Genomic DNA, 144179 nt, shown 5'->3' on the forward strand with positions numbered 1-144179 from the left:
TATATACATATGTATATATTTGTATATATATACATATATATGTATATATATATACATATATATATATATACAAATATATACATATATACATATGTATATATTTGTATATATATATACACACATATATATACATATATATACATATATGTGTGTAATAATAGAATAATAATAATAATAGAAGATGATTAATAATAGATCATTGATAATTAATAAAGATCATTGATCTTTCTACAATTTCTTATTATCTGCTTCTTATGCCAGTTGAGGGTCTTTGTTCTTTGTTCTAATCATCTTCTATTATTGCCTAAGGTTATATGGACATTTATGGTTTGTGTAGTTGCTGGATACTATGTGGAAATCCATGACCTGTGTTGCCACAGCTGTTATGGGAAGGAAGCTTTTTTGTAGTGGTATCAGCAAGTGCAGATTTGTAACTAAGAATGAGAGACAGTAAAGGTTTCTGCAACAAAATTTCCCTGGGGAAAAACAACAACATCAACAACTTCAAGACAGGAAGCTATTGAAGAGAGTTCCTAAAAATGTGATAGGTAGTAGTACACTTGTAATGCCAATACTTGATGGGCAGAAGCATGAGGATCTTTGAGTTTGAGGCCAGCCTGCTCTACAGAGTTTTAGGACAGCCAGGGACACACAGAGAAACTTTGTCGTGAAAAATAGCAAGAATTTTATAAACAAGACTGATCTCCTGTCTTAGGTAATTCTGACAAGAATGCCTTCCATACCTGACATGGAAATGCATTATCAAAAGCAATGCATTTCTGTCTTAGGTGGGTAAGGCTCTGTGCAGAATCTTACCCGTCCTTGGTTTGCCAGCCTGTTAACTTAATAACTCTGTCTGGGGTCCATTTTCAGGTTCAAACCATGTACTTTGGCTGGCAACATGTTGATGTTATTAAAGACATGCTTTAACAAAATGGGCAGGAATAAAAGTATTCCCAGAACAAGAAGGGCTAGCATGATCAAGCTGTATATGCCATTCTTGAAGCTTGACCAAAATAGAAATACTGACCTCAGGTTATGGGTAATTTTATCAGCAGCATCTAGTGCATCAATGCTCAGCACAGCAAAATTCTTTAAATTCATAAGCTCACTATGAAATAAAAGCAAAAAGGAGAAGGGGGGATGGGATAATGGGGCTCTAGGGAGGGAAAATGGGGAAAGAGGATAATATTGAAATGTAAATAAATAAAATATCCAGCAAAAAAAGAAAAAAATTGAAAAACAAACCAAAAACCCAACAACAAAACAAAACATTGTAATAGGAATGATGGTGTATTTTTTTAATTTTTTAAAAAAATTAGTCAATTTATTTCCATCCCAGATTTTAACCCCCTTCTTGTCTGCCTCTCAGAGTTTTTCTCCCCATTTCCTCTTTCCTTTGCCTCTAAAAAGGTGCACCTTTCAGGGCATCAAGTTTCTACCAAAGTAGGCACGGCTTCTATCACTGGGGCCAGACAAGGCAGTCCTCAGCTACATATGTTCCTGGGGCCATGTATGCTCTTTTGTTGGTGACTTAGACTCTGGGCACTCCCAGGTGTCCAGGTTAGTTGGCACTGTTGGTCTTCATATGGGGTTGACATCTGTTCCCATTTCTTTCAATCCTTTTCCTAACTTTTCTATAAGGGTCTCTGACCTCAGGCCATTGCTTTGCTGTATGTATCTGAATTGGTCTCAGTTAGCTGCTGGTAGAATCATTCAGAGGCAGTCATGCTAGGTTCTTGCTTGCAAGCACAACACTGTCAGTAAAAGTGTAAGGGACTGGTTGCTGCCCACGGAATAGATCCCAAGTTTGGCAGGTCACATTTCTTCAGTCTCTGCTCCATTTTTTGTCCCTGAATTACTTTAAGACAGGAACAATTTTGGGTTGAAGATTTTGTAAGTGGGTTCGTGTCCCATTTTTCCACTGGGAGTTTTGTCTGTGCACTGGAGGTGGACTCTTCAGGTTCTATATAACCACTGTTGAGCATTTCAGCTAAGGTTAGCCACATTGAGTCCTGGGAACCTCCCCCATCCCAGGTCTCTGGGACTTGCTAGAGGTTCCTCCCAACTTCCATATTTTCATTCATTCTCCAGGACCTTTGGGCCTCTCTCCTGTCCTGTTTCCCTGCATACCATACCTTGCCCCACTTTCCTCCTTCCCTCTCCCTTCTCTTATCCAAATCCCTCCCTCCCCCTCCCTCACATAATTGCTTTGTTCCCTCTTCAAAGTGAGATTTAAGCATTCTTACTTGGGACCGCCCTCCTGTTTAAATTCTTAGAGTCTGCGAGGTATATCATGGGAATTCTGTTAGTTTTACTGTATTTCTATTTAGTTTCTATTTGAATGATTAGTCCATTAATAAGAGTGGGGTATTGAAGTCTCCCAGTATTATTGTGTGGGTTCTATTGGTGTCAAATTGCACTGGCTTCTATTACTTGTGTTCTTGGGCTTGCCTTTTTCCATCACAATATCTCTGGTATTAACTGGCTCTGGTGTCCTGGATTGGAGCAGGCCTCCCAGGAGACAGGTGGAGTTGAGTGTCCTGGTTTACAGAAGGCCTCTTGGGAGGCAGTCAGTGCTGCCTCTGGTTAGGACAGGTCTCCTGTGTCTCTAGTTAAAGCATGCTTACTGTGCTCCTAGTTAGAGCAAGCTTCCAGAATTCCTGTTTAGAGCAGCTCTCCTGGCAGATAGACAGGGCTGTCAGGTGAGGGAGCAGTGCACAGTGATCTGCCCAGGGTGAAGATGGTGGAGCTGTGGACCTGTAGTTCTTTGTAGTTGGTGGCTTCTGCCACTGGACCAGGAGAGAGAACAGAGCAGGGAAGGGAGCAGTGCTTCTGAGAAGACACAATTATTTTTAAGGGGCTGGCTACTTGGAGTGTGACCACAGTGAATATATGGACAATGCAAATTGTACTTGGTGTATTTTTTTTGTGGGTGGGGTGGATTGGGGGAAGTGGAACTAAGAAGGATGGGAAACTAGTAACTGGTGCATTTTATGAAATTTATGAAATTCCCAAATAATAAAACTATTATGTTGGAAAAAAGTATGGCAGCTTAGGGTATCATCTTCTTTATTTCCTTCATCAATAAAATCAAGAAATTTGGAGTGTGCATGACACTGAGTATACTGCTGGAAATAATCCTACAACATAAGAAGAATCTGAAGCAATATTTAAGGTTTTATGAATTAATCATAATAGCTGAATCAAAACAGCAACTTTCAAGTTTTAGGCTGAGGGAAAAAAGATTAACAGTTTTGTGAATATCTGAACCTTGAATGCTTCCTATACCTTTAGATGAATCATCAATAAAGTAATTGTTCCCGAATGTAGAATGGGAGAAGTTTAAAGGCAGTAAAGGATCCAACAGGATTCTCAAATGTTGCTATTTTATTATGGATTCAATCATACTTCTTCTATTGACCCTCCAGATAATATTAACGAGCTCTCCCATATGATCTCTCTTTCTAGAAGTTTAAATACATTGTTTAATACATATAAATATTTCAATTATGTTGAAAATGCATTGGAAATACTAAGCCCAACTGATGAAAAGTTGGTAAACAAATTCCTTTACCTACCGTGCATTAGTTGCCTAGTTTGTAAAGTTAGCATTTTCATAGGCTCTCCTATATCCCCAATAAAAAGTGAAGAGAATTCTAGATTAAATTGCTTGTTAAACTCCTCACTCCATGTTGCAGGGTCTTCTTCAGGCAATGAGGGCTATATATGAAAAACAAGGATGGGGAAAGGGAGATGAAGGAGTCATTCCTGTCATAGTTATCAGAGATGATATCTTTTACTTTTTATTTTTCCTGAACAGACAAAATCTTTTTTGCCTCTTTTACCAACTTTAAGGTTTGATCATATATTTTATATACACAATCAAGGAAGCAGCCATTGCAGGAGACTAACCCTAGTAGTTGTCAGGGTGCCCTGAGATGGGAAAAGAGGTAAGAAGTAGGCGCACTGATCAGGGGAATGTTATACTTCTTACTGACTAAGAGGCAGGTTGCCTTTTTATCTATTCAGGTCTCACAGAACATAGAGAGACTAATCATTATCCAAGAAGGATAGATTATATCATTTTTTCTGGACATGTGCTTGATTATTTCATTACATGTCTGTGGTTACAAGTTCAGTCACAATTACAAAGTACAGAGTTCATTTTTATTATTAGCCTTATAATTCCAATTCAAAGAATCTAGAGAATGTCTCCATCAAAGCAAACAAATGTATGATATGACAGCTTGCTTCACATTGCAGTTTTAAAGCACTCCAGACAAATAGAAAATCTCTGAACTAGTTGTTTTATGAATAGCAAATACTAATACCTAACTCCTTTTAAAATATCATTTCATTATCTGTGGTATAAAGTAGAAAAATATTATTTTAGTTAATCTATCCTATTTTCTGAGCTCTATTTTTTCAGAGGAATACCCTTTACAACTCCTTATCTTTAAACTCAGCGATCTCTAAGCATATTGTAAATAGAGGCCTTGAATCTGTTACCCATTCTCCTGGACAGTTTGAGTTTGCCAAATATCTCTGTTTGCATTTTCTGAGATTCTAAACATATGGCAAAATGAGACAATGAATCTGTTGCCAATTCTCCTGGCCAGGTGGAGTTTGTCAACTATCTCTAAGTTTACCCTGTTCCAGCTATATTCTCTGAGTTTACTTAGGAGTGGACAACTTCAAAGGATTCCTGGAGTGGTAGCCTCCTTTAGCACTTATGTGCATAAGGAAGATGCCCAAATAGGGCCAGATAAAGTTATTTCCCTAAAAGACAAAAGGATGGTAAGTGTGTGAATGTCCTAAAATGACTTAGCCATAATTTTCTCAGGAAAAGACATAAAATGAATCATAATGCTGAAAGTCACTATGAATGCAACAAGCTGAGACCAAACTTAAAAACAAGAGACAGAATGTCAGCAACCACAACATACTGCTCAGCTTTGCTAGGACTGTGTCAAACAGCTGTTCTGGCATGATGATTTTGGCCATTTCCTGTGGATATGGCTGTGTCAATCCACCTCTTTCTCATGATTAATATCTTCCTAATCTTCCCTAAGCATTTTGATAGCAGTCTAAATTAATGCCTAAGTGACCCAAAATTCAAGAGAAATCCTTCCTCCTTGTTTACATGCTCTTTCAATATTATTTCAGACTCTGTCCTATGCTTGTTCATCTAAAGTTCCAATTTGCTGGAAACCAGAGTCTACAGGTAATTTATAAGAAACCTAATAGTTGTTATTTGAATACACATGCTCCTCCATTCTGTAAAATAAAAAGCACAAGATGGACATAAAGCAAACCTTTGCCTGATCTCTGCTCTATTGTTCTCACTCCTTGTTTGGGATATCGACTCTCTTATTTCAGAAGCCACTCCAGGTCCCCATTCAGAATGATATTTGTTCACCAATCTAGAGGTGGTTGTGACTTGGAAGAATGGAATTTATAAATGAGTAAGACTAAAGTCTCACACAACAGCCTACTTTATTAACAGCATCAGGTTATTTATACTCAGTTTAAAAGAGTCACGTGAGTAAACTGTGCAATCATAAAGAGAAGTCTTATGTGAAAAAAATCATTTTCCATATATGCATATAAACAAATACCAATAGCCAGATATAAAGAATAATCAGAAATAAACTAATTCATACCTACTATACCTAGAAAGAGCACATAAAAACATTCTCTATGTTATGAAAAAACTAAGGTCATAAGCCCCCCCCCCCTTTTTTTTGAAGTTTTCATACAAGCACTCAGAATTCCACTCACACTCCTCCATTCTTGGACTGTGTTCTGATCTTGTAATTTGAATATAGTCATAATTTTCTTTTCTTGTATTCCTATTTTTAAAATCCCTTGACTTACTGCTCTTCCTACAAATTTAGAGACTGAATAGAATATTTAAGAATTTAGAATCATTACTCTCTTTTCATTTTGAAGTTTAATAAAAAGCTTTATTTTTTTCTCTTTTTCTGTTATCAACTACCTTTTTTTCATTACAATGTAGAGGAATTTTAATCCTGCAACATGCCTTTAATTCAATTCTTGAAGCTGGAAGACATATACTTTTGTTCAGGATTGAAACACACATTTAATCCCAATCACTGAATTTATAGTTTGTTTGTAGAAGGATATTCCTATGTTTGAAAGTGACATTTAATTGAGGGGAAGAAAATTTGATGAATCTGAGAAAGGTTCATTCTGAAAGAATGAGTCAAAGATAGGATACACCCAACTCTCACAGGAACAGACAGGGAAGGGAGTACTTAATACAAGTGAAGAGTAAGTCAGGAATAGAGGGCAACTCAGTGAATGCAGTTGACTTCCAGCAATGCAGCAGAGTTTAGTTGAATGCTGTTGAATTTAGTTGACTTTGTGTAATTCTGTTCAGTTCTCTGTAGTCAGTGTAGTTCAGTTTTTGAAATTCAGAGGAAGTTTTTCCAAGCAGAAAAACTGCAAGAACCCTAGCAAAACCAGTTTGAATCATTAAGCTTGGAGAGGAGTTTTGAGCCAGAAGAGTTGAATTGAACCAGCCAACCAGAGTTCAGAAAGAGCTAGAAAGGGTGACCTTATTCATCAGGAAGCTTCTGAGGTGACAATTACATCGAGCAAATAAAAGATACACTTAAAAAATAATGCTCATTATATTAAAGCATGGCTTTCAATTCTTAGTCTTTTAAAACTTATGATAGAGAAATGTTAAAGTTTGTCTAAGGTTTGTCCTTCATCTCTTATGATTGAGAACTATCTATTAAATTCCTGCTATATTTTGTTTTCATTGTTGGTCAACAGTTAAATAATCTTTGCTTTCCTAGCATGAAGATAACTCAATATTTCCTGAAATGGATTATATTCATTTTCAAGTATTTTATTGAGAAGTCTTGTGGTTATGTTTGAAAGAAAATTTCTTTCATTGATAGTAAAAGTAAAATAAAAAAAAAAACATTAGTATAATAGTTTATTCTTCCAAATGATCAGCAGAATTGAGAAACTCTTAAATAAAATAACCAAACAAAAAAATAGTCCAAAATCAATGATATTAAATCTTTAAAAAGTTATAATAAATACCTCTGCATTCCATGTCATCATTGGAGAATATTTTAAAAAGTTATATTCAACATGACATTTTTCAGTTTTTTTTAAGATTACACAATTTAAATTTATAAGGTGGGACAAAAAATATAGACATGTTTTAAGATTCTGGGTTCCAAAATCCATTCTTACATACTTGATTTTTTTATTTTATATATTCATAATTATATACAAAATATTATTTAATGTCCTCTGCTTGTCTTTGGGTATTTTTTTAAGTCACATCTTCTGTAAGGTCATAAAAAATGTAAACAATATCATCAAAAATGTACAAATCCTTTAAAATGTCTTTTAGTGGATATCTACTTAAAACCTAATGCATTTCCATTGTTTGTTCTTATATATTTCTATCTTATTTTTTATTAAGTTATCTCTTTAGTTGGTATATAATTTGGAGTTCAGTGTGTCTTCGAAATTTCAGGATAGTGTATTACTCTACTGATATTGTTAGTGGTGAAAAGTCAGAAGTCATTAAAAATATTGTTTTGTCAAATGGTTAATGATTTTACTTGTGACTATGTTGTGATTAAGCTTTTGTGCCTTTGTTGTTTCTGATATAAATTGGTGGTGACGGTGGCTATGGCTGTTAGATTTCCTGCTTCCCTGTACTTTCTTCTTTACTTTGAACTCCATTTCATATATTGGAGAACATCAGATTTTATTTTGAAGTGTTGGTTCTTTAATATTTCTTCTTTAGCCAGCTTGTCAGCCCAATATAGTAGGTTTGTCTCCAGAACAAATGAACAAAACTGTGCAGTTTTAAAAAAGCAAATTAATGATCTTAGTATATAGAGTGGAAGTGGGCAATATGTGTCACTTGGCTAAAATCAAAATATCTGTGGCCAGATCTTCTGAAACATCTGAGAAGTGTCTGTTTACTGACCTTTCAGTTTTAAAGTCACTGCTACACTTTGATTTATCTCCTTCTTTCATCTTCAAAGCAAAGGGTAGCAAGTTAGGTCATATTCAATCTCTCTGACTTCTACAGTATCAGGATTCTCTTTTCTAATGTATTCAGATTTCTAGTCAACTTCTAGATGCACTTAGGGTTACAATAGGTTCCCTAAGAATTCATCCCATTCAATATCTGCTCACAAATTAATATTTCTAAAGATCCTCTGGCTACCATGTTTATAGCCGCTGAGACTGAAATATGGTAGTCATTGTGTAGTGCCTGCAATTCTAATCGGCACAGTTGTACTTGGTATACTTGATATTTTGGTCCTGAAATTTCTATTTGTATTTGTTTACCATGTTAATTTTTTATGCTGATTTCATTCATGTTTATTTCTTTACAAGCATGTTTCGCTGTTAACAATCATATTTACAAACACATGTCTTAATTCTTATCTGATAATTTCAAAACTTGTAATTAATCTCTGTAGATATTTTATCATCTAGAATTGATCCATTTTTTAATAATCACACATAAGTAATAGTTTTATCAGCGCTGAAAAATTTCATAGTAAAATTGTTTAATTCAAGGTTTACTAAGTAGAAGGTATAGAATCATTTCTGATTTGCTATGTTTTTTTTTCTGGAATAAGTTGCCATTTGAAATCAAGGTGTGGAGACATTAGACAATCAGTTGGAGACATTTTACAATGATAAGCTCATTACAGACAAATTCTCATACTTTGTTTTCTGCATGAGACATGCCTCCTGATCTTTACAAGAACACTGAGGCTACAGGTCATCCACCTTTTTTTGATGTAGAACGTGTGCTGGCAGTATTCTAAGTCATTTCAGGTGTCAGTAAAGAAGGGTTTGGTTACATGCCCATTGTTTGATATGCATGCATCATTACAAAATGGACAGGGACAGCTGTAGCCCTACAGCCTTTTTGTGATATATCATAGAAGGTGAATAGTGGAGAAAACTTGTCATAGAAGACAATAGTATGGGGACCTCAGAGGTTTTGCATTTTGCTTCATAGGAAAACATATCAAGATTTATAGCCATTTGATATGCATCATTTGTGGCTAATGCCTTGTTTGAGTGGTCTGTTTGCAATTGCCACCTCTACAAAAGTTGATATCAGCATGGTTAAAATTCCCAAACACCTGACACTTCAAGAAGAAGCAGCTGCATGAGACCAGTCACCAGGAAGGCAAGATCTTCAACAAGTAGAAGGAGAAATACGAGATTACAGAGCAGGAAAAGACTGATCAGAAAACTGTGGATTTACAGATTTTGCCAAAGATTAAAGCTGTTCCTCTATTCCAGGGCGACCTTTGACCTCAGTTCTCCCTGACAAATGGGATGTGTCCTTACAAATTAGTGTACTAAACTGCCAACAACCCAACTAAATAACTTCATATGTTAAAAAAAAAAATCACACATTAAGAGGAAGAAAATTATGAGTCATATGTATAATATTGTCTCATCTTGATATATCACCCACCTTTAAAATATGTTTGATAATTAACTCAGTATAGATGACATGTCCATACTTACCTTAAAATAAAATGACTACTTCATAATACATACACATATAGATAATAAATGACAGATAAAAATAGATAAGAAGATAGATACATAGATAAATACATACTTAGATAAGAAATATTGATGCAGATTTATAATGGATCAACAGATTAAACCTTTATAAGTGATAAATGATGATTATAGATAGATTACTACAGATGATATGAAGATAAGTAGATGATAAATAATAGATTAGAAAAGATAGATACTTAGCGTAATAGACAACAAATGTATGAATAATTATATATTCATACTTTTTTACTGTAATTATGGCTGGGATGTCCCAGGATAGGTTACTTAAAACTGAAGAATCCGTGAAGACATTAATAGAGAGAGGCAAAGTTTAAGTTTCAGGAACTGGGAAGCTTATGTTGTAATTCCCAGTCTCTGCCTAAAGACTCAGAACTCAATTTGCTGCTGACACTAAGCCCAGAGATCCAACCTGGTATTCTCATATCAAAAGCAATTAGAAGTAGGCTATACAGTAATCCACGTATTATATTAAGGTCTCTTCTTTCTTAAATATTACTGTCACCAATATGAACATTTGTTCTGCGCAGAGGAACTTTGTTGAGGTCCAATCACAAGTAGCAAAACACTGCCCAGCTGCTTCAGGAAAACTTACTCTCCTGCTCCTGTGGCGCCCAGTTAGTATCATCAGAACAGTCCTGGGAGTGATGCTGGAGCTCACCCTTCTCACGCGCTGACTGAAGGGCTTTTTGCCATAACTCAGCAGCTTCCGAGGCATATATTCAGTAGGATAATACCTAGGTATTTTTGAAGTTTCACCACCCGGGTACCACCGTTTTTTTCTCCTCCAACAGTTGCTGTGACAGTAGCAAGGACGTTTTCCTTCTTCCTTTCAAGCTTGGTTTTGGCAGCTGGGTATTTCCTTTTGTACAAGGCCTTTCTAACATACATAGCAAATCTGCCAATTCCTCTAACCAGGACAGGCTGCAGTGGGGCTTCCCCTTCCTGGGCTTTTTAACCTTATGGTTACACTTTTTGGTTGCACCAGCCGCCAGGGTACCCACAACCCGGGCACCAGAGGCAGCAGCATCACTGCCAGCCTTCTTGGCTGCACGTTTCTTCCCCTTTGTATTAGGTTTCTCCTCATTTTTTACACAACATCTTGCAAGACAGGAAAGAGCTTAATCTGCAATTTTTAAGGATTTCTGTCCATTTTAAGATGAGCCGTTTGTTGTAAATTTTGTTCTTTTATTTTTTCAAGCAAAATTACTTAAGTTATTTTATTTGACTCACAGATTTATATATTTAACATCTAAATAACTGATTCGGGAACATTTCCTTCTTAAAATATTTAATTGGAATAAAAATGTTTATTTTTCTAAATATTTTGTTTATTTATTTATTGTGTTACACAAATTGAATTGCTCTTACTTGCATTGATGAGATAAGAGCAATATTTTCAAAGTTATCTTTTAAGAGGAACACTAACACTTTAAAACTTCATTATCGAAAATTGTATGCTTTATACTGAAAGCATACTGCTACTGAGTAACAAAAAGTTTTGTGGGAAATTTTGGTCCATGGTAAAGAATATGCTCACTAACATTTTTTTTTATGTTAGCAAAAATTGAAGCTTTTTACTAAAATCCAGCAAAACCATTAATAATATTCAATTTTTGTCTAAAATTATTTATTTTAAGGTTTTGGGAACAAATTAAATAGCATGTATTTCACCTATATTTCTCATTTAAATAACTAATATTAACTCAGACTTACCTATGTTTAATGCATTTGAGTGAAGGAAGTATTAAAGTGAAAGAAAAAGTTTGCAGTATGACAAGAAAAAAGATGTTCATCATGGAATCTCGCCTGTAAAAAATGCCAATAAGATTAGTGACAAGAAGAGAGCATCATTGAGTCCCATAATGTGTTCTGGATAAAAATTATTTTCCTATGCTATCCACATGTGGCTGTCATGAATGTATATTCAACCTTAACACCTTAAAGAATGATTTGTCTCACTTAGAACTGTGAGTTATGAATGAGCAAAGAAGTTTCTCATTAAAATTTTGCATGAAGATATCTAGCCCGAAATTTTCAAGTTGGATTTGAAGTCAAAAAAAAAAAAAAAAAAAAAAAAAAAAAGACTTCTGAGAAATGCAATGGCCTTATACATCAGTGATACACAAGGGAATCTAAACCCTTAGTTCATTTTTATTCTTATAACAGTAGACATCTACTAAATCTCTGTTATCTGGTCTCAGAATTGGCTCATATGTTGGCTTTATTTGTTCCTCATATCTCTAGATAAAGAGAAAGAAGAAAACAACCACAAGATAAATATTCAAGCCATAACATCAACAAAAACATGTCTGCCATCTCTGTTATATTAAAAGGAATTTAATATAATGAAAAATAAAAGAGAAAAAATGAGTACATAAGGACTTTATGCATAAAATATCTACAAAGAAAATTAGTTATGTTGGTTTATACTTTATAAACTATATCCATAATATTAATAGATTGGTGACTACTTAGTAGATTATTAATAATTTACTATGAAACCTTATTTACTTTAAATAATACTTAAAGTTCATTTGTTAAGCTTATACATGAGCACAATATGACATGTGTATAAGTTTTAAGTGGTTACAAAATTTTCCTCTGTCATGCTTTATTAAGCCACTGAAGCATAATCATATCTTTGTGCCATAAGAAACATGAATTATGTATGCCCTTTTGATGGAATCTGACAGAAGCCATGATAACAAAATTATACATTGGCAAAGTAGAACCCATCAGCAAAAAGAATTCAGTAATATTTGTCATTTAGGAAATGTCAAGATAGATATATGAATATTAACATTGTCTATATTAGCTATATATCACCTACAGTCTATGGGCGAAAAGTAACCTAATATGTTAAACTAATTCAGTTCTTTAAATCTCATGAAAATGTATAATACTGAGAAATATTAAATTAAATCCAGATATATACTAATCTCACTTTAATCTATCATCAAGAAAAATATTGACTATTTTTTGTAGATATGCAGCTGTCAACACTCTAACTACAGATCTAGATTGATTTTATGATTTTATTACCTATTCATTTCTACAGTACTTATTTCAAGAAACAACTTTTGCTCTTGGTAAAAGGGAAGCAGAATGTGTTGTTTCCTCAACTCTGTCAATGGATGTGTTTTTGCACAATACACATTGGGTAAAAACAAAAGACTATATGTCTAATTTTATAAAATGGAAGTACCTCTATATATTAATACTTATTGTTGAGGTCATATGTCTATAGTTTGAGGTATTCAGCTTTCCATTTATTTCCAGATTTGTTATGTATACTTATACTTTTAATTATATGCACCTTTCTAGGAAAGTAACCAAACTTCTTTATGGTGGCACAAGCTATCTAGAGAATTTTCAAAGGATTTCTATGATATGATTTTCTTCCTACCACATAGATGATAGTAGAAGAATGGTTTAACAAAATTAATATATTTTTCAGGAAATAATACTTACGAAGTGGTGATGCTGGCAGAACTCTCTTCTGTAGTCTTCAAGAATCTGATCACCCTAAATTTTACTATTCAATTATTACTTAGTATATATTTCAAAGGATAGGAATATGGGTAAGCAAGAGTGCTTGCCTAGCATGTAGATGCCTGAGAAACTAGACTCAATTCCTAAGACACACTACACCTAATTTTCAATTGGATCCTGGGGAAAAAGTATCAGAAAATCAATGTGCAAATATCTGCATCTCACTTTTGAGGAGGAGGGCAACACTATATAAAGACCAGCAGTCTCAATTAACCTGGAACCCCGGGATGTCTCAGACACTAGACAACCAACCAGGCAGCATACACCAACTGATATGAGGCCTCCAACACATATACAGTAGAGGACTGTTGGTTCTTGACTCAGTTAGATAAGATGCACCTAACTGTCAAAAGACTTGAGGCCCCCGGGAATGTTGAGGTCTGGTGGAGTGGGGGTGGGGTGAAGGGACATTATCTTGAAGTTGGGGTAGAAGGTATGAGATGTGGAGCAATCAGAGGGTGGAGTGAGACGGGTATAAAGACTGGATTGTAAAAAAACATTAAAGAATAAAAGAAAAGAAAGTTAATGTGCCCTTTGAATATGGTTATAACTATAGGCAAATGCTATCTTTAGCATAAATCAGGAAAACATTATCTTATAAAGAATGATAGTGAATGGAAAGCCTCTCAAGACACTAAGAATGAGGGAAGAAATCATGAAATATTATCTTGAGGACATAATCATTGCAATCGAGGTGTCAAAGCAGCGAAGTCACCCGAACTGGCTGGGTCTGAACAAGACTGAAGTTGTCAACACCCATCTATGAATGGGAAGGAGCTGACAGGGCCATGATTTTCTACAGAGTACGACTGGCTACTAATAGATTATGGGACAGGGAATAGTAATCTTCAGATGTTTGCCCACTCGTGAGTTTGCCAGTATTCTTAGGATAGTTCCATATTTGTGGTCACATAGAGGGCCCTGATTAAATTTAGTTGAATATAAAACAATGCCAAAAGAGGCGGCAACTATACATGGCAAAAGGCCTGTAGGAAGGAATTGAGATTGACAGGAGTGAGAGGAGGGAAATCTATGGTGTGGGTAAGAATAATCAGAGTTTATCATATGCATGTGAAAAACTGTCTATAAATAAAATTAATTAACATTTTAAAGAAATATTTTGACAAGAGTTAGTATGACCCTGCCATTTACATTTATTAAAAACACATAAAGGTAAAGAAATTGGTGTGTCATAAATGCATGATGATATAAATTGGAAAATTCAGAAAAGAGAAAGAAACAGACTAAAATATAACTTAAAACTCCAATCTATGCTTGGTAAGGAAGAAAGATAACAATAATGAAATTTCATACTCTACAAAAGACAAAGTATGGATTGGGAAAAATAATCAGGTAATGATCAAAATCAAGATAGGAATGAAAGAAATATTTTATAATTCAAAAATTTTTCTCACAATTGAATTAAATAAAATTCTAAATGTATAAATCATTAAAATTATGAAGGAAAAGGTCATTTTAATATGTAATAAAACACATACAGTTTGTGGGTCTATACACATGTTTGCATGGATATATGACAATAAATATTGAAAAAATATATATATATGAGAGTGTGTGTGTGTGTGTATACATGAAGAATTTAGAAAGAGCTATAAATTTTAATATTGGGTAGAAAAGAAAACTAGGAAGGAAATTGATTATATAGTAATAATTGTTATTATGTATTATTATTATTTGCAAATAAAAATCCGAAAAGTAATATTAGGAGCAATAATAATCTTTTAAATGTCCTAAAATTTTATGAAACAATTTTATTTTACACTGTTAAATGTAAAATAAGTAGTAAAGTAAAACCTGAAGAGTATAATTCATTTTTAAATAAACAAAACTCAAACAGCTTTCTTACCTTTGGTATTTTTTTTAGAGTTGTGATTCCACTAGAAAAGAAAGAATCCTAAGAAAGGAAACTGTGGGACACTGAAGAACAAGTATCTGATAAAGAAAAATGATAAAAAGGTATCTGCGAAGTCACAAGGAAGAATGTAACAACACTTCAGTGTCGTCAGATGTGTAGGTGGATGTTATTCAGAACAAGAAAGGCCAGTATGCTAGATAATCTTATACATTTTTGATTACATATTATTACATATTCTCAACAAATAAAATACCCCTACTGGATTCACTTGTAGGCAAGGCTTTGGTAGTTTTCTTGATAGACTGGTGATATAAGAGGAGCCAGTCCATTATGTACTGCATCAGCACAGGGAAGATAGTTTTATGTTGTTGAAAAAAGCAAGCTGTGATAGTCATGATGAGGTAGTTAGTAAGCAGCAGTCTCATATATCCTCTGCTTCAACTCCTTTCTCTAGGCCCCCGAATTAGCTCCTGCGCTGACCTCCTAAAATGATAGATTAGGAAGTCTAAGTGAAATACACCAACCCTAGATTAAATTTTGTCATAGATTTAAAAAACATTAATCATAATTTTAAGACCCCAAGGGCGAAACAAGGCTTAAGGGGTAGTCTCTACTAATTCCAAACACTTCATTTAGTGAATATTTGAAGCTGTTAGATATTATGAAGAATTAACAATAAGTTTGTAGAAAATTAAACATATATGACTGAGTGCTTCAAAGTTTGATGTCTTCATCAAACCCTTCCTCTCAAAGTCCAGAGATCTATGTAGAAGAAGTGGAACTGTTGTAAGAGTCAGAGGTTGTGGATGAAGTAGTGTCTTCCATACACAATAGTACTGATACACATATGAACTCACACAAATTGTAGCAGAATGTACTAGTCCTGCACAGGTTCACACCAGACAAAATTATAATACAGGAGAAGAGAAATGGATGCAAAGTCCCACCACAAACCAAGAAGCTATTAGCAATTGATATCTGCTGGCAAAGAGAATATCACTTTTCTATAATGGTGTTTTACTAAGTATATCAACCACATTTAAGGGAAGACCTATACTCAGTAGTAGTTAACAAAGAGCAAACAAACAAACAGAAAGGGGGTGTTTCATTTATTTTTATTTTGTATCATTGGATATTTTGCTTGTGTTTATTTTCATTTGGTTTAGAAAGAGAAAGGATGAACAAATGAGTTATAGATAGACATGTAGATATATGGATAGATGATAGATGTATATACTAGATATAGACAAATAGAAAGATAGATAGATAGATAGATAGATTGATAGATAGATAGATAGAACATAATGATGGGTGAGTAGAAAGGTAGCAGGGATGTATAAGGATTTGTGAGAGGAGAAACATAAAAATATATAAAATTCTTTTAAATAAAAGAGGGGAAAAAAACTAAACATATTTTCTCCTTTACAAACAACTAATGAAAGTGCATCATTGTTGCCCAGTGCTTCCAAGCTAGACATTGTCAAACTTAATAATTTAAGTTCTGGATTTTACTTAGCTACCTCTCTTTCGGATATGCAATAGAGAACTCTAATGAAGTTCTGCATCTGGCAAAGTCATCCTGCATACAGACACTTCTTCACAGTAGGAATACAGAATGAAAGCAAATCACTACCAAAGTCTCTGTGACCCAAATTAAAATGGGAGCAGATTATAAAAAGATGAGACAGTTCTCTCTTATCTTTCTTCTTCCTCCACATCTTCATATATAATATGTAGTAACCGCAGAAACAAGGAAAGTACAAAGAAACCAAAGGCAGTGGTGGTGGGGCTGAGCTTGAGAGAGGAATAAGAAGATACCAGAGATAAGTGGAGGGAAAAAAGCAGGGAATCTAACCTGGGAAGGTGAGGAGATCAATATAGAAGGGGAAAAAAGGAGGTAGAACAAATTTCAATAACTTAATAAAGCTTCAAAGAATATTATTTTATATTTACCTAAAATTATTCAAAATCTCTCTCTCTCTCTCTCTCTCTCTCTCTCTCTCTCTCTCTGTGTGTGTGTGTGTGTGTGTGTGTGTGTAGGTGTGTATGCATGTACAAGTGCAAACTTTAAAGGAAGCTATTCCACTTGGACTGAAAATGTTACCACAAGAGAGAATGACATTCAAAAACCCCAGTGCTAGCCTACCGAAGCCTCCTTCAGAATGGTTGGGTATGGTTTACCAAGTGACTCCCAGTAAAAACTGGACTATTTGGTTGCCTCTCAGAGATTGAAAGTTAGCAACTGTTGCTGAACGTGCTGAAGACATAGGACATAAAACTCAGGTCATTTGGTCTCAATTTAATTGGAAAGTTTCATTTCTACGATCTAGCTTCCCTGATAAAAGAAAATACTATAAAAGCTGCCATTGGGAGGACACATTTGGTAGTCCTCTGTAGTTTTGAAATCTATGGATCATAATAGTGGCCAGCATGGGAGGAAATCTATATACATGTAATAGTGGTACTCAAATATTAGCGGTAACCCACAGCTGTGTAATTGGACCTAACTCCCCTTCAATAGAAAAAACACTATGCCTAGTTCAAGAAACCTACCCAACTCACTGGGGTTAGTGCAATCAGGGACTTTAGAAGAGAATCAACTTTTGCCATTTTGCTAAAGCCTACAAATCTTAATCACCTCCCAAACCTTATTATTATATCTGTAGGTAAATTTGGTTCCCATCCTCATCAAAGACTCTCCTAACAGTAATTGAGGCTATCATCGAAAACCACAACTGGAGACCAAAAGGTATCGGTGACCTGAGACCCCCAAATATATCTATAGCACTGCTTCTGCTTCTTCAGAGAACATTAGGGAAGAGGGGATAAAAGATTGTAAAAGTCAGAACTTTAAGAGGTTAATGTGGAATAGAAATTCTTACAAATGACTGCACACACAAGACCAGACCAATGGCAATATCCCAGATAGTCTAACATGGAAATGGAAATAGGATATGGTGATTCAACCCTAGAAAAACCACTACCTGCTGGCAGGTAATGACGGTCAGAAGCAGATAAGAAAGCTTTTCCCAGGGATGAGCCCCTTATCAGTTATTTATACAAACTGACCAGACCTGAAACCATAAACACAAAAGCAACAAAAATGGATTCAACAGATTGCATTTATAAATTAATGCTAACAATTATATGCATTACTAATAATATCAAAGAAAAGTACATTTTTGGTTTGAGTTTGGACATGAAATGGGTAAGACAGAGTGTACCTTGAAAAGGCAAGTTCAGTGTGAATGAATGAACCTAAAGAGGGAAAGTGATGTAATTTTATTTCAATTAAAATGTATACATTAAATATATATAATTAGATACTTGCTTTATGACTTTCGTGCCCAGAGATGTTGAATAACAGTGGCCACTTCTCTCACTTTCTTCTACCAAAGGGTTTATTTTTTTCTGGATTTTTTCTGTTAATATTTTAATGCATACCAAAATACATTGTGTGTGTGTGTGTGTGTGTGTGTGTGTGTGTGTGTGTGTGTGTGTGTGTGTGTGTGTGTATGTATGTATGTATGTATGTATGTATGTACCACAACATGCTTTGGTTGTGAGAGAAAATGTTTTGGGAATCTGTCCATTGCTTCCACTACATAGGTGTTAGAGTTCTAATTTCGGTCATCAGGCTCAGTAAACATCATTACCTCTGTGCTATTTTACCTGCCTTCACCAGAGTATTTTGCTTTGAGTACATAAAAATAATTAAGTACATTCTTTTGATTTCACATATATATACATATCACACACATATGTGTATATATATACATATATACATATACTTAAGATGCTTAGTATAATATTCTAAATAAATTGTGAAATTGTTACTACAATTAGGAAATGAGTGTAAGCATTTTATTCCTTACTTATTGTTATCTACTTATAATTAATGCAATAGCAATCAGCACATAATACATAGCCATTGATTGTTTGTCTTTCTCTTGTTATTTATCTTCCCATATTGTAAAAAAACTGGAAGAAAAATACTTTATACAAAGTAACATGGAAATATAACCTCAGTGTCTATAGATAAGGTTTTATTGAAACACAGCCACACTCAGAAATTTACATATTGATTTTTTGGCTAATGCATTGCTTAAACAGCACACTGAGACACTGTATAATATTTTTAATGTCCACAATACAACAAAAGCTACTTGGCCATTACAGTGATATATTTGATGACACTTGCACTAACTATTGTCTAATAACTCCATTGAGATGTTTAAATTTTCAAATACCTTCAATATAAATTTTGAGAAAGGAATCCAGCCACAATGACTGAACACAGAAAGTACAAAATTAGCTTTGAAAATTAAATGCAGCAGGTCTTAAGCTACCCTGCTCACTTGAAAATTTTAATTTACATTCTAAGACAAAGCTTACCCCCAAATTGACATCAAGTTTTGGAGATAATTAAAGCTTCATTCATTTGGGCAAATTCAGCTGCCCAGCAACAGAGGCTGTTTACAAACTGGCAGGACTCCAGAGATCTTTTGGAAACAGGAAAGTTTTTAACATTACAGGAGGGTAACTTGAGAAACAAGGTTGCAAACACACTCACTTCAGAGTGTGAATGTCTGTGGCAGTTCCACATTCTGTATTGCATTGATGTCTTTCCAATTAGAAATTAAAGATGAAGGTGTAAAGGATCATGTGAAACAATAAACATGGATTTCAGATACTTGAATCCTAAATGTTTTCTTTTCTCTAAATACCCAAATGCAGTCGATTCATATCCTAGTAACTTTGAGATAAAACAGTTCTTCCTGAACAGCAACTCTTTTGTTTTTAATATAGAAAATAGAGACCTTATTCAACAGCTTTCTAATGGGCCCTGAAAAAAAAAAATCCCTTTTGATTACCATACCCATTGCATTAGACATCTTTATAAAATTAGTTAATCTTAAATTCCAATTCTTCCTTTAAGAAAAGAAATGTAGATGGAAATCCACCAGGGAATCTGAGTCCTGCAGAAATTGCATAGAGACCCACTTAACAATAATGATAACAGAGGATGACCAATTAAACATTTATACCGCAGGTCTAATCTGCCTCTTCTGAGAATGACTGTTGTATGTTTCACAACTACATTGTCTTTCAATAAACCACAGGTCATGCCTAGTAGAGGACATGCCCTAGGGAGCAATGACAACTGTGGTTGCTGCTGGAACTACACCACACAGAAATAAACTCTTTGCTAGCCAGAAGATTCAATATGTTCATGTATGGAGATGATTCCCTGCAGAACAAGACTGGACAATGATATTGTGACGGGAGATACCATGTACTCCTAAACGTTAGCTTGATTCTACATTCATCAAAGGTTTAAAGCACCAACTATACTTGGGGTAGCAAAATTGAAAAGCAAGTCTCTGGGAACACACTGCTAATTAAGGTTGAAGTCTACCATTGTCCTAATTGCCTTATGTGGCTCTGCATGTAATGGAGTACTCTCTATATGCAAGACTTTTCCTTTCTGACCTTGTCTGGGGAGTTCTAAGCCCCCACTACCTGAGGAATGTCACATAGCCTCCATTAGCTTCCAGGATCAATTTCTTCTGATTAAACTTGTATAGAGATCACCTGAAATTCCTGTAATGTGTCCCCATGAGGCATTCCAGGTATCCTAACCCCACAGCCAAATGGCCTTTGCCCATCCTGGATGTTTCTACCTTTATTACCCCCAAGCTTTATATACCTTGAATCCCCTATGTTGATATGTCTCTTGATAGCAGGCCTCAGTGTGATCATTTACCACGAGTACTTATAGGGCTTCTGAATCCCCAGTTCTATGTCTCTGCTACCACTGTCCTTATAGTCCATATGGCTAATGAGCTATGAGAGTAGGGAGAACTATAGATCATGTTCAATGTGTATCACAGGACAAGATGGAGACTTGTGAGTATTCTGCAAATACTGGAGGCAACAACTTGCCAGACTATCACACTCTGAGAATAAGTATGCTCTTTCTTTTTCTTTGATATATGTTTAGTCTGTGCCTTTGTGTAGGACTGGAAAACGTTTGTGTAATAACTGACACTTCTTGATCAGGGCTCCTCCCAAATACTAGTTGAAGGTTCCCCTACCCTCTTTCCAGATCTTGAAAGCCCAATTGGGTGTAGGCAATGACCTTTAAACCTCTGACAAAAATCTGTTGATACAACAACCATTTAAAAGTCACAAAGATAGCTACAAGTTTTGTATTCTGATGTAAAGTTGGTGTTCAGTGAGGCACACCAATCCCCTGTGGCCGAAGAACATCAGGAACAGTGACCATTGCACTAGCAACACTTCCCTCTTTTTTAATCATAGGGAGTTCAACATCACACCAGAGGGATTTCCAAATTTGTTGCCTTAGGGCCTTACTTAAATCAAGAGGACATAAGATCTCCCAAAGAGAGGTCCCAGAATTCTAGAGTGAAGTGCTTCAGTTTAAACCATCAATCCCGTCATCAAATATTTATGATCCAGGCATCTGGACCTGAGTTGCCTACCTGCTTCATAAGAAAGACTTCCAGGACGAAAGCTGTAGTTTGTTCCTCTGTTTCTTGCCTATGGTATCTGCCATGAGGTAATGCATAGGAGAAAAACCGAATCCTCAAAATGACTCATTAGAGGAAAATACACAAGAAAACAAAGGAAAAGACTCAAATAACGAGGAAGACCCTGATGATTGTCCACTAGCTGATTTAGCTGCTTTAGAAAAAGGAATCCAACTAATTAGAGAAATTACTCATTAACCCATAACACCCTTCCCCTCTTTATCCTCCTTTTCCACCCTTCAAGCCTTCATTATCTACAGAGAAGAGAGACCCAGAAATTAAGACCAAAATTGCTAAAGACACAAAGACAAACCCTACCCCAACTAAGAATGGCCATGCACCAAAACCCATGGCCATTAAGCAACTCTCTAAACCCAGAGATGCTATGAACAATTATCCTCAACCACTGATAAACTCTCTTCCACACTCAACTCCGCCAATGGCCATTGTACAACTTTGTATCTTGGAGACCTGAGAACAATTATTCCAAGCTGCCTCAACATCTATGGCCTAGGGCACTAGGACCACCCACCACAGTGACCACCCCTTTAATCAGCACCTAACAACTCAATAAATACCTAGCAGTCTGGTGTTCTTTCCCAGCAGGAGACCTAAAAGAATTATGCCAAGCTGTCTGAGAAGATGGAATTAATGCTCCAAGGAACAAATCTATTTTACAAAGTTTCAATAAGAACTTTTTAACTCCCAAGACTGAAGATATGTGTGTGTGTGTGTGTGTGTGTGTGTGTTTGTGTATCTGTCTTTTTCTCCCAGCCCTCTATTCCTACGATAAGGTGACCCTATTGAGAGATGAATATCAAATGTTGCATAAGGAAAATGAAATACACAATCAACAGATAGAGCAACAACAGGACAATAACCCAGCACAATTAATAAACTTGAATTATGACCAACTATTTGGCCAGAGTAATTTCTTCACAGGGATTCAGCAGACTTTGCTCCCTGTTGGATGCTTTAAACAAGTTCTCTTATGTGAATTCCAGGCCTGGGACCATCTAACTCCTTTATCCACAGGACCTGGGCAAATCTCCCGACCAACCTTCCCAAAACAAAGACCAACTGATCCCCCCCACCCCCCAGATTTTATACTGAGGGAACAAGCTAGTTTAGACAGACAAATAACAGACCCAGCAGCCAAAGCAGTGCTCCAAAACATTCTTATCTGGGAAAGGATGACAGGCAGGCATGTTGGGGAGTTAAAAAATTAACATTATAACAAATGGATCATGGCTACCCATGACACTGGGCCTGCCTTTTATCAGGCCTCATCCCTTTTACAGGCCTTTGCAACTGCAACACAGTCCAAATTCAAGATGTTTTAAATGTGGAGAAACAAGACATGAGATGAGAGATTGCCCCCAAAATGACCCAGCTACCCATAAACCTTATCTGTCCCCACAGGGAAAAAAATGCTTTCACTGGGAAAATAATTGCAAATCTAAACACTGTAAAGAAGGCAACCCCCTGACACTCTTTGCAGGGTAGCACTCAGCCCTGCCAAATAAGAGCTAACACCCACAAATCCACAGGGTCATGAACATACTAGAAAAGTCTCACCTTAAACTCTTTATACAAATTGTCCATAAAAATATGAAATGCCACTCCTGGCCCGGAACACTGGTTCCTTCAGGTCTGGGCCAGAACACTGAGCAGATCTTGGGTGGCAGCTCTGCCCCCAACATCCAAGAACCCAGAGGAAGCAGGGATCCCAAGCACTCAAACTCAGGCAGTATCCTAGGTAAGCAGACAGCAGGGCCCGCCCTAAACAGGGAGTAACTGGGAACCAAAAGGACCCAGGAAGTCACTCCCGGCCTGGAACACTGGTTCCTTCCTGTCTGGGCCAGAGCACTGAGCAGATCTTGGGTGGCAGCTCTGCCCCCAACATCCAAGAACCCAGAGGAAGCAGGGATCCCAGGTGCTCGAACTCAGGCAGTATCCTAGGTAAGCAGACAGTAGGGCCGGCCCTAAACAGGGAGTAACTGGGAACCAAAAGGACCCAGGAAGTTACTCCTGGCCTGGAACACTGGTTCCTTCCTGTCTGGGCCAGAGCACTGAGCAGATCTTGGGTGGCAGCTCTGTCCCCAACCTCCAAGAACCCAGAGGAAGCAGGGATCCCAGGCGCTCTAACTTGGACAGTGTCTTAGAAACTAGTTCTCAGATCTGAGGCCTAGATCAGACCTCTGCCAGGTCTGCTGTTGTGTGGACCCCGGATTCCACCCGAGACATACTGGAAGGCCCACTCAATCCAGATCCACAGAGGAACAAATGAACTCAGAGCTTCAGACAACATATCCTGAGATATTCTAGAGGAGACACTGCACCCAGAACAGCAGACACCTAGCTGGACTATTACCTTGGAGGCACCATATCCTGAGGCATCCTAGAGGTACCACTGTAATCAGTGCAGCTGGAAAAGATCACAGAGACATCTGGACCCCTAGGAGATCAGACACAAGCTAGATAACTAGAAAGACAGGCTTCAGTCAGAGACAGCAAGTACAGGCAGCACTAGAGTTAACCAGATGGCAAAAGGCAAGAACAAGAACTTGAGCAACAGAAACCAAAGTTACATGGCATCATCAGAACCCAGCTCCCCCATCAGAGCAAGCCCTGAACACCCCATCACACCAGAAAAGCAGGAATCAGAATTAAAATCACTTCTCATGATGATGATAGAGGGCTTTAAAAAAGACATAAATAACACTCTCAAAGAACTTAAGGAGAGCACTGGTAGACAGATAGAAACCCTTAAAGAGGAAACACAAAAATCTCTTAAGGAATTTCAAGAAAATGCAACCAAACGGGAAAAGAAATTAAACAGAACCATGCAGGATCTAAAAATGGAAGTAGAAACAATAAAGAAATCACAAAGGGACAATAACCTGGAGATAGAAAACCTAAAAAAAAAGATCAGGAGTCATAGACACAAGTATCACCAACAGAATACAAGAGATGGAAGAGAGAATCTCATGTGCAGAAGATACCATGGAAAACATTGACACAACTGTCAAAGAAAATGCAAAATACAAAAAGCTACTAACCCAAAATATACAAGAAATCCAAGACACAATGAAAGGCCAAACCTAAGGATAATAGGTATAGATGAGGGGGAAGACTCCCAACTAAAAGGACCAGTAAATATCCTCAACAAAATTATAGAGGAAAACTTCCCTAACCTAAAGAAAGAGATGTCCATAAATATACAAGAAGCTTACAGAACTCCAAATAGTTTAGACCAGAAAAGAAATACTTCCTGCCATATAATAGTCAAAACATCAAATGTACAAAACAAAGAAAAAATACTAAAAGCAGTAAGGGAAAAAGGCAAAGTAACATATAAAGGCAGACCTATAAGAATTACACCAGACTTCTCACCAGAGACCATAAAAGCCAGAAGATCCTGGACCGATATCATACAGACCCTAAGAGAACACAAATGCCAGCCCAGACTACTATACCCAGCAAAACTGTCAATCATTATTGATGGAGAAACCAAAATATTCCATGACAAATCCAAATTTACACAGTATCTCAACACAAATCCAGCACTTCAAAGAATAATTGGTGGAAAACTCCAACACAAGGAGGGAAACTACAACCTAGAAAAAGCAAGAAAGTAATCTTCCAAAAACCCCAAAAGAAGAGAGTTACACAAACATATCTCCACGGATGTTAGCCCAAAAGCTTGGATTATCGAAGACTCAACCCACAGACCACATGAAGCACATGAAGAAGGAAGACCAAGAAGGGATGCCTCAGTTCTACTTAGAAGGAGAAATAAAAATCCTCAAGGGAGCAAATAGGGAAACAAAACATGGAACAGAAACTGAAGGAGGGGCCATCAGGAGACCTTTCCACCTGGGTATTCACCCCATGTACAGCCACCTAATCTAAACACTGTTGTGGATGGCTGGAAGTGCATAATGTGAGGAACATGATATAGCTGTCTCCTTAGAGGTCAGCCAAAGACTAAAACACTCAGAGGACAATGTTCACAATTAACAACTGATATGATCAGGAGTTTCCCAATGGAGAACTTAGTGAGAGGACTGAAGGAGCAGAAAGGGTTATTGACCCCAGGTGGAAAGCAACAATGCCAAAAAACCAGAGCCCCCCAGGGTCTAAACCACCAGCCTGGGAACACATAGGGAGGGACCCAAGACTCCAGAGGTATATGTAGGGGAGGATGGCCCTGTCAGACATAGGTGGGAGAGGAGTTTCTTGGTCCCATAAAAAAAATGAATGAAAAATGAATGAATGAACACACAGTGGGGGGGGATGTGAGGGCGGGGAGGGGATAGTGAGGGGGGTAGATGTGGTCACTGCCTCATAGAAGCATGAGGAGGGGGATGGGATAGGTTTCTGGGTGGTGGGAGGAAGTAGGGTAAGGGGATAAAATCTGAAATGTAAATACTACAACCAATTTTAAGAAGCGGGGGGGGGGGGGGAGAAGTCTTCAGAACCAACATCTTTAAAAAAAATGTCAGCCCCCTGAGGGTGGGAATTTTTTTTTTCTTGATACTAAAACTTGTTCTGAGAATTGTATATTGCAGAATACACAGCCTTGGTGTATCTACTCATCAAGCATACTGAGCAGACCTGCCCAAACCTCTGATGTCCTGGAATTCCATCTGGATTCAGTGAAGACACAGCATCAGAGGCTTATCAACTTACTCTCCCCCCACTCCTCTTCTAAAATCTCAACGCCCTTAATCAGCTTGAAGAAGTTAAAGAAGAGTCAGCGCCCCTATTCCCTGAGCTTGGGGACTAATGTGGTTAATAATGGTCTGTCTTTCTAGGGACAAGTAGTGGTTTTGTTGGAACAGGGGGGATTAGCTAGGACTTACTGCATAGCCATAACCTACTGGTAGAAATCTGTATAATTATTATCAAGATGAAGTTATAAATTCTTAAATGGTACAAAATTTACTTTGATCTCAAATTTAAGGTTTTCATTGGTACGAGCCTCTTATTAATATAAAAATGAGATGAATATTGATACACTCATGGGCATTGTGCCACTATAACACATTTAGGAATACAATGCCTAGACCCAGCCCTTTTTTAACTTTTTTAACTGATTTGGGACGGTTAACCTATGAGTTAAGGGACTATAGCAAATTCATATTTTTGAGTTTATTGTTAGGGTGCTTTCCATATTTTACTTAGAAATAGCTGAGAGGAGTGAACAGACAACAGTCCAGGTTACCTAACATGGATAGTTGGTTTTCAAAACATCAGAAGTCCATAGAACTGATGCTACAAATATTTATATATTAATGTTCATATTGATTAGAGACCTGTCTGCTCCTGACAGCTTCCTGTCGTGGATTCTAAGAAGAAATTGAGCATCCTTGGAGTTACTCCAGTTGTGTGGTAACAGCCACTAGGCAAGAATTGCCTCTCTCCATCTACAGACAAATTAGTGTCCAGAAAAGGACACACTTGCAGAATAGTTGACTGATTATATCTGCCTAGACAGAGTAATCAATCCTTAATAATCCTGCATCACCAAGGTCTGTCAGATGATTCTGGGCCAGAAGGCTGAAGATTTGATGCTCCAACATTCGGTAGTATAGGGGCTTTTCAGGTGTTCAGAGGTCTCTATAAATTGGCTAAGTTTTAGAAGCTATGCTTTGTGCTTCCCACAATTATAGTTAACTCAGTCATTCTGGATTTCTGACGGGGTTGAAAACTTATAGCTATTTACCGTAAGAGAAAAGATTTGATTGGATGGTCGTCAGCTGACATTCATCCTAAAGCCAGGTTCAGAAGTAAGTGTTTTAGTTAGGATAGATGACAGAGGTGCTGGTTAGTCAACAAAATGATGGACTGGGTATTAGGACTATCTTGTACCTCACTGGTACAAATTGGCATAATTATGCTCTAATTGTATTTTGAGAGAAAAGTTTCATTTTAACAGGAGGGTGATGTGTAGGAGGAGTACTGAGAGGAAGAAAAGGAGTAAGAAGAGGAGGAGAAGAAGGATAGGAGAAGCTAGGTGATGAAAGAGAGAAAGAGGGGGGAGACAGGGAGGCAGATATTCATGTATCTCCACCAGTCAAAGATAGTTGTTATATCTAGGTTGGTCAGTGGGTTACACCTCTCATTGAACAATTCCAAACTTATAACGCTTATGATTAACATTATTTAAAAAAAATGTATAAATGCAAAAAGGAAAAGGGGGCATGGGATAGGGGTTTTCTAAGGGGGGAATGGGGAAAGGAGATGGCATCTGAAGTGTAAATAAAATATCTAATAAAAAAATTTTCATATAAAAAATATGAAATGCCTGATAGATCAGCAGATAAGATGGTCCTAATACAAGATAAAGTTACCCATGTTGGACCCTCTAACCTGGGCATCAACTGATGGCAGTAGGCAGTCTCTCCCAAGCATTTCTTCCCCCAATTTTTGAAATGGGAAGACCTGGATGGAACAAATGGGACCACCACACCATTAGTGGCCTATGTGGCCACTAACTTGCTAGGTATAGATACCTTAGAAAATTTAAATGTGGTCCTTGCTAGTTAAAAACAGAGACAGTGCCTCTAAATAGAAAAATACCAAGATCAAATGATCCCCCAATTCTAAGGGCAAGTATTAAGTACCTAACACCCTGCATGGGAAGGATGACAGATGATTTCATCTGGGTTGAACTGCTTCTAAATAGGGAGAAATCTTACAATGATTAGTTAAACATCAGTTAGACATAAGACATATTCATTCCTCTAGAAGCCCCTGGAAAACCCTGGTCTTTGTAATTATAAAGAAACACAAGACCTGGAGATTCCTCCAGAATTAAGGGAAATCAACACAACCATGAAACTTTGGGGCTCACCTCAGCCTGGCCTCCCCCTTTCCTCTGACATACCTTTAAGCATCCCAGTATTGATATTGGACATTAAAGATTGTTTCTTTTCAATATCACTCAATGAACAAAGAAAATGCTTTGCTTCCTCAGTACCTAAAATCAATTACTCAGAGACAGCCAATAGATTTAAGTGAATCACACTCCCTCAAGACATGGCTAACAGTCTGATGATTTGCCAGGAAGCAGTATCCCATGCATTAAAACCCCTTATTAAAACAGGTCCCCATACATACCACTAGATGGATGGCCTATTAATGTAGTAAGATAAAAAAAAAAAAAAAAAAAAAAAAAAAAAAAAAAAACAGGATGAAAAACTACCTCTAGAATACCTTAAGCCACAAGCCACAAAGGCCCTAAAAATAAAAGCTTTACTATAAGAGAAGATACAATCCAATTCTTTCCTTCCATCACATTCCTAGAAACCAAAACTGCCCTAACTTCAGTCCAACCAACAAATAATTATAGACTTCATCCATCCTTTATGTTAAATGCCCTTCAAAGCTTCTTAGGCAATATCAGTAGGCTTAAGTCTTGGATCCCCACACCAAGCAGGTGATTACAGGCTCCATTTGAATTACTTAAGGGTGACAGAGACCCCTCCTCTCTTTACTCGCTGACACCAGCAGCAAAGGTCCTTTGTTCTATTAACCATAAAATTAAAAAAAAAAAAATGCCTCCCTAGCTGACTATGATCCACAGCAGCCAATGCATGTCTTCTTTATATTTAATTCCTGTCCCACAGTAGTTGGGGTCTTATATATCAACCTCAAGAAAACCTGGAGGAGCTCCATACCCCTATAGGGGAATTACCTCAACTATTAACCAAAGTTGATGCCTTATTCACCATGATAAGGACTGGAAGAGCATGTACCTTACAGAATATAGGCAAGGGACATAATGTGATCATCTTACCCTCCCTCCTTCCCCGCTCCCAAATATCCAATGTCTCCTTGGAACCACACCTATTTTGCTAATAGCCTCATTGGCTTCCTGGGACAGATAGACAATCCCGAGGACAAATTATTAACAACCATACCACTCTAGAGATGGCTCCCTTCTCTTCTACACATCTGATGCACCTTCTCACAAGCTCCCCATCCCAGGTTTTACAGATGAGGGTCAACAAGGAGCTGCTTATGTAATTTATTGAGAAAACAATGAGTAACATTTTTTCTAGTCTCTCAGCAAATCTCTCCAATATAAAGAACAGTATGTCATCTTCCAAGTCTTAACATATCTTAAAGATCCTTTTATCTATACTCAGATATCATTTATACAGTTACAGTTAATCTACTCCCCTGCCTAACCCATTCCTATATCAAACGTGATGGTGACTCAATCAATCAATAAGAAACAATTATCTCAATGATGAGAGTCATAAACTGTAAACATAAATTTATTAGAAAAAGTGTTGAAATAACCTACATATTAAGAAACATGTTCCACACTTACCAAGTCATTTGTTCTAACATGACACAAAGTTGAATTCTAACATTAGAAAAGGTAGTACTATTTTGGGCTTTTTTTCAGCATATTAGCATTCTTAAATTTTTTATTTAAAAAGTAAATATTTTTAAAATACTATACTACTGTAAATTACCTAAAAACTCTTCTATTTCTGGATTTATTGTTCTTTCCAAGTTGCTGCACCATTTATATTTTCTTATTTTTGTGTGATAGAGACATTGGGTTATTATTTATTTCATTTGACCATTTAAATATTTATGCTTTTCTCAATACCAACTTGCCTAAGCATGGAACTGACTGAGTTCAGTTTCGGCTTTGTTTGAAACCCACAGACCTTGCTCCCTCACTTCTTTACTGACCACTTCTAAGGATAAGGCTGATGACAGGACTGATTTATGTGTGTAGAGGTCTGGCTGTTAAAATTTTTAGAAAAAATAAAGAATATACTTTTTTTAAATGATTATTTTCAAACTTTTAGCTCAACAAGTTTACCCGGTGAGTCAGTGCAATTTTCATGCTGACTAAAGGATCTGTCATCATCCAACGTTTTCCATGGTTGTTTGCTTTTTTTTTTTTTTTTTTTTTTTTTTTTTTTTTTTATGAAAAAAAAGGCATATCAGCTCACTTAGAAAAAAATAATTTATAATTTGTAATTGTTTTGGTTATTGCTGGCTTCTGTGAAGAATATTGACAATCTGCATGTTGGACTTCCATAGGATATCCCAAAGGGTCATTTTATCTTTGCAAACATAACTCATATTTTCTGGAATGTGTAAATTCATTCTTGAATAAATGCTCAATTTGTATAAATTCATTAGAAGGTTGTATTCTATTGTCTTTTCTAAGCTATATTTACAATATACTTAAGTTTTTCACAGATTTTGTTTCTATCATTTTTGCAGCTTGTATCACTCTTTAGTCTTAAAGAATAGTCTTTGTTTTTATTTCCAAGAGAAGTAATTTCATCGTTCAATAGATCCAGTTCTACCTGATCATGATCTTCACAAAAAAAAAAAAAAAAACTAAAGGAAGCAGAAAAGTAGTCATGATTGGAATTGGCTTTATTCATCTCCCTGATTATGTACATAGCTTTTAATGTTTCTTCAAAGATACCTAACTTAGTAGCCTCAGAATTGATCATTTATATTTGTATCTTATAATCATACTTGGATTGGCTTGGGAGAAGAGAATAAATGAGACTGAAAAGATAACTAACACGCAGGGAAATTGTATCCTAAAGTAATTATCTCTGATTCTATCTTAACTGCATGAAAATCATTTACTATAGTTCAGGCAAATTCTAGTCCCATCCGACTTGACTGCGAGGGCCTTCCAATCATGCTTGCAGCACTATGTCTTTGCAGACATTTTCTCAGACAAAAGTTTGTGTCCTTGGGTGTTTCAAGCACATAGAATTTACAGATGATATGCACACCAACAGAATTAAATCCACATTTATGTTCCCTCAAAGCAAAAGAAAACAAAAGTTATCTAGCCATTGCCTTGAGTAGTTAGTATCAAATACATACCATTTAGTCCTGTTGTTTAACAGAAACATTCCAGAGCTAAAAATTACATCCCTCTGTCCTGCAGTTACTTACCTTTTAATTCATTTTCCTTATTGTACTAATCTGTCACCACATAAACATATGCAAGCCCAGTTTGTCTGGATTTTATAAATGTAAGATACAAGAAAATTTTATAATGCAAATACAATAAATAAAGAGAAGTAATGAAAACCAGTGTAGACTCTTTTCTATAAAAATGAATCACATAAATAGCAATCACAACTTACTCATTCATCTGGCATCCTTTAAAAAATATATTGCATGAGATTTACAAACCATCTAAACTGTGTTAATCCTTCTATTTCAGGGAAATAATATTTCCTCATGTAGATAGATAATATGTGTATTAACAAAGTTCAATAAGAACAGAATAAAAAAGCTAGTTTTGCATAGTAGACGATGCTTCAAATGTGAAAGAATATTCCCAGACTTTTACATTATTATCTTGCTTGGAAATGATTATTCACCAGGATCCAATCACACATCCTGTTTGAAAGAATTTAGTATCCAGGTACCTTTTTCCACTCAGTGCTAACATAAAAAGCATATTCAAACATTATTCTAGGAAGCTAAGAATCATATATAACCCTATGATTTATTTAAAATAAATGAGATTTATTTTTCTTTTAGAAAACCGTTGAGCTTCACATGCATTGTATTCTTATATTTTCAGAAAGTAAAGAAATGATAACCTATTCTACAAATGTAATGAATATATTATTTATTTTTTGTGTGACAGGGATGAATAAATTTCTGAGCAGAGTGTGCATATGTTATGATCAGACTACAATTTTTGATAGAGGAAGAGTAATAGAATAGACCGTAAGTCTATTAGAGTCGAGAGAGGTCACATTTTATCTCAATTTGGTTACAAATGTTTGTGTTTGCATCTTTGGAAGAAGAGCCTCTGTTCAGTGTGGTCTTTAGTATGCACTGTGCAGATCAAGGCATTATCACAGTTGAGAGAATTAAAAATGTGCACATCAAACTTAATTGTCTAAAGTCTCATAGCTATTTGTGTTATTCCTTACCAAAGAGAATGAAACTTGAACGCTAAACTAAACTGGAAAGAGAGATGTTTAAAATCATCCAATCACAGTTTAATTGTTTATTTTTGCTAATTACCATTACAAGAAAAGTCTGAAAAAGAGTTAGTGTGAGGAAATAAAGAAAAATAAAACCGTTATCAGGGACAAAACATGATGACACTTTTTGAGGGTGCTTGTGTAGAGCAGAAAATTGAACTTACCGAGATGAAAAGGCTTAGTTTCTGCCTGGAATGTTGCATATATATTTCTATATGGCAAAATCAAGATTTGGTTAATTTAGGTATATACTAGATGAGTTGTCCAAACATGACCAATTTAATTGCTTGGATTTTTTGAAATCTATAAATCTTTTCAATGTGTGGAGCAAGCAGAATAACTATTATTCTCAGCTGTAATGTAATAATTATGACTTTGGAGACAGAGAAAGGGGGCTCCGGCCTCAGAATCATTTATGGATGGCTTACAGAATATGAGATTTTCCATTAGACCTGGATTCTTTCCTTCAGTTTCTTGAAAGCAATGAAGATATTTATGATTACATCAAAATGAGACTCCTAACAAACTCATGGCTTAAAGAACTCTGAGATTATTGTATTACAAGTTAGTAAAAAAAAATGGACATTTTCTGTAGTATTATTAGAAGATAGATGCATATGATAATTTCCAAATAAAAAACCAGAAGTAAGACTTCTGTACAAATACAAATGGAACTAAATCTTAAATCACTATCCTACATGAACTCCAAATCCCTGTATGTTTTTAACTTTTTGCACTGTCTTCTATTTGTTCCTATAGGCTTTGGAGACAGAGAGTTTATAGCCACACTAAGTGTTAAAAAGGAAAGGATAGGAGGAAACTTGGTGAAGGTGACTTTCTGGGAAAAGGGACTTCTAAGTGAACAGGTAGGTGACCTATATCTTTCAGTCACTGGGATATTCCTGTGTCTCCCATTCTTAAGGAACCCCTTTTAGAGAAGATGCCTTCAGTCTGTCAAGTTGTGAACACTAGCTGAGGTGTGCCAATCCTCCCCCTTCAGAGAATTTGTTACAAAATAGCAAAGACAGCTTATCTACAGGCTTCATTTGACCAAGCCTGGAAGCTGGAGGGAAAAAAAAAAAAAACACATTGTTAAGCATTTTATCAAGGTGGTATTTTCTTTGATTTGTTTTCTTGCTTCGTTACTGTGATATTACCTTTCCTTTCCTCAGCTAGAACGCTCTTCCCCAATCACAGAACAGGATGAATGCTAGCAGTGAACTATGTGAACAACAAATCATGTGCCATATTCTAAAATATCTCCCGATTGGCAACAAAAGTAAGTCTTACATGCTCCCCTGAATAAAGACATTATTTTTCTTTTAAAATATTGTACTACCAGGAAGAGTGATATTTCATATCGACAATAAATTATTTTCCAAGATTATCTTGTTCATACGACTCTCTTATGTTCTGCATTGAATTTCTGAGGGTTTTCTGTTCCTGAAAGTTGTGAGGACCTCCTTAGCTACAGGGACTCTGTCTTCTATATACTGTCCATTGTGTACTAGGCTAAATTCAAAGCAACAACTGAATTCCTGGAACTGGCTTCTGGCCCCGGGTATCCCGAATGAACCTAGACCTCAACATTACACCCTAATCTCCATTGCTTAGTTCTCAGCCAGGGGCCCTTCCAACAGCCCCTTAAAGAAACCACTGGTGATAAGGAAACCCACATGAAATACCAGGTGTGAGGTACCCAATGTAAGCATAAAATTGACTGGATGTGCCTTACCCCACCTCATTTGTAGTTTTCTGTCTTAAAAGTTTATTCTGTCCCACCTCTTCAACTCCCCCTGCTGTCCCCAACACACACATATGTGGTTTAGATGCCAAACACAGCTGTCTCTCTGCTATATCTGTATCAGTTTCTGAAATAAGATACTTTTGTGGGTTCACACTTGGTTTTCATAGTGGGTTATTTCCCAAGTTCCTGAAATGTATTAGCAAGATTACTATGTGTGCTTGTAGCAGGAAAAACAAAACAACTGAAGTTCTGAAAGTCATAATTCCTGAATTACCCCAACACAACCTTCCCCGCCACCATTTATAAAAAGAAAGAACATTTATAGTAAGAGAAAGTCTGGAGTAACAGCTACTAAGAAATAATAGAATAAAAATTTGGAATGACATCGTCATAATAAACTGGGGGTAAAAGAAATCTATGGAGAATAATATAAAGGTTTAGAAAAGACAGAAGATGTAAGTATACAAAGTCTCTAATTGCAAAAAGATTGAGCAAAATGTTGGCATTTCTTGAATACATATTTGATCACACAATAATACACTTTTAATAGCTAGTTTTCTCTTAATTCATTTTAAAAGGTTACAGTATATTTGAAAATACAAATAAGAAATAGTTTCTGAGGAAATCGAATCTGAGGATTCTATTGAATCATGCTGCTCGGTCTACACGTTAAATCAGGTAATGTGTATGAAAGCATAGTCTTGTGACCCTCCTCTTGTATTCACTTTTGTAAAGTGTCATTCTCTTTGACAAAAACAACACACTAAATTATAACTAGAGCTTCAAGTAAAAAATAATGGACAAAAATCCTATCTAAAACAATAGCTTTACTCTCTACACCAGAAAAAAATTAATAAAATTTTATTAATTATCAACACTGAGCAAGTTGTGTAGAACATGAGTGACTCAAATGTTATCCTGCTACACAGAAATTGACACCAGATGGTTTCATATTGACAGGGGATTAACAATTTGAGGATTGTTAATTTTTCTATTATAAAAAAGTGCTGCTGTTAATTAAATAAGGAAAACATTCCCATAGCATACAGCTGTAGATATAATTGTAAAATAAAACAAAATACGAGTGAAATTTCAGTAATGGTTGAAATGTAAAACAAGTAGCAATGTAATTGTTTTTGTTGTTTAAATCATGTGTTTTGTATCTTTTTTTGTTTGGATTATTTGAAATGAAAATCACTCCCACCATAGAAACTCTTAATATAATAGATCATGTAATGATTAGTTTTATGTGTTAGCATATCTAAAATACCTTATAAAATATTATTTGATTTATCCTTAAACATATTTCCAAAGGATTGTCATATGGATCTGTATGAACTTTAATAATAATAATAAAAAGAATTCATGCATCAGTATGGGCAGGCCTTAGCCAATCTGTGTACGTGACCGGAAAATTTTCTTTTTTATTGGATATTTTCTTTATTTACATTTTAATTTTTATCCCCTTTCCTGGATTCCCCCCTGGAAGCCCCCGATTCCATTCCCCCTACCCCACTTCTATGAGGGTGCTCCCCCACCCAACCACCCACTCCTGCCTCCCCACACTGGCATTCCCCTGCACTGGGGCATCGAGTCTTCACAGGACCAAGGGCCTCTCTTCCCTCTGATGCCCAACATGGCCATCCTCTGCTACATATACTGCTGGAACCATCTGTCCCTCAACAGAGGAATGGATAGAAAATGTATTACATTTACACAGTGGAGTACTACTCAGCTATTAAAACCAATGAATTTTAGAAATTCTTAGGCAAATGGATGGAATTAGAAAATATTATCCTGAGTGAGGTAACCCAGTCACAAAAGAACACACACGGTATGCACTCATTGATAAGTGGATATTAGCCTAAAATCTCACAATACGTAACATACAACTCACAGACCTTCTCAGAAGGGGGGTCAAAATACTCATGGGAGTAAGTACAGAGACACTATTGCAGATGCCAAGAGGTGCTTGCTGACAGGAGCCTGATACAACTGTCTTGATAGAAGCCCTTTCAGTGTCTGGTAAATTCAGAGTTGGATGTTTGCAGCCAACCATCTGACTAAGCATGAGGTCCTCAATGGAGGAGATAGAGAAAGTACTGAAGGAGCTGAAGGGGTTGGCAACCCATAGGAATAACAACAATATCAATCAACCAGACCACACCAGAGCTCCCAGGAACTAAACTACCAACCAAAGAGTACAACAATGAAGGATCCCATGGCTCCAGCCACATATGTAGCAGAGGATGCTCTTGTTGGACATCAATGGGAGGAGAGGTCTTTGGTCTTGGGAAGGCTTCATGCACCTGTGTAGGTTAATGCAAGCATGGGGAGGCAGGAGTGGGTGTTTGCGTTGGTGAGCACCCTCAGGAGAAGAGAGGATGAAATGGGGTGTTTCCAGAGAAGAAATTGGGAATTTGGGGAGAAATTGGGAATTTGGGAATTGGTAAATTGAGAAGAAATTTATTTTTAATGTAAATAAATAAAGAGTTTATCTGTCTCTGAAGGGATTCAAGGTTGCCATTGCCTAATCGAGGTTGTCATGGAAGTCTCCAGCCAGATGATGTGTCTGAATGAAGGTAGCTGTTGAGGCCCCAGCAAATCTGAAGGAGGTGGCAGGTCCTATTTCTTCCAGAAAGAGGAACATTTCTTTTTCTCTTCTCCTTCTGGCCTGCAGCAGCAGTGCTGCCTTTCTATTCTCATAGAGATAAATCTGTGGAATAGTCACAACAGGTGTGTATAATTTTGCAAGGAAAGTCTGTACAGTGATGTGTGTGTGTGTGTGTGTGTGTGTGTGTGTGTGTGTGTGTGTGTGTGTGTGTTTGTGTTTGTGCATGTTCTGGGGGTGGTCTGGTTGTTTGATATTGTTATTCTTCCTACAGGTTGCAAACTCCTGTAGCTCCTTCAATCTGTTTCTCTCTCTCTTTCTCTCTCTCTCTCTCTCTATATATATAGATAGATAGATAGATAGATAGATAGATAGATAGATAGCAAAAGTAGAGAGAGAGAGTAATGCAAGTTAAGTCAGTAACAGTTTTATTGGCAGCACATTGGTGGACTGTTGGTATAGGCCTAGGAGAAACTTAAATGGGTATCGTATGGTAAAAATTTGATCAAAAAGGGAAACATAATGAAGCTCTGGACAGGTGTCATTTCTCTTGACTGGAGCTACTTCTGAAGTATCCATGGGCACTGCACCAAAAAAGAGGCAGGTGCTAGAGATGCAAAGAAACAGTGGGAAGCCTTTGGGTGTGGTGTGAATGGGAAGAAGTCAGTAACAGTATAATGGTACATTTTTTCCTCCATTTTTCATTCAGTGGACATAATTCCATTATTGTCTTGTGACTGGACAAAATCCCATTGTTTATACACAATACATTTTCTTTATTCACCACTGACTGAACCTTACCAGATTTCATGTTGAGACAAGGAAAAACGCCAGCACATATTACCAAAACATTATAAACATCAATTAGAAAATATTATTTTGAGGATTATGCAATTTTTACATATAGTGAAGAACTTAATCAAAACAATGTTTTAAAATAGTATTCATTTATATAAACTCAGATCCCATAAATGCATTAAGAATGCTGTGATACTCACAGTCATAGGTAAACGGATACACTCATGGGTAAACATTTTCAAAATATTCACTTTTCCCAAGCAAAAATTTAAGTATGCCAATAACAGCAAATGCATTTAGTTCTTCCCCTTACAGAAACATGTCCACTTTATTTAGTTTCTGCAAGCACCTGACAAATTCTCAAGTTTGAATGACAAGAGAAAAATTATATATAAAAAAAATTCTTTGACTAAAACGCTCTTTTCTTGGGAAAAGTCACCTGATTCAGGTTGCAGCTCCACAGCCAGAAAAAGTGCTTCTCTTTGACAACTGAACACTTTTTTATATAACAAGCTTACAACTTCTTGGAGATCTCCAGGTTATAAGGCACAAAATCTAAAGGGCATGTACTCAAAGGTCCATTAAAATTAATGACAATTTTTTGTTAATATACTGGGAGGTTTTCATGTCAACTTGACACTCTCTCTAGACAGGTGAACCTGGGCAATAAGGAAGCTAGCTGAGCATGAACCAGGCAGAGGGTCCATTGAGCAGTCTTCCTTCCATGTTTTCTCTCTTGTTCCCTGTCTCAAGGTTTTGCCAATTGCCTTCAGTAACAGGTATTTACTTATAAGTATGGACTGAAATAAAGTTCCTGGTCTAAGATGCTTTTGGTCAAGGTGTTTTAACATGACAACAGAACAGAAATCAGAGCAGTTGACGATGTGAGATTAGTTTGTCTCCCAAATGTTAGGTGGTGAAATGTATGTAATTGGCAGTATGGCTTAGCGTCAACTGGTGTCAGTATGAAATAGCCAAGGTTTTCCTTTAACCTTACTCTTGCATCACACGGCAACAAGGCATATTATGTATTATTGCTTTGAAAATAATTTGAACTTCAAGTGATCTTTAGAACCCTGCAGGTTAGCCCCAGCATACATGGCACAGCCCTGAGAGCAAGCTGTGGTGAGAAAAATATCTGAGCTTGACTCCGTGTTCCGTGTTCCTTCTTCTGTTCCTGTAGAAATAAATGTCACACAATGTATTTAAACACATTATATATGGCACCCTTGCTTAATTTAATAGTTTAATGTCTTTTGTTACAAGATTCTCCTGAACATTGCTGGATTTCTTAAATTCACATCTAATAAAATGTGCTGAACCATTTTGGCTTCGACTACATCATACAAAGAATTTTGTCCAAAGTAGAAGGCCAATGTTTCTCCACGAGAGCAACAAGACTTGTGGTTTATCTGCCCTCCCAGGAGCTTTCGACAGACAAAAATATGTGAATAATTGATAAATAACACTGAATTGTGGGCCAGGCCCTGGCTTGCTGTCCTTACAAAGCAGTTATTTGATAGAGACTGACAACTATTTCATTAAAGGAAATCTCACTGCAATTCCCAGAGATTGTTGTTCAAAGGTATGGGCCCTCGGTTTTGATGGAAGAGAGACTTGTACTTTATAAATTATCCTTGCGCATAACATATTTCTTAATCTATTCTTTATGGATTGAACAAATCACAATGGAGTACTTTCTATGTATCTGAAAGCAGGGCTTAGTTTTTCTGGATGCTTAGGGAATAGAGAGTAAGGCCTGCAGTTATATATTTGCTAAATTTTTACCACTTCCCCCTACCCTGTCCCTTCTGCCATGGTTCTTCAGGGGGTTTTTAAGGTGTTTTGAAGTAGATTTGAATTACTTTTAAGATTTGTCAAGAGACACTTTGTTCTCATCAGATGTTTTGAAGACTAATTATAAAGTAGTTCAACATCAAAAGTGGATTTATGTCTTATATGCAGTACATTGGTATCTATTTGTTCCAATATGGTTTAGTCACTACATCATTTAAATCATATCATAAATCAGTAGTCAGTATTAGCTAGCAATGCTTGAGTACACATTTGGAGCTAAAATTGTATTCAAATAGTCATTGTTATGACTAGTAAATTATTTTGATGAGTTATTACTTAAATGAAATACCAAAACATAAGTGCTCTGTTCCGAATCAATCAATAATAAGGTCAATTTTTCAGAGTATGTTCATTATAGAAAATTCAGACGTGATTTTTTTTTTCTTTAACTTCAGTTTGCTTGGTATAAGAGTGAGACTGTGCAAGTCCTTAAAAGTACATCTAAAAACGAGATCCCTCTCCAAGGGTATGTGTGTGTGTGTGTGTGTGTGTGTGTGTGTGTGTGTTTGTGTGTGTGTGTGTCTGTCACCTGGGTGCAAGATGACAGAGGCAGATAGAGCTGAAGGAATTTTCTAAAAATAAAATGCACCGTGGAGAAGCTGTGTGATCTTACAGGGAGTGCCAAAATATCAGTGCATCAGTAGCTAAGAGGATAAAAAGGGTATAAAAATTCCATTTCCTCAAACTCTACACTTCCCTGGAACAATGCAGGGAAGAGCAGCACTGCCAAGTAAGACCTTAAACTTAAACTACAAAGGCGCCTCTCCAAAGCAGGTTTGCAAAAGATGATATTTACGGCAGAAGATCAGCCAGGTTTGTAGTGTTCCTTTATCTTATTTATGTGGCTGCAAAAGCTGGAAATAATGAATTTGGAAATTGGATTCTGACACAAGAAAATGGGGTACTTTAGTTCGCAATATCGGATGCATATCAGTTCTCTTGTTTTCTCTGTAACACTGTATCAGATTATGCGTCCTAATTCGAAATGGTTCCTTTATGGGGCCATTGCTCCTCAGGAGAAAAAAAAAAACTTCACTTTTTACCATAGGAACCTGGAAAGTATTTATTTGTTGCAATTCCCACATGACTGATACAGAGAATACTCAATAAATAAAGGAATGGTAAATCCAGGAGCATTGAATAATAGACTGATCTTTTCAAAGTTTGTAGTCTCAACTACAATTTATGGCAACGAATTAATATTGAAATCCATTTCTGTTTGTTCTCATTCGTCTTCTCACATCTGACTCATAACCATTGTCTTTGTTTTCTTAAACCTCTTTATCGGAATCTAATCAACAGTTTCTTGTTATTCCGCTTTCTGTACAGGATCTTTAAAAATACAAAGAGTATATGCCTTCTCACACAACTTTCTACGAGAGACGGAACAAAAAATGCATTAATAGTGATACTTAGTACCTATAACTAGGTTTACAAAGTAGCTTAAATTCGTTGTGACCAGTTGATCCAAGGCGTGAGTAAAGCATATGCACTTCTGTCTTTGGTACAGGGAACTTATGTGTGCTGAGTGATGTTTCTTTGGAGATAAATTTTGAATGTAACGAAGATTAGTCATACAATAATCATGCCTGAAATTTAAATCATTACTGAATAATTGAGTAGTGCATTCATGTATGTTACCTTGAACTGATCCTTCAGCTTCTCCCATCCATAGTATATACTGTTGGGGAAGCTGCATATGTTACATCTCATACTGTTTTCTTTGCTTTTTGAGAAATAGTTTTACCTCGTAGTCCATGGAACTCAGACTGGCCTTTAAGTAACTCTCTTCGCAGCCAACCATAATTTTGGGCACTTGCTCTTCCCGTTTCTACCTCTCAAATTATGGGAGCCCAGGTGTGGACTATCTTATCAGCATTCTCTTCAGAACTCAGAGCAAAATATTTCTGCAGTGTTTGAATTTTACTAGAATATTTGCTTTCAATGTGAATGTTGTAAAAAGACAGTCAGACATTACTTATTCATATAGCCTTGTAACATTTGATCTGAAATATATACTAAATATATAGTTTAGTGACGATTATTCGATTCCTCTAGATTTGTTTAGGTATTTGTTTACAATAAGCAAAGAGGCAGAACCATAGAGATTTACTGCAAAGCACAATTTTAACACACTGCTAAGGTACACACAGTTATTTGACATTTTGATTTGCAGTATCGTTGGGTTGTTTTTCTTTTATGAAAACCCCTTTAAGGAAAAGAAAACTGTGAGTTGTGCTTAACTTGAGCAACGTTTGGTAAGGCCATTATGATCTTGGCAAACATGAGTCAAGCTGAGACTTAAGAGTTTATTTTTGTCACGCAGTGGGTAGATTAAATATGACCTGAAACCTTGGGGGATATTTATTCATCATTTTTTCCTTTCTTTACACCTTTAAGATGAATCTCATTCCCTTAAAGAAGTTTTATACAAAAGTTTTAAAACTGATGAGCCTCAGTTAGTATTATCTCAAACAAGACATTTCTCAAAATAAGCTGATCATTGTCTTTCTTTTCTGTGGCTCCAATTTCTGCCAATAAATATTTTCTGAGCCATGTCTTTATTCAGTATAAAGTTTATTTCACAAATTAAAAAAAATGTCCATCAATACTTTCTTATCCAAGTCAGGGTGGTTTCTTACTTTTAAACTATATTAGAAAGAAATTTTAATAATTTTTATTAATTATTAAACGACCTGGTCAGCCCCCTAATAACTGAATCACAGTCCTATGGATTTAATTAATTAGTTCTTTAAAAAATTAATGGGGGCATTACCTGTAAACTATATTTCTGTTTGCTAGATTGCTAAATCTAGCTGTCTTTCCCAAATAATTAATGTTTGAATCTTTCCTGGGTAACTTCTGCTCCAGCAGTCTGTCCTGGGGTTGGGGGTCAGCATTTCACTAGGACACATCCTCCTAGTCCATCATATCTAATGAAGACCTCATTTCCTGTCTGTCTTCCTCCTCCTCCTCTTCCTCCTCCTCCTCATTCTCCTTCTCCTTTCTTTTTCTTTTTCTCATGGTCCCTACCTGTGTTCCCCATCCTGGTAACAGGAACTCAGCCTCTTCTACTCTTCTCAGTAATTGCCTGTAGCCACCTTTATTTAAATAATACCTTTAAATTGGGGAGAAAGGTTTACATAGCATCACTTGGTGTTGTGAGAATCTGAGGGCAACCATATCCTAGAAGCCAGTATTTAAAGCATTTTAATACCAGACTAACCCGAAGCCCTGTATCTTCTAATGTTAGTCTTGTCCTCAGTCCTCTGAAACATATGGTCTTTTATCTCTTGCCAGTCATTTTTTTCTTTTCAATGAAGAAAGTTTTTTTGTTTGTTTACTTGCTTTTGTTTTTAATTTTAGTTTCGGAGACACTGTTCTCTACAAGTCTGTGTATCTTGCTACATACATCATGTTAGCCTGAAATTCAAAGACATTCTTTTGAAGCTGCCTACAAGTTCTGGAAGAACATGTGTGTGTCACCAGTCCTATTAAGCCATCTTTTGAATGTCCTTTAAAGGACTTGTGATCACCTCTCTTTAAACAGTCACCAGGTAATGCTTTTTTCTGAGTAAAATCATGGCAATCATTTTTTCTTTATTAATACCATTCTGGTTCATGACAAATATATTTTTAATTATATCATTTTCATAACAAAATACAAATACCCTAAAATTTTTCTGTTCCATTATACAATTATAATTAACTATCACATAAGATTTATATTTTAGACATAAAGAACACTCCGGTTGCCAGCTTTCTATATTAAGAATTATTGATATTACATTGAGGTCCTTCATTTTCTTCTTCATTTAACTTATATCTTGAAGGAGAGGGAGCAAGGAAGATAAATAAAACTAAGGATATTCAGAAAAACCTTAAGTAGTCATATTATTTTTATAGTTGTATAAATTACATATAACACACACACACATGCACATGCACATGCACATGCACACACAAATAGAGGCTGTTGCTTCCTGAAGTGGAATGTAAATATCTGTTGCTAAAGTCCCATGTTTTTTAGACACAGAAATGTGAAGATTCAAGTCTTGATCTTACCTGACAGCCTTCTCTTCACAGACTAGCTTTCCTTGTTCCAGAAGATGCTGTGTTAGCCACAAAAGGAGGTGAGCAATTTATAATACTACCCAGTTGTGGAGCCTATGAACCACAAATATGGCCACCGTACACAGGATATATCAACAGGCGTGGTTATTTATTCTTCCTCGTAGGACATAGCTGAATATTTTCCTTTACATTATCTTCAGTCATTAAATAAAACATAAGTAAACACACTTTTGCAATGCATAAGACTATAAATCATTAATTCTTGGAGACATTCAACAATTAGAAAACAAATGATAAAAAGAAAATCCTAGTTGTTCCTTTTGGATCAAATTAGGAAATTTATATGATTAAATTTTCAGTAAATTGGAGGGTTTTGAGATAACTTTCTACAAGAATTTTTTAATTTTTTCTTTTATATTCCTTCCTCTTGCAATAAGATATGACAAAAACAAACTAGGAGAGACAGGATTTATTTCTGGTCACCATTCCAAATTATAGTCTTTCACATCAGGGATGTTGCAGCAGCAAAAACTTAATATACTTGGTCATCACATCCATAATCAGAGAGCAAAAATCTGTGAATGAATATGTGCTTATACATAGCTCGCTTCCTTGAATCTAATACAGTTCAATATCCACTGCATAGGAAATGGCGTGGCAGATACAGTACAGGTGTTTCTACCTCAACTTAGTTAAAAATTCTTCCATTTGTAGAGGGAGATATGGACCTGCCCATGCATACTCTCTTGTTGGTGGTTTAGTCCCTTGGGAGCTTGGATGGATCCAGTTAATTGATGCTGTTGTTCTTCCTATGGGGTTGCAATTCCCTTCAACTCCTTCAGTGTTTGTACTAACTCTTCCACAGGGGTCCCTGGGTTCAGTCCAATGGTTGGCTCTGAGTACCTGCATCTGTCTTAATCAGGTGCTTGGCAGAGCCTCTCAGAGGACAGCAATGCCAGGCTCCTGTCAGCAAGCACTTCTTGGAATTAGCAATAGTATCAGGGTTGGTGTCTACAGATGAAATGGATCACGCCGTGTGGAAGTCTCTGGATGGCCTTTCCTTCAGCCCATGTTCCATTTTTGTTCCTGCATTCCCTTTAGAAAGGGACAACTCTGGCTTAAAAATCTTTAGATGGGTGGATGGCCCTATCCCCCCACTGGACTGCCTTATCTGGCATCAGTAAGAAGGGAGGCCCTTGGCCCTGTGGACGCTTGATGCCCCTGAGAAGCGGGATGCTAGAAGAGTAAGGAGGGAGTGGCTGGGTGGGTAGATGAGCACCCTTTTAGAGGCAAAGGGGAAGGGGAAGGGAGGGAGGGGCTCGTGGATGGGAGACCAGGAAGGGGGATAACATTTGGAATGTAGACAAATAAAATGATTAATAATAAAAAAGAGAAATACCATGAGGAAAAGAAAGAAAAAAATCAGGAAAGAAATCTTCCATTGGCATGCCTACAGGTCAACCATCGGTCTCTCCTGGTGTGACTCTCCATGTTATATTGGATTGTACTGAGTTAACAAAAAATAATCACCACAACTTGCACAGATATATGAAAGAACTTTATATCTAACAAACACACTGCTTTAAGATATTCAGATGGTTTCAGTATTTTGTTTAAACAGGATAAACCATTTTATTAATGGTAAAAAGTATTGTTAAGTAGTTTATCTTGCCAAATTCTCCATAAAGTATCTTATTACACTTCCAACTCTATCCCTTCTTTGTGTATAAGTGTGATTGCTAGTCTGTATTAGTGTTCTCTCTACATTTGTAGACTATTAAATCTCTCCCAATTTCCTTTTAGCTCTCCTCATATAGGTTCTAAAAAATTTTTTTTTATTAAATTTCTTCCTTGATTGCTGTTTGGAGTGGGAAATTGCTTCTCATTTCTAGTTTTCTAACGGGTTGTTATTTCTTAGTTATACTTTTAATTTAAAAAGAAACACCAGACCATCATAAATGTCTAAAACACATTTCAAGGAGCTTTGTTTTTTATTTCTTTACCAAGATTATCACATTTTATTGTACTTTCTTTTTGTTTTGTCCCTTTTATTTTTCTGCAAACTTTGCCAGCAAATTGCAGACATTAGGAGCCATCCCCTTAAATGCCTTCAGACATATCTCTTAGCAAGGACATTACATTAAATGACCACATAAAGGTTTAGAGAGTTTAAAATCGTTAGAAAATATTTTCATATTGAAATAATGCTCAGTATTGAGACACCTTGCTGTATGCCACCTTCCACATTTGGTCAACAAAGGTTGTCGATCTTATTTTGCTGTCTAACGTTGATGTTTATGACATATATTAGCTCTAAATTTTCTAGTACAGCTTTCATTTTTAATTGATTGAATTGTTTTCATGGTTATAATGTTTTTAATTTTCAAGGCTCTTTCAAATGTATAAATGTCTAAATATTATATAAAGAATATTTTTCATTAATACCAGAAAATGTATTGTTACCTCTTTATACAGCAGTTATACTAACATCAAAATTCAGAAATCAATATATTTCAGCAGTGATGTAGAGTAAATAATATCTCCCATATATATATATATATATATATATATATATATATATATATATATGTGTGTGTGTGTGTGTGTGTGTGTGTGTGTGTGTGTGTACATATATGTATATGTGTATGTGTATGTATATGTATATTTTTTAAATCACAAATTCTTAATGTGACTGCAAACTTATCATGAGCCTAAAAGGAGGTAATACATGCTGAATGAGGTGACATTGTAGATGGTTCTTCATTTGGACTGGCATTCTTATAAAAGAAAGACTTGTTGCCTCACATAAACAGAATAAAGGTCATGTGAAGTATAGAGACAAGCAGAGTGGTTTCACCAGAAACCCAAATGAACCGACACTTGGATTTCTAGTCTCCAGAACTTGAGGAAGAATAATTTCTGTTGTGTAAATCACCTGAACTTACACGGCTTAAAGAAGGCAGTGGGGTATTTTCTTAATTAGCTAGTGATGGTCAGGTCCATATGGCATTACTGACAGTGATCTCATTTATTTAAAACATACTTGTTTTAACTGTTAATTTGTCACAGCAACGTGCAGAGGTTTTCCCCCTAAAAAAAGTGACCACTTAGAAAAATTGCCCTATAATGCCAGCTATCTCCTGTCTCTGATTATGTTATAACAGTAAGAATATTAGCTACATTTCTGCTGGTGCAGTTACTTGCTTGACCAATTTCTCTATCTCCATTTTTCACTGCTTTGGTTCTCCCCATATTAGGGTGGTGGCTTTTTCTTTTCCTCACTGCCTAGGGTTTGACAACTAATGCTGGGTTAGCTCACTGTGCCAAACTCTTTGTAACATCCTGAATATGTGCCAATAGGTAATGGCTTGTTCATATTCACCTTCTCATACCCACCACCTTCTCCAATACCAACAAGTATTTGAGAAACTAAACATTAAAGCATCAGTGTTTAGATTCTATGCTATATATGACAGGAAAACTTTAATCTATAATACTTATAATACATAGGTCAAGAAACTAGCTTTCACTAATCAGGTACTTTTAGTTCCCCATAAAAGGTATGACCTCCCACCCTCTCCCAAGATTTCTTCCCTGGTATCATGTCTACTGATATTGCCACTGTTCTGACACTGTTTATACAATATGATAACAGGTGATATTAAATGGAAAGTGGGAAAACATGAATGATTATTCCATCTGCAAAAGGGCATTAGAGAGGGATTTAACCTTTATAAGAGTCACAGTTTTGTGTCTATAGACATAGACACAAGTCATAAAAATCTGTTGCTCCAGTTGCTTTCATAGTCATGAAGTTGATTTATTCCCCATACTAGTGTCAACTTGACATCTTCCCTTAAAGTCACTGTACACATTCTCTAAGATGCCATAACAGAATATTTAATAACTTTGCTGATTAAATCCTATTGAAATTTCAGACTCATTTCTATTTTGCAAAATTTTTTATATTTAAAATCCATTCTTTGAAGATTCAACACAATGAATTTTAATCATATTCACAATCAACTTTCACCCTCCTCTTTGAAATCCATCCCTGACTCCCTAAAGCCACGTTACGTTTTCTAATATTATTAAATAACCTATCCTTCCTAATTTGTTGTGCTCATGCACTCCTGTGTGTAGAGACATCCACTGGAGAGTATTCTACCTTCTGGTATAAAATCTTTAAAGAAAACTGATTCCTTACCCCTAATAGTCAACAGTTGTCAATCATTCCCCAAATTGGTGTAAGGGTTTATTCCATGCTAGGATGCTGATTGTTTTTATCTTGGGCAGATCATGTATAGCATATGAATTCATATTCATGAGTATAAGAGACAGTCACCTCCAGAAGACACCATTTTGATCCAGACATCCATTTTGGGGGATTCTTTCAAGTAACATGGCTGACAGTGAAACAATCTCTGAATATATAAACAGAAAAACTTGATTCAGCTCAGCTTTGTCAGCTAGGCTGACTTAAATATCTGGAGTCTGATGCTAGACAGTGTATTCTAAGCATGTTTATACACAATACAATTTGGAAGAAAAGTTTCTGGTGTAATACAATCCCTCGTGCACAGGCATAATTACATTGATACATCATTCAAAGTGCATACCATTTCTTCCATGAAGACATGTTCTAGAGGTAGGCTGCATATGTTAGCATACATGTGTAAGGAAGGATCTTGTATGACCTTGGTCATTCAGATAACACAGAGATCATTTGGTTTATTAGCCCCTTCTGATTCTGGTGTGGGAGCTAAGTGACAATCCTGGTTATATAGATAATGTAAGAGTCATAGAGCCTAGATGACTCTGTCTTCATAGAAGAAATGGTATGCACTTTGAATGATGTGTCAATGTAATTATGACTGTGCATATCTCTGGTCCTGGTTGTGGGAACAAAGTATACTCTGGCTCTTCTGATAATACCTATCACCAGGCAATCCACCGCCTCCCATTTCCAGCCATCTGTTTAAAAATTAAATAGGTTATTTATCTTTTTCTTTGAGAAGACAACACCATGTGTTTAATATTCCTGGCTTTCCTAGTGACCTGTGAGGAAAAGAACCTTTCCACTTCCAACAATACATTCCAAGACTTACAGTCATTCTGTCCCATCTTCTGTGATGATCACTGATCCTTAGGTGGGGAATATAATATAGATATCACAGTTTTTGTTTAGTTCTCCATTGAAATTCTCTGCAATTTGAGCTTTTGTATGTTTATGTGTTAACTACCATCCACGGCAAAACGAAACCTCTTTGGTGAAGTCTAAAGCTTCCTGAATTTACACATAGAGCCTAGTTTGATACTATGTTCACTTAGTAAAATAATAGTAGTAGGTTTATTTACTGCTGAGCTCAGGAGTTTCCCCAGCTCTTGATTTTTAGCAAGATTTATTATATCAACTATATAATTCCTCCATTTGAGCAGCCAATGAACCTTTCAAATATTCTAGAATACCATAGGAAATTAGACAGTACTAACTTACAAATGAAAAATAAAGACATGGGAACATAATTCAAAATTCAATGAGGATCTTCCAAAACAGCTTAAAACACTCAACATCCTACAATATTCTTTCTATTAAATCCCCTAGATAAGTTAAACTTAACTAGTTATTAACTGGTAGGACACCTGGTCACTGCAGTTTTGTCACCAATAAGCTTTCTGGGCTCTCTTTGTTCTTCCTGTATTGAACTGGATCCAGACAAGGAGTGGGTCCTTTAGTACTGACAGACCTGAGTCTGTGTATTGAAGATATACATGCCGAGTTGATAGTCTCAAAGGCTCATAGCTTCTACCCAAAAGCACTAGGCACTGTTGACTGACAATTTTAGAAGCAAGAAAAATCTAGCTCCCAGGGTTCATATTAGAGAATTACTGTTTGGTGTTCTGGCACCCACTGGTCTGACTCTCGAGAACTAATGAAAAAGCAAGCTCTAAGCAGTAGCTAGGACCACTATCAGTTGTCAATAGTCTGTGTTAAAAAGTGACACATCTCTCACACACCAGGCTTCAGTCACTTTGGATTTTCATGCTTGGTAGCTCCAAGGAATTTTTTCAGAGTCTCTGTAGCCTGCTGTTTATCATCAGCTGCTTTCTGCATGCCATAGTAATGGGTCTGTGCATTTTTTTTACATGTCTACTATTCTTCAGTGTCACCACAACTGCCCCTTCTATTTATAAACCATTGTCACTTAGCATTGCCATCTTATACCCCACTGCTTGTAAAGAAAATTCACAAGTGGACAAGAACATCCATTCAGGAGAAGCACTTTATTGTGTCAAAGACTGCAACATGATGGGGAAATCCAAGAGATACTATGTCCATTAGACTTTCAGAGTGAGTTGAATAGCTTGACTATGTAGCCACAAGGGGAGTGTGGCATAAGTATGCCATACAAATGAAAACTTTTATTGTACAAACCACAGTACAGTTTAGAATTCCACAAATCACTGACAATGTGCTGATGTGCCAAGGAGGTACTACCCCTCCTATGACAAGTAAGAATAGCCAGAGTATTTGTTAGGCTTTCATTGATGCATTTCTCCCGTGGCATGTTACGTTCTTAAGTTGGGGGAAGTTTTCTATAGTGGTTGTTACTTGAGCAAAACTGCATGCACCTGGAATTTGGGCTTCAGTTTCAGTGTTCCTTGTACCTGCCATGATTTAACAAAATCATAACATATATAGAACAGCCTGGCCACCATATGGCATTCCAGCCAGTTGCTAGGGAAGGAACAGGTCTGAAAACAGCCCTTTCCCCTGATGTCCAGGCCTCCCTGCATCTATTTTACTTTGTTCATAGAAGTAACATACAAACAAACAAAACAACAAAAATCCCAGGATGCTTATACAAATATTTAATATAAATTTAGCATTCTCAATATTGCTTTCCAGTGCTGAATGATATGTAACAACATTGAAAACTGCTAAACTCATGCCCAGAACATTAGGTAAAGTCTGGTTCCGATGACCAACTCATTCAACTTATAGATTGGCCACAGTTTAAAAAACTTCAAGATATACACCCACATGATCTTCATGCTTCCTTCAGGAAGACATTGTCTATATCTGTTGGGCCAGTTGTTTTGCTTTATAATTTTATGCTGGAAAATTTCATTAAAAAACATCAAAGAGATCCTTGGCTCCAGATACATATGTAGCAGAGGATGGCCTTGCATGACAGCAATGGGAGGTGAGGTCCTTTTTCCTGGGGAAGTTTGATGCAAGAGCCTATGGGGATGCTGAAGCAGTGGGGCGGGAGAGTGTGGGTGGATGGGGAGCACCCTCATACAACCAAAGAGAAGGGGAGAGAGCAGATGTAGGGCTGATAGAGGGGTAACTGGGACGTGGGTTATCATGGTATGGGGCAGGGCGTTGGTAGAGTGGGTAACCAGGAAGTGGCATATTATTTGAGATGTAAATGAATGGAATGATTAATAAAAATGTAGTAATAATTTTACATAGAGGATATATTCTATATTACAAGAATATTTATAATCATAATAATTTTGTATCTTCTAAATATTGTGCTATTGATTGGTACTATATCTAACACACCATGGGCTAAAATTTCCAGGAGTATAATATTAAGATAATTGGGGAAGAACCGTTAAAATAATAGTTTAATTTAATAATTCTATAAAATTCTCACATATTACTTAAAACAAGAAACAAGATAGACTTATAACCTTTAGTTATAGATTATATACCTTTCTGATGCCATGTACTGGCATTTAAAGCCTTGTCATACTGACAGTACTGTTGAGTTCTCACTTCTGTGTGAATTTTCATTCAAATCTTACCCTTCATTTGCTGTTCATGGATGACCTTGATTTACTGCAGTGATTTGTTCATTTTCTTGTTTTTACTAAGAATATTTATTTGTGTGTGTGTGTGTGTGTGTGTATGTGTGTGTGTGTGAATTTGCATGCAAATATGTATGTGTGTATAACATGTGCATGCCTCATGCCCTAAGTGGCCAGAAGAGAGCATTGAGTTTCATGGAACTGAAGTTAGAGCTCATCTGTACTGTGTGGGCACTAGGAGCTAAACTCAGATCCTATGTAAGAGCAGCAAGTGTTCTTAACTGCCAAGCAATTTCTTTTTTCTTATTTACTTTTATTTTATTTCTTCTTCTCCTTCTCCTCCTCCTCCTCCTCCTCCTCTACCTCCTCTTCCTCCTCTTCCTCCTCCCCCTCCCCCTTCCCTCCTCTACCTCCTCTTCCTCCTCCTTCTCCTCCCCCTCCCCTTCCCTCCTCCTCCTCCTCCTCCTCTACTTCCTCTTCCTCCTCCTCCTCCTCCCCCTCCCCTTCCCTTCCCCTCCCCCTCCCCCTCCCCCTCCTTCTCCTTCCTCTTCCTTCCCCTCCTCCTCCCCCTCCTCCTCCCCCTCCCCCTTCCACTCCCCCTCCTTCTCCTTCTCCTTCCTGTCCTTCTGCTTCTCCTTCTCCTCCTCCTCCTCCTCCTCCTCCTCCTCCTCCTCCTCCTCCTCCTCCTCCTCCTCTTCCTCCTCCTCTTCCTCCTCCTCCTTCTCCTCCTCATTACTACTACTACTACTCTTTTACAGTCTAGCTGCTACCCCCTCCTGGTCCTACCCCCAACCACTCCCCCATCCCATACCTTCTCTCCTGTCTCCAAGAGGATGTTCTCTTCTCCCTCATGCCCACCTCACCAGACCTCCCCACTCCCTCTGGCCTTAAGTATCTTGAGGGTCAGGTGCATCTTCTCTCACTGAGGCCAGACCAGGCAGTCCTCTGCTGTATATGTGTTGAGGGGCCTCATATCAGCTAGTGGATGCTGCCTGGTTGGTAGCTCAGTGTCCAAGAGATCTCAAGGATCCAGGCTAGTTGAGACTGCTGGTCTTTCTATGGGGTCACCCTCCTCCTCAGCTTCTTCCAGCCTTTCCCTAATTCAACCACAGGGGTCCCCAGCTTCTCTTCATTGGTTGGTTGTAAATATCTGTACCTGACTCAGCTGCTTGCAGCTGAAAGAGCAATTACTTTAAAATGTCACTTTTCTTTACTGTCCCTGATCTCAGACCAAGAAATTCTGTCTCCTTTGCCTTCCTCTAGGGAGGAAAGCAATTCATCTAAAGTGTCATACTTCTAAATTCACTGGAGCTCTTTTCTATTTTATAGTTTGTTCAATTCATATGGAAAAAAATTAAAATGACCTCATGTGTGAGATGTGATACAATGTAGAAAATGATCTACTTTGTTCAGAATCGATCTTGATAGTTAATATGATTCCATTATTTGCTTTCTGTCACAGTAAGCTATAGAAATCAATTGTTTGTCCAAACATATGTATATGCATATATCTTATATAGATGTGCGTGTTTGCATATTTGTTTAAATATCAAAATGGTATTTAGAAAATTTTCAAGATAAATTCATGCTTCAGGCACAAGTTCTCCCATTTTCTTTCCAAAATTATGACACACTTATGAATTGACTAATTTCTCAATAAAAGATTTTATACTCTTGGAACAAAACCATGACTAGGCCTCTATAACCTCCTGAAGGATTTTTAACAATTTCATAACATAGATATCTTTAACTATAGAACAATGTCACTTCATTTTATCTATTTGTGAATGAATGACCTGGTATTTTATTAGGTTTAAATATAAGTTCATGGAAAATGCTCCAAATGTATTACTCACTATGAGCTCATGCTTGATCCTTTCCCTCCATTCCATTTGTCTTAAGAAAATAGTTTGTGCTTCTATAATACCCAATGCTTCTGCTAGACAAGTTCTAGATATTTATTTGACTCCATGACCCATATTTCAGTAGACATCCTTGTAACCTTGAAACATACAATTTGTTTCCGTCCTCTCTCTGGTTTTGAGGCTTTCTTTCTTTTTTTCTTTCTTTCTTTCTTTCTTTCTTTCTTTCTTTCTTTCTTTCTTTCTTTCTTTCTTGCTCTTTTCTGTTCAATTATCCACAAGAGAGATATCTTATGACACTTTAAAAGAAGGACACAGTTATGACTCTCTTACGTCTATCAAGAAACTTTCTTTCACCCAGATTTAGTAATGAACCCAAGCTAATATTATTTGTTAATTGAAAATAACTTAGAATAAACTTTGATGCTCATGAAATATGCTACTAATCAGTGAAGAATTTCTTTATCTGATTATCCTCTGTTTGACAGATTAAATAGCAGAATTTTTTTTTTTTTTACTAGAATTTCTTAACTAGAAGAAGACCCAGACAACATACATGCACACTGGAAATCTTTTGGAATAGCAGTGTAACTTGGAAGTTAAGAAAAATATAGAGGCGTGTTAATCTGCTAAGAAAACTATCAAAGCATGATAATGACTTATGCCTTTTTTATGAAACTGTGGACATGTTGAAGGTTAGCAGTTACTAAATAATACAGGAAATACTTCAGAATATGTTATGATAAATAAGTGTTTTTATTCAATATATGCATAACTGAGCTTCCAATGTGAAATAATATCTAGAGAGACTAAATAGGGTCAATTGAAATCCTCCACATCTTAAATTTAGAATAATACATAGAGAAAACAATTACTTTTACAGAGATAACCTCTGCCATTTTCTAAAACATCAATACATGGGTAAAGTTTTATAACAAATAGTACTTAAAATTTTCCATTTAATTACTTACTGTGCTAAAAATGTTAGGTTACATTAAGAGAACATTGGTATAAGACATTTTTTAAAAAGTAATTGAAAATATTTTAATGTTATGTGTCAGCTGTCATTTACATTATCCTGGACAATTATATAGATAAACAAAGCTTGAAAACCTCTCTGAACACCATCAAATGGATTTTATATAATTGTAAGTCTCCTAGAGATTGGATATATTTTATTTTCAGTATTTCTATTTCAGACCAATGGGAACATTTTCCTTTATGAAATTCTGAACTTTAAGATAATGCTACTAATTTTTGTGTCTAGTCTTTAGCACATAAAATTTAATCTGAAATGAATGGGGAAATCAATGGGATGCAGCTTATTAAAGATGATACTGAGAATAAGTTGGGATCTGTGGCTTTTATTTGCAATTTTGAAGCTGGAAATATGAGCCTCACAGGTAATACATCCCAAACGTCTAGGATGCAAGCTGCAGCGTATTGACAGTCACTTCTACCCTGTCTCTGTTAGGATTTTACTGCTGTGAACAGACACCATGACCAAGGCAAGTCTTCAAAGGACAACGTTTAATTGAGGCAGCTTACAGGTTTAGAGGTTCAGTCCATTTTCATCAAAGGGGGGGCATCTAGGTAAGCATGGTGCAGGAAGAGATGAGAGTTCTACATCTTCATCTGATGGCAGCTAGTGGAAGAATGACTTCCAGGCAGCTAGGGTGAAGGTCTTTAGCCCACTCCCACAGTGTCACACCTATTACAACAAGGCCAAAACCACTCCCTGGGCCAAGCATATACAAACACCCTAAAATGTACATAGTACCTAAGGAAAAATACCTGATGTCCTCTGAACGCTACATAGACTTGTAGATAGGTGCACATGTCCCTCTATACTAATATATTTCATGTGTGCAACACACACACACACTAACAAAGAAACACATTGGAATTTCTACCAAAGAATTCTGAAAAGGATGAAAGAATTAAGGGAATTGTGGAATTAAAATTTGTTAAAATGTAGGCCACCCATACTATGTAACAGATGTGCAGTTGGGTCTTCATCAGGGTCTCCCAACAATTGGAGTGGTGGTTGTTCCTGCCTATGTTGCCTGCTTGTGGATCTCATTTCTATTACTGGGCTGCCTTGTCTGGCCTCAGTAGAAGAAGATTGCCTAGTCCTGTAGTAACGTGATGTGCCAGGGTGGGTTGAAACCAGGTGGAGCTCTCCCTTTCAGAGGAGAAGCAAAAAGGAGATGCAAGAGGTGCTGTCTATGGGAGGGACCAGGATGAGAGAGGGAGCACTACTATCAAGATGTAGAATGAATGAATGAATAAATAAATAAATAAATAAATAAATAAATAAATGAAAAAAGTTAAAATGTTAAGATATTCCTGAATATCCTCAGTGCTAACTGTTCCTATAAAGATATACATCATTTCACCTACATTTTGAAGAATTCCTCTTATACCTCTCTGGACTTTTATCAATGAAGATTTGCTTATGTTTTTAACCTTGATACTCTTTTGATATGTCATGAAGAAGTGTATGAAATTCTGTTAATTTTTGTCATCACCAAGTATCTTCATAAAACATCTCATTTTTTAATGAGGAAATTCTATTAGAGGCAACAGCATAGGAAACATAGGTCTTCTCTATGATTAGAAGAGACATTTTCACATAATAATGAGTTACAATGATAAAACCTTGAGAAATCTGTCCTTGGGTTTTCATGACAATTAAAAAGGTCATTTAGAACTTCATGCACCTATACCAATCCTAAAAGTAACCACAGACTAAGGATTCACAGAAAAATTCTTTTTAAAAACATTTTTACAATTATTTATTTTTATAAGCTTTAGTGTTTTTCCATACATATATCTGTGCAAGGATACCATATCTCCTGGAACTGAAGTTGCAGATAGCTGTGAGCTGCCATGTCATTGCTGGGTCAAACCTAGGTCCTCTAGAGGAGTAGCCTGTGCTCTTAACTGATGAGTGATCTCTTTAGCCCTTTCCCCCAAACACTCTATATGATCTAGAAGTACCCAACTTCTGGATGTTGAGAACTGAGGGTGGGAAATGTAGCTCAGAGGCAGGTGCTTTTCTACTATATGTAAGTTCCTGGCTTTTATTTTCAATGCTGAAACAAATAAATAAACAAAAACACGTAGTTGATGAGCACAAGTCCACTGAAGCCATCTGATGGACTATAATGAAACCCTCAATATCTATTTTCTATTTTGCTTGAGTCCTCAGTACTTTTAATTGTTCATTTTCTACACATGTTTCTTTGTTAATTTGTGACACCCCCATTTTCTTTCTTCTTTTTAGATCACAATTACTCATGGAATAAGACACTCATAACACAATTCTAAAATGATGTCTAAGCACACTAATGGCTCTTAATCTTTACAATTTAATGGGTTTGCCAAATCTGAGCATACCTCCTTAAAGCAAATTCTGAACAATTCTTACTCTATCAAATAAAATCATAAGAAAGTATATCCAGTGCTTTTTTTCATTTGCAACACCATGAACCAAAGACCTTAACCAAATTAACCTCTGACATTTCCAGTTTCTTCTCTCCCAGAAGGAAAATCATTACAATCTATTGATCAGACTGCCAGTAATTCTAAATTTGAACTCAACAATTTTCTTAGGATAATGGATAAATTACCATCTGGAAGAATCTAATCTAGTCTCAAGTATGTATTCCTAAATATTTGAAGTCTTGTATTCAATCTTGCCTAATGAGCAGGAACAATTCGCATTCTGGATATCTATAATCTATAATAAATATTACTTTCTTGCAGCTATGTTATACAATACTAATTGCCACACACTAATAATCCATGTTCTCTAGGAAGTGTTTTTAATTTTTTTATTGACAAAGTGGTAGAAAGTCTTTATTTGCATCACTATAAAACAAGGAATTATGACTGGTTTATAACTTTTAAAATAAGTTAATACTTTAATATTTAGGCATAAAAAATTATTGACACATTGCATATATAATCTTTCATGTAAGCTATTCCAAGCATGTAAAAAATTAGCCCTAAGACTTGGGAAAATTTGTATCAAGAACAGACATAAAATTGAAGCTTCCAACAGTACTTTCTAAAAGTATTAAAGCTAACTGATCAAACTGATTTTAATAATTAAAACTTATTGATCATTATTGTCAATTTTGTAAAAATTGTGGTTTTTTGGTGTACTAGGAATCAAAAATTCTTAATCGTATTACAGCTAAATATTTTCTTATGTTTACAAAATGTTTGCATGTGTGTCTTTTAAATTGGGCTTTTATAAAATGTTCTGAATTTTCTATTAGTGTTTTTTGATTTTCTAATAAAACAACTCTTCAGGAGGTACAGAACATATGTTCATTAAAACTATTAAAATTAGTTTTGCTTTGAAAGGGGACAAATATTTTGATTAAAGGAACTTTCTGTTACTTCCTTATTTTAGTTTCTGAATGTTGCATTCTCTGATGAAGAAGCTGTAAGTCAGCAAAACCAAACTTTCATCTCTGTCTTTATAGTTTGCAAATTGCATGCTACATTTTGCTTAATGTCCTTTCCAGAAGTACTTTGCTGATTTTGATTTCACTGCAACTTATAACTGAGAGAGAATAGGAAGGTCCTAACCTTACATTCTTACAGTAAGTGTTCTTACTCTTGAATGTACTCTAAACAAGGCATCATTTTCTTTAATGCTGCTTTGACACAAGAGATGAATACTTTCTCCCCTAAAGTATTCCCCTCAAGCTCACTTCTTCTCAGCATGAAGTTGCTCCTCTCAATCATTTATTTGATTTAAAAGATTCACCTTATTCAGCTCTCATAGTTCCATATATAAAGGGATTGTATGCTATTACAACTGACACATATAGTACTTGCCAGTATTTTCTAGAAAAAAACCTACAGATCACTAGATAACTTATCAAATATAATGTGAGAGTCAAGGGGTATTATTTAAGAAAACTAGGATTAGTTATAATATATCCAGGAATTTGCAATTAAAAATTAAGATATCTGTAACTCTTTCTGGGATGATAACAGCTTCTCATTTCTATCAGTACAAATCAGTCCATACAAAAGCAGATAGTAATTTTATTACTCAGTATAATTTTATAGTATATAAAATAAAAATAATTCTTAATTTAAAATTTACATATAAACCAACATGTAAGATTATACCAGTCATAACAATCTTTACATATTTGCTATACAATTAAATTATTTACTTTTAAAAATGTTTGTTATGGGTATTTTACCTGCATGCATAACTCTACACCACATCTGTGCCCATGGAAGAATGGAGGATGGAATCATATATTGGTCCTCTGGGATTGGAGTTCATTATGTTTGTTAGCTGCTATTTGCATGTTTAAAATCAAGCTCAGAACTTTTAAAAAGCTTAGTACTCTTAAACATTGAACGATCTCTCTAGTCCAAGTATCTTATTGTCAGCATTAAAATTTATAAACTGACCATCTCACATCCTACAGCCTGCCTGTCTCCTAGGAGGTTTGCACTAGACCAGGAACACAGGTAAAACACTAGACCAAATACTCAAGCGATCTGGGACACCCACACAGCCCAGGTGACTTAGGACCTAACCCCTCTGCCTGAGCTTCATCTTCTTTCTAGTCTGCGACTTCACCCAGGCAGGATACCTTGCCACACCCCACAACCTGCCTTTCACGCAGGAAGTCTGCAGTAACCAGGGGCACAGCCTGCCTTTCACCCAGGAGGTCTGCAATAATCAGGGACACAGGAGGTCTGCCTTAGCCAGGGGCATGATCCTTCTGGTTTGCACCTCCATCTGCAACTGTGACAGTCCTGCCCCTGGAACCCAAGCCTGTCTGTATCTCAGGAGGATGACATAACCTGGAACACAGGAGGTTGCTCTAACCAGGGACTCAGAAAACCTGAAAAAAAAAAAAAAACCCAAGAGACTTCACTGTCTCTCTCTCTCTCTCTCTCTCTCTCTCTCTCTCTCTCTCTCTCTCTCTCTCTCTCTCTCTCTAAGGAGGCTGTCTCTTACCCATGTCACAGAGCTCTTCCTGCTTCCAAGGAAACCTGCTCCAGTCAAAGACACTCATGCCAGGTAACATCAGATAACCATATGGTGAAAGGGAATCTCAAGAACATACGTTACAAAACCCAATGCAATTCAGCACCATCAGAACCTATTTCTCCCATCAAAGCAATATGTGAATACACTAATAAACCTGAAAAGCAAGATTTTGACCTAAAATCCCATCTTAAAAAAGATGATTCAGGCCATTAAGAAGAATATAAATAACTTCTCTAAAGAAATACAGGAAAACACAGGCAAACAGGGAGAAGCCCTTAAAGAGGAAACAAATAAATATTTTAAAGAAATATAGGAAAATACAATCAAGTAGGTGAAGAAATTGAACAAAATGTTCCCAGACCTAAAAAGGGAAGTAGAAGACATAAAGAAAATACAAAGGGAGATGCAAACTGGGAGACGGACAACTTAGAAAAGAGATCAGGAGCTACAGATGCAAGCATCATCAACAGAATGCAAGAGATAGAAAAGAGAATCTCAGACATAAAAGATGGCATAGAAACTACTGACACATCAGTCAAAGAAAATACAAAATATAAAAAGCTCCTAACCTAAAGTACCCAGGAAATTTAGGACACAATAAAAAAGGCCAAACCTAAGAATAGTAGCAATAGAAGAGGATAAAGAATCACAGCTCAAAGGCCCAGAAAACATCTTTTTAAAACATCATAGAAGAAAACTTCCCAAACCTAAAGAAAGAGATGCCCATAAAGACAGACAGAGAGAGAGAGAGAGAGAGAGAGAGAGAGAGAGAACATCTTCAATAAATTGGGCTGGTATAACTGGTGGTCTGTATGTATGAAAATAGATCCATGTTTATCACCTTGTGTAAAGGTTAAGTCCAAGTGGATCAATGACCTCAACATAAAACCAAATACCCAAAATCTAATAGAAGAGAAGTGAGAAAGAACCTCAAACTCTTGGGCGCTAGAGAACTCCTACTGCTGATAAACAACTTCAGCAAAATGGCAGTATATAAAATTAACTCAAACACATAAGTAGCCTTCCTTAATACAAATAATAATAAACTGAGAAAAGAATTAGGTTAAGAACACCCTTGTAAAAATCACAAAGAGTATAAAATATCTTGGAGTAACTCCTTACCAAGCAAGTGAAAGATCTGTATGACAAGAACTTCAAAGTACTCAGAAGATGGAAAGATCTCCCATGCTCATTGGTCAGAATAGTAAAATTAATATAGTGAAAATGGCAATTTTTCCAAAAGCAATCAACAGATTCAATATTGTGCTCCTCAAAATTCCAACACAATTCTTCACAGATATGGAAAGAGCAATTCGCAACTTCACATGAAAAAAACAAACAAACAAAAAATCCAGGGCTAAACAGTCCATAACAATAAAAGATCTGAGTGAATCACTATCACTGATGTCAAGCTGTACTACAAAGCAATAGTGAGAAAGACAGCATAGTGTTTGTACATAGACAGACAGGTCAATCAATAGAATAAAATCAAAGACCCAGAAATAAACTTACACATTTATGGACAATAGATCTTTGACAAAGAAGACAAAACATACAGTGGAAAAAGAAAGCATCTTCCCTACATGGTGCTGGTATAACTGGTGGTCTGTATGTAGAAGAATGAAAATCAATTCATATTTATCACCTTGTAGAAAGCTCAACAAAAATGCAGGTACACTAACTCAGGTAGAAGAGTAAAGGTGGGATATCCTTGATCTTATTGAAATCGGATATGATTTTCTAAACACAGCACCATTAATATAAAAACCAAATACTTCACACATACCCATAGAAAAGGGTATTAAGTGCCAAATAGAATGAATGAATGAATGAATGAATGAATGAATAAAACTAGTAAACTTATTAGGGATTGGTCAGTAAAAAAACTATGATTGAGAAAAAGAGTTAGTGACATTCTCTGAGTATTTGAATATAGTTGAGAAATCTATGCTTGGTGCTAGAGAATAGGACTAGTGCTACAGGATGATAACTGTGATAATATGAAATTAACTACTGAAAGCAATAAAATATTCAGCATAATTTATAATGATAAATTCTTTTATCTCTGACTCTCAGCATCTTTAAGCAGTGATGAAGTTTATTATGAGAATAAACCACTGTCTTAGTCCTTGGAGGTGCCCATTTATTTGACCTGAGATAGTGGTCATTTTTTGTAGACAGAAAAGTCAATAATGGTTAGGTGTTAACCAGGTTAGAAAGGTATGCTAATGACAGGCAAACACAGGATACTTGGATGTCTACCTTATAATTCATTCTTGAACATTCTTTCTGTTTTGCCTTCTGTACCCTACAGATTTACAAATGCCTGCAGTCATCTTTACTAGACTCAGTAAATAGCAGCATCACATTGGAAATGTAGTTACAATAAAGATGAATTGGCACATCAAAAACCAGTACACAAACAAAACCAGACAAAACCAAATATCTTCCTATACATTTAAGAATTTGAAATAAAAATGAATGGTATATAACAGCAGAAATTAAGATTTTGTTAGATATATGACAATTATTTTTAAATGTATTAATGTTTTCTGAGTACATAGTTATCATCTCAAACAGATGGCTTAAGTGTTTAGTTTCATTAAGGTGAAGAGTGTTTATCTAGAATCTCATACTTAATCAGGTTATTAAGTTCACACCATGTAATCAATGTGTTTATAGATATTCAAATAATAGTGATAATTTACCACCTACATATCTTCTTTGAAAGAATGATTCATATCCTGTCAAAAGGAAGGTGGAAACAAAGTGAATGCTCAGAAAAAGAACTTGGTGAACAAATATTGCTATAGCAACATATAAACAAACTCAAAGAAAAATCACATGATCATTGCATTAGTTGCTGAAAAAGCATTTAACAAAATACAATACCCCTTTATGTTAAAAGTATTGGAATTCAAGGCCCATACCTAAACATTATAAAAGCAATAGACAACAAACCAACAGCCAATATTAAAATAAATTGAAATACTTGAAACAATCCCATTAAAATCAGCAACAAGTCAAGGCTGCTCACTCTCCTCTTATCTATTTAATGTAGTACTTGAAGTTCTAGCTACAGCAATAAGACAACAAAAGGGGGTCAAGGGAATACAAAGTGGCAAATAAGAAATAAAGGTATCACTATTTGCAGATGATATGATAGTATAGATAAGTGACCCCACTAATTCTACCAGAGAACTTCTCTAGCTGATAAACAACTTCATTAAAGTGGCTGAATATATTTACTTTGAGATAAAAGATCTGAGTGAAAGGTTTTCAGCTGACATTTATTCTAAGCCAAGAAAAAAGCCATGTTCAAAACTAAGTGTTTTAGTTAGGAGAGGCGACAGAGGTTCTGGTTAGTCAACAAAATGATGGACTGGGTATTAGGACTATCTTGTACCTCGTTGGTACGAATAGGAATAATTATGCTCTAATTGTATTTTGAGAGAAAGTGTTATTTTAACAGGAAGGGTGATATGTAGGAGGAGCTAAGGAGGAAGGAGTACTGAGAGGAAGAGATGGAGTAAGGAGAGGAGAAGATGAAGGAGAGGAGAAGCAAAATGATGAGAGAGAGAAAGAGAGGGGGGGCATGGAGGCAGATGTCTACATGTCTACATGTCTCCACCAGACAAAGACAGTTTATATATCTAGGTTGGGTATTGGGTTACACTTCTGATTGATCATTACCAAATGTATAAAGCCTTTGACTAACACTTAAAAAAATGTATAAAAGCAAAAAGGAAAAGGGGGCATGGGATAGGGGTTTTCTAGGGAGGGGAAATGGGGAAAGGGAATGGCATCTGAAATGTAAATAAAATACAAAATAAAAAAAGAAAAAATAGACATGACAATAAAAATAAAAGAAATTTTCTATTAAACTGCGAAATGTAAATGGATGGGAAAAATTTAATTCATCACATATTATGGTGTGTTGGGTAAGACTGGGAAGGTGGTTATATGCCTCTCTGTGTTCCCATGACTCTATTATGCCCTGACCACAGAGGCCTTTAATAAGTGTAGATTCATTAATAACCTAGTATGTATGTTCATCTTTTGAACATAACACTCCATATACAGTGGATACTCAATGTGCCTCATGTATGTATTCCAGCCATTTTGATAGTCATTAAAATGTGTGTTTCAACATGAAAAAAATTATTACTCATATTATTAGCTTTCCTTTAGACAAATGATAAAAAATGATAAAAAGCGAGCTAAGAAAAAAATTTAGGAAGACAACACACTTCATAATTTTCACAGAAAACATAAAATTTCTTGGGGGGTAACTCTAAACAAATAAGTGAAAGATCTGTATGATAAGAACTTCAAGTCTCTCAAGAATGAAATCAAAGAAGACCTCAGAAAATGAAGAGATCTCCCAGGCTCGTGGATTGGTAGGATTAACATAGTAAAAATTGCCAGTTTACCAGAAGCAATATACAGATTCAATGCAATTCCAATCAAAATTGCAACACAATTCTTCACACACATGGAAAGCAATTCTTAACCTCATATAGAAATACAAAAAAAAAAAGATATCAAAAACAATTCTTAACAATAAAAGAACTTCTTGGGGAATCACCGTTCTGGACCTCAGGCTATACAACACAGCAATAGTGATAAAACTGCATGGTATTGGTACAAAGGCAGACAGGTCAATCAATGGAATAGAGTTCAAGATGCAGAAATTGTTGTCTTGTCATGAATATATTTTAATTATGGCTTCCTCTCCTCAACTCCTCTTAGATCTTTTCCACTTCCCCACTCACCTACCTCTAGCCTTTTTTCTTTATTTTATTAGAATTCAAAAAGGCATCTAAAATAGTAAAACAAAAGAAGCAAATAAACCAGAATACAGAAAATCCTATAAACAGACATGAAAATGTGTCAAAGAAGCTCAAGAAACACAAAGAGATGCAGAAACACATATATCTGCACACACAGATATCCATTAAAACACAAAACCAGAAAATATAATATATGTGCAAAGGTTCTGAATGGGTAGAAAAAATGGAAAGGCTATGGAACCAAAAATGTCACTGAGGTTGTTTTGTGTTGGTCATGTTCCCATCTACTGCTGGACATGAGACCTGGTTTTGGTTTGACTGCTTGCTACATCTACATGCTGGACTTAAGCTGTTTTGGTTTATGTACTAATGAAATTCTGCTGGAGTGTACTAGTTTTTTGTGTTTATGAGTTTTTTTGTGTTTTGTTTTATTTTTTTTTGTGAGAGTTATCAACTAGAGATAGCAGGCCAGTTATTTATAAAGAGAGATACAAAAAATGGAGTGGATTTTGATGGGTAGGAAGCAGCAAGACACCTGGGAAAGATGAGGGTGAAGGAAAGACGAACAGAATAAACTATGGAAAAATTTGGTTTTCAGTCAAAAAGATAAAAGCATAAATCTAGAAAATAATAAGAGAAGCAAAATCAAAAGCAATTTCAGTAGGAATATAATTGCTCCAGACACCAAATGAATAAATTCGAATTCAACTACTGCATAAGAACAGTCATGTATAACACTAGTTTTAAGCACTCAGCTATATATTGCTTATTAAGACAGATGGAGCTCAAATAAAAGAAAAGTAGCTTTAAGTCATAAAGGTTTGAAAAGTACTTTTTGCAAATTGCTAGACCTAAGAAAGTCAGCATAACATTTTCTGTAGCAAATGAAAAGAAACTTAAAAAGAAAATCCTCATGTATTATGGTTTTCAAGGTTTTTGTTTGTTTGTTCCATAATTTAATTTATGGAATACCTATTTTTTGAAAACTTTTATGTCTCTGTATCTGTATGTGTTTCTCATAATCTTTTTTTTGATTTTTGTCTTTTTTTTAAAAATTCTGTTGTATTCCAGTTTAATTTTGTCAGTTTTGTAGTTGACTTTCCATAGCTAGAGCATTTTCTCAGAGCTTCAGAGCACAGAAGACAATGATTTAATTCCCAGCACTCTGTGCAGCAAAGAGCCACCTATAATTACACTTTTTAAGCCCTCTTTCATCCTCTTCAGGAACCTGGAGATCACATAGTACACACATATATGTGCAGGCAAAAATACGTGGATAAACGAAAACTAAATCAAACTCAACATTTTTCGTATTTTTTACATTCCTTCTTTTCTTCTCTAATTGGATAATATGGATTGCATTGATTACTGTCAATTTTAATTTACATTTTTGTTTTTCTCCAATCCTATTCTCTTAAATAGATGGTTTTTCATCCCTGAACACACACACACACACACACACACACACACACACACACACGATTTTCAATCAGATAGAGCAAAATTTAATGTCTCAGTGTCATGGAGTAGTTTACTGCTCTGCCTAAAGAGCTCATCAACATTGATGAGTTTAGCAGTTAGTCAATGGATTTAATTGGTTTAGATGTTTGACCCTAAAGCTATTTTTTCTCTTACTCATCTGTTTATTTTTTCTTTGCTTCTATTTCTCCAGTGTGTCTCTTGTTCATTGTTGGCCTTTTCTAGATTTAAAAACTCAGAACATTTGTAAAAATAAAAAAAAAATGCTCACAGAACATGTAATGTCAGATAGAGAGATTCATTATGTTGACATTTTATAGTCTTTCCAATTATACTTTCTTCATTGTTTGTCCTCAAGTATCCTATTCATCTTTGTAAGTACTTTCCTTCATTTCAAGCAAGCTTTTCATCAATAGTCCTTTTTGGGGCCATATTAAATTCAGGCATGAACATTACTTCTTCATTTCAAAGCCTGTGCTATTAATTTTTTCTTGCTTCTTTCTTATAACTTTTAGCAAAATGGAAAAGGAAAACAAAATGATTGTGTTTGCTATCTAATCACAAACTAACTTTAGCAATTAAGTTTCGAATTATCTGACTTATGGCTGAAAATTTATGTCAGTTATAGTGAACATACCTAGAATGCACTGTGCTGTGGGTTCCATCCTTAATAATGAAATGATAATAATAATAATAATAATAATAATAATAATAGTAAATAATGATAATAAAAATAATGATAATGATAATAATAAAAATAATGATAATAATAATAATGTATCTAAGGTTGAATATTTGTTGTTTAGTTAATATTTTAGAATACAATGTATTTATGTTCTAACTTCCTATTACATTTGTCTTCCAACTGTATACAATTGCTTCTGTAAATATGGGATTGATATTTGTGTAACACAGGAACAGACAATTGATAGTTTATATCTCTAAGATGTTCAATAAATAGATTATCTTTTCCCTCTAGTTGAAATAAAGATAGTGAAGCAACAACCAACTTGTATTCTACATAAACCACTTTTATTATATCATGTTGCTCAGATGATGATAACCACATTTTTGTTTGTAGCTTTTTGTTTTTAGAGAAATTCAATTCTGAACAGACACCTCCAAAGTCACGCATCTGATGAAGTTGGCCAATAGGAAAACAATGAGAAAATACTTCCTCTAAAATAAAATTAAAAAAACAGTTTATTTCTTTACATAATTCAGGGAACCTGGAATGAAATAAATGTATCAAGTTAACATTTAATATGTCACTCACTATTACACCTCCCTCTTTGATTCGAGTAGAATGAATTTCCTAAGGGAAGAGGTATATGTTTACTAAATAATACATTTTCACATGGAAGTTTGTGGTGGAGAACAAATGATCCTGACTTATATTTTACCCATATAGTTGGACTTCTAATTTATGTGAAACAATATTGAACAAGACTATGGTTAATCTTGTTTAGAGATGGGAAACTGTAGGAAGGCATATCTCTTCTTGTTGCAGTGATAATTATTCTCATAAACCAATCACTCCATTTCTCTATATCTTCTTGCTAGGGTGAGAGGTGGTGAATATTTTGATACTCTGAATTTCTAAAATACATAAATAGAAAACATTTTACTAATTGACTGATAAATCATCATTAAGCTTGTTTTTATTCTCTTCTTTTATTCTCTTTTTTGGGGGGATTTATTTTAATTATAAATCTTCAAAAGTAATATAATAATAGAAATTCAAGTGAATAGGTATGTTTTTTAAACATACATTCTTAATATCACATATTTCAGAGGTATTAAAGTACAAGTGTTCAATTCTCTTTAAAGTTAATTCCCAAAAAGGAAAATACAAAATTGATTTTTCTTGCATATTTGAGTTATACAGTGATCATGGGAGTATTCACAGAATTTCATGTTTATTGACTTGCTTATTATTTGATTATTTGTGTTTACTGCCATGCTTGTTTCTTGACTATTAATATCTATTGTATTGCTGGTTCCTCAACCTAGAACTAACCTTGCATGCAATTATAATAGTATAAAAGCAAAAAAGAGGAGGGGAGGTGGAATAGGGGGTTTCTAGGGAGGGGAATGGGGAAAGGGGAAGGCATCTAAAATGTAAACAAATAAAATATCCAATTAAAAAATATAGAGTACTGATTGCTCTTCCAGAGGTCCTGCGTTCTATGTCCAGCAACCAGCAATCACATGGTGGCTCACAACCACCTGTAATAGCATCTGATACCCTCTTCTGATGTGTCTGAAGAGAATGATAGTGTCCTCATGTACATATAATAAATAAACCTTTAAAAAATATCAAAAAAAAAACCAACAAAACAAGCAAACAACAAAAAAAGAAAAAAAAAAGAAAAAAAAAAAAAAATAAAAAATAAAAGGCATAATCTTTCCCTGTCTTCATACTTGGTTTGATTTCGTATCTTCAGTTCTGAAAGCCTGGATAAAGCTATGCTTTTCTTTGTCTGTGCATGGCATATAACCAGACTTTTCATAAATATGAATGTCTTTTTGGAGCATTAAATGTGTTTTACTTTCATGTCAGTGTCTCGTGTTTTTAAATTTGAAAATGTCTAAAGATCAATCAGTGTCGAAAGAAGATACTGTCCTAGTTATCTACCCTTCCCATCTGACAACTCATACAATGTGCAGCGCAAACCAAATGTCACAGATGCACCTTTGCTTTCAGAAAACAACTCATAATAATGTTTTAGGTTTTACAACAACATCACCAAACCTGAAAAAAAAATGACCAGGAAATCCTCGTTTGAGGTTCAATGACTTAGTTGTCTGTAAAGACATACTGCTCTAAATCTACACTCTGTGATGTTTCAGATTCATTTACTGGTAATATTTATTAAGAAATTAACCTTATATTGCATGCACATCACACTCATGAGACTATTCCCCATGTATATGATCTTGTAATACCCATTTCTCTGAGTCTATTTAGACCATAAGAACAGTGAACTGGTTGTAAATATGTAATCTAACATAAGCTTCTCTTCTTTAAGTACAGTTTTTCTCCCTCTTAAGACCAAAACTCCTTCGGATAAAATACCATTCCTTCTAGGACAAATCATGTGGAACCATGTAATTGACATTCACAGATAACTAGTCAGGAGTTCTCTGGACTTTGTACAGGGAGCTGGACTTTGAGGGCTAGAAGAAGCTAACACAAGACTGAAAAACCTCTACAGTCATACATAGTGGGTCTCTGAGTCTGAAGTCTGTGGATAGCAATATAGAATTTTTTTTTAAGATTAGTCTATATTCTATTCAATCCAATATTTCCAAAATATAATTCATGATATAGAATTTATCAGCAAAATTAACTATAACAGTTTTGTAACTGACACTTTATAAACGTACACTCTTACAAGTAGAATTCTTGGCCTATTGCTAAAATATAATTTATACATAACTTCTTAATATTTCTTAATATTTCTTCCATGTGGCTAAGTTTATAATTTATTGCATTGTATATCTGACTTTTGGAAGTATATATTCTGAGACAAGTCCTATTAATCTCTCTCAGCACTTCTGTCTTTTGTGTTCCAAAATATTGTGTATCAGAAATGAGACTAAAATGTATAAAAGAAACAGGAAAACATTTCTCCAATTAGCTTAACTAGTAGTCTCTGTGGTTTGCAAACCAGCCCTGAAGCCACTTGATTTTTGATTTTTGTTGTTGTTGTTGCATATTTTCTTTTGTAGTGTTTACTGTGGTAGTGCTTAAAGCCTTATGTTCTTAATTCTAACTTGGAACCAAATATGTCTCTCTGCAATTCATGAGATTAAATTTCTCTGACTTGCTCTTCTGGCACACAACTTTAATTTTAAGACAACAAATGCAAAGGAGGGTGGGTATCATTGAATTTTGGCCAACCTGGTTGTTGCAGTGAATTTCAGGCCAAAGAGGGCTAAATTATGACATTCTGCCTCTTAATAACAAATTAAAAGAAATCTAATCCTATCATGACGAATATATAATGAGATCTTTTGAAAAGTGAATAATGTACCCTTGTAAAAAAACTGAAGCCATTGTCTTTTTTTTTCTATAATATGAATACATATGAAAGACTCTCCATGTAACAGTGATGGTTGAGCAGACTGAATTCACTAATGGCTTCATGCTAAACTTCCTAACCTCCAAACTATATTCATTTGCTATTTATAAATAACCCAGTCTGACATAATTTGTTATAGTGACACCAATTGAGTATAGGTTTGTGAAAATTTTGTCTGAGGACTCAATTGTCATGAGCAAAAATCCTCTACCCCCCCCCCAAAAAAAAGTAGCTTACAAGGAACTTAACATTTTGGTCAATATTAAGTAACCATAAGAATGTAATTGATCAAATGTGCATTTAAATTACTAAAAAGTGCAATTAAGATGATTTGATAAGTAATTGTGTTTGCTGTCAACCTGAGGATATGAGTTAAGGACTCACATAGTGGATATACAGAACCAATTGATAAATGAACGCTGTCCCGTAATTTCAGTATGCATGCCTTGACATGAGTGAACACACATAAAATATGAATGCTAAAATAATTACAAAAGCCTAGAATATAAAATTTTATCCAATTTATATATAAGCTTAATTTTTGAAGCATCATATAGAAGCATAAACAAATTTTATAGAATTACAATAATGACTGTGTGCCATATATTAGAAACCTGAATAATGGACTGGTTGTAAAGGTACAAGAGAGATATAATTAGAATTATAATAATAATAAAATACCCATAAACTGAAAACATTTAAGGAACTTTGCATGTATCTCAGAAGATTTGAGCAAAGTTCTATGGTAAAATATGACATAAATTTTATATACTAAACCTGTATCAAGGTGAAAAATTCAAAATACTGAAGCATTACTAATGAGTAAATTCAAAGTAATTTACTAATCTTCAATCACATAGACTATCATGCATATTGGGAAAGAAAGTCAGATTCTCCATAAATTGTTTTTGCCTTCTAAAATTCCACTTATTTTGTTTATCAAGTTCCCAAGAACCTGAACAAAAGATTGTAATGTAGAAAGGGTCTGAATAAGTTAGGCTATTTGAACTTGTTCAGGGTTTGAAACATTTAAATCGTGAACAAAGAAGTCACTGATGATTCTGTTTATTAATGTGAAGGAATTTATGAATCAGAAGGTTGACGCTGAAGAGGATTGCTGTAACACCCTCTGCAATAAAATTTCACTTCTACCTCTAAAATTCTGAATAAGCTGTCTATTTGTCTTTGGTATACTCATTTATTCACAAAGGCGCTCATATTTGATTTTGTAACTAAAAAGAACAACTGGACATACAAAAAAGCTAAACAGTTCCCAAAGTGCCAGCACTTGAATATGGTGATTTCCATATTCAGATTATTTCCCAACCATCTTAATATTTGACCATTGAGTTGCATTTAATACACAATCGTAAGTCATAGCATCTGTCTCAAATGCACTTCATGTGGCCTAACAAAAGTCAAATGCTTCTTAGCACTCCATACAGTATATAATACCCTTATCTGCCTGTGTTATTTCATGAGTGTTACAGTTTTGCTCTAAGATCCCTGTATCATTAAGCATCCTGTGAGGGAAGCACAAGCAGTAGGTGACAGGATTTATAGCTAGGGAGCTGTTTATGCTTCTTAAGCATCTCTGTGATGCTTCTGTCATTGCACCAGGAGGTTGGCTGAAGTAGACTGAATATTTCTCTGAGCTGACAACATTTTCCACAAGCTTCTGTTCTACTCAGGGGCCGTGAATTCCTATATATTTATGTATAAATATCATGGGAAAAAACTAGCAAAATATTTTAGTTCTGCTGCACAAAGTTCCAAAGACCTATAGTACAATCCAGGGCCCATAATTAATATTGTTTTAAACCTCTAATTTTAAGAGAATATATTCTAAATTGTGTTCTTACTACACACACACACACACACACACACACCACACTCACTCACACACACATGAACTAAGCATCCAAACAAGTATATTACAGACAACCATGATACAACTCACAGAACATATAGAAAGTATCATGCTTGCATTAGTTTTTTGCCATGGTGACACTTTTTTTATTGACACACTTATGCATGTATTAACTTAAGCACTTTATACATGTATCATTCTTTGTTTATCAAAAAATTCACATTAAAATATTACAGACTACATGTAAAATGAGGGCTTTATCAGTACAGACCAGCTAACAATCATTATCTTGTGTGTCCTTAATCAGGGTCTGTGTTACAATTGTAGAAAGTAATCTTTCTCACATCCTTACTTCTGATTCCTCACCCCAAGTATAATTTCTCACTTTGTACCACTCCTCTGTAATGACTCAACTTAATTTTATCACTCAACCCACAGAAATCCCAGCTAACAGGAACAAAGTTGAATGGTTTATTCTTCCCATGTGAAGTATAATTTGAATAGAGTCAAGAGAGGCACTTAGCATTATAGAATGCAAGACTTTTTTATAATTAGGCACACTCACCTTTAATTTCAGGCTGTGTTCCATGGGTTGAAATTTGACTCATGCAAATATGTTGCTTTTAGGAAATTAGAAAGAACTGTAAATTATCATTTTAAGTGATAGGAGGCCCACTGAGATAGCACTTTTTTTTTCACATGTATGGAAGATAGAGGGAAAAAAACATGAAATGAAGGTTGAATTACATGGAATGTTCATGGGTAATGTGACAGAAAAGGATGAGAACATAAAAAAAAATTGTTCAAGCTAAAAATAGCCTCAGTATTGAAAAGGGAAATGGGTAAAAATTCCTACCCTCAACCAAAGAGTTAATTCCAATTTCCAGTTGCATGGAGAGAAATAATTAGTTTTCATTAAGAGTGTGTTCTCTGGTAACTCAAACATGCTTCAGTAGAACTCCACATATTGTAGAATAAATACAGTGCAAATTGAACTTTTTGGACAAGAGGAGGAGGAGGAGCAGGAGGAAGAGAAGGGGCAGGAAAACGAAGAGAAGGAGAAGAGGCAAAGGAGAAGGAAACTTCTGCGTAGTTGTGGAAGTAGTTTGGGAAGAAATGAAGATGGCCAAAATAGATTGTACCAAATTTTCTAAGAACTAGTAATAAACAATAGCAAGAGCAAACATCAAAATTCATTACATGTATGTATAGAAGTGTTACCATGAAACATCTATTAATTAATTATTAAATAATTCATTAATTCATGTCTCAAATGTTGGCTCTCTGCCCGCCCTTGCAGAATTCCTCCTTTCTTCCCTATTTTCTTTACCTTTGAAGGGGTAGCTCCCTCCGTTTTCTCCTAGTGCATCAGGACTGCAGGATTAGGTGCATCCTTTCCCACTAAAGTCAGACATGGCAGCCCTCTGTTGTATATGTTCCAGGGGCCTCAAACTAGCCTGTGTATGCTTTTCAGTTGATGGCTCATTCTCTGGGATCAAATGTCCAGGTTAGTTGATGTTGTCGATATTCCTGTCAGGTTGTCATCTCCTTAAGGGCTTTCAATCTTTCTCCTAACTCACCCACAGGAGTTCTGGACACTGTCCAATGTTTGGCTGTAAGTATCTGTATCTGTCTAGGAGAGTTGCTTGGTAGAGACTCTCAGAAGGCTGAGATGCTAAACTCCTGTATGATTCTATTGAAAATTTTCAAGATAAATAAATCCAAGGAAATAAAGTCTATCATAAAACTGAACTATGAGAGTTTAACATGAACTTTATCTTTATCTAGAGAATCATCCATGTCTTTAAAATGAATTATCAATAAGATTATTATATATATATAATTGGTCACTTATTTCTAATGTATCATTTAGAAAAACACAAAGTCGAAAAGTTGAAATTTAGATTATAAAGCTAACTTCATATTTTCAAGGGCTCAAAGTTTTCTAAAAAATATTGTTTTTAAAAATGAAATAATATCTCAAAATGTACTCATCACTTGAATTTTCAAGGATTATGTTTAAATAGAAGCCTTGAATTATTGAGTTTTGAGCATGCAGAAATATTCAGTAGAGCTACATTGTGTTTCTATTAACTGCTACCTGTTTATAAAAAAAATTATGTGCTATGTTAATTTTCCAGTATTTCCTAGAAGGAAGCCAATGACTTTGTAAATCTTCCATAATAGCTACAATTTACAATAGCTGAAGCATTCACATATTATCTATAACTCAATGAGTTTAGGTAAGTGCAATCAAAATACAGTTGAGATGTTAAGGTTTGAATTAGCCGAAATATCTTGTCTACATGCCTTTTACATTATATCCTGTCATAATAAACATCATCCATTCAAATTCCTTCATGCTATATTATTATTCGGTTCTTTTCCATCTCCCAAGCAAAGAGTATGCACTTTCTTAATTTTTTTCACTTAATATAATTGTATGCAACAAAATGATTTTATTTGATTGCTGTATAGTATCCTGAGCAACATTTAAATCATATGCTGTTCATTTAATAAATAATGTATACACATTTAATTTATTTATCTGATATAATACAACAGAACTACTATAGAGTTGATTCTGACATTTTAACTCAGTTTAATATGTTTTTTATATTTTATTGACTGTGCATTGTTTTGATTTCTTCTTTAGGCTACAGATATAATTTTGCAAAAGTCAAACATGTACAAGTTATCTGGCTGACAGATTCTTTCATTCTTGGATAAATACCTAGGAATACAATTACTAAGTCAAAGAATAAGTTTAATTTTATTGAGCGTAAAAAAAAAAAAAAAAAAACTGGTGTGCATTTTTATAGTGTTCTAACTGCATTATATTCTTGCAAGAAGAGACAATTTAAGCTTTCTTCCAACATTTTAAATCCGGAAGCATCTTTTAAAAATATTTCTTTCTTTCTTTCTTTCTTTCTTTCTTTCTTTCTTTCTTTCTTTCTTTCTTTATTTATTCACTTAACTTTCCAATTGCAGCATCTTTTATTTTACCATTCCAGTGAATATTGAGGAGGTCATCTCTTTGGTTCATTTCCTGCATGACTCAGGGCATTGCATAAAGTTGAATTTACTTACATTCTTTTATCTTCTTCTCTGAGATACTTCATACGCTGTTGTTTTCTGTCCTGTTTGTATTTTGTTTTTGTAACAATTGATTTCTGTGAGTTCATTATAATTTTATGTGAGTCTGCTGAGACTGATAATGTAAGCATTGTCTCTACGTTTTTGGCTACTATTTTGTTGTCTATGTTTTTTCTGTTGTCTAGATAAGATGTATTAAATAAAATGAAACCAATTTAGTAGATTTTCCTTTTAGAAAGTGATTTAGTTGTTTTTTTATTACAATACCTATATACCATCAAGATACTCTTTGGTCAGTTCTAGAAATTTCATAGTTTTTACATAGATTTAACTAAATTATGCATTTTGTGTTAGTTTTACAGTTTGACCTAGAAAGACCTTAAAATTTTTTTCTGTACCATGTACCCTCCATGGAATGATCTGACAATTTATAAAAATAAATAAATAACTATCCTTTTTCATCATTTCTGTTTAATCTATTTTAATTATGTTGCATACATAACATATAATAGGTATTATGAACTATGAATATTATTGTAATTAATTATATTATTTAGGGTTATTTGTTTAAGTATTCTTGGTCATTTAAATTTTTATCTACACATTGTAATCTTACTCATGATCATCAACAAAAGGAGAATTCCAGGTTTTGTGTTCAGAGGCATGAAATCTGCAGAATAAACATTGATTGCTCTCCTAGAAAACACTGAATATTTTAACTTACTAGCCTATTACATTTTTGCTCAGTCTTTTGAAATATTTCCTTTTAATAATTTAAAGTGTCCTTGTAATGCCTTTGTTTGTGTTTTGCTTAATACACCACTAAATATTTTATTTAAAACTTCATAAATATAGTATATCATCAACACATATAAATAAATGTCCTGTGTTTTCAATTCAATGCACTTATTTGAAATGTGACTTAAAGTCCCACTATCTTTATATGCATATATATTTGCGCATGTGTATGTCTATGTATTTGTATTTGTGCATACACACAAACGTACACACAACTGCATGTCATCATGGCCAGAGTTTGAGGGTCTCCTGTAGCTTGAGTTACAGGTGATGGTGAGATAAGAATTACTCTTGAGTCTTCTGGAAAAATGATATGTATTATTTAACCACTGAGCCTTTTTCCAGGCCACATAATATAACTTCCTCTATTGACTAGCAACTTTGCTTAATTTACTTATTAATTTTAGCAGTTTTTGAATATGCCATGAAGTAATTTATATGAATAAATTTCTAATTTGTCAAGAGAATTGGTAATATAATTGTTTCTGAGTGCTTTGACTAGTATCTTCTTGCCTGTGCAAAATGAATAGAAGAATATTCGATACAATAATAAATACAGTTGATGGTAATTCAGGTCCTTGTTTCCTAATAAAGCATTTAATCTACAAGTAGCAATGGTGATAGCTTTCAGGTAGGTGAAGCTTTTCTAGTCTAATTTACACAACTTTACATATTTTTCATTACTATATTATTAAGAATGTTATCTATCTCTTGTGATAATCCCAAATCTTTTCAATTTCAAAATGTACATGATTGTCTACATCTAAAATGACATGTTTTAAAAGGTATAATATAATTGATAACTTTATATTATTAGGCATCCATTTATGTTTCATTCGTCTTTTTCGTTATTTTCATGAATTTTTTTTTCGAATATGTTGTTTATTTTAAAGACTTAGACATCATCTATTTCTTGGTTTCTTTTGTTCTGAAATATCCTTGTCATCTTCTCCCTTCTCTTGATTTTTTTACTGAGACAGATGTCAGAGATACAAAAGTCATATGCAATTTAAAACTATTGAATGATCTTTACTTATAGAGATTTTTAAATGCTAGTGCATTAATCAGTTTTCTCTTGCTATGAAGAGATTCCAATGTATTTAGTCCATCTTCAAAAGTCTCTGTAGTCTTTCAGTATTGAGACTATTTAAAAGTACAAAATCTCCTCTAAGACGTATGGCAATTTCTTTTTTTTTCTTTCTTATTTATTTATTTATTTATTTATTTATTTGATTTTTCAAGACAGGATTTCTCTGTATAGCCTTGGCTGTCCTGGAACTCACTCTGTAGACCAGGCTGGCCTTGAACTCAGAAATCCACCTGCCTCTGCTTCTCAAATGCTGGGATTAAAGGCGTGCGCCACCACTGCCTGGCATGGCAATTTCTTAATTGTAACACTTTGTAAGTTCAAAATGCAAATTATATATTTCCAACAAACAATGTTATACTATATGCATCAACATTTAAAAAGAAAGGAATTGGGGAATGATGAAAATAATGGACCAAAACAAAAAAATAAACCAGGATAAAATTGAAATTCTGTCTGATATGAAAGGATTTAGTTGGTTTCACCTTTCTGGCTTTGTGAACTGCAGCATACTTCACTTGGCAAGTTCCATACATAGTTAGCTGCTGTCCTAGGTAGTCATCCCATGGCTCTGGTACCTTGATCATCTAGTCTATAATACATTCTAGGCTTTATTTTCAGAGTGACACACAGTAGTCTTTCTGATCCAACATACAGAGACTCCCAACATACCCCTGGCCTCAGAGCCTTTTCTAAGCATCAGAGGAGGATAACAAGACCCCTATATTTTTGTTTACTTCCTGACTCTCAAGTCAGAATCATGTGGCTGAAGCTGTTAAATTCTGAAGCTTGCTTTGGATGAAATCTGGCCACCTATGTCTCCAGGAACTACATTTGTATACAATTTATTTGTATGAAACAAATTCATTTTTGTATCTAAAGATTCTCATTGCTCTTTAGGAATAAAAAATCCCTTAGGCTTTTTATTTCTACAAGTGTTAGGAATACCTGGGTAAGGTCTGACCCTAGGACCCTAGGACACTACTCCTTATTTTATTTTTTATCTCTTTAAGCAAAAGAGTCCTACATTACATTTCCTGGTCCTTTTCTTCTCTTCAAACTGCATTTTTCCCCAAATAGCTCCTTTTCATGGTAGATGTGCACAGAGTAATCACTAATAGCCATAAAATACAATTAAGAATCGGCTGTTTTAAAATCTCTTTTGTCAATGATATTAGCCCAAACTCTAATTTAGTCTTAATAACATTCTTGGGACAAGAGCAAATTGCAGTTATAGTCTTTGGTAAAACATTCCAAGAGTTGCTTCTATCAATTCTCTTGTTAGTATTGTTGCCCTCTGAGACCTCTTAAACTTGGCCTCGAAATTGTAAAAAGCTTTCTGTACTATAGGCTTCTAAGCTTCTACTAGGATGGCCCATTAAGACATGCTTAAAAGATTGGACTGAATTGCAAGTCCAATGTCCTAAAATCTTCTATATTTCTCAAAAAAAAAGCATGGGCCGGCCTACCATGAAAATAGCAGCATGACACTGAAGTAGAAGTTGGCAGCTCATATTTAATCCACAAGCATGAGGCAGAAATTGACATAGAGCTAACTGGGAATGATGTGGGCTTCTAAATCCTCAAAGCTTACCCAGAATAAAACATACTGTATAATCCTTTCCAAACAGTTCCAAAAACAAAGGAACAAAAATTCAAATATTTGAGCCTATGGAGACAATTCTCATTCAACTACTTCAGATATGACTTGTTCTTAAATATATTATGACATACTATAATACAACTATTTAGGAGTGACATTGTCAAATACTTTATCATTATAGATTCAAATCATCATTAAATACTGATATGTTATATGTTGCTATTTATCTCAAATAAGCTTTATTAGCCAGAGTCTCTTGAAACATTTGTTTCTTGCTGGGACTTTATGTCTCAGGGTAGAGTAGTACCTAATATGGAATTCTCCTTCTCTGAGAAGGGGGTGGGATAATGGGAGGAGAAATTTATAAAGATAAAACTGTAAGTAAAAGAGGGAGGTTGCTATCCAGATGTAAAGTGGTAAATAAATTAATGAGAAAAAGGAAAATTATATTTGTTTCAGAATTTCTTCATAATATTCCTTTTCTGTTTGTATTGCCTGTAGACTCTGGCATATCTTTTTATATACTTAGAGTATGAAAATTTACTATTTCACTTTCTTTTTTACAATAAAGGATCTCATTCATGTATTACGTGTTTGATGAAGGTTTTCAGAAGAAAACTGTTTTTCCTATTTTGTTTCTTTCACTACTATTTTATCTATATTTAGTCATGCATACTATTTGCTTGCTTCTATATACATTTTAATATCTATGAACACTTTTGAACATTTTTCAGAATGTTATACTTTATCATGCCGCATTTATTTTGCTTTCCCCTCTCTCTTCCCCTCCTAATCACCTTGAACTTTTCAGAAGGCTAACTCAAATGATACATATTAAATATTTCTTGCATTAATCTGTTTAGTTCTTGCATAAGTCACCAAGAATATTTTTGTGAAGAGAAAGTCTAGATAGAGTTACTCAGACAGTGCCACAAGTGGGACAAGTTATCTAAGACTCTTCAAATTTGTTGTTTTTAGATTTTGTTTAGTTTTGTAATAAGGTATAATGTAATCATGGGAAGGCCTTGTAATCTAGCATGTGTACCACAAATTGTTTACATGCATGTTAACTAAGAAAAAATCAGAAAACAAAATATATTTTTTTCTAATTTTAGTGAATATTTTATTTATTTACATTTCAAATGTTATCCCCTTTCCCAGTTTCCCTTCAGGAAACCCTTTATCCTGTCCTACATCTCCCTGCTTCTATGATGGTGTTCACCCACCAACCAACCCACTCCTGCCTCCCTGTCCTGCCATTCCCCTACACTAGAGCATCAAGCCTTCCCAGAACCAAGGGCCTCTCCTCCCACTGATGTCTAACAAGGCCACATTCTGCTACATATGCAGCTGCTATGAACATAGTGGAGCAGGTGTCTTTGTTATATGTTGGAGCATATTTTGGGTATATGCTCAGGAATGGTATAGCTGGATCTTCAGGTAATACTATGTCCAGTTTTCTGAGGAACTGCCAGACTGGTTTCCACAGTGGTGGAATATACTAGCTTGCAGTCTCACCAACTATGGAGGAGTCTTCCTCTTTTTCCACATCCTCTCTAGCATCTGCTGTCACTTGAGTTTTTCATCTTAGCCATTATAATTGGTGTGAGGTAGAATCTCAGGCTTCAAAAATTGACAAATGGGACTTCACAAAGTTGCAAAGCTTCTGTAAGGCAAAGGAAACTGTCAATAGTACAAAATGGCAACCAACAGATTGGGAAACGATCTTTCCCAATTCTACATCCAATAGAGGGCTAGCATCCAATAAATACAAAGAACTCAAGAAGTTAGACTCCAGAGAATCAAATAACCTTATTAAAATAAGGTAGAGCGAAAACAAAAATTCTCAACTGAGGAATACCGAATGGCTAAGAAGCACCTAAAGAAATGTTCAACATTCTTAGTCATCAGGGAAATGTAAATCAAAACAAATATTTAATATCCAATAAAATGTACTTATTCTTCTTTGAGTGTCTAATCTACGAGTAACAGATATTCTTAGCTTTTTTTCTTTAAACATTGCATCTGTCAGTTTTATCTGTGTATTGTCATGTATAGCTGCTTTTTTCTCACTGTTTGAAAAGCTACCCATTCTTTTTTAAAATTAATTTGTATAAAGTGATGAATTTTACGTAGACATTTTTATTCAGGTGTTTCAGTGGACATATTCCTGTAGTTCTCTCCTGTTCTCAATTCTCAGTGGTGCTATCACTCATTAGTTTACTGAAGAACCCTCTTCTAATTTCACATTCTTCATATTATCTATCTATCTATCTATCTATCTATCTATCTATCTATCAGCTATCCATTCATCTATTTAGCTATCCATCCATTGATCTATCATCTCTGAATGTATCTATTATCTATCTATCTATCTATCTATCTATCATCTATCTACCTACCTATCTCTACCTACCTATCTTCTATATGTCTATATGCTATGTATATTTGCATAAATATATAAACAAACACATTTGAGAAAATGTGATATATGTTTTTCTGGATTTTGAAATATTTCTTTTTTATATGTTAGTTTTACATCTAAGAAAGACATAAATGCCAAAATGCTAGGAATTATAAAATTTTGCCGAAGCAAAAATATTTAGTGTCAATAGTTATATAAAAAATGAAAAAGAAGTTCTGAATGGGCCAAGAGTTTTCACTTGTAGTTAGAGGCTACTCATCCTTGTACCACAGAGGATGTTGACAGGATGCTCACCTGTATATTATGCCACATAGGTATAAACAGGACTTATTATTTTCTATAATATTTATGAGAAATTTAGTAATATTTTATTGTATGAGCAGCCTGAGCCAAATAATGTTCTAAATTAAAAATGCAAATAAGAATTCATAACACTTTATAACTCATAATGCTTTATGCTGGGAAAAACTGTGCTGCTATCTAAATAAATCTGGCCATAATACAAATAAAATCATATAACCACAATAGAGTAACAAATGAACTTGTTATTTTTGAGGTAGAGTCTTTGAAATATTTCAATGACTCCTTAATATAATATAAATTTCTCTCAGGAAAGAGCATTATAAATAGGAAAACAAATTATTACTAATCTGGATATATTTAAGTTTAATTAAGAACATTCATCACTGGTAACCTGATTCCCTTTCTTCTAATTGCCATTGCATAAAAATGTCTGATCAACATAAATGTTTGATTAGCAAAACATTTTATTACTTTAGTAATGCATAATATAATTGACTCTGTGTGCAGAAAACTGTTTTCAGTTAGTACTAAAGCTTCACAGTGAAATGTTAATTAAAACGGAAGTAGTAAGTTGTTCGTTCCAAGTTCAATTACTTAATTATGGATTTAGAACAATATAGAGCTAAATAATTTGCCACTTCCGCTCTCCCAGGCATCATAAAATAATATCCGTATTATTTCGTAAATGATTAGCATGACTCTAACCATCATGATCTGCAGGCTGCCAGGTTATTGAATTCTTGAAACAGCTCATACCTATTCTTTAAAAAAATTCCCCATAGTGGGAGTCAGTGTACCAGTGGAACACAGCAATATAAGAAACACATAGTTTGGCAACATCAGAATAAAAAAAGTTATTGTGTTTCTTTCTTTTATTTTTTTTTTCAAAATTGCTCTTGTAATGCCACAAATCCTTGAAAGTTATTTTCTTTGCTGTGTTTTGTATTGACCTTACTAGTTATTAAGTACTATATCTTAAAGCATACATTTGAATATAGCTCTGGAAGGTTAATACCTTAATTTTTGTTCAAGGGAAATTTTAAAGTTTTCAGATTGTCAAGATGTCAATCATGCCATGTAACAATGCTTTTAAATCATTGCATATACAATAACCTTTTCTTTTTCAGTCCAGAACAATGTGATACTTCTGATAAATTACTAAGACTTTATAAGAAATAATTAGCTGATTAATATGCTAATACTACAATAATTATATAATTTTCAGAAATTAGATTTGTTCAGTGATTTTACATAATTCAAAACTTTTTTTAGCTTATCCAATTGAATACTATGTATTTAAGTAATTACTCTGAAAATGATTGCTTTGTATATTTGTTTAGTCAGTTTATAGTAGTAGACTACCCTTGAATATAGACTGCTTTATTCAAATTTAGACTGCATGATTTCAAATGATTAAAATTTACTATCAAAGACTTTATAATAAAAAATACTGTGTTCTCTTTCAGTACTGTCATACCATCAAATTTTAGGAATAATATAAGGTTTACAATTTCTAGCTCCTGTGTCTTTATAAAACAAGATGTTAGAAAAGTTCTCATCAGTATATGCCTGAGTGCAATTATGTATACAAAGATTGGGCATATTTTAAAAAGCTTGATCCTGAGCAAAATCAAGGCTTCAGCTGTCATCTCTGGAACCCAGTATCAAGTACTTGTAGTTTTTTTAAAATTCATCATATATCTCTGTGCTGTGTGACCCCCATATACAGTGGCAAAAAAGACAACAATACATTTATAACATTATATGGAAAGACTGAATTATTTCTTGTTTCGCTTGCATGCCAACTTGCTCTCTGTCTTTGTCCCTTTGTCTCTCTCTCTCTCTCTCTCTCTCTCTCTCTCTCTCTCTCTCTCTCTCTCTCTCTCTCCCTCCCTCTCTCTCTCCCCCTCACTCTCTTTCTCTCTCTTTCTCTCTCACTCTCTGTCTCTCTGTCTCTCACTGTCACTCTATCTGTTGGTCTGTCCTGTGCCTCTGTGTCTGTCTTTCTCTGTCTCTCTGTCTCTCTTACACACACACACACACACACACACACACACTCACACACCACTGTTCACTCTAGAGAAACCATATCATAAGTAGCTTTTAGGAGTATGCACTCAGCACTTAGCCAGGGAGCAAAGCATCCTTCAATAGTTATGTGAGCCAGCTTGAAGCAGGTTCTCTAGCCATGCTTGAGGTGACTGCAGCTTCAGACAGTAAATGAACTTCCATTTCATAAGTTTCCCTGAAACAGAACAGCAGACAAAATGACTCTTAAATACTTGACCCTCAGATAATCTATGACATATTAAATATTCGTTGCTTTAAGCTACTACGTTATAAGGTAAATTACTAACAATGACACATAAATAATATAGTAGAAGAAACATGAGCTAATATATTAACTGTATTTTTAATATGTATGACTCAATAAATATTAATTATTTCCACCAGGCCATGATCTAAAAACCATGATTCTATCATTAAACATAGGAATATGCCTGATTCCACAGGATCTTACATTTGAGAAAAATATACATCTGAGGTATATTTAGGAAAGCACTTAGCAAAATTGTATAAAAAATAAAACCCTCTTAATGACAATAATGTGAATGACATTTCAACAGCATAATATTTGAAAGGGTTTCACATTTGTTTGTAGCTTGTCATCATTGCCTCAGGAGATGGATCATTTGCTGTTGCTAAATTATTTGTTCTTGTTCTTTTGTCATTTTATAGCAATTTATAAGGATGTTGAAGTTTTATTGTACAGACAGTATGAATATTAGAGTAATGCAGCTTTTTATTATAATCAGGTGGTTTGTCACTTTCATGTTACAGTTATTCACACAGATACTCATGCCACATCTTCTCCATTATGTGACACTGAGAGGCTAACACTACACTGATATTTTAGTTTCAGGTATTCACTATGAATATAGAGAACAATTTTTAATATGTAAATGAACCATACCCAATTTTGAGTTTTAATACAGTATTATGCATTTAAACAGGTATTATTTATCATTATAGTAGGACATATAACTAATGCAGAAAATATTAACATTAAGCAGGTAAATATTTTTATAAAACATTTACTTCTGTATATGAGACAATATTTTAAATATTCATTGGCTAAAATTAAGATAACTAGATACATTTTTGGCTATTATAACTCATTTAACAAAATGTTCAATAAGTTTTATTTACTCATCTTTCTATACAATGATAGAAATACACAGTATTTTTCAGAAAGTACCATAAATTCTCCAGAAAAAAATAACCCATGTAATTATTTCATTGTTATCACTACCAAAACCTTCATTGTGGGGCTGTGTTATGAAATAACTTGATAATTTTGTCATCTGTGCATAATTAAAAGTGTACCAACTGATTTTTCCTGAAGAGCAACACATATTAAAATGATCCTCAATAACTATGTGATCCTCAATACCTAGCATTGAATTGTATGGAGCATGACATGAAAACTCAAACTAATTAGAGTTAAATAATAATCAATATCAAAATAACTTATATTCTCCCCATATTTGATTTACTAAATTTAATATATTTGACCTATATTATAATATCAGTTGTGGCTTTAGTTTGTGTATATTCATCAATTTATTGTTTCTTAGTAGTTTGGGAAAAATTACAGTTGACAGACATTTCAATATAATAGGTTAGTTTTAAAAAAGCCTTTCTAAAAAAGTCTTTTGTTTTAGATAACAGCTTTAAAATAGCAAAAAGAGTTTCTGAGTTTCTGTAACAATTCATCCATCTTTTTGTGTTGGTAAGAATTTATATAAGGATATTAGGTAATGTTATTGATGACAATGAAAAAAGTAGACAGATAATAGATTTATGGATGGTAAATATATGACAGATAATAGATACATAGATGGTGAATATAAGATAGATGATAGATTGACAATAGATGGTGAATAAACAGAAGACAGTCAGAGAATGCATAGATAGATAAATAGATGATGGATAGATTGATAATAGATGATAGATAGATAGAATATAGATAATATAATTTTAATGTTTTCATTGGACCAGAACAGATATTATTTATACATATTATTAAAAGAGATTCATTACATAGGGTTGCATAACAAGGGCTAGGTAGGAACTATCATAGCTGGCACGCTAGAGATGTCAAGAGACTGGTAACTTCCCCCTCTCCCAAGTATACATTTCTTTATCGTTTATTTTATGTATTTACATTTCAAATGTCATCCTTCTTCTCAGTTTCTCCTCCACACCATACCCCTCCCTTGTCCCCTCTGCTTCTATGAGAGTGCTCCACAATCCATCCACCCACTCCATCCTCAGTGCCTTAGCATTCCCCTTCCCTGGGTCCTTGAGCTTCCACGGGACCAAAGGGTTCTTCTCCTATTGATGCAGCTGGAGCTATGGGTTCCTCCATGTATATCTTTAGTTGGTGGTTTAGTCCCTGGGATCTTTGGAGGCCTCTGGTTGGCTAATATTGTTATTCTTCCTATAGGTTTGCAAACCCCTTCAGCCTCTTCAGTCCGTGCCCTAACTTCTCCATTGGTGTTTTTATACTCAGTCCAATGATTGGCTGTGAGCATCTGCCTCTGTATTTGTCAGGCTCTGTAACAGCCTTTCAGAGAACCGCTATACCAGGCTCCTGTCAGCAAGCATTTTTTGGCATCAGCAATATTGTCTGGGTTTTGTGTCTACTTATGGGATGGATCCCTAGGTGGGCCAGTTTCTCGATGGTCTTTCCTCAGTCTCTGCTCCACTCTTTGTTCCTGCATTTCCCAGGACCTAACAGGGATGGCATTAGCTGACATACCCAACAAAGTGGATAGATTACCTGTAGAGACCATATTCAATGGATAGCCAGGGCCCCTGATTGAGGGATGGGGCCACTCATCCATCTCAAAAATATTAATCCAGAATTGCATCTCAGGTGGATGTATGGTACACTCAACTGGGTACTCAAGACCTGGAAGATATCTGTGCTTCAGTTCACATTGAACTGAATGCAGAGAAATCTAGCTTCTGATGTCAGCAAAGGATGGTAAAGGAGGCAGCTGTAGCAATGCAGTAGATATATCCAAAGAGTAATGGCAGGCAGGCAAACAAGCTGTTCCTCTTATCTCCTCAGAGTTCTTTTTTTTACCAGGGCCACATCTGTAAGGTGCCGTCTTCTGTATGAGAGGGTCTTCTCCTATTGTTAACCTTTCCAGGAAGTGTTCTCACAGACCAAACCAGAGGGATGAAGCTTAGTTCATGCCAGATTGAATTGACAATCTAGATTAACCTTAAGTTTCCAAAGGAAAATAATCACTGAAATCCAACCTTTGTAGCTAATCAGTTTGTTGGGTCTGGTTCTAGCAGCACAAAAAACTCAAAAATAGATTCATAACTACAATGAATGTCTCATCCCCTTATGGTGATGGCCTCACAGAGGGAACATCACTGAATACAATACTTAGTAGGTTTTCATTTCTTTTTACTCTAGCTTTCCCCACCCTCAGAACATATTTATCTTAAATGTTGGAAAAGATAGTGGCTATACTTTAATGAGAGTGTAGTGAGCCTCCCTCCTTTCTTCTGCTACAAGGTGGTACGGGAGTAATTAATTACCTCGATTATAGATCTAGCTGGTACTGTTTGTTCAAACTAATGTAGTTCATTCACTGAGTTCCAAGGTGATCTCTGCTCCATGATGAAGATGAGAATGTTCAGGTTGTGTGTGGCAGAAAAAAAAACCAATATACTGCAACAATAAGTATGCATATTGGTCTGTATGAAAAAAAAAGTAACATCAGTACATTGTTTAGATAAATTTTGAAATTTATTTGGGTTGCTTTAAATTTTCAAGAATGGCTTTTTTTTCTGACTGGGTATTCCATATGGCTTCCTACATTATGTTTACCTGACCAGTTCTTTAGATCTTCTTGACTATGAAAATTTCTGCCAGGCGGTGGTGGTGCACGCCTTTAATCCCAGCACTTGAGAGGCAGAGGCAGACGGATTTCTGAGTTCAAGGCCAGCCTGGTCTACAGAGTGAGTTACAGGACAGCCAAGGCTACACAGAGAAACAATGTCTCAAAAAAAAAAAAAAAAAAAAAAAAAAAAAAAAAAAAGAAAGAAAGAAAATTTCTTATCCTTTCCCTTTTTGTATTTCTGAGTTAGTTTTAAGAAGTTCTGGTCAAATGTTTTGTAGAATGAGTAAACCAGTAATTTTGATGCATTTCTCAGGCTTCAATTAGATTATAAGTTTCTGGGATGCGATATTATAATAATAAATGATAACACATTTGAAATCATGTAAGTATACAATATTTATAAATTAGGCAATGAACATTCCAAATATTTAAGTAACATAAATATTTTGGCATTCACTGGTAGTCCTACGGGATGCTTAAACCAGTTATTTAATTATTCATTTAACTTATCAAGTTCTGCTGTCTAGAGAATAGGAGTATCTTTTTCCCGCTCCCTTTGTACAGCTATGAACAAACTGTTATATCCACACTAACATTTAATCTAAGACTGTTCATTTTAGTGCAATGGGTTTGCTAGTAATTGGTAGTACGAAGGCATCATTAACCAGTGCATTAGGACACTGTGACTCACTCTTCTAGATTTCAGGCTTAAAAGGCCATTACATTCTTAATGACCCTAACCAATGGAGGCAGAGTTCCTCTCAAAGGAGAGTCTTGGAGTAGAGCTGTTTTCTGTGATTTATGTACTAACTGAATGCAGTTAATTATAAAGTTCCAATTATTAGTCCAGGCAAACAGAATAGAAACTACTTTTGATTTGAGCTTCATTCCTGAGGGAAAAAAAAAGTCTAACATAATTTAATAAGATAGCCCTAAGGCAGAGACCTCTATGTTAAATTTTTCCTATGTTTTAAAATATCAATGCTCTTATATTGATAGGACATAAACATGAAATTCTCAAAATTTCTCCATGACAGAATACTTAAGGGAGGTTATTCATTGTATGCAGCAAGCATAGGGCCACTGCTCTTCAGTCCTTTCAGAAACTTGATGTGATTGCATCAAAAGTGAAGAATTCTTTTTCCATTCATTCAACATGAATATATTAAAACCTGGTGCAAATAGAATGTCTGAAAAAGAACTGTACACTACTATTTGTCATTAAGGATTAAGATCAGAGAACTTTACATTTCTGTTCTGATGTTGTGTTCAACTGCCTTTGTTTATTTTCTGCTTCTCTGTTTTATTGTATAGCTTCTCTCCACATTGCTTTCTGTTTGGCCAGAATGGTTCTTATTACTCTACTTTATTGAAAAGACTTAAATGCTGCATTTTCGGAAACCTTGAAAGAGAATCTACTCTCTCCCTTCCACACAGTTTCATTTCTTACAGACCCGGAACAAATCATTTCAAACACTCTCAACAAAGTTGAAAGGAAGGTAAAAATTAATTGTTTTATGTTGCTTAGTTCCCTAGAATTTGGTTGATTGTCATTACATATAAATGACTTTCAAAGATTTTACTTTAAAAATTCAAAATATTTTTGACTTTACAGTATAAAGGACAAATGAAAACTAAGTGCTTGTGAACATTGATAAATTTTTTTTTGAATTAAAAATACTAGTACATTTCTAAATTTTGGTTTCTTTTTTTGTTTGTTTGTTTCTCAAGACAGGGTTTCTCTGTATAGTCCTGGCTGTTCTGGAACTCACTCTGTAGACCAGGCTGGTTTTAAACTCAGAACTCCTCCTGCCTCTTCCTCCCAAGTGCTGGGATTAAAGGCATGCACCACCACTGCCCTGCTAATTTTGTTTTTTTATGAATCAAATAAGATTTATCTGGACTAAAATGGAACTACATTAGGGCTGCAAGCATTTTAATACTATTAATAGGATTGTGAACATTCTTTTATATTTCTTTGTTTAAAACAGTATATCCTTTGAATCTTACTGCCCTCCAACTCTCAGTAGCTAAGGCAGAACTTGAACTGCTGAATATTTAAACTTTATCTCTCAAGTGCTGGAATTATATGCAGGTGGCATTGTAGGTGGTTTCTTTTTCTTAATTTAGATAAGTGTATATACCTTATCCTACTATTTAGTTTTGCCTTAGTACTCAAAAATTTTAATGTTGTTCTATTTGATAATTCATAAAACAAGTAAACTTGATATTCTGCTCAACATAGCAGAGACATTGCATTTCTGACTTTCCATAGGAAGTCTCAGATTTTGGAATAAACTTTGCTATCATTTGTATATTGGCCATAAATATATCTGATTATAATTCATATAATGAGAAAGTTAATTTATAATAATTAAGGTCATTTGTAGTATATCTTCAGGTTACCTAGTTGAACATAACAGCTCCTCACAGGCGCATTGTTTATCCAAGTCTTCATTCTGCTGTCATAATTCAGCTTCTCATAGGGCTGCCATTTTTGTCACAATGATCACTTGAATATTCTATTTTTCAACCATCATTGTCTCCTGTAGCGAGTCTCCTAGTTCCCAATTAATTAAAACTCCATCCTACTCACTGTTCTGTTGCTAAGTGACCACTTCTCTAGTAACATTATCTCACTTCAAATTTTGAATACCAATAGACTTTGCAACTTACTCATGAATTATTTTGAAGTCTCAGAGTTGTAGAGTAACAAAAAATTATTTTCAGCCATTGTCTTCAGAAAAGAATTGTCGAGGTCTAAAATAAAAGTAGTTTACACAGATACATATGACTACACACATATATATTTCTATCCCCACTCTTATGAAAGCTTTTTGGTGAGTTAATATAGCCTTATCAAATTCTTTAGTATAGGTATTAGTAGGATCATTATTCTTAAAATTAGTATAATAAAGGATATTGAGAAAGAAAAGACTTACAGACTATTGATGTTTTAATACATTCTTCAATCTAGATGGTGTCCAGAGCAGAAAAATTAAACCTGCACAAAATAACACACTATCCATAGTAAGGAAAGGTTAAGCAAATTTATATTACATAGAATGTGCTATTAGAACTGAGACAACTAAAAGAAAAATCAAATCATATCTCTATAATTAAAAAAATTGTGACTGATCAGAACTTACCATTTTATTGAATGAATATGTTTATTTTGAAAGTATAGTATATAAATTGAATAATGGAGATTGAGAAGAAGTTAAGTAAGTGAAAAGGTCACAAAAACAGAAGAAGTAAGATTTTTTTTGCAATATCATGATTACAATAGTAAAAATGTTACATATTAATATATATATATATTATATATATATATTATATATATATATATATATATATATATATATATATATATATATATATCTTCTATCTTTTTATTGGGTTAAATGAGATGAAAATACTTTAATTTTAACCTTATAAAACTTATTTTCTGAATAAATTCAGTGATTTAAAGTTGCATATCTATTTAAATAGTTGCTGCATGAAGTAAAATTTAAAAATCACTGTAGAGACAGTGTTGCATTAGCTAGAGTTTTGTTCTCACTGTTAAGTAGGGAGGCAGATGATGTACTTTCAATGAAATTTAATGGTGGTTTGAAGCAGAGCCCAGGAAACTGTAGTGATTCTGGACTCTAACCATGGAGACACATTATCCATTGTAAAAACATAAAATGATGCAGGAATTTAAACGTAACTGAAGTGATGCCCAATACATATTCAGCCACAGAATGAAAAAGCCACAGTCTTGTGTATTGTTATATCAAACTAACCCGTTCTGACATTTGTCTTCACACATATTTTTCTTTGTATACTCTCTGCTCAGTAATTAATTTTTATCCAGTATTTTAATATTTTATGTTTGAAAAATTCATATAATTTTTTCTATTATTAGAACAGGGTTAAACTTTTGAATATTTAATAACTAGAATGGTCTAGGTTTTATATCCCTGAAGTTCTAAGAATTAATGATACACAAAGAAAACATTTCTTTCACTTTAAAGGTATTAACAAGATCTGATATCCTAGAGTCTTACACTGATTTGAAGAACCAGGCACCCATAGTGATCATCCATAAGTCTGCCTGACTTGCTACGGAATAAGAAAAGGTCATAGCATCATGACCCATATATGAAATACTTATCTGTATGGAACATTGCATATAACCATTGTTATTATTAAATTCAAAGAGTGGGGATAGTATATTCACATACCACAAAGAAAACTATTCACTGTAGGATAGTAATAACTGCTTTAGTGCCATATTAGTAATGCTAACACTGTAGCTGTGTAACTACAGAAAAATAAAATGATAATATATTATTTCTCTTTTATTAGAGAATGCTTAGAAACAGATTGCCAGCAGGTCTTTCCTGGATTCATGATGATTTAATTAAAAAAAAAACACTATGAGACAAATTAAATCACAGTACATAATAGTGAATATAAATCCATGAGTAATTTTTTCAATTTCGTTTATTGTTCTTTTTATGTGAATATAAATCATGCATATATAAAAATAACATGCATTTGAGTTGTTAAATATGTTTATGCATGTTTATGAACAAAAATATATTAGGTATTGGTTATATGTGCAAAATATGTGTATAGAATATATAACCATGTACTAACTTACCCAGTCATTTGATACTGAAATATTTGTCTGAAAGTTACTCTGTGGGGTGTATATATGAGCTTGACATTTGCATTGGAAATTTGACTAAACCAGTATTTATCTCCTAACCTAAAAGGGACTCAGTCAACCAGTCAAAAAAGAATAAACTAAGCAAAAAGAGAGATTCAGGAAGAATACATCTATTCTCCATGGTGAACTTTGAGTTACTAATTCAGTAATCTGTATGAAGACCTGGGGTCAGTTTAGGCATAGACCAGAGTATATAACAGATGTACACACATGCGCGTGCACACACACACACACACACACACACACACACACACACACACAAGCTTTTTATTTGTGTTTTCTTCTGGAAAAAAATATGGAAATTCTTATATTAAACGTAACTTGAGAGGAACAGATTTTGGAAGAGTTATTTCGTTTGGTTCGGGGTTTCTATTATCAGTTCTCTAGTCTGGTTAAGTTTAAAGATTCTAACAGTTCCACTCCCCATAGTAAAGAGAGCACTGCAATCCATGGACTATTTTAGTTGTGTTGTACACAAATTTTTATTGAATGTTTTGAGTAAACCATTTACAGGAAGCAAGTTGCTGTGTGACGCTATAGACTTTCAAGTATTTTTGGAAAACAAACAAACATAATGCTGTTGACCGACTCTTCCTAATGTTGCTGGACAAAGTGATGAAAGAATAGAATGAGTGTATTGATTCAAATTACGATCTTAAGTGCTATATAAATGACCCTGAAGGCATTTAAGTATGACCTGAAGAAGCACCATATTTCTTGTAGCACAAGCAATTGATCAAAATCAAACCCAAACTCTTTTTTTTTTTCTGAAAATGGCTGAATTACAATGCAATTTGTGTTCCCAGACTTACAGAGTATCTATTATTAAAATGAAAACACTTAGTGGGAAAGAAATGAGATAGCCTAAGGTAAAACAGAAACACATGAAGACTCTGATAAGATTAGGAAAACTGAGCTCCTAAATTTATATTTAAGAGCATGGAATTGTACAACTGGATACATTGTGTCCTCTATGAATCATATCCCAATAAAAGTGTAAAAAAGAAAAAAAGAAAGTCATCCATAGTGTCTTTGGACATGACCTTCCCACATCAGTGTAAATAGACTTCTACAATATCAAATAGCAACTAGTAGCTCACAACAGATTTGGCCCTATCATCTGCAACTGAGGAGATTAACCCTATCTTAACTTAATTACTGTAGTTGCGTCTCTCCTGACCCATCCCAGCATGTATGTGGGGAGTCATTCTCTCTTTTTAATTTGTGAGTTCTAGGAACTGGATTCATGTAGTGAAAATTCATATCAGGCTCTTTTCTGAGCCACCTTGCCCACTTGAATTTTTAAATTTATAAATAATCGACATCCAATCATGCCTCTAAATGTAAGATATAGAAGATGACATATGGCACTATCTTTTAGTCAAAAATATTTAAAAATAAAACAAAGTAAATAACCAGAGAAAATAAAACAAAATATTGAATTTTGTTATTTAATGATGTCTAAGGCCTATGTTTGTCTTAGGGTGACTATTGTTATTCATGACATAAGAAACTTGGGATATTGTTGCTCTCCTCATGGGACCACCAACACTTTCAGCTCCTTCAGTCTTCTCTCTAGCTTCTCCATTGGAAAACCCTTGATCAGATCAGTGGTTAGCCATGAGCATCTGCCTCTGAGTATGTCAGACTCTGGCAGACCTTTAAGGAGACAGCTATATCAGGCTCTTGTCAGAATTCTCTTTCTGACATCCATATCAGGGTCTATCTTTGGTGACTGCATGTGGGATGGATACCCAGGTGGAATGGTCTCCAGATGGCCCCTCCTTCAGTTTCTGTCCCACACTTTGTCTCCATATTTGCTCCCTTGGGTATTTTGTTACTCCTTCTAAGTAGGACCTAGGCATCCACACTTGTTCTTCCTTCTTCATGAGCTTCATGTAGTCTGTTAGTTGAATCTTGGCTATTTCAAGCTTTTGGGCTAATATCTGATTATCAGTGAGTAAATACCATGTGTGGTTTTTTTGTGAATGGGTTACCTGACTCAGGATGATATTTTCTAGTTCCATCCATTCACCTAAGAATTTCTCAAATTCTTTATTTTTAATAGCTGAGTAATACTCCATTGTGTAAATGTACCACTTTTTCATATCCATTCCTCTGTTGAAGGACATTTGGGTTCTTTCCAGCTTCTAGAGCTCCCCAGGGTTTAAACCACCAGCCTGGGAGCACATTGGGACGGACCCATGACTTCAGCTGTAAATGTAGGGGAGGATGGCTTTGTCGGGCATAGGTGGGAGAGGAGATCTTTGGTCACATGAAGGCTGAACATTGAGTGAGGGAGAATTTGAGGGTGGGGAGGTGGGAGTGGGGGGGTAGGTGGGGACATATCCTCATAGATGCAGGAGGAGGGGGAGGGGATAAGGGTTCCTTGGTGGTGGTGGGTAATGGGGTAAGGGGATAAAATTTGAAATGTAAATATAATATCCAATAAAAAATTAAAAAAACAAAAAAGAAACTTGGGATAAAGGGGTTTTTTTCACTTTACATTTTCCTATCACACATCATTCTAAAAGAAATTCAGGATAGGAACTCAAGTATGACAGGCACCTGGAGGCAGAATATGAGGCAGAGAGACTATAAAGAGGTGTTGCTTACTGAATTGCTTTTCACGGCTTGCTCAGCCTTCTTTCTCAGAGAAGCAAGAAACATCAGCTGAGGCAATAAGCTGGGCCATCCCTCATCAAGTACTATTTATGAAAATGCCGTACATGTTCGTGCACCCTGATCTTTACATGCATTTTCTCTGAGTCTCCCTTCTCTCTGATGACCATAGTCTTTGTCAAGTTGACATGAAACAAACTAGGAAAATATTTGACTGATGAAGAAAGTGTTTAATGATACCTTGTGAAATCTATTGATTTGACTTCAAAAGGAAAGGGCCACTCTATTATTTTCTTTCAACACTGAAAGTTCGGACAGGATCTAGCAACCAGCTGAAATGTGGATGAATTAAAACCCACAGTGAGAGAATTAAAAATGCAGACATAGCTTGCTTTAATGCATACAGATGCATGAAAAGTCTTAGAAAAGCTGAAATGTTAGAAATAATTTCAATTAATATCTACTGGGACATTATTATTAAATATAACAATAAATTTATTAAGAAATCTCTGGCTTCTTGAAGTGTTGTATTGGTGCTCTTTTCTTGAGGCTAGAATATACAGTAGACTTGTAGTCACTGAATCAAGAAAACTAAATGCAAAGATAGTAATGAACCCTCTGAGGTAGCAAAGTACATATTATTACAACAATGGAGAATACAGCGGTTTGTATAACTTGATTTGCTAGTTAAATAACCTTGGTTACTTGATCATAATTTTTCTGAAAGTTAAATAGATTTTAGTATATGAAGTTCCCATTTCTTAATTGTGGGTTGTATATGTAGGATGATGGATCCTTACATCACAACTTGAATATGAGAAATGTAGCCTTGTAAGGAGTGAGGCTTCAGGGAAGGTAGTTAGGTCATTGGAACCATCATTCCAAATGATGATTTAGTTCTACAATAGGGATGATACACCATGAAACTGCTCTGTATTATGTGTTCTTTCTCTCTGGGGCTGATGTCTTTACTGATTTTACTTTTCTGATTATAAAGTTAGGCAACTGATAGTGCGTTATTTGGCTCTACACATTACTTGAACCATAATTAATACAATCTTTTTTTCCTTTTTCTTTCTATGTTATTTTCTATGCAATCTAGAGTCTGTGTGCATGAGGCAAGTGTTTTGCAACTGAACTAGCACCTGTTTTCTGGGACAAATTAAGCAATCAGATATTTGTAGAAATATTGGGACCAGGGTTTGAACTAATGTCAGATCAAAATATTGTATTAGTATATTCAGTGTAGATGTATTGAGGATTAAAGTATTTTGTTTATTATATTTATAGCTTAAGAAGTTAACCCCCCCACACACACACACATTTTGATCAAATCAATACTCAATTCCTCCACTCTAAGTCCTCCTTTGTTCTCACACCACTCTTTCCTATCAACTACATGAATTTAGCACAGCCTGATTGTTCAGGGACATAGAATAGAGACATCAATTGGAACATGAGACTGTATGACTGAAGAAACTGACTCTTCCTGCTACACTCGTCACCAGTTTCCAACATATCCTTAGCTAGAAGGGAGACATCATGAGACCCTATGTTGAGGCTTTGGCTAGCTTGATCTTTTGTAGGCTTGTGCAAGCAAAGTCATCGACATTAGTTCAAATGTGTCCTGCCATTGCCTGTAAACACTATTTTGCAGCAGCCAATTACTACCTCTGGCTCACACAAATTGTCTTTTGGCTTTCACCAGGATATCATGTGCATATAAACAAATAAAATAACTGAATAGTGAAATGATTTTAAAAGTAAGTAATAAACCACTATAAGCAGTTTCCCTTATTTGACAAAGCCTTCAACTCATTTTGTGTGTACTTTCACACTCTGGTCTTACATCACTCTTTTGTTAACATAGAACTTGGTCACCTTTCCATTGCATGAACTACTGTATTAATGTATTACATTGATGAAATTTTGTACATTGGATCACACAGTAAACAATAACTACTTTTAATTAATTTCTATGGTAGATATTTCTATGTTGCAGGATGGAAACTAATGTTGCCAAACAAACAACAACAAAAACAAATCAGATGAATTCTACTCCAGTGAAACTTGGGGTTGTTTTGAGGTATGAAGCATGTCAAATATCTCTTCAGAGATTAAAAATAAACTGCAGCAACTGACTTCTCTCTCTTTCAGCAAAACAACACACTGTGTAACATGGCTACATTTTGAAGATAATATAGTACATGTTAAGTCTTGAATTTGGGGTTAAAGTCTGAGATGCCTATTAGTATATTAAACCATACACTGGCTATTAGTTTCTCCCAGCATCCTCCAGTTCCTACTTGTGACTGGGTCCTCCTGACTGGCATACCCTACTCCATAGAGTAAACTCTACAGCCTAGGGGATGGGGTGCTCTTTCTCTAGGTGCTCCTTCTTATATAATTTGGCCACCCATTTTGGTTATATTGTCTCCCTTTGTATTCAAGCTCTTTTGACTGCTGTACCTGGATTCTTCTTTTCTTCTCCATGCCGCACTTTCTTTACATTGCTGGGTTCAATCATGTTTACTCTGGATCCTTCCAGATGCCTCTGGCTATGCTTTCACTCATATATACAATAAATAGTCTCCTCCAGCATCTCAATGGATGTTTATCTTCTACTTTTATTTCTGTTTTTCATTCTCCATACATCCTCATTTGGGTTTTTATCTTGACCAATGACAGTTGAAGTACCAATGGCACATAGAGATGCTTCTTGTCATTTTTGAATAATTTCCCCCATATAAATAAATGTGTACTCCTTTAAAATTTGGAGCAAGACTTTGCTATTCTGTAGACAGGTTATCATTTTCAGTATACATCTTAGTATGCTGCAGGATTCTTCAAATCTTTACTTGAAATTCAATGATTAACTGCAGACTATTAACTTACTGTGTCATGTGTACCATCATAAATTAGTGTCCTTTGGCCCCTGTAGTCATTAACTTGGATAATCATGGTAGCATTTTATCACCAAATTGAAGTGGCCTTCTTCAAGCCAACAAAGCACAAGTCATATAAAATGTAGAAAACGTATCTCTTAACACCTTCCACTCACTGTTTTTCTAAGCCTGAATTTTTGGCTTTATGGAGAGTTCCCTTCAGTCAGGAATAAGAGAAACTGCAATTTTCAATTGTTCTGCATTATATTCAGGTACTACAAAAAAGCCTCAACACTAGACACTTTCTCTCAAACACTAATGAAAGAAAATGGTGAGAAAACTTTCCCTGTCCATAATGTCAAGCAACTGTCCATTCAATATGTGACAGGCAGAACTAGCCATACGCAGTAATCCCATTAAGAAACATGCACTCTTCTTTGTACTAAGAGCATAAGATAGATACCTTTAGCATATAAATGAATCAACAAGACTCCAGGTACCACTGGCTCGTAAATGTATACATACAAACATACTTAAACCATTACCTATGGAAAGTCTTAAAAAGTGGAGTCTGTAATTCTGCTCACCCAGGTATTTCTGATTCAGGGATGTTCTACCAATGGAAGGTCTAGAAAGCATGTGAATCTACTCAATGATAGAGTTGTCTACTTATGATATAAAACTCAGATGATTTAAACTGTATCTGACTTGAGAGCCTATCTTCTGGGATCTAGCTTCTGTCATTTCAGAAAACAGCATACAAGCTACCAAGGGAAAGAAGCAATTAAACGGTCCTACATATCTGTGACATCCAGCATAGCAAAATATCCATAAAGGTGAAATAAATGGCACACCCATGTCAGTAGTGACCAACAGCTGTCTAACTAAACTTAATATCCACTTACAAGAAAATAAATCACTCCTGATAATTGAAATCTAGCCAGGTTTCCAGGCCAGCAGTGTCATGGACATCAGAAAGTTATATGCTACGTTGATAGATGAACATGCTTTTTTCACTAAATTCTAAATTCTAACACTATACACACTGATAGGTCATACACTTCAGTATAAGAGATTTTCTTCATAGCAAATAGAAACACAGAAAACAACAACACCACCAAAAAAGGTAGGGGGACAATGCAGAGATCAACAACAGATCTTGTGGAGCAGAGTCCTCATGGATGCATTTATTATATCACAGTCCCTGCATCTCTATCTCAGAAGAGGGGACAGAAATATTCTAAGATCCAGAATACAGAAAATACTCTGTGATAGTCTTTCTTAGAAATAGCTACTTAAACAAGGCTGTAAAATGGCATTATCAATAGATTTGCAAGTACAGAATGAGGAAAATGTGCTGGGCTCCCACCGATAAGCAAAGAACTGTGGGGAACCACTGACTTCTGGGAGAAAGACAGTGAGCCTCTTTCCAGGGATGAGCTCTTTCACTGGTTGTCAAATGCAGAGTGGTCATCCTTTGGATGTATTTTGTTCATACAAGTATACATGTTTCTACATGTTTCTGTATACCTATGTATCTATGTATCTGTACGTTTATCTTTGTATCAATAATATGAGAGAAGAGGCTATTAACTTGAAAGTAGGGGGCATGGGACAGGAACTTAGAAAATTGATCTGAAATAGCTCATAAAAGTAAGTACGTTGTTAATAGTAAAAATTTCAAATGGCTAGTCTGATTATGTTGATTATTTCAGAATAACAGAAAACTGACTAATAGTGTATTCTATTATATAAACACCACATTTCAAATCTGAATTTTTAAAAAATTTAAGGCTATGATTTGATATTTTAATTTTATCTATTAAACATGCCAAGATTCTTAAATATATATTTCCTTTCAAAGTACTTAATTGGAAATGTAACATTCTAGTTGTAATGGTTCATTAACCTATACGAAAGAAGACAGTTAATAAGATACTGCACTATTTCTTCGAAGAAACAATACCTCTAAGGGTAGTAACTTATCAAACTATAGTCAAATAAATTCATATGACTGCTTCATTTTCTCAACTTCTCCTTTTCTCATTTCTACTATTAAAATAGAAGATACTTTCCATAATACACCAGGTTTCCCCAACAACTAGGGCTTCCTCATTCTTTCTTTAAAGCCAGAAAGCCAGTCTTTCAATCCAGTGGTTGTATTTATTTGTTTGTTTATTTATTTATTTATTTGGTCCTCCTTGTTTGTCCCCTATGCCAGCATAAATGGAATAATTTTTTCCTTCTCTTCCCCATTCCCCTCCTCTAGGCACCTATTGAAGTTTCTACAGGTCTGTTTTGGATGGTCTGCTCTTTTAATTTCAAGAAAAAAAAAAAAAAGAAAGAAAGAAGAAGTTCTTTAGCTTAAAAATTTGCATTTTTGAAGTATACTTGTGAACAAATTTATAATGGTTTTAGCACTGCTAAAAATGTATAAACTGTATAAAGCAATAGGAACATATAGTTTTATGTTCGGTATTAACTTCTACATTATTATTGCCTAAAATAACAAATGATATACTCTCCCTCCCTCCCTCCTTCTCTCTCTCTCTCTCTCTCTCTCTCTCTCTCTCTCTCTCTCTCTCTCTCTTTGTCTCTATCTCTGTCTCTCTCTCACACACACACACACACTCGCACGTGTGCATGAGTGCCTCTATATGTGCCATGGCTAACACACACAAACTATGATTATACTTTAAAGGCCAACACTTACAGAAACTTGTACAAAATTCGATTTGCTCTGAGAGCTGCAGTTTCCAACCCATCCTAAATCATTTAAGAATTTATTGCATTTGTGTCATTTTCTGGATATTAAAAGATCATATTTAGTGTTTCTTTATGAAAGAGGGATACAGTTAGACTTTGAAAAACTTCACCATGTAATCCCTCTATTATAAAGTGTTGCTCCTCCCTCATGTATAAGTGCAAGCACATCCCTGTGTGTGCATTTGTGCCTGTGTGTGTGTGTGTGTGTGTGTGTGTGTGTTTTGCTCTGGAAGTGAGCTACCACCGAGTTATATCTGTAGCTCTGCAAAGTTTACAGTGGCTGAAGTACACACATCTCATTTTAGAGTTGAGCTTGCTGATGGTGTTGCCAGATTACTAGAGTGGCTGGAAATAGAGGGACCCAACTCAACTCAGGAAAGTTTTTCACATACTTCCCTAGGAACATCAATGGAAAAATGGTAATGACTGAACTTTCAAATATTTGTGGGAGATGGCACATCTTAGGGTAATTGTTCTTGGCACCTGAACTGTTTTCTTCCCCAGCTGAGAGAATCATTGCGCTAGAAGTGCTTTTCCAGCAGCTAGGTGGAGACTTCATGGAGAACCGTGGCAGTTGGTGAGGTGAATGATTATATCTGGCTGTGAGGATCAGAAAATTTGTTCATTTCTGGCTTAAATAACCATGGTCTTACTTTTCTGCAAACAATTAGAAGAATCAGATTATATCTGTGGCTCAAGAGTCATGGCTGAGGATTCTTCAATTTTCTTGGCTTTCTCTTCAGCTTCCCGTGACACAGACGGCATGAGTTCTGGCTATCAAATTTATATTCTATGTAGGAAGTATGAGCATCAGGGAGAAAGAAGATTCTTATGTAAATATAACCAATTTACCTGGTTCCTCTGCCATTGAAACAAACGTTTTCCTAAACACGTGCACATCATTCCTGCTTAAATGTTAACTTAGTTGGCGAGTCATTCCTTAGACACCATCCAGTCTCTGTGCAAGGTGTAATTTTGTTTTTATAGGAAAGCTTTATCCAGGTTGCATTACAATCTTCTTTTTTCTCCATTGTATATTTCTTCCTCATTTTCCTTTGAATATCTGGTTCGGTTAATATCTCCAATTTTACATAAAAGAATCAGAGATAATTTATTGCCTTGGAGAAATTTATATGACACAACCTTATCAGTGTGGTACATAATTTTATTTAAAAAGTATGATTGAAATTTAAGGTAAGAATGGAATGGTTAATAAAAATAAAATAATTTAAAAAAAAATCAAGATAAAATGTGGCCAAGTTCGAATTTAGGACAATGTGACCACGTTTCTCAGTTTTGTGGCTGAGTTAATGTCTCTATCCTCCATTCGATGTTACTGAAAAAAAAATATTTACCATTTCCAGGCATCCGAGAGATGTAGTTTTAAAATATATAAGTTTGTGTTATCCCAGCCAGAGAGGCGAACATTTAAAAAAATGAGAAATAATAACCTAGATATTCAGAGAGAGCAACGTGTATCCATTACTGCTGGCAGTACCGAATAATGCTACTGCTATTCAAATAAATGTTGAAATCTGGAAATAGAAACTGGAGTTGTTACAAGGATTAGCTGCTCTTGCAAAGGACTGTGACAGAAACACTCATACACATAAAATAATAAAATAAAAAATTAAAACCTAGAAATAGATCAACTATATGATCAGGCTCAACCACTCAATATAAACACAGAGGAACCTATGCACTATAGTAGACATGTGCTAAACTGTGTTCATTACTGCTCTGTCCACAAGAGGTGTGAAATGAAATGGCCAAGATGGTCGACAAACGATGCATGGATAATGAAGTGGCCATACATGGATTATGCTCAGCTGCTAAAAATGAAATATGAAATTCAAGATAAATGAGTGAAGGGTAGACACAATTATTCTGATGAATGAAACCCAGATACAGACAGTAAACTGAGAATGACCTTCGTCTACTGACCCTTCCGATTCCAAATCCCGAGTGCTGAAATTACAGTTACTGTACCTGGTAACCAAAAATTCTCCCTACTAAGCTGTCGCCCTAGCTCTCCATGTCTTTTAAATTTTTATGATTCTTTTAAGTATTCTGGTTAATCTAAATTAATCATGCTTTATTTTCTTTTTAACAAAACATAGACATACGTCCATTATTGTATTACTTTATTACGACATGTAATCAGTATGTAAAAGTGAGTGGGGGAGCACTCTCATAGAAGCAGGAGGAGGGAGGATGGAATAGGAGGTTTCAGGAAGGAAGACCAGAAAGAAGATAACATTTGAAATGTAAATAAATAAAATACTCAAAAAACAAAAAAAAACCAGAAACAAAACAAAACAACAACAAAACAAACAAACGAACAAACAAACAAAAAACTTGGAATCAGGGCAATGGTAGCACAAGCCTTTAATCTCAGTGTACAGGAGGAGAATGCAGAGTGTTCTCTGAGTTTGAAACCAATATAGTCTAAAAAGCAAGTTCCTTAAAAAATAGAAGAAAATGAATAAGGTTTTAATTTTGTGATTTACTCTTTTCTTTTGCTAGCATTGTTTACAGTGATGTTATCATTTCATAGCTTTAATGACGAAACAGGTAAAGAGTCTGAATCCGGCTCTTGTAAAGTGACAGCATTTAGTGGTTAACTGTAGTGACTGCATTTGAGGTTTAAGAACGTTTTAGTGTTTGAATGATATATCATAAAATAACTCTATCATGTTTTGAAGAACATTAATGTTAACGTTCTTAAACTTGCATTTCACTTTTTACCTGCGTGTCTGATAAGATGCACTAGCATTTTGGTCAGTAATATTCTATATGTGTATTTGTGCTGAAGCTGTTTTTTGATCAGTGCAATTAAATGTAAATGTTCAGCCATTTTTTACAAGCTGCGAGCTTTCATCTTTAGCTGTGAGTTTCAACAGTGATGATGATAGGTTTCACAATTGCATTCTTTAAGGTTCATGTTGATTGCAAGGGATACTCTCAGTCTCTAAAAACTGGGCAAGTGTCGTTATTTTCTCTCTTTAATATGTTCTTCCCTTCTGTACCCCCATTTTACATTTTTTAAAACTCTCTCCACTTAAAAAATATATCTCTTGATATTTTATTCAGTTTCTATCTCTAATATTTATTTTTTCACCTTATTTCTGAAATATTTTCACAGTAACACACAGATGTAATGAATATATTAACAGAGGCATTATACTTTAAATGCATTTTGTTTCTGAATTCCCGACATTTAATTTTTTGTCCTTATTTGGAGTTATTTCATTTGTCTTTATCTTTCATGTTAAGTGATTCACCAGGTTCTACAATCTCATCTGACACATGCTGAATGCTAACGGTCTACGTAGAAGTATGTTATTGGGCTTTCTTTATTGCCTGGCAAGGATCACAACTATCAGTAATTTCAAACTTGGCTAAAAGACATTTAGTTTTATTTGAGTGGAATCTTCATACTTCCTCTCTGCTAGGTGTAAAACTGGTAGTGAAGACTTGGGGCGAGGGGGCGGAAATGTGTCAGACGTAACTTAGATTGTTACTGTCCAGTGTTTATGTTGCCATTTAAGGTAAATATCCACTGTAGGACTGCAGTCCCTCATCATTTTTATGGCTGATATACTGTAAAATGGAATCTCTCCTGAAATACCAACATTGAGGACAAAAAAAAAAAAAAAAAAAAAAAAAAAAAAAAACCTTAGGAAGTGATATCTAAGTAGTCTTATACTTCTTATATATTACCTGACCATACAGAAACATTGTGCGTACAGAGCATAAATGTACTTAATTTATAGATTATTCATTTACTTAACTCGTCAGAAATTTTAACTATCTGATGAGCAATGAAGAGCTTCACCAATCTTTTCTAATACCTTTTGATGCTTAAATTAAGCTTTTACTCACCTGGATCTTCTCGGTTAATATTAATTAAATTATACATGGTAATCTAAAATTCTCCCATAAATTAAAATTTTTTTCAATAGCAAATTATTACCAGGAATGGAGAGGTGCACTTATTAATTAAGCTCTGGGAAGAAGTGGGCTGGAGGATTTTATATTCAAGGTCAACCTATGATGGCACAGATCAATTTGAGGATGGATATTACCATTCTAATTAACTTCATTTTTTTAAAGAGCCTTATATACATACCCAGATATTTGTTTACAATATGATGCTAGATCCTGCCAGGTTGACAGTGTGTATGAACTATTAAGGCATACTTTTAATTGTTTTTCAATAAACACATGCACACTCATGGACTAGAGCAGAAGAAATTGTTTTGAGGTGTTGCCCCAAAAGAGTGATGTGTTGAAGTTTCAGAAGTCCAAATGTTAGATTCAATGTTTGAGAGGTGAGATTTAGTAAGAAACCACATTAAGAAAAACATGCCAGTTTTTAAAATCAAAAGGAATTCACATGTTGCTTATATGGTAATATAGCCCCTGACATTCCATTTGATTTCTTATTGGTAATAACACATGACTCTATATTTCATAATTTAATATTAATATTTCTGAACTTGAATTCTGACAGACACCATTTTCAAATCTATATGTTTTTATCCACTTGCCAATATTTTCAGTGCATTACACAGCCAATAATAATTTGAAAAGTCAATGTTAACAGCAAGCACTCTAAGCTTAGTGTGGAGAGGGTTCATTATTCTACCAGGAAGTTTGATGATAGATGAAAGTTTCTTCTCCATTTCATTCATATATATATATATATGAAATTATATATATATATATATATATATATATATATATATATAATCCATGGTAACATATGTATGTTTTTCATGTTTATAAACTCTCTTCTTGCTAATTTTGATGTTTATAGATGGTGATATGGTCAAATTATGTTTGTACAACTCTAAATTAAACATGCCTTTTTTTCTATTAATCTGCATACAAACATCACTTGATTTAAAATTAATTTTTATGTTATTGAATAGTTTGAGTTTCCAGCAATGATTGATAACCACTACTACAAAAAGATATAAAACTTCTTAAATTAATAATTTACTTGAAGCACTGTTGTTAATATTTACATTGTATTATTTACTTTGTGTATTTTTATTAGTTCACTTTTTTTTGAAAGCTGTGATATTGTATTCAACCACTGGTGCATTTCCTAAAAATTGTATTAAAAACTAATATTTGGGCGCCAACCTCTGGCCCGGGTTTGCCAGGGTTTGGGGGATCTGGAAGAAGCGCTGCACCTCGCTGGGTTGCGGACACCCAAGCTATTGTGCACCGAGGAAGGCAGCTAGGGGTGAAGCCGCCATGGGCTCACATCCTTTCTGCTCGGCCGCTGCACCGAAGAAATAAGCGGTGGCTTGGCACCACGTAAGAGCACAATTTATGTATCCAATTTGCCTTTCTCCCTAACAAACAATGATTTATACCGGATATTTTCCAAGTATGGCAAAGTTGTAAAGGTTACTATAATGAAAGACAAAGACACTAGGAAGAGTAAAGGTGTTGCATTTGTTTTGTTTTTGGATAATTTTGCCTTAAACTGCACCAGAGCAATAAATAGTAAGCAGTTATTTGGTAGAGTGATAACGGCAAGCATCGCTATTGACAACACGGAAGAGCAGCTGATTTCATTCAAAGGCAAAACTACTTTGATAAATCTAACTGTTATGAATGTGGGGAAAGCAGACACTTAAGTTATGCCTGTCCTAAAAACATGCTTGGAGAACCTGAGCCTCCAAAGAAGGAAGAAAAGAAGAAGAAAAAGAAAGTCCCTGAACCTGTGGAAGGACTTGAGGAAGTAGAAGTGAGTGAAGAAGAAGGAGAGGACCCAGCTCTCGACAGTCTCAGTCAGGCCATAGCCTTCCAGCAAGGCCAAAACTGAAGAAGAGCAGAACAGATGGAGACCCAGCACAGGGGGCCCCTCAGCCTCAGATGATTCTAGACGACCACAGAAAAGCTTCAGTGATGAAGAAGAACTCAGTGATTAAAATCATGTTTTGTAAATATCATTCAAATAAAATCTTACTGTACCAAAAAAAAAAAAAAAACCCACTAATGTTTGACTTGAGTTGGTAAATGTACTTACGTTTTTTAATTTGCTAAATGATATGTAACACAATTTCACACATTTTCTGTTCGATTGGTACTCAATTTTCATATTTGAGTAGTAAGGAAAACTGAGATGGTCAGAATGCCACCAGGCTTGATGACTTGAAGAAGAAAAAAATCCACTGTTATTAGTCACTCTCTAACTTCCATTTATGTCTTGGCATGCATTCATAAACATATATACATACATACACACACATATGCACTAGATAAATAGATAGATAGATAGATAGATAGATAGATAGATAGATAGAAAGATAGATACATAGATAGATATATAGATAGATACATAGATAGATATATAGATAGATACAGAGATAGATACATAGATATATAGATAGATACATACATACATAGATAGATAGATAGATAGATAGATAGATAGATAGATAGATAGAGATAGATAAGCAAGTGAATAAATACAAAAATATTTCTGAGAATCTATTTTAACTAAAATGATAGGATATTAATTATTATTATTTTACACATTCAACTTTAATGCTTATATTTATATTGATAATCCATGTACTGTTATTTTTTTTGTATGAAAGTAACAAATGTATTTAATCTATGTGTTCTCTTATCCCCAAATGTGTAAATTGTGTGCACATAGTTTTATCTTTGGACTTATAAACATCATATAAATAAACAGAAACCAAGTTAGTTCTGTAGTTTACATAGAAACAATCAATTCAATGGAATCTTAATCAAAATGATCACACATAATTTAAATTTCAGTATCAGCTTACTTAGTAATATTGAAATGTCAATCCTTTATGTCAACTTTAATTAAAAATCAGAAAATGATGAAAGTAAATAGGAATATGACCTTATAAAGGTCTCCAAGTGACTTAGAATTTGAGTCCAACAGAAGATTCCTGTCTCCTATATTAGTCAGTATGTTGCCACATGAAACTCTGGGGAATGAAATGACATTCTTTGGCACAAAGTATATTTAAAATACAGATTTAAGATAATGTCAGTGAATTTTTAAACAAATTAAGCATTTAACCAAGTATGAATTAGAGTCTTCCAAAACCACACAATCATTTGGCCTTTCTCTCTCACTTTCTTTTTAAGTACACATTGATAAATTATTAAAAAAGAATAAAATAACTGGAGCTAGTTTGCTTTTTGATGATTCTCTTGCTTTTCTACAAAACTCAGGAGAATAAACTCTCTTTGTTCCTTGAATTGGTACCTATCATCTGGGAAAATTAAATTATTAAAATAAACATTATTTCAATGAATATATATTTTTCATTCTTCAAATTATCTTTTTAATATCTGGACAGTTTTATTTTTTCTTTTGATTATTTTTTTTGTTTGTTTTTGTAAAGTTCAAAATAATGGTTGTTCATGATTTAAAATATTTCCTAGGCAAAAAATATTTTCCCATAGCCTTTCTAGAAAATGAAAATTTTAAACTTTATCTTTTTCTTAATAACCTTAAAATGTTCTGTTCCTGTTTTCTTTTTAAGAGTCTACATGATATTTTAAAATAGCAGTTTGCTTCCTTGGAAGGAAATATTTCAGTTCGTTCCCTAATCTCATTCCCCTTGTATTCTCAGTAGTACAATGCACATTACCTGTGGCTTTTGTGGCCAATTTTAAAAGGACGGAAGAAATGATGATATTATGTGATATTAGACCAATGTCTTCACGGTAGCTGTGTGTTCCTTCTGTGTGTGTTCCTTATATAACTATATTTTAAGAAGATTACAGGTATGGCTTATTTTCTGTTGTTGTAACAGGATATCACAACCTATGTGGTATAAAGAAAAAAAATTATCTTCTTACAGTTCTTAAATCCTGAGAAGTCTAATGTTAAAATGGTGGAGTCCAGCAAATGCTTCCTGGGTGAAATGTGAGAGAGTTGGGGAAAGTAACAGACAAAAGAAAATAACTTCGCTAACTTTAAATCCTTTCATAATCCAAATTACTTCATTTAAATTCTTCAAGCATTAAATACCCACGTCAAAGCCACTATAGAACTCTGTTGCATTGGGACCAGAGGGAAACATAGTGAATCCAATGAGAATAATTTTCTTGGATGCATCTAAAGTTAAAGACCCAATTCTCTTCATGTAACTTACCAGAAAAGTATTGTCTATTAAACTTGAGAACTTGTCTCTTAGACAAAGTTAAGATAGGGTCAGTTCCTGCTCTTAGATTATACTGTGTAAAAGAGTGTTTTTTAGTCTGACTCATGCTTTTGGGGGCCATATAATCCCTCTGTGGAGGCCCATCAAAAAGTGCAGATGTAAAAATGACTTGTTCTTATAGTCAAAAGGGTAATACCCTATATATCTACTAGGATGTATTGAGACTAGAGGGAATCATTGGTGTCTTAAATCATACCAGGAAACCAGATCAAAAATGTGTAATATATTCCAGATGAAGGGTAAGGTATAGATCGGCACTTATGCCTCACAAAATAATGAACAGACAGCAAGCACAACAACAATGCTCCCTTCAATTATATTGTCTGATAATTGCTCTATGAAGGACAAAAGGATAGGCAATTTTGACTATTCCTAGAGCTTTAATATAGATTTGCCACATTGACAAGGTCTACTTTTGGCCATGGAGCTATTTCTTACATGTTGTCCCTAAAACTGACTACATCTTTAATCTCCACCATGATATCTATAAAAATGGCTTTCTTTCCAGGGCTGATTTTGTTTCCTTTTCTTAGCAACCCAGAGCCTATATTCATCCTTGTCAGTTTTCTAACAATTCTTGAACTCAGCTATAGCCTCAGTAACTAACATTCTATAAAGACATACATGCATACATATTTACTGTATATTGCAGGATGTGATATTAAAAGGATTATTAATCAATAATGAAATAAAAGTACCTAGCTTTGTCTCTATCAGGATTGTCAGGATAGGATAATATAATAAACTGCTGCCTTTGAAACTTCTTCCTATGTAAGTTTATTGTTATTTATGAAATTACAACATTGTGGAAAGAAATAAAATATGTGCATTTGTGCTTCTGGCATAACATGCTTCTGGAAGCTTCTAAGTTAAAATTTCAACCTACAAATTCTATATGATTTATAATGAAAGTCAAATATGATATTCATATCTATACAGAGATAGATCTTAACATTTAATATTGATCCCACAGTTGTAGACCTAGATATTTGACAAAAAAACTACATTTTAAAACAATTAAAAATGATAAGGCATTTTTGGTAGTTTGGAAATATCACTTTGAGGTCAGCATGATGAACATTGTCTGTAGACATGTTAAAATGCATATTTGTAGGCTCTACCCAATATTATCTAGATATCACAGATTCAAGAAGGAGTATCCACAACTGTGTTTTCAGAAATATGCCAGATAATCTTGGTATGAAATCGAGATTGCAAACTACTGACCAATTTATTAAACAGATCCTTGATTTACGTGAAAGAAAATACAAATCCTTATCTCTTTGAACATAAAATAGATGGTTTTATTTTTCTCTAAATACCCCACTTATCACGCTACAAAAAAAATTTCCAGTTCTCAATGAGTCATCCTAATACAATGGTTCTATTTTCTCTCTGAACTACAGATCATTTTCATTATCTCTGGTTTGATATCTCTTTCATTCATCTTCTTTCTTATTATTGTAAACTCCTTCCTACACCAAGTATACACATTTATAGTGTTCAATATACCAATACAATTCTCACCCCTCTATGCATTCTTCACTTATCTTTTCAGTTGCCAGTTTTTAAGACTGTGGACCTTATCTTTTCTGGTATCTACTCTCAAGTTAGATTACCTTGCTTTTTTAAAAAGAGAGACAGGCACTGCGAGCAGGCCTGCCTAAGGCTGCTGTCATTCTCTTTCCCTGAAATATGATACCATCCAAACTTTTAAAGAATTCAAGAATTTTTATACTTTCCTTCTGTACATTTTCAATCAAATAAATATATTTAGAAGCTCAAAATATTTCGCTCTGAAAACTTCTAACAGCCAAAGTCAGGATGAGATTGGTAGTATTAGCCCAGATTCTAATTCTAACTTGGACATGGATTAATTGCTCTAGAGAAGTCAATTAGCATTTATTTGTAAGACTTATTTTCTCAGATGTGGCATAGAATGGATATGTTTCAGTACTTCATTTTTTGAGAGGCTTAAGATAAATTTGAGTCAAGCATTTAACATCAAATACTAGAGGTGTTTCTACACAAAAGTCAGGGAATGATCACTGTGTGTGTGCATATAAAACATCGTGACAAAGGCCACAGAATTAAGAGTTTTGAAGGAAATATTCTGTTTCACATAACTACTCCTTTCACAGTGATTAACAAATTATATTCTATTTGTGAGTATGTAAACTAGACATCCTATAACTTTCTCAGGATCTGCTAAGGCAGTGGTTCTCAACCTTTCTAATGGTGAGACCCTTTAATATGGTTTCTCAGGTTGTAGTGACTACCTACCATAAATTTTTGTTGCTACTTCATAAGTGTAATTTTACTACAGTTAGGAATCATAATGTAAATATTTTTCAAGATAAACTGTTGCCAAGGGTGTTGAAACTCATGGGCTGAGAAATGCTATTCTCGAGTCAATGCACAAAGTGTTAAACAAACATATATAAGTACACATACACACACACACATACTCATACAAACACACCTACTTACACAAACACACAACTACTCTCACTCAAACATCTGTACACACACACACACCTAATCAAATAAAAATCACTCATATATCTTCATGAACAAATCTTAAGCAGGATGTCAGTTTTAAGACATGGTGGGGCAGCAAGATTAAAGACACAATTTACTTTCATTTCTACCTCAATTTGTGTGTAATAATTATTGCATTGTAAGTCCTTTTTAAATGAAAATGAGTGGGTTACAAAAGTAGCCTCGGTGAAATCGCTGTAGATTCAGTGTTTTGGGTATCTTTTGGGAGAAGTATGGTCAATCTTTATTCCTGTACTTTAAAAAAGATCTTTATTGAGATAATGTATATACATTGATGTTGGAAAAAAATGATTGAAACTAGTGAAGTGGGCTTGGATAATTGCTAGACATTTGGATCAAGAAAGGAAAAAATAAGATGTGCTGATATGCTTCCAAACTTTCTAATTTATTTTCTTTTCAAAAGAATATAGACAGAGAAATGGGATGACTGCCTTGTCCAGAGCTATAAATGGACCACTTGGCTGAAGTCTCTCCTCTTAAAATCCCGTTAACGTCTGCTCACAGTGAGCAAGATGTAGATACACCCAAATAAAAGCTATCTAATGACCTGTCTTCAAGTTTACTTTTGCTTTCTGTATGATGTATGCATAATCTAAAACTACAGTCTGTTTCCACGAACATGTCTTCCCATTAGCATTTCGAGAATTGCAGCTGACTGGAGCTGTGTGTTAATTCATAGCTCTGAGCTCTTTGGAATTGCTATCCTTTACAAACCTGCTTAAGATGCCTGTGAGACTGTCTTAGTGCTTAGGCTGACATGGAAATCAACCTGATTGATTCAGGGGCAAGAAGAGCTGTGGTATCACATTCCAAGTGAGATTACAATAGGAAACTGAATTTAAAATAAGTGCAGTACAAAGGAAGGATATGGAGGAACTAGATTCCACTCTTACTTCTGCTACTTAACTCAGAGGTTGAATTCCAATTAGTAGCATTGCATGTGATGGCATATACAAGGTAAAAACAAAATATAACAAGCGTAAGCATACAGCCAATGAACAGCTTCTCAGCAAAGTAACATATGGCATTGAAATCCGATATAAATATAAACGAAATGCAGGTAAATACTTGTGTGTTTATTTTTTATTTCTTCCCAAGTATTTCACACCATGTGTTCACTATTTTCTCACTCTTTAAGAGTGTCCTATCTGTATACCACTCAAGACAATATTAGCTCATGACAAATAGCAGTCTGCCTTTTTGCAGGGGTTTTGTAATTTCTGATCATCAATGCATGTTTCCTGGGCCTTCAGATAAGAAGATATGTTTGCATATTGCCATAACGTTGTCCTCAAGGTAATTTTGTATGTTTAGACATAAAAACTTAAATCAAGGATTTTTTACTCTGATTAAAGATCGATTTGCCTTACAACAAAATAACTTTCCATAATAGGGTAAGAGGATTTTTTAGTCATTTAAAGAAACATTTAGTTACTTTTAATACAGACTCCAGTTCTACAGGCTTATAATGCTTCCAAGGTGTAAGGTATTTTTTCCATTTATAACCATTAATGTGACAAAGCATGTATTCAGTTTTGTATTCTTAATAAACCAGAAAATTCACATTACAAGTTTGGTGAGATGGCTCACACCCAAAGACTTGTGTTCATTTCTGTGTTTCTTATGGTTTTATGTGTTTCTTAAGGAAGGGCACAATGACTCCACAGAGCTGTTGTCAGAAGATTACTCCTCCATACACTGGCAAGATGTATATGTACACAAACATACACAGAAACACATATTAAATGAATGCAAAATAATGTTACAGTCCCAATTATTTTTTATATATCTTTATTCACTTGGTATGTTTTGTTGTAACCAGTTTAGTAAATGACCCATGAAACTTTTATGAACTCTTAAAACTGAGTATTCAACAGTTCAATTGAATTCTTACACCTCCAGAACTTAGCTTTAGAAAACATGTTTAAAAGCTAGGTTTTGCCCAATTGTTTATACTATAGCTGTCAAATACAAATAAATGTCTTTACTGTTCTTAACTGCAGCACAACAAAGTATAAATTATGAAGCTTCCACAATTATCTTAGTATTTCATATTTTGGTAAATATCTCACAGACAGTGCAATGTTGAATTAATATATCTCAGACAAGGATAGCTAAAATGTACACACATAAGAAGATACATCGTGGTGGACGGTGCACTGTGCTATCTAAGAACTCTATCCTCTACCATCTTGTATTGACTGAAATGGAACGTTGGAAATAGCACTTTCAAATATATGTACAGCATAGCCTTGCTTTATTTACCTATTTAATTTAAATTATTTTATTTATTTACATTCCAGCTGTTGCCTTCTCCTGGTCCCCCCTCTCATATTTCCTCATCCTATTCCTTCTCCTCTTTGCCTCCCCTCTAAGAGTGTGCTCCTCCCACCTCCAGTGGGCATTCCTCTTCCCTGAGGCCTCAAGTCTCTCAAGGATTAGGCACATCTCCCACTGAGGCCAGACCAGGCCCTTTTCTGCTATGTATGGAGGTGGGGGGGTGATAGGGGTGGGGGTGTTGGACCAGCCCATATATGCTGCCTGGTTGGTGGCTCAGTTTCTAGGAGCTCCCGGGGATCTGGGTTAGTTGAGACTACTGGTCTTCCCATGTGGTCTTCCTTCCCTTCAACTTCTTCAATCCTTCCCCTAATTCAACCATAGGCATTCCTAACTTCTGTCAAATTGTTGGCTGTAATTATCTGTGTCTGTCTGAGTCAGCTTCTGGTTGGGCATCTTAGAGGACAGCCAGGCTAGGCTCCTATCTGTAAGCACGTTACGGCATCAGTAATAGTGTCAGGCCTTGTTGCCCTTACCTCATGAGATGGATCCCAAGTTGGGCTGCTGCCTTTCTTTCAATCTCTTCTTCATGTTTGTTCCTGAAGTTTTTTTAGACATAAAACGTGTTCAGGTTTAAAAGTTTAAACCATTTAGTTATTTTGTCTTTTGATAGCCAGCCCATGGAGACATTACATAGAAATATTGGCTCTGAGACAAATAATTAGCAGAAACCCAAATGTAATGTTTTGAAATGGTTCACAGTGAGTAGCCAAAGACACTTTCACTAGGTAGGGGGTAGTAAGGGTCTTAGACACCCTATTATATTTGTTAGGATCACACATTTCACATTATGATAATTGAGTGACAAATTTGATAATACCTCTGTACTTTGATACAACTTTTCTCAATTATATATGCTAAATCTTAAAGATAGCTCCATGGAAATGATGCATAACATTTTCTTTCTCAATAACTTTATTTTTATATATATCTAGAAGTCACTGCTATTTTTCTGAATTATTTATAAAGCCAAAATTTATTTTGCAGTCTACAGCTCTTTATCAGAGAGATAAGAAAGACAAACATGGTGAAGGATGTTGACTCAGAAATTGCCTCTTCCTTTTACTATTTCTGTTTCTATCTCTCACACCCAGAAAGTCTAGTCTCTTTGTGCAGCCTTTGATCTAAAAGAATTTACCTAGTGGAAACAATCAGTAGAGCCAAATAACACGTCCACTCCACCATGCTAAAACTGATTGAAATTGATTTTCAAGTTTTCAGAATGAACTCAGAGTGAAGAGAGAGTAGAAGCAACCCACATTCAAAGCACACCTCAACATCTTTACTTTACAACTCATGATTTCTGAAACCTTCCGAAGTTAAATTTATTTTAAATTCTCTGAAACTCCTCATGCCTAAAAATGAATAAATAAATTTCTGGTATAAAAATGTCCTATTTAAATAATTATGTCTCTTCATCTCCCAGCACATCCTTAAAAGAAACTGAGGGTCAGTGCTGCCTCTTCTGTTTTACAACCCTGAAAACTGAAAATATTGTAAATTCATCTGCATAGATTACAGTCTTTAGTCACTAACCCACATTTCTGTTTCAATGACTTTGCATTTCTATGTCCAGTGCATCTAATTTCTATATTAGGATCCTAATGTTCTTCATGTCAATAATTGTCATGATTATTGATTATGACTGTTATCATATTTGGTCAGGAATTTAGAGCAGTTATTTTTAATTTTTGTATATCTTTGTATGCAAAATGCACATGTGTGAATATGTGTGTGGACGCCATATACTAAAGTTAGAGGTGGCTGCTTGCTATCTGACATGAGTTCAAGGACCTAACTGAATTCAGGTCCTTTGAAAAGCAGTAAGTACTCATAAGAGTTGAACTATCTCTCTAGCCTCAGAATCCATTTTAACATCTCATAAATCACTGTTTCGTACATGTCAAATTTTAGTTATTTCTCCAAACAGTTTTTTTTTGCAGAAAACAATGTCCTTTGCTATCTTTTCATCTTAGATAACTTAAAGTTTACATATATATATAAAGTTTTATTTTTGTTTTTGTTTGTTTTGGTTTTTGGTTTTTTTGTTTGTTTGCTTGTTGTTTGTTTATTTGAAACAGGGTGTCTCTGTATAGCTTTAGCTCTCCTGGAACTCACTCTGTAGACCAGGCTGACCTCAAACTCAGAAATCCGCCTGCCTGTGCCTCCCAAGTGCTGGGATTAAAGTCACGAGCCACCACTGCCCAGCTTATATGTAAAATTTTAGAGAATTAGTTCAGCTATTTAAAGCCAACCTGAATCTCTGTAAAATCTTAAGGAAGCTGTCCCACTGAGGATTCTAATTCCTTTCCCAGTATCTCAGGTTCAATTCTTTCAGGTAATTTGATGCCTCTGATATTCAAGTGTTCCCTGTCGTCTATCACTGATCAGTCTTTCAGTTACTCCCTAAAAACTTGTCTTGTATCAGCACCTTCTTTAGTATTCATAAAATACACAGTGGAAGTCACTCCTAAAAAAAAAAAAAAAGTAGACATGATATTGCCACAGAAAAACAAATGTTCAAACTACATTTTCTAGAGCAATTTGAATTGCCATTGAATTCATGATCCTGGGAATGTATACATGAGAAAACAGAAAAATAATATAAACATTTAAACCATAAACGTAAGAGAATTATATCCTATAAATGTATTTATATCATATATAATTGTATATGTATATATATGGTATATAGAATTCAGTTAAAGATTCAGCTTAGAGTTTGCATAAGATAAACTTGTCTTTTTTCATATTACATATACATATATAGATAGATAATTCAGTTAAAAGATTAGTTCAGAGTTTTCATAAAATAAACTTGTTTTTTTCTTTCCTTTTCTTTCCGTTATTGGATATTTTATTTATTTACATTTCAAATGTTATTCCGTTTCCTAGTTTCCTTACTAGAAACATCCTATTCCATCCTCCCTTGCTCTGCTTCTATGTGGGTGCTTAGCCACTAATCCACCCACTCTCGCCTTCCTCCCCAGGCATTTTCCTATAGTGGGAAATTGAGCCTTCATAGGACCAAGGTCCTTTCCTCCACTGATGCCTGACAAGGCCATCCTCTGTTACATATGTGCTGGGAGCCATGGTCGCTCTGTGTATACCCTTTGGTTGGTGGTTTAGTCCCTGGGAGCTCTGGGGGGTCTGATTGGTTGATATTGTTGTTTTTCCTATTGGGTTGCAAACCCCTTCAGCTCCTTCAGTCCTTTTTCCTAATTCCTCCATTGGGGTTCCTGTTCTCAGTCCAATGGTTGTCTCTGAGCATCCACCTCTCTATTTGTCAGGCTCTGGCAGAGACTCTCAGGAGATAGTTATATCAGGCTCCTGTCATCAAACACTTCTTGGCATTCACAACCATATCTGGTTTGAGTTAAACTTGTCTTTATTGTAGTGAAAAGAAAAAAAAGACAATCAACTCAACCACATAACTCTCAGGTAGCAAATCAGAGGTGGTCATTCTTATGAACAATCATATCTCAGAAGATTTCCTGAGGTTTATAAATTTTATCACGTGAACACAACCACTTAGAATTCTATTTCAAATTTCTCAACAGTCATTTACAATCAGGTAACTTCCACTCTTTAAGAGAGAGACACAGTATAGGAATTTGTTGCTTTGACTACCTTCATATTTAATAGTTGTATTCAAATGTACAATTAAAATAATTTACAAAATATTTAGTGCCCCAAAATAACTGTGTCATAAAAGGGAAAATGTATATATGAGATGGAGAGATTGCTGGAAAAGTGTGAGAACTTGAGACTGAATCCTCCAGAATTCATGTTTAAAGCCAGGCATGGGAGCATATGTCTATCATACTCTGCACTTGAGGTGAGATGGGAAGTAAGGGCCTGAAGAAATCTCAGAAGCTCATGGATCAGCTAGCTAAATTATAGAAGTAGCCAGCTAGAAACAAAGTTTCTCAAACAAGGTAGAAGGCAAGGACCAACACTAGAGACTGTTAGTATATTATAAACACACACACACACACACACACACACACACACACACACACACACACACACACACACACTGTGACCCATGTTCTGTATATGTGTGAATATGACTCTTTCTGTTGAACTCCTTTTTCCCCATGAATCTTATGTCTGGGATACTGGCCTCTAAACCTTGCACTGTGTGAGTTCCCTTGATTTTGCTCTCCATTTGGGTTTGATGAATGTTTGACACTGAGGAATGAGAGCATCAATTGCTCCGGTGTTTATTCCCACAGTCATGCCTCTATTCAGGAGAAATGACAGTGTTCTTTTTACCAAACAGCATTCTTCAACTAAAACATTTTTTTCTTATTGTAGGAACCTGCTCATTCTCCTTGTTGTCATTGGCCTAATGCTAGGTATTGTTTTCCAATTCGCACTACCTGAGTTAGGACTGATAGCTTGATGTCAGTCATCAAGAGAGTCTTATATCACATAGAATAACATACCTATAAATTAGTATTTTGGGATGCTTTTCCTATAACTTCAGAAATATTAAAAATATCTGAACATGCTCCTGCCTCCGCAGATGCTCTGTTTCCATCTCTCTCAATTGTCTCCATTCCTTTCCTTCCCCCAATAATACACAAACTTTTAAAGACATATTCCTTGTGAAGTCCTTCACAATGTATCGATCTCAAAGCCTTCTCTTTTTTTCATTTTATTTTTAACTGACAGAGTAATTGATATCAGAAATGACTTTCTAAAACAAATTTTGGTAATAAGATTCTGAGATTGATTTGTAAACCCATTGAAGAATTCATAAATAAAATGACTTCTAGAGAAATTGGGTCTAGATAAGTTATGAGAAGTGATGGCACTGAAATTATCAAGAAGCCTCTCATATCAGCACTAGAAGAAATGTAGTGAAAATATAGGTTAAGAGGCAGCAGAGGGTGAGGGAGCACCCTCATAGAAGCAAGAAGAGGGGGATGGGACAGGGGCTTTCTGGGAAAGGGGATAATATTTGAAATATAAATAAATAAAATATCCAGTAAAAGAAAAGAAAAAAAGAAGAAGCTGGAGAAGTTGCTCAGTGATTAAGGGCCTTACTACTCTTTCAGAGGACCTGATTTCTATCCACTACAACACAAGGTCTCAAATTCTCTTTTAGCTTCCACAGTGATTGTATTCGTGTGCACATCCTACCTGTCCCAAACACCACAAACAAATACAGACACTAAACATAAAAGTGGTATTTTTAAATCTAGGTTTTCTAAAACATAGAGTATCTTTGAATTTTAATTCTGTGCTTAATACCAATCAGCATACTTATTTTAGTTTGTTATGCCTAAAAGCTTTAAGAAATATATTTAAGTAATTAAAAAGAAAAAAATGTCTAACTCAGATAAAAAGTGAAAAGCTTTAAACTGTCAGTGTCTTTTAAGTTGTTTTTTTTTTTTTTTCCTCCTCTGTTTACATGTTATACTGCTGAAGACAACCCATTAGAGCTTAGAAGTTGGGATATCTGCAGTGTCAGCTCGCAGCACGTATGAGAAATGATAGGACCTGGAACTGCAGGTTGTAGGAGCTGGGAGGATACACGGAAAACTGGGCAATGTGAGCTTTCTTATACACTTATGCCTCAGTCCTTCTTGCAAGTACAGGCACCACTTCTTACCTTCTCTGAAGAACCCCGACCGTTCCTTCATAAATAATTTTCTTGTTTTTCCCTCAGAAAGTAGTGATCAATACTCCTCATTACTTTCAGGAACATAAGAGTTGCCCAATGTGTGCCAAATGCAAACAAAGTTGGCTCCAGGAAGAATCTATTTACGGAAAAGTTCCAGATTTTCACTAGCTTCGGTTGAAAGGAGTCCAACATGCATGTGTGGGAATGCTATGTATTCTAAGAGTGCTAGACAAAGAAGGATAGGAAAAAAGAAAGATTTTTATAAGGGGTCTTTATCTCTTCAGTAAGAGCCTAGATTTTTACCACACAATCAGATGAGCCAAACTTCATACTAGGACCATTCATTGCCTTGCCTTTTAGGCATTGAGATAGACCTTGATAAGAAGGACAGGGGAATTTCTAGAAAGCAATGTGTTGCTTACTTATTGGGTCAGACTTTTCAAAAATTGTTGCCATAATTTTTGGTTTCTTAGATCCCAGTCGTATATGGATTCGGAATTGCTGATGAAGAATAGCCGGGCCTTGATCTTCATTGACAAGGTCAGTGCAAATGTACCAATATGTTGTAAGACGGGAATGATAATTAAAATGTTTTAACATGCAGGGAACATCAGTGATCATTTAAAAGGCACAGTTTCGAAGGAATAATACAGATTGACAGTCTCTTGATTAGCAAATGACAGATATTAGCATAAAAGTCTAGAGCTGTAGAAAAGAAAGATAAGTCAGCCAGCACACTTACACAAGATCACATAATCAGCATTTATTTTCAGTTACAGGGAAAACTGGGTCCTTTAATGAAAAACTAATTGACAGGACCCTTATTAAAACCCAGAATAGTATCTTTATGTTTGTGGGGCTTGTATCTTACTTTGGATTTTATTGACATGAAGAGACACCATGAGCAAAACAGCTTCTAGAAATGATAACAGTTAGTTGGGGCTGGCTTACACTTTCAGACATTTAGTCTGCTATTGTCATAGCAGGAAGCACGGCAACTTCTAGGTAGACCTAGTGCTGGATGAGACAAAAGTTCTACATCTTGACCCAATTGCAGCCAGGGGGAGACTGTCTTCTACTGGCAACCAGAAAGAGGCTCTGATTCCACACTGGACAAAGCTTGATCGTAAGAAACCTCAAAGGCTAGAGTGACACAATTTCTCCAAAAAGGCCTCCAACAAGACCATGGCATCTAATAATGCCAATGACTGTAGGCCAAGCATTCAAACACAGGAGTCTATGAGGGACTAAACCTGTTCAAACTACCATAGAGGATTTGGCATTTAATGATGACAAATTCTCATCCAAAGTAAAGTTCTCAAGAACTTTTTGGAGAGAATAGGAAGTTTTTTTTTGGAGTAAATATGGCATTGACTGTTAACAGTGTATATAGATCTGAAACTTGACATAAATTCAGGCAGTCTCCATACTCATTTTGTGATCATTTTTCCATGACTGTGTAGTAGCCACTGCTGAACCCTCTATTCAGCACCCACAACCATCATAAAATGATGTTGATCGATCCTTGATTTTCCTAAGCATGTATTAGCTTCTTTGTTTGATGCATGTTCTAGGTGTGGTAATCATTTTATTTTTATCTGTACAACTTTCTGGTTCCTTGAAGTAAAGCATTATTTTTACTTAGACCTGAGAAGAAAAACAAGAGACTTAAGACTAGAAATGATGTTCTTCAGAAAAAAACAAGCAGGGTAGTGGTGACTCACGCCTTTAATCCTGGCACATGGGAGGCAGAGGCAGGGGATTTCTAAATTCCAGGCAAGCCTGGTCTAGAGAGTGAGTTCCAGGACAGTCAAGGCTATACAGAGAAACCCTATCTTGAAAAACAAAAACAAACAAACAAACAAAAACCCAAAAATAAAAACCAGAAGAAAAAAAAAAAGGTGATGCTTACTCTCCTAGAAAACAAAAAGTATCCCTCACATGTCTTTTAAATTTGTATGAACACAGTTTAGAATCTTTTCCATGCATTGTTATACTACAAGAAACTGATCGCTGTAGTTGGCCTCAGAGCCTTGTCTGAAGTTTGGAGTGTGGTTGTATATTTTCTCCATGATGGTGTCAGTGATACCTGAAAACTATGAATTTGAATATTATAATTTTACAAGATTATTAAAAGTAACCTTATTTGTAGATTGTATTCTGATGTCAGTCTTCTGAAGATCTGGATAATGTTCCCTCACATTCATTGAATGAGAGAAAATTTTGGATGTGTTTTATCAAAATAATTTAAAAGAACCTATGAAATTTCCAAACCATAAATATAGTTGGAAAAAAAATCACTAGTAGTACAAAACTATCTTATTAACAAGGTGTTGTACTAACGTAGATTTTTCAAACTTCGTATCTTTGATATAAATACTGACATTTCCTTTTTCGTTAGTTAGTTCCTTGTGTATTTAACACTTTTGAAGATAATTATATAAATTATATTTGTCAACAATGTAAATGAATAGGAAATGATTTCGCCTGTCAACCTTATCATTTCTATGTTAACTATTTAATAAGTATGTGACCTAACAACTTATGCAAAAGATACATTGACTCCAGATAATTTAGGAAAAGTCAATTTCTATAATATTAAATGAATATGTTGAAACAGTAATACAAATGAACCGGTGGTTACTTTTTAAAGTTACCTTTATGCTTTTGCAGTAAACCCTACCAGTTTTGAACCTTTCGACTTTCTCTTCTCAGCCATTTGTTTGGGGAATTCAATGATCAATGTGGTATTAGATGTTCTCCCTTTCTTGTTATTCAGCTTTCAGTTCATGCTACAGGAAGATGAATACATATTTGGATAAGCACATCAATCTGTTCCTATCTCTGTGACCTTAACTAGCTTTCTCAGCCTTGGAGAAAAACAGTTCTAAAACAATCTCTCAGATTAAACATTTTGTATTTTAAAATACTTTTTACACTCTGTTCAACAAAGTCACAATTAACCTCTTTCTCCTTTCCCTACTTGAAAGCTCAGTAAATACCCTCTATATTTCATGAAAAGTGTGAAATTATTTAGAAAATAGATTCAATACCCATCTAGTACTCTTGTTAAATAGATAGAATGAAAAGTAAAATCCAAACCAATATGTAACTCTTTTGGACTTTAACAATGTAATGTAAACATAATATTGATGCTGACTTACTTATTTTCTACATTTTAATATCTTACATATTAAATGAACATTAAAAAGACAAGAAGCTGAGGAGGAGGGCTACACTGTAGGAGGACCAGCAGTCTCAATTAACCTGGAACCTGAGATCTCTCAGACACTGGAACACTAACCAGGCAGCATACACCAACTAATAAGAGACTCTCAATACATACATAGCAGAGGACTGCTGGGTCTGGGTTTAGTCAGATAAGATGCATCTAACCCTGAGGAGACTGGAGGCCCCAGAGAGTTTAGAGATCTGGTGGGTTGGAGTTAGGGGGTGGTGACATCCTCGTGGAAACAGTGGGCTCTGAAGGAGGAGATATGGGATATGGAACAGTTGGAGGGTGGACCAGGAGCAAAAAAAAATCTGGAGTATAAAATAAATAAACAAATTAATTAATTAATGATTTAAAAGACAGTACAATAATTTATTGTGAAACATTCATTTTGTGGTATATAAAATCATGATTTTTTTTAAAACTCTAGTTTGTGGATGTCTTTTGTGAAACTGTAAAAACAAAATATTATCTGATGTAGTTATATTTAGATTATAATTTGATCCATACACTTACACAAATTAAGGACTTCTTGTAATTTTAAGATAATTCATGGAAGATATTTCTTGGTCACCGTATAATAATGTAGTGTGAGACTTAATGTAGTGGGAGAGTACATATCGTTGCTTTATTTGATAATATTCAATGTGAAAAATTAAACCATATAAAGGATAGGAATTTTAAAATTTATACAGAAATTTTAAGATAAATGTCAGCCAAGTTTAAATATTTTCAGATTTCTTTTGTTGGATCAGAAAAAGTATATGTCAGAGAGATCGATAAGTTTTATATAGAAAATGAAACTATCAATTTAATATTCACAGGTATTTCATTCTTGTTCAATGGAAGTCTCCACCTTGATAGGCTTACAAGTACATTAAACAAGAATATGCTACAAGCTGTTGAATGTTCTCATCCAATCACATTGATGAACAAATCTAAAAGCATCCTAAACGAGTGTAGTCAATACTGCTCTCACTGGCTGTCCAAATGGACCAATTTTAGTCTGGTTACTACTTCACAAGCTACAAATAACAAACAGCTAGTTTTCCTTAGATAATGTTCCAGACATTCAAGACATTGAAGAGAAAAATAAACATTTTCATTTTTTCCCTACTAGATAAAGAAAGAAAGAGTCAAAATTGATGCATTCAATTTCTGTCAGCCAAAAAGGCCCAGGAAAAGAACATATTCATTATGTTTGTGAAGAACATGAGGTGAAATGATGCAATCTCTGGATCAGTCCTAGGTTTATAATGAGGTTAAATTTGTTGTTGCAAAAAAAAAAAAAAAATGAGGAGACTTTCTGTAACACATATAGAAATAATTTAGTACCTTTTTTGTAAGAACTTATTATGATTATAGTTAATACTCCTTTTCAAATCCCATCAAACTGATCATATTATAAAATGATTTCTTTGGGTTAATCTTAGCTCTATTGAAGATAATTGAATGAGAGAAATAGTTTGGGATAATATAAGAGAAAACAGATCACATGTTATCCTCTGAAAGTAATATAAATATTGCAAGCATATAATCAAATTTTAAAAAAATTCTCAATGATGGGGGAAGCAAATGCAACAGTCATTAAAAACAGATCTGCAAGAAAATTATAAAGAAATTTCTATGTGTGGAGGAGGTATTCTTATTTACATGATTTTTAGACAATTTCTTGTAAATGCCAAGAATATACAAGTTTGTAAAGAAAACTAAGTTAAGTCAAAAAATGATGATGACTGCATATTATATTTATTTTCTTTTCCAAAATTATAGTTTACAGCAAAAATTTAGATACCTACAAAAAAACTATAAAACTAAAAAAAAAAATATAAAGTGAAAGAAAGTATACTAATATCACCCAAATACTGGGAATATAGTTATCTATCTTGGAAAATGTACTATCTAAACATTGGAAAAATGAAAATGAAAGAACATACTCTGCTTGTGCATGTAAATTATTAGATGTTTATGTCATTGGTGCACATGCTACATGACTTTCCATTGTGTTACATTCTGATAAACAACCATATGTTTACATCATTAGTTAAAATGTAGCTATTGTATGTACCCTACTCTATATCATAGTACAGATTCTGCTGAATGAATACAACTTCTACACAATTTGAGATGTGAAAATACTTAGGTGAACCATCTTCTATTTTCATATTGTCCATATAAAATTATAATGAATAACACAGATTATTCTGCATGATCCAGTGGAAAAAAGGTATTCATCTATTTCAACCAGCTACAAGTTTCAAACAACAGCAACCTGCCTGCAAGATATGTTGATGTATTAGTAGCAAAAATACTATAAGAGTAAACAATATTTTCCCCAATTGGATTTAATGCTCACTCCATAAAGTAGAACACATACCTAACCCTGCTCCCAAATCCTGAGACTAAATAGGGCATAGGCCTAAGAAAATAACCTAATAACATTATTCTAGTAAAAAAAGATAACAATAAAATGGCTCTTAATGGCATTACTATATGTATAAACCAATGCCCTACCTGACAGAGTTCTCATCAGCGAAACTTTTAGGATTAGAAGAAAGTTAAAAACACACAACGAACCATTTTGCAAAAGAGGGAGAAACTTTAGAAAACTCAGTCCTCAATGGGATGTCTCCATCCAACAGCCAAACCATAGCCCATAAGATTTAGAGTTCTGTGTAGAAGAAGACGCAGAAAGATTCAAAGAGCAAGAGTTGGAAGATGATTCTAAGGATTTATTTTGTGAAAAAAATCACTGAGAATTTCCTTTCTTAAAAAAGAAAATACTAAGAGTCAATGGATCGATAGCTCTGGGATAGACAATATCTATCTATCTATCTATCTATCTATCTATCTATCTATCTATCTATATATATTCAGTTACTTATATGCATTTCTTTACCACATCAACATATATATATATGTTGATGTGGTAAAGAAATGCATATAAGTAACTGAATGCACTAACGAAAATATTTTTAGACTATATAGGTTGCAGAGTGCTAAACTATATAAATGACACTTCAAAACACATGGAATAGGGCTTCTGCAAGTATTACCATAATGAAAATGAATATGCTCACATTTACAGAAGTAATAATATGAATGATGGAATAAAGGTGTGTTCAGAGTAAATATTACACTAGTTTAAAATACAAAATATTGAATACCAACAGATAGTCATTGTTTTTTAAAGATTAAAATATAATTCTCCCAAAATCCAGCCAGAACAGTACTATAAATTATAGTAAAATAATAAAACTGAACAGATACTAGCCATCTTAAAAGCAATATTCTGTGTTCTATAACAGCAAACATTTTCACAAATATATTAGTAAAACAAAATTACAGCATACTATATGAACTAGATTATTCTTTCTACGCAAAGACAACAAATCCATTTCAAAGATTTGTTTCAGGCTACATAAATAAAACAACACAAGTCTATGAGCTGAGCTGTGATACAATCTTTCACTGCTTGGTAAATGAAATGTTTTGTGACACAATTGGTTATGAGATTCTGGGAGAATGTTTTAAGTTTTCAATCATATCATTGAATGTAAATATATCATGATGCTTAGCTATATTTAAAAAACAGTACTGATTGCATGAAGTTTGAAAGGAAGGAAAAAGAAAGGATGAAATGAAGAAACAATACTCGCATGAAGAAAGAAAATATTTCTGAATAAAATTAAAACTATGAATAAAAACATTGCAAAGATTCATACAGTACAAAGGAAAAGAGTTATTAAAACAGAGAGACTAGCAAAGAGATAAAGGACCATTGCCTTGGATTTGAATCCAGGTATTATTTCCAATTCTTGAGTCAATAGATCACCTACACAATTCTCATAGACCTCTTAACTCTGAAATAGGTTGTCTCTCCATTATATCAGGTAAGATATTGAAACATAAGAAAAGTTTTAAATGTTTATAAATTAAATTTTAATGTTCTATAGTACTAATCAAGAAGAACAAGATATGGGACATATTTCTTTAAATTTAGCAGAACAAAGATTTTTGACACTTTATTTTCTTTGGAGTGTGATCACTGTGTAATCTGATTCATACATTTAATTATCTGGTAGGTTTATAATATGATGCAAAATACAATTAGACTTACTAGATTTGTGATTTTTACGATTTACTGAAAAATAGTTTAGTTTAAAGCAGTAGGTATTTAGTAAAGTCATCCTTTGTACTTATGGTTATAAGTCTAGGCTTTTAAGTGCTGAACAATCTCTCCAGCCTGTAAAATCATCTTTAAAACTTTTAAGTATATTTAATATGCATCCATTAACTAATCTGTTTCTTAATCATATTAGAAGTTAATATTTTCAAATAGTTATGGTGTCACATTTTTTGAATTAAGCAATTCTATATATTCTTGTTTTGTGTGACATTCTAAGATTTAATAATTTATCATGAAATATCTAATAATACTTTCATATAGGCATTTTGAGAAAAAAGACTTGCAATTTCTTCAGATTTAAGAATGAATTTATAATTTGCATTACAAATTAATTTGTTTTATAAGAACTAAAATAATATAAATAGTAGATTTTAGTAAATCTTTTGTGGAAAATATAATTTTCAAATATATATAATATATATTATATATAATATATTTAATATATATAATTTATATATATATTATATAGATAATATATTATATATATAATTCTTTTGATTTTTCTCATAATTCAGATATATTTATTTATTTCAATTTTTCACTTTATGAGAAAATAAAAAAAGTTGAAAGTATAATGTTTGCTTGCAAGCCATTTATAATATACTTGGACAGAAAGTAAACAAGTAGAACAGTGGATGTTTCTGATGTGATTGAAAATGCTTTGAAAATCCAGAGAGAGACACTCAAAAAATCATGATGCTAAGAATAATTAATATGATATCTGCCTCATTTGGTAAGAAAAAATGGAGTTGATCAATATAAAATGACATCTAAAAGGATTGATAAGAGGAATATTTATTGATGCACAAATATTCCAATGTAACAACTCTTCTGTACAGAATTGTTATTCAATACTGGCTATGTTCAGGAAGATATGGAGACTATATGGTTAAGGAGCTGAACAAACAGAATCACAAAACTCTTGAGAGCCAGCTTAGTTAGTTATTTATTTTTTGAATGGTTCATCTAAAGTTGAAGAACTATGTGGTTTTATATTACCATGAATTATCAGAGGTTATCATAGATAAACTTGGAAATTAATATTGATCATATATTAAGGATTTGCAACTGTTTCCCTAGATCTGTTGTATTTTGTAAGTAGGTAGTTTTTCAGGTATCCTCAAGTGATCCTGCAGCCAGATTCTGTTTGAGGTACTACATCTGGAGACCTGTCGACCCTGCCACACATTCTCCTCCACACTTATTTTCTTTCTGATTCTACCAATGTCATATCAGTACCAAGTTACCTATAAGCAGGATTCTCTCCTATAGAACACCAAGATGATGGAACACTAGACAGAGCATAACTCTCTGTAGATTCTAGTCTCACTTTATCACTTTAGATATTCTACAGCATAGGGCACCCAATCTGCCCTTGTGCAAGACTACCTACTTAGTCCTCCAGAACACTGGGCATAAGAGTCCTGGTATACAAGTAATCTGATAGTATTGTTCTTGCTGCTTTGTAGTCTACAGAAGTTGAAATATTTACTAGCTGACACTATCAGTCTTCATAATGCAGGTCACTATAAAATCTAATGTTCCCATCCTTCAGAGACTAAGGGAAACTCCAAAAGTTTTCTCAACATCTGTGCCATTTGTTTCAGTTATATAAGCCTAGAATTTGGACAGCTGGAAACTTGATGAATTTAGAACTAAGAGGTAGAAAGAGAAAAGAAGCAAAAGTATGTTTTAAAGCAATCTGATCAAGTTGCAAGTCAGCACAAATTAAAGGTAAATAAATTGGAATTTCTTCCATTATTAAAGATAATATAAAAATTTGAAGATAGAAGTGAATTTGTAAGTGATAGAAGAGAAGGGGGAGAGAGAGTAGCAAGGGATTTTGTTTTTATGGTAAATGTAATATGTTAGCAACTATCAAGAAGACCTGTGGAGAGAAGTAGGAACTTCTGAGATTTTATAATTAACAGGGCATTTATGAAGACCATGGAGATGATCTTGTGTATTGTTTATTACACTTGTGTTTGTATGTTTGTTTGTTGCTTATTTGGTTGCTTTCTTTATTCTTTCTTATCTTTCTCAAAAGGAAAATACTCAAACAAACGTGAAGAACAAATTCTGGCTAGCCCAGGACAAGACCAGCAGGGGAAAAGAGAAAACTGAGAAGTTACTAGTTTTTCTTTTAATCAAAATGAAGTTTACTTTATGCTTAAATACCATGTTCAATTGCTAAAAACCAAATGAACTTTGGAATCATTTTAAAAACTCATACTGTCATTTGTCATATGAATATTCCTAGGTATATTGTCCTAACGTATATGAGCATATCAGCAATCACTAGCAAATCTGATTCCTAAAACAGTCTCTAATAAATGGAACCTTAAAAGTAAAATGTAATAATATAAGTTAACCTATCTGAACTTTATTCTATTCTTTCAAATCTACTAGCCATTTATTCAGAATAATGATACAATTCGTATAATAATGGAGGACCTTCCATTGAGCATTGATACCATGATATGTATATTATATTCATTTGACTTAATGAATAAGGGCTAATCAAATTAACTGTGAAACTATAGAATTTTGTTTTGTAGAATAATTCCTGATAGTTACTTCAAGATCAACATAGAAACTTTATGTCAAAGTAGATCCTGATAAGAAATTGAACAAACATTTATTTTAAACATCTTGTATTTTTTCCACATTAAAAAGTCTAGAGCAGCTAGCATGTTTACGGTGCTAGAAATTTCCTCTGTCTTCTAATCTAAAAGAACTCCTAAAATCTTTATAGCCCAGGATATTGCAAAGAATACCACTGAGATATTGGTGCAATAGATGTCAAAAAAATTTGGGAAACATAAATATGATCGCACTGCTCAACTGATGGGAAGAAATCAAGGAGAAACCTGGACAGTGCCAGACAGAGGTAATTGGAGGAGGCAGCAGATACAGTTAGTACACATTTTTAAATGCTATGAAGAAGAATATAATGATGTGAAGGAAACCAGGCAGAGAGTTTCTATCTTTTCTCCTGTTTCACACCGAGGTTGCAGAATGGAACTGAACATACTTTAATAGCCATACTTTAGTGAAAGAATGGGGCTCCTGTTTTCAATTCTTAAATATAGATTAAGGACTGTTTCACACAAAAAATAAAATGTTTACCATTTACAAAATGCTATCAAATCTGAACCATAATTTATTGAGTGTAAAGGGCAAATAAAGAAGGGAAAAAGTATACACATATTAAAAATAAAAGAATGAAAACTTAAATAAGAGGATATTATATGGTGACAGAAATCAGAGGATCTCTAGATCAAGGCTGCAAGAGATTAGAAAACCCTAATACTATTGGAAAGGCAGAGCAAAAGAATGCCTAACTGTTTTGACAGTGCCCACATACTTTGTCATATATGAACATCAAAAAAGAGATATTATTTGTTCTTAAACTTAAAAGAAAATGTGCAAAGAAAGGTTTGATAAAATAAATTTTCCAAATTTTAAACAAGAACCGAATGCTTTTATATGGAAGCATCTCCTTGTTGTAATTATGAAATAGTGCTAAATAACCAGAGAAAATCATATATACTCACCTTTATACGTATAGTCACAAAATAAATGCTTTCTTACAAATGACAAGGAAACACACCATTGATTTGTAACAACCTTTGTTTTTATCATTCTCCTGCTATTTATATTTAGTATTACTTTCTGCCCCCTCATCTGTAACAAAATATGCAAAACTTAATATTCAGTAGTATTTACAACAGTAGTCTGTTTTGTATTTTGTTTCAAAGTGTCAATAAAATTTTCATTTTTTTCTAGAGTTGCCCCCACTCTCCCCACCCTTAGCAGTTGTAAATTTCCATTCATTCTCATGGCAATCTGGCCATCCCTCAGATCACACTCCATACTGGATCTTGAAACCCCCATTCTTGCCCCCATCCCCTCTCCCACTCAGTTCTCTTGCTGTATCTGCATCATTTTCCCCCATGGAATTCAAATTTAATATCCACAAATAATGTTTAGTGGAACACATCAACTCTATTCACCTTTGTACAGTCTTTTCTTTCTCTTTATAATGAACAATTTGGACTAGAAAGCTCTGCAAAATCCTAAAATGTGCATCATCTGACCTCCTGTGGGAAATGTTTATTCAACCCTGGGTTAGAGGTGGTTCTTAGAAAGATTATGTTTCTACATCTTCACCACTGTTTCCTCTTACTCTTTGTAGATTTAATCATTTAAAAGAGAATCATTTTTTACATAATTACACCCCTCTTTTTTCCCCCATAAGCCCTTCTATGTACCCCATTTATGTGTATGTATACACACACACACACACACACACACACACACACACACACACACCACATACATTCCCTAAATACATAAATACAACCTGTTGAGTCAGCATAACGTTACTTGTATGTATATAATTTCAGGGCTGACCACTTGGTGTTAGGTAACTAACTGGGTTCTTCCCTTCTATTTCCTCTTCTAAGTGAGTTTTAAGCATCCTCTGTTTTGCCTTTCCTCTGGTATAGCTTCTTTGGATCTGTGGAACATAGCATGGGTATCCTATATTTTATGGCTAATATCCACTTATGAGTGAGCATATGTACCATGCATGTCCTTTTGGGACTGGGTTACCTCATTCAGGATGATATTCTCAAGATCCATTCACTTGCCTGCCAAACTCATAATGTCTTTGTTTCTCATAGCTGAGTAGATGAAAAGAGAACTTGGATAAGAGAGGCATCCAAGAATCAATAGGGTGTCCTGAGCTGTGTTATATCACTGGAGATATGGGACCTGAAGAGACCAGTAGCCAGGCAGGAACCCCAATGGAGTGATAGGCACATCCACAAAACTACCCACAAAACTTTCAAGCCAAAATTTATCCTGTCTTCAAGAAATGCAGGGATGGGGATGGACCTGAGACTGAAAGAATGTCCAACCAACTACAAGGCCAAATTAAGGCCCATCTCATGGGCAACACCAATCTCTAACACTCTGTTATGCTTGCAGACATGACAGTTTGATCAATTTTAAATTCCACAATTCCACTAATTCTTTCATCCTTTCCAGAATTCTTTGGTAGAAATTCCAATGCTTTTCTTTGTGTCTCTCTGTGTGTGTGTGTTTGTGTATGTGTGTGTTTGTGTGTACCAATAAACTAGACATCAAAAAAATCAAATAACCTAATTAAAAAGTGGGGTACAAATCTAAATAGAGAACTCTCAGTAGAGGAATCTATAGTGACTGAGAAGCACTTAGAGAAGCTGTCTGTTTTGAGTTGGATGAAATATCAGCCTGCGCGATATTGAGAAAATAGACTAAAAAGATCTTAGAGAGTAAGATCTTTGGATTCTTCATTACAGGAGAAGGAGAATCATCTGATATGAAGAAATTCTATTGGGAATTTGCCTGTTAAATACTGTGTGTTCCTTGAATCTGTAATTTGCTAAGTTGAACAAATATTTTAGTATTGGTATTATAATTTTTTAACTTATTATTTTTATTAGTAACTTTAAAAAAATGTTAATCAAAGGCTTTATAAGTTTGGTAGTGCTCATAAGAAGATGCCCATACAGGCAAATTTGTCAAAATGGCATGTCTGCAAGCATAAGAGAGTATTAGAGATTGGTGTTGCCTATGAGATGGGTCTTAAGTTGGCCTGGTAGTTGGTTGAACATTCATTCAGTCTCAGGTTCATCCCCAGAAGTGTAACCCAATATCCAAACTAGATATAACAACTACCTTTGACTGGTGGAGACATGTGAACATCCGCCTCTATGTCCCCCGCCCCCTTGTCTTCTAGCTCCTCCTCTCCTTACTCCTCCTCTTTCTCTCCTTACTCCTCCCACCTTAGCTCCTCCTACATATCACCCTTCCTGTTAAAATAAAAAAACTTTTTCTCTCAAAATACAATTAGATTATAACTATACCAACTTGTATCAGTAAGATACAAGATAGACCTAATACCCAGTACATCATTTTGTTGACTAAACAGAACCTTTTCTTGACTTTAGAATTAATGTCAGCTGAAAACCATCCTCTCCAATCTTTTCTCACAAAGTAAATAGCCGGGATTGGCAATGAGACTATAAGTCTTCAACCCTGTCAGAAATCCAGAATGACTGAATTAACTAAAATTATGGGAAGCACAAATCATAGCTTCTAAAACCTAGCCAATTTATAGAGACCGCTGAACACATAGACAGTTCTTATACTACAAGACATTGGAGCATCCTATCTTCAGCCGTCTGGCCCAGGATCATCTGACAGACCCAGTAATACAGAATTATTAAAGGCTGATTGATTACTCTGTCTTGGCAGATATAATCAGTTGACTATTCTGCAAGTGTGTTCTTTTCTGGACAGTATTTTGTCTGTAGATGAAAAGAGGCAATTCTTGCCTAGTGGCTGTCTCACCACAACTGGCATAACTCCAAGGATGCTCAATTTCTTCTTAGAATCCAAAGACAGAGAAGCTGTCAGGAGCAGACAGGTCTCTAATCAAAATGAACATTAATACAGAAATGTTTGTAATGGCAATTCTGTGGACTTCTGATATTTTGAAAACCAATTATCCATGTAAACAAACAACAGTCCAGATTGCCTTACATGGGTATTATAAATTTTAATGTTAAAAATCTGTTACAATCTATACATATAAGATTACCTAGGACTTACTCATATATGTTACAGTAACCTTATTCATCAACAATTATTTTACATTAAAAATAAAATAGTAGTACCACTTTTCTTAAGAGTATGCATTCTAGGAATTTAGCAAATATCTCAGATATATTCTATAACATTAGCAAATTTTTGTAAAATTCTTGTTCTTGAATGACTATTACATTCATGACAGAAAGAAAAATGTACTGTAGGAGGTAATGTAAATATATAATGATTCCTATTGGGTCAATATTGTGAAATGCTTCCTGGGATGTTTTCAGAGTAGTTACTATATTATCACTTATTTTATTGTATCTAATAGAGCATGTTTTACCAAATATAATTCACTGGAAACTAAAAGAGAATTTTAATTAATATGGGTAAATATGTTTGTCTTTTGCTTTTGCTTACAAATGAAAGAAATTTGTTGCTTTGTTCCTTATGATTGGCATTAACTGGTATCCCATGGGAATGTAATCTATTATTGTCATACCTAAAGTTCAATTTGTAGGGTTGGAAAGAATGATGAATGAGTAAAGTGTTCACTGCACAGGCATACAGATACAGGTTTGGTTCATCAGCTCCCCTTAAGAGCTGTGGTAGCAGTGGGCTACCCCAAAACGGAGAAGTAGAGACAGACCAATCATAGAGGATTTCTGACTAAGGACTCTACCCCAAATTGTGAGTGTGCTATGGGTTCAGTAAGATTAACTGGCTATCAGATGGAAAATGACAAGGGAACATACCTAGAGTCTATATCAGAGACACACAGACACATACACAGACACACACACACACACACAGCCAGACACATACACCACATATTTAAAAACATTGAAACTATTTGTTTTATAAAAATATTTTAATGCTCCAAATGACCAGAAAAATGTGAGTGAAATAAACCTGATTTGTTTCAAATCTGTTTATAATCCAAAATAAGTATATCATACTCTTGTCATAAAAGTGTCCAAAGTTATCAAAGAAACATCTATTATTTTAATCTCTTTAAATATGCAAAAACAATTATGATTCTGTATTATTTAGGACTACATTCATTTCCATCAAAAATTATATTTTTAATCAAAATAACAGAAACTTTAAAATTCTTTTCAATATATCACTAAAAAGGCAACACAAATAAGAAACTTTATTAAACTCTGGGTACAGGTTCAGTTATATCAAAAGAAAAAAGACAGAGGTTGTTCTAGTGCCACAAATCTTTCTTTTTTATGAATAATTGAGAAAACTTTGGAACAGAGTAGATAACTGAGGGAAGTTTTAAAAGTTTCCTATGCTTCAAGACACTTATCATGATTCCTCAGCATCCATGAAATTCTACTTGATAGCCATGACACCAGAAAGAGGTTAGCAGATGTGAACACACTGCCAGTTCTACCAGGGTTGGGGTGGGAGAGAGGGTGACACAGTCTTAGCCATTAAGAGATACATGAGAACAAGAAATAAAAAGCACAACTAGTCATTCTGACACAAGTAAATTGCCCTGTCATACTCACTGAAGATGTGATGTTTCTTAAACTGGAGACTACTGTTAAAATCTTTCGAGGAACCAGAACAAATGTGAGGAATAGGAGTAGACACTGTCCTCAGACACATGCAGCACTGGCTCTGTAAGTTCCTATTGTTCTTGAACCATAGCAGATATCAAGCAGACGAAATTCACTTTATCCACATGCTACAACCAGAATCACAGTAATGGAGGTAAGTCTTGGGATACAAGGACATACATATTAGAATGGTTGAAACACAAAGATATACATGTTAGAGGGAAATACAGAAAAAAGTAAACACAGAAATCATAATACAACAGAAGGAAGATCTGTGTATTGGAAGTTTCCAGCAATATGAGAGATGCAAGAGGTAGTTCTCTAACACCAGCATTTACCAGGGAAACCAGAGTCTGAATAAATGAAAAAAATAGTAGGGAAAATAAGTGAGTTTAAAGCAACTTCACAACCCATTTTAATGAAATTGTTAGCACCAAGAACAAAGAGAGAGTGAATTAATGATGAAAAAACATGTTTTAAAAAATCGGGAAAATTTATAAACAGAAATAAAGGCTTAAATAGTGGGACAGTTGCTTAAAGCAAAGGTGAATTTTCTTGAGGAAATCAAAACAAGTAAAATTACACATTTAATGAAATAATAAAAATTTGCCAAATAATAAGAAAAACCAAAAAACTGAAGAAGAGCCTGATGAGAGATCTCCAGAATTTGCAAAAAGAAAGAATAAGACCAAACTCTAAAAAATTGTTCTCAAACCTCTACAGTTTTACTGTGGCAATCACACCTCTTACGTCGTCATTGTCTTCTTCTTCTTCTTCTTCTTCTTCTTCTTCTTCTTCTTCTTCTTCTTCTTCTTCTTCTTCTTCTTCTTCTTCTTCTTCTTCTTCTTCTTCATCACCATCACCATCATAACAGCAATAATAAAAATTCTTAAAACGAAGCTGTAGAGAAATTGTTTCTTCCTTAAAAGACACCATCCTCCTTATAATATTTCACAGGATGGTTTCCTTCCTGATAATCAATCTGTTATCTCCTGGAGGTGTTAAGAGAGTGAGTTTCTGAAGGTTCATATATTCTGTGGCATTTGAAAATATAAATATCAGTACCTTCATGCTTGCTATCAATGGACACAAGAGTTGTTTAAAACTAATAATAATTACTGTCTACAAATTGTTAGTATCGTCTTTGACATCTGTTCCACAGTTGCAAAATAGCAGTAATAGATAAAGCAATGTCATTCCTGTCCTTGTCATCATCTTTCTGTCAGATTTCTAATTGGACTTTCTTAGTGGCCTTCTTAAATTTCTCTTTACAAAGCAACATACTCTGGCTTTGCAATGTGGGAACCTGATTCTCTAAATAAAGTCTACAGGTAACAACATCTTTGTCATTGTCTATATCTAAGCTGGAAAGATTACTACTTTTATATCAAGAGCCAATGCTTTTCACATTTTGTTTTAACTATGCATGAGGCATGTGTTTGTCTTTACACTGAAGTTCATCAAATCTAGTACATACACTAAACTTACTATCAAGTAGTCCTATAGGTATAAACACCACAAAATCACACTGAACAGAACACATTTAGAATCTGTTAATGCTACTAAAGACAGTTTTCTTAGAAAGCTTTTTCAACAATCCTGTCCTCTGTATCCTCTCTACTGTCCTTTCCCTAGATACACGAATATCCCAGTTCTGTCACTTTGGAACTGGCTACATTTTTGTCATAGAGATAAGTAATACAGGATGTTCTCTTTTGTAAGAAACTTCTTCCATTCAACCAATTGTCTGTGAAATGTATCCGTGTTATTGCACTTGGTTCTTTTTATTACTTTTATATTACACATTTAATTTATCCATTCTACTATTGTGGGATATTAGATTTATTTTCAATCTTTCGTTATGTGAATAAAATTGCTATGTGAGTGTTATAGTATAGATGAGCAAACACATCCTGGAGGACACAGGTTCTGGCTTCTTTCAGATATATGCAAACAAAGGTGAGATTGCTGAAGTGAAGGAAAGAGAATGTTTGATTTTATGATGCAATGAGACAAAGTCCTTGAACCTATCTACACTTTCACTTGACATTTGTGAATTTTTCTTTTCACATTTTTTATACTTTTTACATAGGCTTGCCAGTCATTTCCCTTGATGGTTAAAACATACTTCATAATATTAAAACAACACTGAAGTATCGACTTGCCTTTCTGTGATTAAGAAATACTCAGAACAAGAGACATGTGTCAAGGGTCAACAAGATGAATACCTGGGAAACAGTTGTAGTGTGGCAGATATAGCCTGCTTATGCACACTTGTAGCTTTTCCTCTGTCATAGTAGTGCTCTAAGTATTGTCACATTGACAACTTAGACACTGAAGAGGACTTGTGGTAATTAGAGATCAAAGATTTCAGCTAGAGAGGGAAATACGAAAGATTGTTACCTTGTCAGTTAACAGACCATCACAGTGTGATGATGAGTCCCTGCTTCCTGCTTTTGTGTAAGTTTCACCTGAGTTCATTTGGGATACTAGACAAAGATAATAAAACCATACAGAATCCCATTGTAGAAGACTAAAGGTCCACGTGGGGATTCATGCATTTTAGAAATATTGTTTCCACTGGAGTTTCACAGTGCCTAAGTGGGAGTTATTTGGCTTTGTGGGGTTTTTTTTTTTAAGCCTACAGCTGGCAAAGATGACCATATGGGTTAATTGCCAAGGCAGACATGTAATAATGGTACTTATGGTAATTAGATAGTAGAAAAAGTTCCCATTTAATTCGGGAATGACAAAACACAGGAAAATGTGGAGAGGAACAAAGCAACATCATTTGGCTATTGCCAACTGCATCAGAATTAAACTGTGTTATAAAGATTAAGACCTAACACATTATGCTTGAAAAATTTCAGTAAACACTATAATTAGAATAATGATAAAAAATTACTTTTGAAGATGTTATCTGTATCTAATTAAAGCTGGCTAAAATAACTAACATATGCAAAGGTGTGCATGAACACGTCTGTTTATGTTTGATGCATATTTCCTGTATAATAAGTTAAATATCATTAATCGAAATGGAGAGAACACATATTTATAACAAGATCAATAGATGAACATTCTACTGCATATGTAATGCTTAAGAATAAGTAATGTTAATTAGCAGTATACTAGAGAGAGAAGTTGAAAGTAACATACTGATCACCAATTACTAATTTTATTATGATGCAATCCATTTAGAATTGCAGTGTACAGAGTATTTTCCATCTTAGTTTTAAACCTTATTATGCTGAGTATTAATAAGCAGCCTGTGAAGAAAGATTATAACATAGTTATAGAAATAATATAAAAATATATAGTTTGCAATGATTGATTCTATTCAATATTTGGAATATAAAGTAAATATACTTAGAAAACATAGCTGTCATGCAATTAGACAAAACAATATGGTATAAAATGGAGATGTTGAATAGATATTAAAGTATATATGGGTATTTCATACTAAGAGCAGCATTTTAAGTTAGTTAGGAAATGTTTTTTAATAAATTGTTCAATGGTATTATGATGATAAACTTACACACAACTAAAGTTTACAAAAAATTCGAACTTTAAAGGTATTGATGATTGAAAAATATGTTAAAATTTCAAGTAGACATTAAGAACGTTTATATGAATTGCAGGTGCAGTAAATATTGCTATGCTACAATGAAAATTTTAAAGAATATACAAATTATAAACAGTGTCAAAATGACATGTAATCAAGTAAAAATATTTGGAAAGGCATATTTCAAATTTTGGCTGTCTCACATGACTTCCCAGCAGGTATCTCCATCACATTAAACAAAATAAATAATGTAACAAATATAGAATATTCCACCTGGCCTCTGAATGTAGAAATGAATAAATATTTCAGAAAAAATATTCTAAATGAAATGTCATCAAAATGTTTCTAGTAAAAAACGTTAGGGTGATCTCATCTCAATTTAACTTTAGGGGCTGCCAGTCAAAAGAGGTTTAACAGAGGAGGAAGAGTAGTAATTGTTGATATAGTTCTATCTAATAAAATTACATCTTTTAGGCCAATACATTCATGGACAGCAGTGTAGAATCTCTTCTGTTGAATTTCAGTGTTGTGAAATCATACCAATATTAAATCTACCTAGAAAACTACTGGTAGTTTGCTGATTGCAGGACAGATCAAAGTAACACAGAGGATGATATACAACACAAAAGAGAGGATTTAAAATGCTAAATGAGTGATTGCATGTGTTCATATATATGTATATAACATTACAGATAAATAAAAAAGATTAAAATAATAAAATGGATTTGAGTAGAAATAGAATGAATAAAAGTTACTGCTCCAGTGATAGTTAGAGTGGTAAATATATGCATTTAAACATTATTTTCTTATTCTAAGATTTATATTCTGTCTAGGAGTGAAGGAATAAGTGTCTTCTACTGTCAGGACACATTATTCTTTCTTCAGTATCTTTTATATTTTATTTGGTATTTTTTTACATAAAATTAATATTCATTTCTCTACAATTATCATACATTTGTATTTCTCTATAATGCTCTGCACACTATAAAATATGTACACTATAAAAAATATAGGCTAATTTTCATTTTACTTAAGGTAGCTATAATGTGAAAAGTAGAATTTAGAATAATTCAGGTGAATGAGGAAGCTGTGATTGGAGTAGAAACTGGTTTCAGTTCTGTCCTTTAAAAAAATTGTTTGCCAAACATAAAATATTAATAAAATCTTAGTTTTAGTTCAGTACTATTTTAAAATTATTACTCCTATATTATAGTAAGATGTTCTAAAGAAGCAAATGTGAAATACTTATAGTTTATTACTTATATCATTTTGTTTATATTTATTTATTTATGTGTCTGTTTTTATTGAGGATGAGTACATATGTGCATCTATACATGTTTACATGTCTACAAAGAAAAATACTTTAGAATCTCAGAATATATATACTATATATCATGATATATATCATATAATATATTATATCATAATATATATATATATTACTCAACCATGCCAAATTGGCTGATCAATGAGTTTCAGGGATATGACTGCCTCTACCATTGCACAGTGAGTTTGCAAATGTAAGCAACCAGTATAAAAGGTAACTTTTACTGTTCAGATATAATTGTCATCTTGGAGGCTTACTGCTGAATAAACTCTACATTTTTAGCTCTTCTATGCACTGCCTGGCTGGTTCAACTCAGTTTTTCTGGCTCAAATTTCTCTCCAAGACAAAAAATTCAAACTGGCTTCTCTCAGCTTCTGACTGAAGTTTTCTGCTTGGCCTCAAACTAACTTTAACAATGTTTCATCTTCTGGCTCCTTCTCATTCTCTGTTTCCTTCTATGTTCACCTAAAGCCTGTCTCCATGAGTCTGTCTCAGTAAAACAGCTCTCTCTCTCTCTCTCTCTCTCTCTCTCTCTCTCTCTCTCTCTCTCTCTCTGTGTGTGTGTGTGTGTGTGCGTGTGCGTGTGCGAGTGCGTGTGCGTGTGCGTGTGCGTGTGCGTGTGTATGTGTGTTTCTCTGTCTCTGTCTCCCTGTCTCTTTTCTTTTAAGTCCACCATCACTCCTATCTGTTTTTTATGGTAGTTAGGTAGTATTCTGACATATTCTATCAAGTATTTCTCTGATTTGTAGCTTTGCCTGCCCCTCAATTAGAAGTCATTTTTAAACATGGCTATTTCCTTCTATAAACTTGTTTACCTTCATCAATAGGGATTAAAGGTGTGTATAAAGACATGTCTGTATTTCAGCCTGATCAAACTGTAATTGAGTGTATGCTTACATTCCCCCTGGTCATATAGACCTAGAAGGTCTTTAGATGTGATTCCTTGCCAGAGCAGCTGGGTTGCTGAATTAAAATTCCTCTAAATAGAGTTGTCTCAACTTCTGTCATGGTTTTCCAGGATATGACATAGGTTCTACTATTTTTTTAGTGACTGAATTCTTTCAGCTGTCCTTACAATAGAAAGTCAAATAAAAACAAAGAGCAAATATTTACTACACAAAATTTCAATCTGAAATATTAGTCTTACATTAACTCAGAATTAAAACCAATGATGTTTTTCAAAAGTGAATGTTTCAGAAAACTCCATGATTGCAATAATATTTTAAAATATTCAACAAATTATTAACACCTCAATGAAAATTTACCTTATTTAAAAATGAAACAAATTTCTTTTGAAGCACAAAATTTATATGGTTTAAAAATATATCAATAAAATATAGCATTTCTTTGAGGTTGTTTATTATTGCCGATTAATTATATAGAAAATGTAGACAGTGTTAATAATAAATATAATAGCTGATAAAATATAGATAAACACTGTGAAAATCAGAAGCAAAAACTATTCATCAAAAAGCTTGAGTTAAGAAGTGGAAACAGAAAACAAAGGATAATCCTAGTATATTTTTAAAAATTTTAAACTATCAGTTATTGTGTTGAAAAGTATGCAAAATAAGTTCAATAAATATTGCAAATTAGAAAAGAATCAAATAGATTTAAGTTCTTATAGACAACTTTGTCATTTGAATGGTAATAATATATTTATTTTATAAGACATTATATTACTATGTGCCAAATGATTGAACTGCAAATGTCTAAAAAGATGACTAAAGAAATGTATTATCAACACAAATAAAGAGTAAAAGTAAATAGAATTTTCAGTATGGTTTTGAATATATCAGAACATTGCCAACTATTTAACCATGGGCTAATTTATTTTGCTGCAACAAAATTGTGTGAAGAAAAGTTGTATGTGAACTCAGTTTCATCATTAGTCAATTAAAACCTGAGCAGCTGCAATCTGACATACTCAGGTATTTCTCTTTTGCATCCAAAAGCTTCCGGTAGATAAATATTTCTTTCTTTATATACCCTCAGAGCAAATACAGAGACTTTCAGGTTTTAGGTTCATATTTTCTATTGAAATAATTTCAAATATCTTTTTATTTGATAACATATGTCAAATTACAGGTGACTCCTTCTACCACACACATGCAAAAACACACATACACACACAAACACACACACAAGAAAGAAATTTATAGACTATTTTATCTTTTTCAAAATATATTGAAAGTTTCAACTTTTCAATTTATACCAACTAGTAGTTATACAAAAGGATCAGTATTTTAAGGCATCTTTGGATAACAATAAAATCATTTCTAGATGATAAAATTTTATTGCTTATTCTAAGAAAACCAGTTGAATGGGTCCTATGGTCACACCCACCAACTTGGTGTCAAACTAACTCTAGCATACTGTTTTCAGCTTCTGACCCTTTATCATTCTCTGGCTTATTCTGCCTTTGCTATGTCTAGCCTGTTCTCTCTCTGCAATCTCTTTCTGTGCAACTGTCCCAGTAAAACATCCCCCTGGTGTTTCCACTATCTCTCTCTTTTAAAGTCTATTTTATTCACATCTCATGTGGTTCTATAATTTTCATCGTAACAAGAATTTAACCAATACAATCTAGAAATTATCACACTTCATCATAATACCTAAAATAAAATATTTTTGACAAGCCAGCAAATCTGGACTTAATTTTTTTTTGCTAGTCTGTACTTTCTTTTTTTTTTTTTTAATTTTACTGGATATTTTATTTATTTATATTTCAAATGTTATTTCCTTTTTTGGTTTACCCACAAGAAACCCCCTATATCATCCTCCCACCCTCTGCTTCTATGAGGGTGCTCCCTTACCCACCTGCCCACTCCTGCCTCTCTGCCCTAGCATTCTCCTACAGTGGTGTATCAAGCCTTCACAGGACCAAGCACATCTCCTCCCATTGATGCCTGACAAAGCCATCCCAACAAATGCAGCTTGACTACACAATGTAGGGCAGACAAATACATGAGTGTTGTCAGCACAGAATCCTTCAAGATGTGTCCTTTCATGTATTTGCTTCAGTAGAATATCCTCTCTCCTGTGTCTGCCTCAGCAAAACGTTTCTTCGTGAGTCTGTCTTAGCCTTTCACACTTGTGTACAGTTTAACCAAATGTTTGTTCATGTGTTTACCTCAGCAAAACACCATTCAATCAACTTTTAAAAGAACGCTCATGTTTCCACTTCACTTTACAGTCATTCTTTGGGATTACAGGTGAGTACTAAGGGTGTATCTATATTCCAGTCAGAGGGATTAAAGGTGTATCGTAAGGCTCAGCCACACCACAACCGAAAACAGGTTACTCCACTAAACAACGACATCTCTGAGTTCACAACGTGATCAAATATCCTGCAAAAGTAGGTCACATGAATCTAGTTGCCACGGTACCCATATAAAATCCTAATTGAGTGAATAAATATCATGGTGACTGCTCCTTGAGGGTTGGGAGGTGAGATGAATTTTAAGGAATATTCCAGGTGAACCGGAGACTATGGAAAGAAGCTGAAACCATAATAACAGAAAAGCTGAAGTTGAAGAAGGCAGTGCTAATGTGTGTGGGGTGGTGGACCATGAGAAGGCGGCTGGCAATATCAAGCTAAGGCTTGAAGCCTAGGAACCCTAAAGAGATGGTGGGAGCTTCCACTACTCCCGGCACCCATCTCCTGTCATGTAGCCACAGCCCCCATAAAGAGAATTAATTGTGGCCCTCATTCACATAGGGGCAGCCCCTCAAGCCCCTCTCCATGTAGATGAGGAATGCCTAACATCTCAGACCAAGTCAATGGAATGCACCTACTGTCAGACCTCAACCCACCCTAAAATTGTATATAAGATCCTATCCAGAAGGAATAAAGTTGTGTGAAACTTACTCCTTCATCCGACGGCATCTGTCATAAGAGCTGTAGCACTGCCTCGGAAGAGAACTGCTCTCTTTTAAGTTTTCTCCACCAGATGCTCCCTTGCACTTCCCTCACTGGCTAGCCAGTCCCCACTGGTTCAGTCTGGCTAGGCTCAGCACAGCCAGTGCAGCATCTTGGAGCAACAGTGTTGTGGCCCAAGCTGCCCCACCTTTGGGGGCCAAAAATGTTTTGGACCGCTCTATCAATGTTGGAAACCACACTGCCAAAAACCTTGGGGGCTAAGTGTTAGATCCTGCACTGCCCCAAGCTGCTCAGGTCTACGGGTCAGGGTTCAGCAAGAGAGAGTGAAGATGGACAGACGCGAAGAATGGAGAACAGAATGTGATTTAATCCTGTTTATTCTTCAGTCTCTCTTCCTAGTCCAAGTCCCAAGTCTTGAGTTCCTAGTCCCTAGTTCCTAGTTCCTAGTGCCTCCAAGTTCCAAGTTACTTCTTCCAAGTGCTAAATGCCTAATAACTAATAATCTTTCTTCCGAGTTCTCTAGTCCAAGTGTCTTCTTCCTCAATGCCTAATTCCTACTCCAAGTTGTACTCAGTTGTACTCTCTAACCTAATTCCTAGTTCCAAATTGTACTGAACTCTTCTGTCTGCCTCTTGCCTTTTATATGTCTCACTTCTAAGTCACACCTTTAAGTCATGCCCTTAGGCCTTATCTCTAAATCTGATCTCTAAGTCACACCCTTAAGTCTCACACACCCAAGGGAAGATGCTGGGTATCTAAAGCAAGAAGTTATCCTAGTGTGCTCAGCTGTTGTAGGCTATTGTAATCAAATCTCTTATCAGGGTATATGGCTCAAGATGGCTGTAAAGATGATATCTGCCTTCTGTAGGCTCCCCACACAACAGCAGCTGTGCCAGAGCAGCAGTGGCAACCACAGTAGTGGAGGTACCGAAGGCGAAGGCAGATGAGGCAGTTCTCCCTCCTTGCTTGCACCCTTTCCTCTTCACTTGCATCCTCCCACCTGGCTGGCCCAGAGATCTCCACAGATAGCCTCCGCCTCCAGTACACAGACCTGCAAATGTGGAGGATGCAGAGGCTATCCAGAGATGTGTCTAAAGCAACCC

At 34.8% G+C, this 144179-nt stretch overlaps 2 pseudogenes; one reads left to right on the forward strand and one right to left on the reverse strand.

Moving 5' to 3' along the window:
* Positions 1 to 10112: 10112 nt before the first annotated feature.
* LOC117723721 (large ribosomal subunit protein eL6 pseudogene) lies at positions 10113 to 100413 on the reverse strand (annotated as a pseudogene).
* Positions 100414 to 100539: 126 nt separating this feature from the next.
* LOC117723722 (zinc finger CCHC-type and RNA-binding motif-containing protein 1-like) lies at positions 100540 to 105847 on the forward strand (annotated as a pseudogene).
* The last annotated feature ends 38332 nt before the right edge of the window (positions 105848 to 144179 follow it).

The sequence above is a fragment of the Arvicanthis niloticus genome, chromosome 19, assembly GCF_011762505.2.
Source record: "Arvicanthis niloticus isolate mArvNil1 chromosome 19, mArvNil1.pat.X, whole genome shotgun sequence".
NCBI classification, from domain to species: Eukaryota; Metazoa; Chordata; class Mammalia; order Rodentia; family Muridae; genus Arvicanthis; species Arvicanthis niloticus.